This window comes from Nycticebus coucang, chromosome 11 (genome assembly GCF_027406575.1).
Source record: "Nycticebus coucang isolate mNycCou1 chromosome 11, mNycCou1.pri, whole genome shotgun sequence".
Classification (NCBI taxonomy): Eukaryota; Metazoa; Chordata; class Mammalia; order Primates; family Lorisidae; genus Nycticebus; species Nycticebus coucang.
Window position 1 is genome coordinate 119531660 of NC_069790.1, and position 144179 is coordinate 119675838.

The 144179-nt window shown below is 40.8% G+C and overlaps 12 non-coding genes and 3 pseudogenes across 13 annotated transcripts; 6 read left to right on the forward strand and 9 right to left on the reverse strand.

Annotated features, from left to right (window-relative positions):
- Positions 1–3977: 3977 nt before the first annotated feature.
- LOC128598416 (proteasome subunit alpha type-7-like) lies at positions 3978–27349 on the reverse strand (annotated as a pseudogene).
- Positions 25770–25841, forward strand: TRNAC-GCA (transfer RNA cysteine (anticodon GCA)). The gene has a single exon. It is a non-coding gene; the product is annotated as a tRNA-Cys (tRNA).
- Positions 27350–34547: 7198 nt separating the features above from the next.
- On the forward strand, positions 34548–34619 carry TRNAC-GCA (transfer RNA cysteine (anticodon GCA)). The gene has a single exon. It is a non-coding gene; the product is annotated as a tRNA-Cys (tRNA).
- Positions 34620–36854: 2235 nt separating this feature from the next.
- On the forward strand, positions 36855–36926 carry TRNAC-GCA (transfer RNA cysteine (anticodon GCA)). The gene has a single exon. It is a non-coding gene; the product is annotated as a tRNA-Cys (tRNA).
- A 17349-nt stretch (positions 36927–54275) lies between these two features.
- Positions 54276–54347, forward strand: TRNAC-GCA (transfer RNA cysteine (anticodon GCA)). Its single transcript has one exon. It is a non-coding gene; the product is annotated as a tRNA-Cys (tRNA).
- A 2922-nt stretch (positions 54348–57269) lies between these two features.
- On the reverse strand, positions 57270–57341 carry TRNAC-GCA (transfer RNA cysteine (anticodon GCA)). Its single transcript has one exon. It is a non-coding gene; the product is annotated as a tRNA-Cys (tRNA).
- Positions 57342–62669: 5328 nt separating this feature from the next.
- LOC128598836 (nascent polypeptide-associated complex subunit alpha-like) lies at positions 62670–63446 on the reverse strand (annotated as a pseudogene).
- Positions 63447–67139: 3693 nt separating this feature from the next.
- Positions 67140–67211, forward strand: TRNAC-GCA (transfer RNA cysteine (anticodon GCA)). The gene has a single exon. It is a non-coding gene; the product is annotated as a tRNA-Cys (tRNA).
- Positions 67212–69771: 2560 nt separating this feature from the next.
- TRNAC-GCA (transfer RNA cysteine (anticodon GCA)) lies at positions 69772–69843 on the reverse strand. The gene has a single exon. It is a non-coding gene; the product is annotated as a tRNA-Cys (tRNA).
- Positions 69844–86174: 16331 nt separating this feature from the next.
- Positions 86175–86246, reverse strand: TRNAC-GCA (transfer RNA cysteine (anticodon GCA)). The gene has a single exon. It is a non-coding gene; the product is annotated as a tRNA-Cys (tRNA).
- Positions 86247–88481: 2235 nt separating this feature from the next.
- TRNAC-GCA (transfer RNA cysteine (anticodon GCA)) lies at positions 88482–88553 on the reverse strand. Its single transcript has one exon. It is a non-coding gene; the product is annotated as a tRNA-Cys (tRNA).
- Positions 88554–96883: 8330 nt separating this feature from the next.
- On the reverse strand, positions 96884–96955 carry TRNAC-GCA (transfer RNA cysteine (anticodon GCA)). Its single transcript has one exon. It is a non-coding gene; the product is annotated as a tRNA-Cys (tRNA).
- Positions 96956–110295: 13340 nt separating this feature from the next.
- Positions 110296–110367, reverse strand: TRNAC-GCA (transfer RNA cysteine (anticodon GCA)). Its single transcript has one exon. It is a non-coding gene; the product is annotated as a tRNA-Cys (tRNA).
- Positions 110368–125990: 15623 nt separating this feature from the next.
- Positions 125991–131370, forward strand: LOC128598417 (protein FAM219B-like; annotated as a pseudogene). The gene is made up of 2 exons (XR_008383621.1): positions 125991–126113; positions 130871–131370. The product of XR_008383621.1 is annotated as a protein FAM219B-like (transcript).
- TRNAC-GCA (transfer RNA cysteine (anticodon GCA)) lies at positions 126605–126676 on the reverse strand. The gene has a single exon. It is a non-coding gene; the product is annotated as a tRNA-Cys (tRNA).
- Positions 131371–144179: the final 12809 nt, after the last annotated feature.

The following is a 144179-nucleotide window of genomic DNA, read 5'->3' on the forward strand; positions in this document are numbered from 1 at the left end:
CATTATAGTTCACAGTATCCTCAAACTCTTGGACTTAAGATTCTCTTGCCTCAGCCTCCCAAGTAGCTGGGACTACAGGCGCCCACCACAACGCCCGCTATTTTTTCTGTTGCAGTTGTCATTGTTGTTTAGCTAGCCTGGGCCAGGTCGGAACCCTCCAGCATTGGTGTATGTGACCAGTGCTGTAGCCCCTGTGCTATGGGCACAGAGCCAAAAAAGGGGACCTTTTAAGGCAGAAGAAAAATTACCCAGACGAAAACGGATACTAAGAAAATGCCAGGAAGGCGATGTTAACCAGTGTGATGGAAATGTGTCAAACCGTCTATAAAACCAGTGTATGGTGCCCCATGATCGCATTAATGTACACAGCTATGATTTAATAATAATAATTTTAAAAAAGAAAACAGATGGATATGCAGAAAGGAATGAAGAGCATCAGAAAAGGTAAATCTATGTAAATCTATATTGATTTTGACTATGAAATAATAATGTTTGTAATCTTAAACTTATATGTAGAATTTTCCAAAATATGACAATATTAACAGAAAAAAAGGATAGAGGGTAAATGGACATAAAATGTTGTAAGATTCTTACATTGTCTGGGAATTATTAAGAATAGTATTTTTAGTAGGCTAGGTGGGAAGGTTCACACCTGTTCTCCCAGCACTTCTGGAGGTTGGAACAGGAAGATCACTTGAAACTAGGAGTTGGAGACCAGCCTGGGTAACATGGTGAGACCCTGTCTCTATTTAAAAAAAAATTAGCTGGGCATGGTAGTGTGTGCATATAGTGCCAGCTACTTGGAAGGCTGAGGCAGGAGATCTCAAGCCCAGGAGTTCGAGGTTGCAGTGAACTATGAGGATGCCACTGTACTCCAACTTGGGCAACAGAGCTAAACCCTACCTCTTTAAAGAATACTAATTTAAACAATTTTATCAATACATAATATTTCACATATTTATGGGGGTACATGTGAGAGCTTTTTACATGCATAGAATGTGTAATTATCAAGTCAGAGTATTTGGAGTATCCGTCACCATCAGTATTTATTGCTTCCACGTGTTGGTAACATTTCATGTCCCCTCTTCTAGCTACTTTGAAATATGTAATATATTGTTGGTAGCTCAGTCACCTGCCCCAACATGCCTCCCACCTCCTCCTGGTATCAAACAGTAAAGCTTACTCCTTTCATCTCACTGTAAGTTTGTAACCGTTCACCAACCTTTCTTAATTTCTCCTTCTCACTCTCACATCCTTGCAGCCTCTGGTATCTGTCATTCTATTCTGTACCTCTGTGTCAAGTTTTATTAGCTCCCATATATGAGTGAGAACGCGCATATGTCTTTTGTTGCCAGGGTTATTTTACAGAACATAGTAACCTCCAGCTCCATCCACTTCACTGCAAATGACATGATTTCATTTTTTTTTTTTTACAGCCAAATAGTATGCCATTGTGTAAATACTACATTTTCTTTATCCTCTGACTCACTGATGGATGCTTAGGTTGAAATGCTTTGCTATTATGAATGGTGCTGCAATAAACATGCACGTCAGGTAGCCCTTTGACATACTGATTCCTTTTCCCTTGGATGGATACCCAGTAGTGGGATTGCTGAATTTTATGGTAGTTCTATTTTTAGTTTTTCCAGAAATCTCCATGCTGTTTTCCACAGTGGTTATATTAACTTACATTCCAAACAACAGTGTATAAAACTTTCTTTTCTCCATATCCTTCTGAGCATCTGTTATTTTTGTCCTTTTATTAATAGCCTTTCTAACAGGGGTACAGTGTTATCTCATTGTGATTTTGATTTGCATTACCCTAATGAATAACGATACTGAGAATTTTTCATATAACAGTTGGCCATTTATATGTCTTCTTTTGAAAATTGTCTATTCATGTCCTTCACCCACTTTTAATGTTTTTTTTTATTGTTGAATTATTTGGGTTCTTTGTATATTCTGGATATTAGTCCTTTGCTGGATGAATTGTTTGTAAATATTTTCTCCCATTCAACAGGTTTTCTCTCTACCGTGTTGATTGTTTCCTTTGCTGTGATTTTTAGTTTAATATAATTCCACTTGTCTATTTTTGTTTTTTGTTTTTGTTTGTGTTTTGAAATCTTAGCCATAAAATCTTTGCCTAGACTAAAGTCATGAAGTGTCTTCCCTATGTTTCCTCCTGATAGTTTTATAGTTTTGGGTCTTATGTTTAAGTTTTCATATGCCTTGATTTTATTTTGTATATGATGAGAGAGAGGGATCCAGTTTCATTTTCTGCATATGGATAGCCAATTTTCCCAGAACCATTTATTGAAAAGGGTATCCTTACCCCAGTGTATGTTCTTGGCACCTTTGTGAAAAATCAAGTGGCTATAAATATGTAGATTTATTTCTGTGTTCCATTGACCTGTCTCTATTTTTATACCAATACCATTCTGTTTGCATTATTATAGGCTTATAATCTATTTTGAAATCAGGTAGTGTAATGCCTCCAGATTTTTTCTTTTGCTCAAGATTGATTTAGCTGTTCTGGCTCTTTTTTGTTTGGTATGAATTTCAGGATTGCTTTTCTATTTCTGTGAAAATTGGCATTAGTATTTTTATAGGGATTGCATTGAATCTGCCTTGGGCAGTATTGTTATTTTAATGATATCCATTCTTGTGATCCATGAGCATGGGATGCCTTTACATTTGTTTGTGTCTTCTTCAATTTCTTTCATCAGTGTCATTTTCCTTACAGAGATCTTTCACCTCCTTGGTTAAATTTATTCCTTGGTATTTTATATATGCGTATATATACTATATGTATATATAGTATATAGTATAGTATATATATATGTAGTGTATATATACTATATATGTATATGTACAGTGTATATATATATATATAGTGTGTGTATACATGTGTGTATATAATGTATATATACACACACATATACATATATATATTTGTAGTTATCATAAATGGGATTGCCTTCTTGATTTCTTTTTTGGTTATTTCATTATTAGTGTATAGAAATACTACTGATTTTTGTATGTTGATTTTATATCCTGCAACTTTACTGAATTTGCTTATCACCTTTAAAAGTTTTTTGGTGGAGTCTTTTGGTTCTTCTACGTGTAAGATAATACTATGTACAAAGAGGAATAATCTGACTTATTCTTTTCCAATTTAAATGCCTTTTCCTTTTTTCTCTTTCAGGATTGAAGAATAGTAATTTAAATAAGATCTTACTACGTCGTAGTTGCATGCTGTAACACCTAAACACTAATAGTAAAAGATATATAACTGTATTGGTTTCCTAGGGCTTCTGTATCAAATTACCACAAAGTGGGGAGCTTAAAACAATAGAAATGTATTCTTCTACAGTTTACAAGGCCAGAAGGCCATGCTCCCTTCAAAGTCCCTAGAGGAGGATCCGTTCTTGTCCCTTTCAGATTCTGGTGGCTCTTGGCATTCCTTGGCTTGTGGCCACATTACTCCAATCTCTGCCTCTGTCTTAACATACTCTTATCTATGGGTCTCTGTGTTACTTTTTTGTCTCCTATAAGAGAATACTCATTGGATTTACAGCCCACTCTAATCTTTATTTTAATTACATCCAAAAAAAACCATACAAAGTCAGACAATTAAGTTCACAGACTCATCCTAGAAAAAGTGCTACATACCTCATTGCTGAATATTCCTATGGTCACCAGATGCCTAAGGGGACTACTCTGAATGTGACCATATATTAAGAAAAATAACACATCGGATTTATGACTGCTTTCAAAAATTACTGAAATCTCCTTTCGAGGTTAATCTTCACAGTAAGTAATGTTTGACTATTGTAACACAATGAAGACAGCCACAAATCTGGTATTCTTAAAACAGCATAGAAGTATAAAATGTAACATTGCAAGTAACTTATTTCCTCTAAAACTTCACTAAAAAATTCCAAGCAGCAAAACAAAACACTGTGAGTGTCCCGTGGTCATCCTAAGAATTGGGCAGACTTCTTTGACTTTTTTTCTTCTCTGCTTCTTCTTTTTACTTTTCTAATTTCAGTTACTTGTAATTTAATTTCTTCAGCACTAGACATCTTTGAAGGTCGATTTCTTCTTATTACAGCAAGTTCAAATTTCCCCCCCACCCCCAACAGACTGGACAAATTCTAGCAAAGCCCTTATTGCTAATTTGATAACTTCACTGTCCTTTGCCTCTTCTGTATACTCCTTTTCTAGAAATTTTTCAACAACTTAAGCATGTTGACCTGTTGTATTTACCTTCCAAGCATGACCAGTACCAGAGAGATCTGTCTCATATAATCTTGGAACACATCAAAACCCATAATTAAGGCAGAATACCAAAAAGTCTTCATCCATTGCTCTGGGAATATTTCTTTAAAGTTGTTAAGAATCAAGTTATATATTCTGCCATGACCGGGTCCTCAACTGTAAACTTATGGCTCTGGCAGGCTACATGGGCTCTGTTTATTATTAGGTCCTTAAATATAAAATGATTTTGAATCAAATTTTTAGTTTATAGTATCTCAAACAAGAAACAGTACAATCAATTAAAGCATGAACCTAAACTGTTGACACATTTTTGCCATCTCAGTGGTGGCTGGTTTATGCCAGCAGCGAAGAAGCATGGAGAGCCAGTTGCGATGAAATCATGAAAGGTGTTTTCCACAGCTTGCTGAGAATTGAATGCTTTTCCTTGCAAGAAGAAATCCAAAGCCTGGAAGGAGTGGCAGTCAGTTGGTGCAAGGTCTGGTGAATACGGAGGGTGACAGAGAGTTTCCAAGTCCAGCTTCTGTAGTTCGAGCAGTGTTGTTTGTATGACATGTGGTCAAGCATTGTGTTGCAAGAGGATTGGCCTGTCTCTGTTGTCCAAACTCGGCTGCTTGATTGCAAGCATCCTCATCATGTCGTCCATCCCCTGTAGTTGACTGACCAGGTTTCATGAAGCTGTAGTGGGTAAATACCAGTGCTGGACCACCAAACAGACCATTACTTTTTTTTTGATGAATATTCGGTTTTGGACTATGTTTCAGCACTTCATCTTTACCCAACCATTGTGCTGCATGCTCAGAATTGTCAAAGAAGATCCATTTTCATCACACACAACAACATGGTGTAGAAGTGGTTTGCCTTTAGAAAGGCAAGCTTCAAGGCAATTTCTCTCCTGACACTCATTGTATTCATACAGAACCCAATCACCCAGTTGCTTTACCTTGCCAATTTGTTTAAAATGGTCCAATATTGTTGGAATAGTAATGTCAAACCTTGCTGCTACTTCACTCATAGGTTTAGACAGATTTGCTTCCCCTACAGCTTTCAGTTTATCAGTATCCACCTTGGCCTCAGGTCACCCGCGTGGCTCATTTTCAAGATTAAAACCACGAGAATGTTCCAGCTTAGTAAAGTGTCTCAAGAATGGAAGAAAAAGTACCCAATGTACTCACCCTTATTATGAAACTAATGTAGGACCTTCACATGAAAGCTATAACCCAGTTACAACCTAAGAATAGGGAGAAGGGGGAAAGGGAGGGGAGGGAGGGGGGAGGTAGGTGGAGGGAGGGGTATTAATGGGATTATACCTGCGGTGCATCTTACAAGGGTATATGTGAATCTTAGTAAATGTGGAATGTAAAGGTCTTAGCAAAATAACTAAGAAAATGCCAGGAAAGCTATGTTAACTGGTGTGATGAAAATGTGTCAAACGGTCTATGAACCAAGTGTATGGTGCCCCATGATCATACTAATGTACACAACTATGATTTAATAAAAAAAAAAAACAAAACACGAGAATGGAACTTCTCAAACCATTGACATACTGTGTGTTCATTAGCCACATCCTTCCCAAACTCTTCACTGATTTGTAGAGCTGTCGGTGCTGCATTGGTTTCTATAATGGAACTCAATACGAAAATAACATGAATTTTTGACTTCTCCATGGTTTCACAAAAATTGCTCTAAAAAACATTTAAAAGATAATCACAAGCCAAAACATGCATTTCAAAGAATGAAGATGTACCTTAAATATTGAAAAAGAATAAGAAGTGTTCAGGTAAAATTATCAACTGTCAACTGTACTTAGGAAACTGGACATTTCATTCTTGATCACCTACGACTTTAGCACCAGAAATACTGCAAAAGCTGTGCAGACCTGGTTATCAAGAGCACACATTTGCCTCACAGTTTTTTCATCTTGACACTTGGTAACAGAGATTTTTCCTACCCAAGCACAGCTATATTGGTACCTCGAATTCCAACCACATTGGGTCCTTTCTTCACCTCTTCTAGGCATATTCCACTTGGGAAAAGTGTCCATCTGGGGAGTGACTGCCCTGTTATACCCACATGCCATTGCACAAGACTACAAAGATTCCAACTGAGGTTCTGATGCTACTGCAGCTGAGCCAAATTTAAATTTTTATTCACTGAATAGCACAGCCTTGAAATGGATGAGGCAAGAATTAAGGACCTAAGAGAAAAAACATTCAAATATATAATTATACAGGGTGATTTTAATAATCTCTTTCTGGCAAGGTGTGGTAGCTCATGCTTGTAATCCTAGCATTTGGGAGGCCAAGGCAGAAGGATCACTTGAGGCCTCAATCCTGGGCGATAGGCTGAGATCCTGTCTTTAAGGTATACAAAAAATGATAAAAAAAAAATACATAATGAGAAAATTCCCAAATGTCTGGAAATTTAACAATACAGTTCTAAAGTAGTTTATAGAGATTAGTAATGACTTTGAAATGGAAGATACTGAAAATAGAATATATGCAAAGTTTGTACATTACAGCTCAAACCATGTTTAAATGGGAATTTAAATCTTTAAATTCACATGTTATAAAGGAAGAAAGACTGAAAAATCAATACAAATAGCCATTTCACAAGTTCAAGATCAGCCTGAGCAAGAGTGAGACCCTGTCTCTAAAAAATAGCCGGGCATTGTGGCAGGCGCCTGTAGTCCCAGCTACTTAAGAGGCTGAGGGAAGAGAATTTCTTGAGCCCAAGAGTTTGAGGTTGCTGTGAGCTGTGACACCACAATATTCTACCAGGGGCAAGAAAGTGAAATTCTGTCTCAAAAACTAAATAAATGAATAAATAGCCATTTCAAGAACTTAGAAAAAGAACCAAATTAAACCCAAAGAATGTAGAAGAAATGAGATGATAAAGATAACAGAAATTAAATGTTCATAAATAGGATCAATAAAGTCAAAGTTGGGCAGTGAAAAACTAATAAAATTGATAAGCCATTAGTAAGACTGACCAAGAGAAAGAGAAAGAAGAAACCTATAGCCAATATTATAAATAATAAAATGAGAGAGTACTTCAGATCCTGGAGATAGCAAAGGTAAAAGAGGGCTGTTATGAACAACTTGATGCCAATACACCTGAAAAATTAGGTGGACTTTTTGAGGAAGATTTCAAATACCTTGAAAATCATAATTTACTAAAACTGACCGAAACAGGGCAGCACCTGTGGCTCAATGGGTAGGGCACTGGCCCCATATACCGAGGTGGTGGGTTTGAACCCGGCCCCGGCCAAATGGCAACAAAAAAATAGCCGGGTGTTGTGGCGGGTGCCTGTATTGCCAGCTACTAAGGAGGCTGAGGCAAGAGAATCGCCTAAGCCCAGGAATTGGAGGTTGCTGTAAGCTGTGATGCCACAGAACTCTACCGAGGGCAATAAAGTGAGATTCTGTCTCAAAAAATAAAAACAAACAAACAAACAAAAACCTGACCAAAACAAAACAGACAGTTGAATAATTTTATATCTACTAATTAGATTATATAACTGAAAACCTTCTCAGAAAGAAAACTTGAGTCCCAGATAGCTTCCCTGGTGTATTCCTCCAAACATGTAAGAACTAATACTATGTATTATACATAGTCTTTCAGAGAGTTAGGCAAATAGGGAATACTTTCCAACATATTTTATGAGGACAATAAAACATGGATATTAAAATAAAACATGATGCTCCAGCAAACAGAATGGACTCCCCTTGGCTAACCAAGGTGCTCAAAGTTAGAATAGAACCAGGCAGCTGTGGCTGGATGAGGGCGAGGTCACTGTGTTCTCAGAAAGATGTAAAGTTATCACAGGACTTACCTTCAAGCAAGCCAAATCAATTTTTGTTGTTGGTGCCAAGATAAACTGCAGCTAGAATCCCTCCAAGACCCCCACCAGCCACTTGAGCTCAGAGTTCACGGACTCTGGCTAATCAAGGCTCAGTTTTATTAACCCATCAAAAGTCAACTGTGTCAACCAATCAGAACTCAGGTGCATCAACCAATCAGAACTAAGCAATTTTCAATCACGTATTTGCTTAAATGAACCTGTTTGGGAACCTACATGGCTAGGGACTTTAACTGTAAAATCTGAGCCCTCCCTTTGCTCTCTGGAATGCACTTTCTTTTTTGCAAATTGTTCACTGAAATAGAGTCTTTTTCCTTCAAATCCCTTCTCAGAGAACTTTTGTTCATGTGACCAATCGGCGTTATTCTAGAAATTCAAGGTTGGTTTGAACATCAATTAATCCATTACCTTAACATAATAAAGAAAAAATATGCAATCATCTTAATAGATAAAGAAACAGCATTTTAAAAATTAAACCTCTATTCATGATAAAAACTCTCAGGATAGAATGAATAAAAGGTATAGTTTCCAACAGCTGTTGTAATAAATAACCATGGACTTGGTGACTTAAAACAACACATTTTTTATTTTATAGTTCTATAAGCCAGGAGTACAAAATCAGATTCATTTGGCCACATTTGAAGGTGTAGGTAAGGCAACATTTCCTCCTTCACAGGCCCTAAGGGAGGATCCATTTCTTACCCCTTCTAGCTTCTGGTAGCTGCTGGCATTTCTTGGCTTGTGGACACTTCATTCCACTCTTAGCTTTTGTGGTTATATTGCCTTCTTTTCTGTCCACGTCAAATCTCTGTTTGCCTCTCTATTATATAAACACTTCTGATTGCATTTAGGGCCCATCTGGATAATCCAGAATAATCTCTCCATTTTAAGATCTTTAATTTAATCATATTTGCAGGGCAGCACCTGTGGCTCAGTGAGTAGTGCACTGGCCCCATATACTGAGGTTGGCGGGTTCGAACCCAGCTCCAGCCAAACTGCAACAAAAAAGTAGCCGGGTGTTGTGGCGGGTGCCTGTAGTCCCAGCTATTAGGGAGGCTGAGGCAACAGAATTGCTTGAGCCCAAGAGCTGGAGGTTGCTGTGAGCTGTGACTCTACAGCACTCTACTGAGGCCGACAGAGTGAGACTCTGTCTCAAAAAAAAAAAAAAAAAAAATATATATATATATATATATTTGCAGAGACCCTTTTCCCTATAAGGTAACAGTTTCAGGTTCTAGGGATTAGGACATGATATCTTTGGGAGCCATTATTCAACCTACTGTAGAATACAAGAAGACAACCTTATTAATATCATAAAGAATATTATAAAACCTCTATAGGAATCATCACACTAAATGAGGAAATATTGGAAGGTTTTGCTTTAACATAGGAGAAAAGAAATGATACCCAGAGTTGCCACTTCTCTTTGAATAAGTTTTCAGGAAAGATCCTGGCCAGTGCAATAAGGAAAGAAGTGGGAGTAAAAGTATGAGTGATGAGAATGAAATAGTCTTTATTTGCAAATGATATTGTGTGTGCAGAAAATCTAAAAGAAGCCCAGCGCTGTGGCTCATGCCTGTAATCCTAGCACAGGTTTGAGACTAGCCTGAGCCAGAGTCTCTAAAAATAGCCAGGCATTGTGGTAGGCCCTGTAGTCCCAGCTACTTGGAAGAGTAGCAAGAGTTTGAGGTTGCTGTGAGCTATGATGTCACAGCACTCTACCAACGGCAACATATTGAGACTCTGTCTCAAAATAAAAATAAATATAAATAAATAAATAAATAAAATAAAAATAAAAATAAAAATAGGCTCGGCGCCCATAGTTCAAAGAGTATGGTGCCGGCCACATGCACGGAGGCTGGCGAGTTTAAGCCCAGCCTGGGCCTGCTACAGAACAATGACAATTGCAACCAAAAAATAGCCCAGTGTTGTGGCAGGCACCTGTAGTCCCAGCTACTTGGGAGGCTGAGGCAAGAGAATCAGTTAAGCCCAGGAGTTTGAGGTTGCTGTGAGCTGTGATGCCAAAGCACTCTGCCAAGGGTGACATAGTGAGACTCTGTCTCAAAATGATAATAATAATAATAATATTAAATAAAATAATGAAATAAAAATTAAAAAAAGAAAATCCAAAATAATATAGATTAACATTAGAATTAAGAAGTGAATTAAGCAGATCATTGGATACAAGATGAAACTGCAAAAATACATTCTATTTCTATATAAAAAATAAAAATTAGAAAAAATTCATATAATTGTATTTGCAACATAAAAAAAAAATCTCCTGAGGAATAAAAGTAAAGTTGTGCAAGATCTCTACACAGGAAAAAACAATGTTGGGATATAGTGGTAATAATAGTTCTTCCCTCATCTTTATCTATTGATTAGATAGATTAGATAGTTTTGCCTGCCCCTACTATGGTCAGGAAACCTGAGTTGAGCATGCAGTCATGGACCTGGAACCCACTGCCACTGACTGACTGGGTGGCCCTGAATAGCCACAGTTGCCACAGGAACTGGGTGACACGCATACCCTCAGGCCCTGGCTCCTGCCATCACTGCCTGAGTAATGCTATGACTGATGAACCAGGGTGGAGTGAAGGCTTATGTCGCTTCAGCCACCACCACCCCTGGACCAAGCCACAGCATGCAGCCCACCTGCCACATGCCTGCCACACACCAACCTCCTGCTACATGCCTACTACAGGTTCACCCCACTCTGTCCACCAATGACAATCACTGGGAACGAGGAGATGCAGGAAAGCAGCTGTGTTAAAGGCTCTCCATGTACCCACGTCTCTCCTGCCTGCTCAAGCACACCACCCAGGGACCTCTCCTTTGCTTCATCCATTGAACAAGAGAGTTACCAGCAGAGAATAAAGGGTATATCTCAAATCTATCTGTTTTGAGCTGAGAGAAGAGATTCTGGATGAGAAAGAAACAGCGTAAGAACTCCGGCAACATGCAAAAACAGGCTGGATCACACTGGCTCTTCTGAAATGGATTCCAACCCAAAGGAAATTGTTGAAATATCATATACAGAATTCAGAACATAGATCACATGTAAGATCAATAGGACTGATGAGAAAGATGAAAACCAACATAGAAACAAAAAGAAAAATCAGGACATGAATAAAAAATTCACTAAAGAGACAGATAATCTAAAAAAAAAAAACAAACCAGAACTTCTGAAAATGAAAGAGTCAATTATGGAAATTCAAAATATAGTGGAGATTTATAACAAAAGATTAGAACAAGCATAAGAAAGTTTCAGAGCTTGAAGACAAGACTTTCAAATTAACCCAGTCAGTCAAAAATGAACAATCCTCTGAGAAAAATGAGATTATATAAAGTGAACAAATGTAAGAATCATAGATATCCCTGATGAAGAAGAAAAATCAAAAAGCATGGAAAGCCTACTTAAAGGAATAATGGAGGAAAACCTTTCTGGTATTGCTAGAGATTGTCACTCCAATACAAGAAGGTCACACCTGGAGGATTCATGACCAATACTACAACAAAAAGGCACATAGTTATCAGTCTGACAAAAGTCAAACTGAAGGAGAAAATCCTGCAGGCTGCAAGATGGAAGTGTAAAGTAACTTACAAAGGAAAACCCATCAGAATAACATCAGACTTTTTAACAGAAACCTTACAAGTCAGAGGGATTGGGGCTGCAAAACCAAGTTTTGTAAGTGAAGGCAAAATAAAGTTTCCCAGTGAAGTAAACTCTAAGGAAATTTGTCACCACTAGGCTTCCCCTACAAGAAATGCTTAAAAGTGCTCTACACATAGAACTGATACTTATCAGTGTAAAAACACCCAAAAGTTAAATCTCACAGCTCTTATAAAACAGTAACACAAGGAAGAAAATAAAACAACTAGGTAACAATCAACATGATGACCAAAACACTCTCTCTCATATCAATACTAAATTGAATGTAAATGGTCTTAATACCCCACTTAAAAGACATAGATTGCTGACTGTATACAAATACAAACCCCAAATATATATGCTATCTCTATTTAACTAGCAAAGATTCTCATAGACTCAAGATAAAGGAATGAAGTGCTCCCCCCACCCCCGCCCCGTAGCTCAGGGGTCGGGCGCCAGCCACATACACTGAGGCTGGTGGGTTAGAACCCAGCTCAGGCCTGCTGAAACAACAATGTCAACTGCAACAACAATAGCTGGGGGTTGTGGCGGGCACCTGTAGTCCCAGCTACTTGGGAGGCCGAGGCAAGAGAATTGCTTAAGCTCCAGAGTTGGAGGTTGCTGTGAGCTATGATGGCACTCTACCCAAGGCCATAGCTTGAGACTCTGTTTCAAAAAAAAAAAAGATAAAAGGATGAAAAAATAGTCCACACAATGGAAACCGAAAGGAACCAAGTAGTAGCTAGTCTCTTATCAGATAATACAGACTTTAAGGCAACAATGGGGGAAAAAAAAAAGACAAAGAAAGTCATGATGTAATGATAAAGGGATAAATTCAACAGGAAGATATAATAATCCTGTGCACTTAACACAGGAGCTCCCAGATTCATAAAACAAATTCTACTATATCTAAGGAAAGAAATAAACATCATAATTGCAGGGGACTTCAATATTTCACTGACAAAACCAGATAGATCACTGAGGCAGAAAATCAACAAAGAAACACTGGATGTAAATGAGTGTAAATGTAAATGACTCTAGAACAAATGGACCTAACAGATATTTATAGAGCATTCAACCCTCCAAATGCAGAATATACATTTTACTCATCAGCACATGGGACATTTTCCAATATAGATCATATGTTAGGCCACAATATAAGCCTCAGCAAATTAGAAGAATCAAAATTATACCATTTATCCTGTCAGATCACAATGGAATAAAACCAGAAATCAATTCCAAGAGGAGGTCTCAAAACTACACCAAGTAAAACAACTTGCTTCTGAACAATCCTTGGGTCAATAATGAACTCAAGAAGGAAATAAAATAATTTTTTTGAGTTGACTGATAAAGGAGACACAGATTTCAAAAAACCCCCAAACTCTGGGATATACAAAAAGTAGTGCTAAAATTCAAGTTTATAGTTTTAATTGCCTACATTAAAAAGATAAAAGATCACAAATTAAGAACCTAATATCATATTTCAAGGAACTAGCCAAAACAAAACAAACAAAAAAACAAATCAAATCCAAAGCTGGTGGAAGGAAAGAAATAACAAAGATAAGAGCAGAGCTAAATAAAATGAAAACAAAAAATTATGAAGGATCAATGAAACACAGAAGTTGGTTCTTAGAAAAGATAAATTTGAAATAACACTAGCTGGGTTAACTAGAAATAGAAGAGAAAAGACTAAAACAAGCTCAATTCAAGTTCAAAAAGGGGACATCAGTTTGATGCCACAGAAATACAAAGTATCATCTGAAAACCTCTAAGCAAACAATGTAGAAAATCTAGAGGAAAATTGATACTTTTTTTGAAAGACATAACCTCCCAAGCTTGAATCAGGAAGAAATAGAAATCCTGAACAGACCAATAACAAGCAGTGAGATTGAAACAAGAATAAGCTATCTCCTTACAGCAACAAAAAACATCCAAGACTAGAAGAATTCACAGCCACATTCTACCAGACCTATAAAGAAAAACTGGCACCCATCCTAGAGAAACTATCCCATCACATCAAGAAGGAGGGAATCTTCCCTAACTCATTGTACAAAACCAGTATTACATGGATACCAAAGTTGAGAAAGGGTACAACAAAAAGAGAAAACTATAAACCCAAATCAATCATGAACATAGATGCAAAAATACTAGTAAACTGAATTCAACAGCAAATTTAAAAAAAAATGCACCCTGTCCAAGTAGACTTCATCCCAGGGATGGAAGGATGGTTCAACATATACAAATCAATAAATGTGATCCATCACATAAACAAAATTAAAGACAAAAAACATACAATTATCTCCATAGATGCAGATAAAACACTTGATAAAATCTAGCACCACTTTATGATTAAGCACCCTTAGCAAACTAAGCACAGAAGGAAAATACGGCTGGATAATAAAAGCCATATATGATACCCACAGCCAAGATCATAATGAACAGGGAAGAGGCAAAAGCACTTCCCCTAAGAACCAGACTAAGACAAGGATGCCCACTGCCACAACTTCTATTCAACACAGTACTGGAAGTCTTAGCCAGTGCAATCAGGCAAGACAGAAATAAAGGGCATCCAAATTGGGAAAGAGGAGGTCAGACTGTCCGTGTTCATTGATGATATGATCTTACATTTAGAAAATCCTAAAAACTACACCCAAACACTCCTAGAACTAATAAATTCAATAAAGGCATAGGTTACAAAACTAATGTACACAAATCAGTAGCATTCCTATACACTAAGAACTGTAAAGCTGAGCATCAAATAAAGAACTCAATACTGTTTGCAATACCTGCAAAGAAAATAAAGATACCTGGGAATATACTTAACCAAGGAGGTGAAAGATCTCTGCAGGGAGAACTATAAAATGCTGATGAAAGAAGTTATAGATGACACAAACAAATGGAAAAGCATTCAATGCTCATGCATTGGAAGAATGAACATTGTTAAAATTTACATACCGTCCAAAGTGATTTACAGATTCAATGCAATCCCCATCAAAATACCAACATCATTTTTCACAGATGTAGAGAAAATAACCCTAAACTTCATACGGAACCACAGAAAATCTCAAATAGCCAAAGCAATCCTAAGCAAAAAGAACACATCTGGAAGCATCTTATTAGCTGACTTCAAATTATACTGTAAGGCTATAGTAATGAAAATAGCAATATACTGATTTAAAGACACATAGGTCAATGGAACAGAATAGAGAACCCAGAAGCAAAGCCATTTAACTATAACCAACTGATTTTCAACAAAGTAGACAAAAACATACACTCATCTTATTCAATAAATGATCACATGCAGAAGAATGAAATAGGATCCCTATCTCTCACCATAGACAACAATTATTTCAAGATGGATTAAAACTTAAATGTAATGCCTAGCTATCAAAATTCTAGAAGAAAGGTCTTCTGGACATTGGCTTAAGAAAGAATTTATGACTAAGATTCCCAAAACAAACACAAAAATAAATAAATGGAACTTAATTAAGGTAAAAAGATTCTGCACAGCAAAGGAAATAATCAAGTAAGACAGAGTTAATAAAGAGTAAGACAACTTACAGAATGGGAGAAAATATTTGCAAACTATACATCTATCAAACGACTAATGTCCAGAATTAGAACAAAGAACTCAAACAAATCAACAAGAAAAAAACAAATAACACCATCAAAAAGTGGGCAAAAGACAACAGATTTCTTAAAAAAAAAAAAAAAAAAGACAAATGGCCAGCAAACATGTGAAAATATGCTCAACATCACTAATCATCAGAAAAATGCAAATTAAAACCACAGTGATATACCACTTTACCCCTGCCAGAATGGTCATTATTAAAAAGTAAAAAAGAAAAAAAAATACATGTTGGGTGGATGCAGTAAAAAGGAACACTTATACACTGTTGGTGGAAATGTAAACCAGTACAACTCTACAGAAAAAAGCATGGAGATTTCTCAAAGAAATAAAAGTAGACCTACCATTCAATTCAGCAATCCCACTACTAAGTATCTATCCAAAGAAAAATAAGTTGTTTTACAATAAAGACAGTTGCAACTGAATGTCTATTGCAACACAGTTCACAATTTCAAAGATACGGAATCAACCTAAGTGCCCATCAGCTGAAGAATGTATAAAGAAAATGTGGTGTGTGTGTGTGTGTGTATATATACACATATCTATACATATATATGTGATGGAGTACTACTCAACCATAAAAAGGAATGAAATGATGTCTTTTTTATTTGAAAATATTGGATTTAATAGAAAATATCACATCATAAACAAGTCCATTGATTCATTAGCTTAAAACAGATTTATAGTACAATTACGTATAAAACACGGGTACCAAATACAGCACTTAAAAAGAGGCCTTAGCCAGGCTCTAAAGATCTCTCAGAATTACAGCGGCAGGAACTTTGAACAGGCACCAAGACAGGGAGGAGGCAGTAGCATCCACTCCACAAAGGATTGAGAGTAAAAGGAAGGCAGAGCAATAGACCATCTTGGGAGCAAGAAGTGGGCAAAAGCATATTTCTTGAACATGAAGCCATACCACATCAACTAAAGAGGCTTAGAAGAACAGGGTGTTTTAAGCGAGGAAACAATTTTAGAAGCATTTGGTATGTTGTCTTGGCAGTCAACTCTTAGGGAAGCAGGATAGCATGATGTGTGTGTTGCAACAGAACTCATACCATTCTGGCTGAAAGTAACTCTGAAGTTATGGCAGTGTCTACTGCCCTAGTGGGCCCCTACTTACTGATGAGTATATAAGGAGCCACAGTGAGGCCTCCAACAAAAACACAGGGCTCTGGTGGAAAAAGGGCTTCTGCCTTCCTCCTTTTGGTGTTGAGGGTCTCTGAGGCAGAGAAGTTTGGCATGGATGGGCTCCTTGAGGCTTTGAGTTTACCAGCAAAGGCACCTCTTTGGCCCCACCCATCGAAATCTTTCCACAAAGGGTCTTCCCAGTTCATGGAAGGGCCAACTATGAGACTAAAAAGCAACTGGGATTTCCTGCCCAGCCCTGGGATCAGCCATTTCTCCAGGAGTTCCCTCTTTCTTTTAATGGTATTTAATGAGTATTATGAGTTCTTATTCAACTGAATAGTTATTTCATGCTCTTTCAGAAGACAGTTAGGAAATGTGTGTGTGAGTGTGTGCATTCACACTGCTGCTCACAATTCCAGTTCAACACCATGGTTTTTTTCTTGCCTTGCTTCATTCCATGTTTATATCTCCTGTCTCCTACAAATAGGACCATGGTTTACCAAAATATCAAGTTCAATATCTCACTGTAGTTCGATCTCTCTCTTTTTTTCTTAGAGCACATGTTACATACCACTGAGAGTTTTTATTCTTTGTAGTCATGTTATCAATATAATTACCATTAGATTTGTTGTTTTATATTTGTTTTTAGGCTTATCTTCTCATACTTATTGCTTTATTTTTGGAAATGTAAAACATTAAAATAATTCAAAAATCAAGGCTATGTAAAAATGTATTCTCAGGGAAGAGCTATTCTCTGTTCCATCTCTTTCATTTCATTTTTGTCTACTCCTGAGTAATGTTCTATTTCTTGTTCCATTCTGTTTTAATGTTCTATAGTATTCTTGATCTGGATGTGAAGTTACAGAGGTGAATTTATATCCTAGTCATAAAGCTGAACACTTATAATTTGTCAATTTTGTATGTTTTGTACATAAATGAAAAAGTTAAAAAAATATACAGCAAGATGTATTGGTATTCAATTAGGGAAGTGGAATCATTCTAAGTATTATTGAATAAAGGAATTATTATATTAACAGGAATAATTCCTTGCACAATTATAGGATAAGCTAGGAGAAGTAACAGTCCAGAAGGGGGAGATGGAGGATCAAAGAACAGTCACTAATCAGCCTTCCCACAGCACGGCAGGTGGACAAGCTGAGATTGCAGAGGATGTAGGAAGGCAAGCACAGCCAGCTACCAGAGTGGCACCAAGAGAAAACTCTTGGTAGAGAGAGTTTTTCTCCAGAGGGCTGGAGAAAAACTTGGTAGAAAATTACCACTTCTGCTTAGCTACCACTTCTGTAGGTCCTCAGCCAAGCATCAGGTAGAGGCATTTGGGCTACTGCTAATGGACAGGGCTGGCAGTTGAGAAGAAGAGCTGGACATAGAATGAGGTCAAGCAGAATGAGCAGGAATCCATTGGTATCTGTGTATGTTGCATCATCCAACAGCAACAACTTTCAGAGGGCAACGGCTGCTGCTTCACTTCTACCTCCCAAGTGTCACTTGAATTCTTCTTTTGTCCAACTCTAAACTGAATCTAGATTAGGAAATGATTCTGGGAAAGTAGTTCCAGCTATGCCAAATTGACATAGTACAAATGGCCCCAGAAAAAATGATGAGGGTCTGAGGGCAGTGAATGCTGACATGGAGAAAAAGGGAATGGTTAGGGAGACATATACGAGTTAAAATTGACCATATTAGTTAATAAATTAGATGTAAAGAATGAAGGGATGGGAAACCTAAGATGACTCCTGGACTCTGACTTAGACAACTGGTTTGGTTTATTTTTAAAAAATTGATATATAGTAGATGTACATATTTTTATAGTACATGTAAGAATTTCATATCTTCATATAATTTGTAAAGATAAAATCAGTGTAATTGGGATATCCATCATCTTAGGTACTTGTCTTATTGGTAGAAGCATTCAAATTATTCTCTTCTAGCTATTTTGAAATATACAATAGATTATTATAAACTATAGTCACCCACTGATCTATCAAACACTACGTTTTCTTTCTTCTATCAAACTGTATGTTGTACACATTAATCAACCTTTCTTCATGTCTCTGCCCTTTACCCCTCCTGTACTCTGGTAACCACCATCCTATTCTCTGTCTTCATGAGATCCATTTTTTAGCTCCCATATCAATGAAGTATTTGTCTTTCTGTGTTTGGATTACTTCACTTAATACAATGACCTCCAGTTGCATCCATATTGCTGCAAATGACAGTATTTCATTCCTTTTTATGGTTGAATAATATTCATTTTGTACGAGGTCTGACACTTAAGTTTGTAAACTTGCCACCATGCGCTTATGTTGGTAGCACTGTACAAACAACTCAGTAAGGTTTCATAACCTTGGTATACTAGAGTCTCATAGCTGTATTTGTGTCCATATATAGCAGTGTCTTGCTAAGTGGCATCCATTATTGTTACTGTGATTTTGTGTGTGGTTGTGAAAATGTCAGAGCTCAATAGAGAGCAATGAACAAACATTAAATTTCTTGTTAAACTTGGCAAGAGTGGAAGTGAAATCAGGGACATGTTAGTCCAAGTTTGTGAGGATAATGCCATGAAGAAAACAGTAGCATACAAATGAATTAAACATTTTTCTGAGGAGAGAAAAAGTGTCAGTGATGAAAAGAAGTCAGGGCAGTCAGTAATGAGCAGAGCTGAAGAAAACATTGAGACCGGGAGTAGTGGCTGAATCCTGTAATCCTAGCACTCTGGGAGGTTGAGGTAGGTGGATCACTTGAACTCAGGAGTCAGAGACCAGCCTGCAAAAGAGTGAGACCCCCTTGTCTGTCAAAAAAGAAAAAAAATTAGTGGGCATTATGACACATGCCTATAGTCTCAGCTATTTGGTAGGCTGAGGCAAGAGGAGCTCTTGAGCCCAAGAGTTGCTGTGAGCTGTGATGCCACAGCACTCTAACCAGGGTGACAGAGAGACTATCACACACACACACAAAAAAAAGCATTGTAAATATTTATTCAATTGTTCATCAGAATCTCCGACTGACTGTAAGAAGCATAGCAGACCAACTAAACATTAAGAGAAACAGTTAGGAAAATCTTAACTGAAAATCCTGTATGAGAAAGGTGTGGCTCTCACATCACAGACATCCACTAGCTCACATGGCACTGTCTATGAGGCAGCTTTTAGCCAGTATACAAATAACTGTATTGGAACAGTCTCTTTACTCACATGATCTGGACTCCAGTGACTTTTCTCTTTACCTGAAGATAAAGTAAATATTAAAAGGAAGACATTTTGATGACATTCAGGACATCAAAGGTAATATGATGATGGCTCTGATGGCCATTTCAGAAAAAGAGCTCCAAAATTGCTTTGAAGGGTGAATTAGGCACTGGTGTCCGTATATAGCTTCCCAAAGGGAGTACTTGGAAGGTAACCATAGTGATATTCAGCAATCAGTATGTAACACCTTTTCTAGGATGAGTTTGTGAACTTAATTATCAGAACTCACATGTCATTTAACTCTCATTTGATTGTATTCTTAGGAAAAATTCCTAGATACGGAGTGGCTCACACCTGTAATCCTAGCACTCTGGGAGGCCGAGGTGGGTAGACGGCCTGAGCTCTGGACTTGGAGACCAGCCTGAACAAGAGTGACACTCTGTCTGTAAAAATAGCCAGGCATTGTGGCTGCCACCTGTAGGCCCAGCTACTCGGGAGTCTGAGGCAAGAGAATTACTTGAGCCCAAGAGTTTGAGGTTGCTATGAGCGATGACACCACAGCATTCTACTAAGGGCAGCAAAGTGAGACTCTGCCTCAAAAAAAAAAAAAAAAAGAAAGAAAGAAAAAGAAAGAAAGAAAAAAAACCGAAAAGAATATACACACTTTAAGCCTTTTTGGTGGAAGTTAGCTTTTTGAAATTTGTCATTAATTTATTTTTCCAACAGATTTTTCTTTCTTCATTAACATTTCTTATGTAGAATTGAATACTGTTTCAGGAAAATCTCTGGACTGGATAGATCTGTCCCTTAAACAGCAATGGAGCTGAGAGGCCAAAGAATAACTCAGTCAAGTCCAGCTTAATGTGTTGGATGAGTTTACTAGAGGTTACTTACAAGGGAGCTCAGTTCTGGGCGACACAGGAATTCTGTCCCTCAAGAGCTTTCTTGCAGGCAAAATCCACATCTGCCTACTCTTTAGTGTTGCCTGATAGCCCTTCTCAGGGGGTGATGTAGAGCTCTTATGTGTATCATTGCTTGTTCACAGTGAAATAAATCTTGCATGCACAGTACCACCACCACCGCCATGTACCTGCACACAACCCATGTTATGATAAGATTACAACCCTCCACTAGGCAGAGATTTTAGCGTTACAATCTAATACTAAATCTAAATACAATCTACAAGGCACTGTAGGACAGCTAAAGCATTTTTAAAGTAGTCAGGGCCAGTCTAAGCCAGCTGCTTCACGGCAAGAAAGTGCTTAGGCACTTTTCCTATGCCTAGAAGTTATTTTGGTACCTGCTTAATCTACTTTGTACCAATTCTGCTGAGAACTTCAGGCTGGCATGGTATTTCTGTTATGGGATGGAGAGCATGCATCTCACGTATATACAAAGATGTATGCAACGTTTGTGCTTTAAAAGCATAAAGATGAAATGAACATACTTCCATAAATATTTTTCTTGCTTTTGATCTTTCTTTATTTTAAAAGGTATCTTAAGTCTGTAACCTGCTTTTCCTCTCAATATCAGGTTTCTGGGAGTCATCTCTGTTGTTGTGTCTGGCAGTTGCTCATTTCATTCTCACCAATATATAGTATTCCACTCACGTATTGATACAGTATAATTTTCTAATCCATTTTTCTGTTATGTACTGTATCAGTCTGGATCCAATCAGGAGAGAGAAATCACACATTAATCTGAACAGGGAAATTTTATTTTTGGATTTTGGTTTTTTTTTTTTTTTTTTTTTTGGAGACAGAGTCTCACTGTGTCACCCTGAGTGGAGTGCTGTGGCATCACAGCTCACAGCAACCTCAAACTCTTGGGCTCAAGTGATTCTCTTGCCTCAGCCTCCCGAGTAGCTGGGACTACAGGTCCCTGAGAATATCTTTCTTCTCCACTGCCCCAGTGCAGCACTTTGCTACCCAACTGCCCCAGTGCAGCACTGGGAGACGCTGTTGGCCTGTGGGTGATAGTGGTCACTGTGCACTGTGGGCGCTGAGCCCCAGAACACTGTCAGTGCTGCAGGAAACTGCTAGAGAAGCTGCATGCTCTGTGGGAGCTGGGCCCTGAAAGAGTGCTTGCCCTAAGCAAGCACTTGGGGACCAGGAGGCACGACCCCCTTTTTCTGCAATGTTTCTCCAAAGTCCATCTATGAATGTGTATCCTGGTGCACACGTAGAAGAATTTCTCAACATCATATCCCCAAGAGAGAAATTAGGGTGCATATAAGACCAACTTTATTAAATAATGCTAAATTGTTTTCCAAAGGGCTATGCAGGTGTATTCCGCATATTCTCACTAGAAGTATATAGGTGCTCTCATTGGTCTTCATCCTTTGGAGTGCCAGAAAATTAAGTTTTTACCAATTTCATGAAGTGGTATCTCCTTTTAAATCGCATCTACCTGTTTACCATTGAATTTAGCATTTTGGGTATGTTTAGTGGTCTTCCACATTTCTTCTGAAAAATGCTTGTTGAGTCCTTTGTTTATTTTTCTTCTTGCTTTTTGGCCATTCACTTATTCATGTGAAATCTGTGCTCTGGATGGAAGTCTTTTTTTGGTTGCATGGCTGTTACTGAACCACCCCTCAGCTGGCACTAGGGGGTGCTTGGGGATGCTGGAACTGGCATTCAGCAAACTACATTTTTCGTGCAGCTGCTGGTTCCCTTTTGGGTTCTGCCAACTGAGGCTAAAAGATGAAAACCAGGAGAAAGGGAAGAGCAGGGCCTGCTTTTGTCCTGCTTGTTGTTCCTGTTGGGGCAGCCCCAGAAATGCTCCTTCATGCTAGCAGCACTGGGTCTAGTGCCAGCTTTCTTGTGGCAGTCCCAGAACTAGCCTCGCTGGCAGTGTTCCACCCAGACAGACTGACCCTGTGAGCCCCTGAGGCACTGTCCCCAGCTGGGCAGCACCTCATCCTCACAAATCTGAGGCCAACTCTGCAGAGCTGCTTCTTTTTTTTTTTTTTTTTTGCAGTTTTTGGCCAGGGCTGGGCTTGAACCTGCCACCTCCAGCATATGGGGCGGTGCCCTACTTCTTGAGCCACAGGCGCCGCCCCAGAGCTGCTTCTTTAAGCTGCTTCATTCTAGTAACTGCAACCTCATCCCATTGTTCTCTCAACGTAGGAGAGAGAAGCTTATTCCACTCGTTATCTCCCAGTCACTTTGAGGTTCTCTTTTTGCCTTTTCATATCATCACCTATTTAACCAATTTCCGATACTAAATTCTTTCTGTTGAAAGGCTTAGTGTAGTTTCTTATTTCTTACTCTGCCTTGATGGATACAATGATTGACAAATCTCTTCTGATACGTGACTCATCTTTTCAATTCCATTCTGAAGACTTTTAGAACACAAAAGTTCTTAATTTCAATGAACTAGAACGTATCAAGCCTTTTCTTTATGGCTTTTATATTTTATGTCTTAATTAAAAAATTCTTCTCCTCTTCTAAGGTCATAGGGTTTTCTCTTATATATTCTTTTTTAAAGTTTTAAAGATTTTTTACATTTAAGTCTTGAATCCCCCTGGAATTTATTTTGTGTATGGATATTTAATTGTTCTACAGTTCTTTTTTTTTTTTTTTTTTATTTTTATATTTTTGTAGAGACAGAGTCTCACCTTATCGCCCTCAGTAGAGTGCCGTGGCGTCACACAGCTCACAGCAACCTCCAAATCCTTGGGCTTAGGCGATTCTCCTGCCTCAGCCTCCCGAGTAGCTGGGACTACAGGCGCCCGCCACAACGCCCGGCTATGTTCTACAGTTCTTTATCAGAAAGTCCACACTTTCTCCACTTGTCTATAATGCCACCTCTCTCATGTGTCAGGTTTCTGTCTATGGATAAGTTCACTTGGGGAGTCTCCATTCTGCTTCATTTGTCTATCCTGTGCCAACATTACACTGCTTTACAGCATTAAAATAAGTTTCATATCTGATGGAGCTAGTTTCTCTGTCTAGTTGTTATTCTTCAAGAATGATTTACCAATTTCTTGCTCTTTCTTTTCCCACATTAACTTTTAACATTAGTGTGTCAAATCCTATGAAAATCACAATTGGGATTTTAATTCCAATTACACTAAAAATCTCTAGGTCACTTTGGAGAGCCTTGACATCTTTACAAAATTGTTGTTTTGTCTTTTCCACAAAGAAAAAGAATATTTCTCCATTTATTTGGGTCCCTTTAATATTTTTTCAATGAAGCTTTAAAAAAAATAAATCCTACAGTGGAAATGTATGGGAAAAAAATATCCTAAACAAATTTCTTGTACATCTTATATTTATTCTTAGTGTTCATGTATTTCTGTTACTCTATTAAGTGACACCTTTTAAAGTATTTCACTTCTCTTTGTTACAGCTGCATAGAGATATGTTTTATTTTAAATTAGTTTATTTTATATCTAGCAATTTAATAAACTTAATAACTCAAATAATTTGAGGCACTTCCCAGGGCCCTTGGGAAGATTAGTGTTTTCTATACAGATAATCATAGTATCCCCGAATAATGAGTGCTTTGTTTTTTCTATTCCATTTTTAAATCTTTTCTTCTTCTTTGTCCTAATACACTAGGTCTGGCTTTAGGTACAATGTTAGATAGAATCAATGGTGCCAGGCATTCTTATCTTGTTTCCATTTTTCAGGAGACTGCTTCTGACATTGTACCACTAAGTGTGGTGATCGCTGGAGTTGTCTAGTAGACACCCCTGATGGACTTTCAAAAGTCTTTTTATGTGTTTATTTTAACAAGGGAAATTTTAATATGAGAATTTCTTTAATTTCTTCCTTGCTTTTTCCCTTTTGTATGTGTGCAGAGACTATTGCTGAGGGATCTGGAAGACTGACAGGGAGAGTGGCAGCAAGAGAGCAGTGAGTGGCTGTGAATTGGCTCATGTTCCCCAGCGATGGAGCTTCAGGGAACACATGTCACATTTGGAGAACTGAACACGGAGCAGCAACACTGTTGCCTGACTGGTGCTACCCCAGGTGATTTACACTCACCCACTACTGACATGTCTTGGCTGTCTTTACTTCCATCCACCAAATATTTATTGCAGACCAACTTGTATGCTCAAAGTTGTGTTCAACACTGTAGAGACACAGAGATTGTATTTTTATTTTTCAACAACGAGCATTTATTATTTGTGTGATGATCATAAGCAACTGAAGTAAACTGGGCAACAGGAAAAATTCCCCTTGTTCTTAGTTTCCTTTTCAATCCTCTACATCTTGAGCTTCGTCCTCCCTGACACAGTTATCGTGGGCACTGCCACTGCCTCATGTGGCCTTTTGGGTAGGTGTCCTTTCTCTGCATTTTTGAGATCTATGTGGCCTCTTGATCTCAGTGGTGGCTTTAATGTAGGGTCTTGCCCAGGGGCAAGGGTCACTTCCCAGGGCCCATAGTACTGTGTCTAGGGCGGGGGTTTGGCCAGCAGAGGAGACTGCTCTGGTCCTGATGCTCTAGCTGTGCTGACTTTCTGGTTTGAGAACCTTTGGGACAGCTGGGATGGCTTCCTGGACTCCAAGATGGGGGTTGTGGCCTTTCAGGCCAAATAATTCAAATAATTTGTCTGGGTTTCCTGGGTTCAGTCAAGACCCTGCCCAAACTCAAACATAGCTAAGGTTAGAATAAAGAGGGGCAGAGGCAGCGGAGCCCCCACCCCCAAATCCACTCAATGGTGTGGGGGGCAAGGGTGGGAAAGAGAGGATGCAGGCACATTGAAAGTTGGTAGACTTTGGGGAGGAGAGGGCAGAAGGAAGGGGTGGTCCTGCTCTTGGCAATGATTCTTCAAGAAGGTCCCTTCAAAATGATACTAAGAAAGATAAGATGGCACAATGTGAGCAGAGAAGGCTTCTGGAGGTCTGTGTGAAAGAAGAGAGCCAGAAGGGCTATTTGCTGTGTGGAAAAATTTCAACATGTTCAGAACTTTCTAAGAATTAATAGAAATTTCAGTACACAAGAGGTATGGGTATTGCGATACAGGTGAAAAGGTATTTATTAGACACCTCTAAGAGCTGAGGGGGTATAGCTCAGGGGTAGAGCATTTGACTGCAGATCAAGAGGTCCCTGGTTCAAATCCAGGTGCCCCCTGAGGTTCATTTTTAGTAACTTGACACACACTAAATGGTACCTTCAGATTGTCTCATATCATCCAACAGATTGAGAAGTTGGTGGGAAGGAAGCTGAGAGAGTAGGTGAGAAAGAATTTAGTCATCTCCTGGGCTGGAACAGTGCGAAGTCACAGAACTAGAAATGTGGTTCCAGTCATGGTCCTGTTATTAGGGGGTGTGGACTCAGGCAGGCCTTTCATTATAGTCTTTTTTCTTTTCTTCCAGTCATACATGCAAGTGCAGACTAAATTCAAAGGTTGCCAAATGTGTTTGACCCCAGAATTACCTGGGAGTGTGATTGATATACAAATTCTCTGGGTCCCCTTTCCAGTGATTCTGATTTGTTAGGTATGAGTTAGGGCCTGAGAAGTTTTATTTTTCTTTTTTCTCATCCTCTCACATCACAGAAACACCAGATGATCTCCTTGCCTGCAAAATGTAGCAACCACTTGGGAAGCAGCTTCATCATGTGCCAGTTATTAAACTATAATTTTTACCACGTGCACAAGCCCAGTGAGACAGACTGGACTTCACACACAAGTTGAGTGAAGCCACTTCATTCCTCACAGATGGGCAGCAAGGGACAACAGAAACTAGGATTTATGGTGAGCTGGTCCCCCAAGGCTCAGGAAAGCTGGAAGATGGAATGTTGTCTGTGTGGGCCCTACTTCACACTGCAGCCAGGGACCCAGAGGCCCTGCACTCTGGATTTTCTACCCCGGGGATGTTGGGATCATTGGGCTAACGTGTTGTAAAACATCTTGTTCTGTGAGGGATGAGACAGAGGCCAGGTTGTCCCTGACGGTTTCTTGTCGGAATGTCCATTCCCAGCATTTTCAAAAATTATTCTGAGAAATACAAGCAAGCAAAGGGGGAGCCTTGGGTTGGTCAAGGCCATCTGGGGACTGTCCTGCAACACTGCTGGGTCTTTATAAAAGCTTTTCTAGGACAATGCCAGTAGTCTTCCAAGCCAATTCCAGTGCCATCAAGGAGAGGAGAGGGGAGGGGAAAAGAGGGGAGAGAAGGGGAGGAGAGGGGAAGGGAGTTTGTGGGCTGCCAGGGGGAGAAGGTCAGGCTTGTGGGAAGAAGAGGAAGGGCAGGACTGGGTGTAGCTTGCATTGGGCTCATCCCTGGGGATCCAGGTGTGGCCAACATACAGCATTTATCTGGGCCAAATCCGTGTGCCTCTCGCCCTCTTCCAGTTTTTATTTACTGAACAAATAAGTGCATTTTTACCTCTGGGCTCCATGGCATTGGAGTCTTCTTGCAAGGAAAGAAGAGAGAGCACAGCGTTGTCAGACAACCTCTAGACCCTGCATCTCAAGGCTGATCTCCACCCCTCCTCAACCCTATCCTCAGAGCCTGCAGCTTTCTCAGGCCATGGGCATCTCATTTCCACCATGTAGGGCCACGCCTTGGAAGGCGAGGGTCTAGACTCCTCTTCCTCTCAAGGACAGCCTAGCATACCCTGGCTTTGAGCAGGCCCATGGCTACATCTGCCCCCCAGCTGCTCCAGCAGGCTCTGGGCAGAGGTAAGGGCCTGGGGCAGACAGTGAGGATGGCTCCTGAGCACCTTGATAGCCAGGAACCAGCTGACACATGCAGGGGACTTGTGTGCCACTCCCTGGGGATATGTTCCAGCCCAGAGTTGATGTGTGGACTCCGTCATCCGCTTCCTAAGGAGAACACCAAGAATGCACCCATGGGATGCCTGTTTCCTGTCTGAGAAGCAGAGAACCCCCATAACCCAGGGGGTGAGTGGACTGCAGCATATTTTCTCAGGGAGATGAGCAAGGTGAGCTGCTTTTCTGTTGACTAGCAGAATTTAGGAGAAAGACCAACAAAGGCAGTGGTTTCACCTTTGTCCTAATTCCTTGTCGCAGCATCCAGAGCATGAGATCTGTTGTCCCTCACGAACATTCTGATTTCAAGTCAATAAAACCACATCATTACCAGTAGGGGCGTCTATTCAATTCATCCCTGTAGGCTGTGCCAGATTTTCCATGGTGTGGGTTTACCACCCTGTTTTATGCCACTGGACATCTTTGTTTGGGATGCAGGAGACTTCTCTTACCTGGGGTCTCCATTCAACCTTTCCATAGACTCAAAAGCAACAACAGCTAAAACCAAAAATCTGAAACCAGTCCTGCTAATGCTTGGCAGACTTCCCCTCCCCCACCCCAACCAAGTGGGGCAAGGTGACTGATCCTGTAATCCGACCACTCTAGGAAGCCAAGACAGGAGAATTGCTTGAGCAAAGGAGTTCCATACCAGTCTGAGCAAGAGGAAGACCCCTGTCTCTACTAAAAATATAAAAATTAGCCAGGCATGGTGGTATACACCTTTAGTCCCAGCTACTCAGAGGCCAAGGCAGGAGGACCACTTGAGCTCAAGAGTTCCAGGCCACCCTGAGCAAGAGTGAGATCCTGTCTCTACTAAAAAAAAAAAAAAAAAAAGAGAGAAGAATTAGCCAAGTATGATGGTTGGACACCTGTAGTTCCAGCTACTGGGGAGGCTAAGGCAGGAGGATTGCTTGAGCCCAGGAATTTGAGGTTGCTGTGAGCTATGATGGTGCCACTGTACCCTAGCCTAGATGATAGAGTGATACTCTATCTCTATAATAATAATACAAGTATAATTATAGCCATAAACTGCTTACTCCCATAAAATATTAGCCTAAGAGAGAAATACCATTCTGTTTCAAGGGCAAGTCAATGTTTTCGCATGTTGTAAACAGTGAGGAAGGAAGTTGTTTAAAGAGTGAGCTACAGGCAGGAACAGTGGGGTCAGAGAAGGAGCACGCCCAGGGCCAGCTGTCAGGTGCCCCCACCCCCCTGGTGCCAGTGCTGGTGCTGTGTCTGGGGACCAGGACTTGGGTGGGTAGGGGCTTGCAAGCGGCAAGCCAGGTGAAGGGCTTTATAGGCTTGCTCAGAATTTGGTTCTGTGCACTGTGCTCAAGGCCCCCCTCCAACTTTCTCAGCCCAGTATGCCCACTGTCCTCTGTCTTGGGGGCTGGGGCACTGGCTGGCTCCCCACCAGCACTTCCCCTATACCCTTCCCTTCCCCTCCAAGAAGGGGGGGGGGCCTCCTTAGACCTTCACCCTCAGAACCATCTCAGGAGGGGCCTGTGGGGATAAGGCCTGTGGGGCTGAGGCAGCCCAGGGTGTGAGCCACCTGACTTTCCCCAGTAGGAACTGGGCCAGGGAGAGGCAGCAGCGCACAGTGCAGGGGACTCTGATCAGCCTGGTAGGAAACAGTGCACTGTGCCCGGGCTGCTTGCCCCTCTCCTTTGGAGCTGTGCAGGGTGATACCATTTAATTTATTTTTATTATTCTGAGGGTCCAAGATACACACATTTGTTTTTGAGGTAAGCTGTGAATCTCTGGGAAGCTGCATTCATCTGGACTTTACAGTAAGAGGTGGGGTTTGGAGGATGGCGTGAGATGAGGACCCATGTGGGTGGGACTAAGAGGGAGAAGTGTGCTTGACATGAGGCCGGTGCAGGGGCAGAGTGGTCTTCTGTGAGGTTCCAGTCTGTTCACAGCTGACCCTTGAACAATGAGGGAGGTGGGGCACCCCCAACACACACAATTGAAAATCCATGTGTGACTTTTGACCCCCCCCACAACTACTAACAGCCTACTGTTATCTGGAAGACTTACTGATAACATAAACAGACATATTTTGTATGTTCTGCCTATTGTATACTGTATACAGTAAAGTAGGCCACAGACAAGAGAATGTTATTAAGGAAATCATAAGGAACAGAAAATATATTTCCTCTTCTTTCAGTGGAAGTAGATCATTATAAAGGTCTTTATCCTTGTCATCTTCATGTTGACAGGCTGAGGAGGAGGAGAGGAAGGGTTTGTTTTGCTGTTTCAGGGTGGCAGAAGTGGGAGAAAATCTGAGTTTAAGTGCACCTGCACAGTTCAGACCTGTGTTGTTTGAGATCAACTGTTAGTTTTATTTACAGACTTTACAGATTCAGGACCAGACGTCATGGGTTAGAGTAATGAGAAGTTCAGAAACATCTTTGCTGACTAAAAGCAAGCCCAGATGAAGGGCACTTGGACTTAAAGCAAGGCCTTTTGGTCTGCATTCACCTGCACCCTGGCACCTGGTCTGGGTATGTCATGTCTCTGACTATAAAGCTGGGCCAGGGCTTCTGCTGCCTGTGGCTCCTGCCTCACAACAGGGTGGCTTCCGCTCACGAGCAGACTGACCTGTTCTATCGCTAAAAGGCCTCCTCGCTCCCCTGCCAGTCTTCTCTTCCGACCACGTCAGCAGGGCTCCCAAAGCCTGGAGGGAGGGTAGATGGAGAGGCTAGAATTGCTTCCAGATTTCATTTGGGACTTTCTGGTAACTGGGGAGCTACTGTCATTTGGAAGAAGGCTCACCCTCTGGGAATTCAGGCATGGCCCTGTGCAGAAAGCCCCTGCTCTGAGAAACAGTTAGTGCAGGTGCTGCTGAAGGAGACCTAGGAAGTGCCCACATTTAATTAAGATGATAGAGAACCTTCTGGGCTGGATGTGGCCACTGGAAATCCACTAAACTAACAGTTATGGAAAGCTGTCGCTGTCTAGAAACAGCTTTACAAAGGGGCAAAGATGGGGACTTTGTATTGTCCCATCCCAGGAGGAACTGAATGATCCCTAGAGGGAGGACCATGCTGTGGGTCAGCATGAGTAACTGCTCCAGATGCTGCTCAGCCATCCCCCTTCCGATGTCAGCTCACCACAACCTCTCCCAACTGTCCTGATGTGGGGAGGAGAGCCCTGATTAGGGAGTATAAAAGCCCTATAATTAGAATGAACTAGAGTTACAAAATAATTTTCAATTTTTGAAATTGTGGCTCTGGGCTGGGTGAGGAAGAAATCCAGCAGTTCAGAAAGATGAAACCTAAATATGGTGATCATGCTGAGACTCTGCCTGAGGGCCCCACCTCAGCAGGCAGCCATTCACCGCCCTGATCATACCACTGCTGATTATATTGGGTAAAGCATCTCAGGCTCCATCACAGACAGGGGTGGTGGTAAGAATAAAGCAGGAGACTCAGGCTTCACGTGGGACCTATGGAGCCTGGGCCCTGGTTCCTGCCATCACTAACAAAGCTTTAGGACTCAGGTATAGGCCACCCCTTCTCCAGTGGGAGCCCATGGGCACTCTCTGCTTAATGGCCCCTCTGAAAACACCCGTGGTTTCTGTTCACTACTCACTTTGACATATTCTTGTCTTTTTGGTTGTTCTTTGTACATATTTTCTGCTTTGTCTTCTGCTGTGGGATCCTCTTCTCTTTCTCTGTGTCTATGACGTTAAATTTCTTGAGAGACTCTGATTAGTCATCTTCTCTGTGTGGGCAGAACCACAGTTTACTGGTCCACCTGTTTCATCTATGAAACAAGAAGAGAATGCTAGGTTAAAAACAGTCAGTTATTAGAACAAGAAGTAACTCTTAGAAAATAAGAAAAAGGATAGAAGAAATAAAACATTTAATAAACAGTTTGAAAGATAAAGTTGAGGCAGTTTCTCAGAAAGTAAAACAAAACAAAAAGACAAAGGAAAAGATAATGAAAGGAGTCAAAGTAATGAAAGTATAAACTGAAAGAAGGATGTCTGAAAACTAATTAATACACGAAAATGCTGAAGAGGACATGATAGGAAAAAATTACTCACAAGGAAAGGATATGGTATCCACGACCAAGGACCCAGCATGACAAATAAAAAATGACACTTAACAGGTAAAGCATAGGATAATTACAGATGAAACAAAAGATTGTAAAACCTTAAAGAGTGAAAGAATGAGGCTATATACAAAGAAAAGGGAATCATAAGAGCATTTGACTTTTCAACAGCAATACTAGGCATTAGAAGAAAACAGGAGAACCTTTTACAATAGGAAGGACCATGACTTGTAGCTGGAAATCTATGTCCATCCAGACTACTAGTCAAATGTGTGGGTAGAGCTGTAGACATTTTCAGGCACACCAGGTTTCAAAAATATTTACCTCCACACACCATTCACAGGAAGCAACTGGGGAGGTACTCTGCCAAGTGAAGGAGTAAATTAAGAAACATTCAAGACTCGTAATCCAGAAAAAGATGTACTCCTGTATGGGAGAGAGAGGTGGAAAAAAGAGAATGTCCTGGTGCAGGTGACAGGAGTCCCGGGGCTTCTGTGCAGCTTTCCGGGGCAGCCAGAACAGAGAGGGCAGAGAGGGAGACAGATATTGGAGAGAAGGAGTGGGAAGAAGTTATCCGATGGCTCTTTCCAGCGTGTTTTGACAGGCACTTTATGGGGCAATTAAAAGTTATGAAAAGTCTTAGATATTCGAAGAAAACTGAGTGGTTGAAAACATGAGGCTATCACTAACTTCAGGAAAAAAAAGTTCTACCAGAGCTCTTAGTTCTACTTAGCGCTGTGCAGATGAGCCGTGCACAGTGCTAACTGATCATAATGATAAAAATATGGGAGATAAAGAAAAACAAAGTAAACATGCAGTATTTTCTACAGAATTTTACCTCACAAGTTGAGATGTCCAGTGTATTGGAAAAAAGAGAAAAGGACACAAGTTACAACCCTCATCTACAGAAATCAGTCAGTTAATGCTAAGAACCTCATTAGACATAGAGTATTATGACATATTTATATTCTTTTAAACCGTAGAGGCAAAGAGACGTGAAGAAAGAGCCAGCGCTAGGCACCCATAGCTCAGTGGTTAGGGTGCTGACCACATGCACCAGGGCTGGAGGGTTTGAACCTGGCCCAGGCCTGCTAAACAACGACAACAACAACGTCAAAATAGCCGGGCGTTGTGGCGGGCACCTGTAGTCCCAGCTACTTGGGAGGCTGAGGCAAGAGAATCACTTAAGCCCAAGAGTTTGAGGTTGCTGTGAGCTGTGATGCCAAGCACTCTACCGAGGGCAGCATGGTGAGACTCTGTCTCAAGAAGAAAAAAAAAAAAGAAGAAACAGCCAAGAGTGGCTGCCTCTGGAGGGCAGGAGAGAAGCAGAAAGGATTAAGGGTTTTGTTTTGTTTTGTTTAATATCACAAGCTTTAGAAACAATGTATGACTTTTAAAAGCAATGGCACAGATACCTTGATAAAAATAAAGACAGATACAGTGTAAAAATCTGGGTGCACAATACACACGGAGTGTAGCTCGGCATAGAGCTGCTGACTGCAGTGCCAGAGCTCCGTTAGTCCTCGCGCCAGGCTGTCTCGGGCCACTTCCCGGGACTTCTCCATGATCCAAGTCAGGGCCTGGGAAGGTCACCGGCTTCCCCAACCGTTTGATGCAGAGGGTTTAACGTACAGATGCACAGACGGAGAAATGTCTGCAGGTGTAGGAGCTGCACGGGTCTGAAAAGAGGTTGGGCAAGATTTCTTCAGATTGCTGCTTTGTGGTGAATAAGGAGGAAACTGGGCATGCGCATGCGAGAGGCTGCTCAGTAGTAAATGGCATTGCTTCTCCCAGCTGTTGCTGTCACCACAGACTGAAGAAAAAAGGGAGACACATATGTAGGCCTGTGAACAGGGATGTGGGGTTTGAGGGCCCACGGAGCTGGGAAGGACCTTCCTGTAGTGAGTCTGTGGAAGAATCAGATGCTGGTCTTACCAATGATCTAAAAAGAAGTAGAAACTTGCAACGTGCAGTAGGAATGCCTGGTGTGTCTATGAAGGTGAAAGGTGCTTATTCAACACCTGCAGTAAGCAGGGCGTGTAGCCCAGGGGTACAGCATTTGACTGCAGATCAGGAGGTCTCACGTTCAAATCTAGGTGCCCCTTGTCATGCTTTTCTTTTCAGAAGCAGTTGGTCATATTCCAGTTTCTTTTCATCCATCCCAGCTACGATTCTCTCTGGGACAGGTCAGCCTTTGCAGCTACAATCTGGCTGGATAGACTCTTTCCATCTCTCCTGCTTAGTCTGCGCAGATCTTATCATTTCCTGCCCCACTCCCCCAACCCAGCCCCCATCTCCTGCATGTATGTAATTTCTCAAACTTACTTTCTCAAACTTAGCTGACTTCTAGTCAGCTAGAAGACAGGGGCTGTGGTGCAAGACTCTGGGTTCATACAGGGCAGCAAACAGCTGTAGACAGAGCAGACTTCCCAGGAACAGGCAGTGTAGGGTAACCCTATTATCACCCCCGCCCCCACTCCCCACTGCAGCAGTTTGGTGCTTTGGGGAGTAATGGCCAGACCTAGGGAGATGCATCACACCATCCGGGTTCTCCACATGGTGTGGATGTTTCCTGTGGGGACCCAGCTTCTCCCATGGCCGTGCTCACTCACATACCTGCTCCAGCACAAAGGCCAAAAGCCTGGCTTAACTACTTAAATGTGACAGTATTTGAATTATGTTCCACTCTGTCTTTGCTGAAGGAGGATTGGCAAGGAACTGGGGGCCCAGTGAGGAGTCTGTGAATGCTTCTGGAAACCACTGGCCAGCTCTTGGACTAACAAGAAGGGCAATGGGAGGTGGGCCAGAGTTCCCCAAACAGTTCTCTCCTTTCTTCCTGCTGAAGGCTTCACCCAGGGCAGGCCTGGAAAGCTGCTGGGCTGAGGGAAGGTGTCTCGCTGTGAGTCAGGTCTGGCAACTTCTGAAAAACTAAGCTCTTAATTATGCAAAGCTAAGCGTTACCACACAGGTGAAAGATACTAACTAGGCAATATTATTTCCATGGGGGTATAGCTCAGGGGTAGAGCATTTGACTGCAGATCAAGAGGTCCCTGGTTCAAATCCAGGTGCCCCCTTATTTATGTCAATGGAAAAGAAGTCAAACTCTGTAAAACAACTTAGAGAGTTAAAGATGCTTGTAAGGTTAAAAGGTTTATTCTGAGCCAAATTTGAGGACCCTGGTTATCTGTTGGGGAGCCAGAAAAATAGGGAAGGGGTCTCTGGGACCCTCTGAAGTGCTAAAACTTTTCTGTATTTTAATTTGGGTGGTGGGGGTGTGCACATACATAATGGTTCATTGTATTTATTTATTTTTATTTTTTTATTAAGTCAAATACACATAGGGTTCACTGTATACTTTAGTGTATGTAAGTTATATTCAGTACAAAGTAAATATAAAGGAAAACATGCCAATTACATTTTCATCTCTTCAATGCCTTATTTTATTCATTTAAAAAATACAGTTGGTCATTTTGATAGACATTCCTCCTGGGTTCAGCTTTGATTTCCCTCTTGTATGTAAGATATTCTTCGATTCGTTCTGATGCTTTCATATGTGGAGTCTTGGCATGTTGGGATCCAATGCTTATTGTTTCTGTTGACACTCAGGAATGCCAGCTGATTCCCTTGTGAATTTTTTACTTGTTCAGCAAATAGTACGTATAACTTACTGTTAATACATGCCAGTCCTGTTTTGAGCACTTTACATCAAATAATTCACTCAAGCAATTCGTCAAATATATACTATTATTAGCCCTGTTTCACAGAGTTTGCAGTTGGGCATAGGGAAGGTAGGTAATCTGCCCAAGGTCTCCTAGCTGTGGCAGGGCTTGGCCCTAGGCAGTTTGGCTTCAGAATCTAGACTGTTGGCATCCAGGCTACACTGCTTCTCCCAGGCTAATAATTTGTCAAAACTCTATCGATGGGAATTCCTTGAAGTTTGTTTGCTGATGCATTTTAGGGAAGAATTTTATTTGGCCAGGAGTCTATGGTACTACTGATTCCAACTTAAAATAACTGAAGTTTTTCATGTTGAATAACGCGTGCAAATTCAGGGCCCAAACCCCAGTCAGTCAGCCCATAGCTACAGATTCTCAGGATTGGTTTTCTTTTTCCAGACTTCTAGTAACTCCTTAGCTTACGCTTCATATATCCTGTCTTTATGCAAACCACTCTCCTTGCTGACTCCTCATCATGCCTGGAGCCCATGATTTTGTGCCTGGAAATGCCTGCTTGTCCTTGTGCTACTGACAACGGGGCCACCATAACCCAAACACCCCAGGGCTTCCACCGCCTCAGCCCTCCTGCTGGGGCTCAGGCTGGTATCTAGTCCCTGCCACTGGGAGGTCTTCTGTGCTTTTGCAGGCCTGTTAATCCTGTCCATTTTATTTGGCACCCACCCTACTGCTGAAAAGAGAAACCCAGAGGACTTTAATGTCATTGTAGAAATCACTGCACGAGTCAGTGTTTCTGTAGCCTTCTGGGCTAGAGAGGAAAGGGGTGGCTGCTGGCTGCCTTCTGAGAAGGTTGCCAGGATTCCAAGGGAAAGGCCTGTGAGTAAAGGAAGAAACTCCAATAGGAAGGAAAGGCAGTTTTCAGAAGAGAGATTTCACCATCCCTGTGACAAGGGCGGAAGAGGGTCCTTAGTGTGGTTGATTAGGTGGAAAGGTGCTAGGTCGGGCATCAATCCAAGTGTTCTCTCTAGTTGGGAAAGGCCTCTGGGTCACATGGGGCCATTTCTGGACATTGAACTGTGTTAGTTATTGGTCCCTTAATGTTTGGGGGGATTCCTAAATCTACTTAGCCACACACCTGTGACTATTTCATAGCGTGCCTCCTTTTCCATCATTCTCCATCTATATTAACTGAAGATATGGAAGCTGGAAGGGTCACCTTTGTTCCTAGATCATAATTTTGTAGATAGTGCCCTGGACCGATTATTGGGCCAGAAGGACAGGCTCCGAGTCTGTCATCATGTGTTAGGGCAGATACCTCCATCAGGCGGAGTTTGTTTATAGGTGCCCACCAGGACAGGGCATGGGCAGTTGACTCTGAAGCCTATTCTAATACTAATGGCAATGCTTCTCCAGACTGCTGCCTGCACCCAGGGACTGAAGGCAGGGAAGACACAGGCTGCAGGGCTTTGGAGGAGAGTAGCCTACCTCTTATGATGCACAAGGTTGACGTTTTCACCAAAGCTGGCCTGGCAGCTCCCAAAAGCTCCCATGCCAAAGTAGCAACTCATAGGTTATGGGTAGTCTGGGTGTGGCTGCACAAGTAAAAGACATTAATTAAGCATTATACCTAGAGAAGGGGGTATAGCTCAGGGGTAGAGCATTTGACTGCAGATCAAGAGGTCCCCAGTTCAAATCTGGGTGCCCCCTACTCACTTCAAGTTTTGACTTTTCAAATAGGTGCCTAAATTTTAACTTCTTCCTTATCAGACACAAAAGTAAAGATTTTTTCTTTTCTGGAACCAGCAAATGATGAGATGTTAATATGGTGGTTCTTATAGAAATTAGAATCATTTGAAGAGTCTATGAAGGTGTCATTTCCCAACCCTCACCCAGACCAATTAAATCAGGACATCTTGGGTGGGGCCCAGGAATGGTAAAAGCTGCCCAGGGCTGCCTCACCCCAGCTCTGTCTGCTCAGCCTCCGCAACCTGGGCCTCTTTTCATTCATCGTCACATTTGTGACACTTAAAATGAGGCCTTAAAAGAATCTTCCGGGAACAATTGCTCTTTCAGCACTTTGAAGTTCTCTTAATTTTTCCCCTTTTCATTCTTTATTTAAAAAATTAAATCATAGCTGTGTACATTAATGCAATTATGGGTACAATGTGCTGGTTTTATATATAATTTATAATACTTTCATGAAACTGGTTGACATAGTCTTTAGCACATCATCTTAGTTATTGTGTTAAGACATTTATATTCTACACTTAGTTTATTTAACGTGTACCCTTGTAAAATGCACCATAGGTGTGGTCTCACCAATTACCCTCCCTCCACCCATCTTCCCCCCTCTTCCCTCCCCCCTTTTTCCCCTTCATCTTGGGCGGTAGTTGGGTTATAACATTCATATGGAAGTGGGTGTGTTATTTTTAATTTTTTTTGTAGAGACAGGGTCTCACTTTACTGCCCTTGGTAGAGTGCCGTAGCGTCACACGGCTCACAGCAACCTCCAGCTCTTGGGCCTACGCGATTCTCTGGCCTCAGTCTCCCAAGCAGCTGGGACTACAGGCGCCCGCCACAATGCCCGGCTATTTTTTTGTTGCAGTTTGGCCAGGGCTGGGTTTGAACCCGTCACCCTCGGTATATGAGGCCAGCGCGGCGCCCTACTCACTGAGCCACAGGCGCCGCCCGGAAGTGGGTGTGTTTATAAATTTGTTCCATAGTAGGGCTGAGTACTTTGAATACTTTTTCTTCCATTCTTTTTTTTTTATTTTTTTTTTATTTTTGGGGATTCAATGAGGGTTTTTCTTCCATTCTTGAGATACTTTGCTAAGAAGAATATATTCCAGCCCCAGCCATGTAAACATAAGAGGTAAAGTCTCTATCTTTTTTTAAGGCTGCATAATATTCCATGGTGTACATATACCACAATTTATTAATCCATTCATGGGTCGATGGGCACTTGGGCTTCTTCCATGACTTAGCAATTATGAATTGGGCTGCAATAAACATTCTGGTGCAAATATCTTTGTTATAAAGTGATTTTTGGTCTTCTGGATATATACCTAGTAAAGGAATTGTAGGGTCGAATGGCAGATATATTTTTAGATCCCTAAATGATCTCCAAACATCTTTCCTAAAGGAACATATTAGTCTGCATTCCCACCAGCAGTGCAGAAGTGTTCCCTTTTCTCCACATCCACACCAACATCTATGGTTTTGGGATTTTGTGATGTGGGCTAATCTTACTGGAGTTAGATGATATCTCAAAGTGGTTTTAATTGGCAATTTTCTGATGATTATGGATGATGAGCATTTTTTCATATGTCTGTAGGCCGTGCACCTGTCTTCTTCAGAGAATTTTCTCTTCAACTCCCTTTCCCACACTGTGATGGGATCACTTGTTCTTTTCTTGCTAATGCATTTGAGTTCTCTGTGGATTCTCATTATTAAACCTTTGTCAGAGACATAACCTGCAAATATCTTCTCCCATTCTGAGGGCTGCTTGCTTTACCTTGGCTATGAAGAAGCTTTTTAGTTTGATCAGATTCCAGTAATATATTTTTGGTGTTGCTGCAATTGCCCTGGGAATCTTCCTCATAAAATATTCTCCCAGGCTGATTTCTTCAAGAGTTTTCCCTGAACTTTTTCCTAGTATTTTTATAGTTTTATGTCTTAAGTTTAAATCTTTTTTTATTTTTTATTTTATTTTATTGTTGGGGATTCATTGAGGGTACAATAAGCCAGGTTACTCTGATTGCAATTGTTAGGCAAAGTCCCTCTTGAGTTTAAATCTTTTATCCAGTGAGAGTCTATCTTAGTTAAGGGTGAAAGGTGTGGGTCCAGTTTCAGTCTTCTACAGATCACCAGCCAGTTCACCTAGCACCATTTGTTAAATAGGGAACCTTTTCCCTACTGAATGTTTTTAACTGGTTTATCAAAGATCAGATGATGGTAAGCAGCTGGGTCCATCTCTTGGTTCTCCATTCTGTTCCATACATCTACCTCTCTGTTTTTGTGCCAGTACCAGACTGCTTTGATCACTATCAATTTATAGTATAGTCTGAGGTCTGGTAGTGTGATTCCTCCTGATTCATTTTTATTTCTGAGTAATGTCTTGGCTATTAGAGGTTTTTTTCTGATTCTATACAAAATGAAGTATTTTTTTGAGGTCTTTAAAGTATGACAGTGTTGCTTTAATAGGGATTGCATTAAAATTTTATATTGCTTTGGGTAGTATGGACATTTTAACAATGTTGATTCTTACAAGCCATGAGCCTGGTATGTTTTTCCATTTGTTCAAACCTTCAGCTATTTCTTTTCTTAGAAAAGTTCTCTTTATAGAGATCTTTCACATCCTTTGTTAGGTAAACTCCAGATGTTTCACCTTCTTTAACACTACTGTAAAAGGAATAGCATCCTTGACTGTTTTTTCAGCTTGACTATTGTTGGTATATATAAAGGCTACTGATTTATGAGTATTGATTTTCTAACCTGAGATGCTGCTGTATTCATTGATCACATCTAACAATTCTGTAGTTGAGTCCCTGGGGTTTTCCAGATATACAATCATATCATCTGCAAAGAGTGAAAGTTTGATGTCCCCTGACCTTATATGGATACCCTTGATCACCTTTTCTTGCTTGATTGTGATGGCTAATACTTCTATTACAATGTTAAAAAGCAGTGGAGACAATGAGAAACCTTGCCTGGTTTCTGATCTGAGTGGAAATGATTTCAATTTAACTCCATTCCATATGATATTGGCTGTGGGTTGGCTCTGGATGGCCTCTATCAGTTTAAGAAATGTCCCTTCTATCCCTATTTTCTTAAGTGTTCTGATCATGAAAGGATTCTGGATATTATCGAAAGCTTTTTCTGCATCAATTAAGAGAATCATATGGTCTTTGTTTCATATTTTATTTATGTGATGAATTATATTTATAGATTTATGTATATTGAACCATCCTTGAGACCCTGGGATAAAACCCACTTGGTCATGGTGTATAATTTGTTTGATGTGTTGCTGGATTCTGTTTGCTAGGATCTTATTGAATATTTTTGCATAAATACTCATTAGAGATATTGGTCTATAATTTTCTTTTCTTGTTGGGTCTTTTCCTGGTTTGGGGATCAAGGTGATGTTTGCTTCATAGAATTTGTTGGGTAGTATTCCTTCTTTTTCTATATTTTGCAAATGTTGGGTAATATAGGTACTAGTTCCTCTTTTTTTCTTTTCTTTTTTTCTCTGAATTAATTTTATTTGACCTTATTTTACATGTGTCAGATAAAAGTCCTTATTTTTATTTTATTTTATTTATTTATTTATTAAATCATAGCCGTGTACATTAATACGATCATGGGGTACCATACACTGGTTTTATAGACCATTTGACACATTTTCATCACACTGGTTAACATAGCCTTCCTGGCTTTTTCTTAGTTATTGTGTTAAGCCATTTATATTCTACATTTACTAAGTTTCACATGTACCCTTGTAAGATGCACCACAGGTGTAATCCCACCAATTACCCTCCCTCTACCCATCCTCCCCCTCCCTCCCCCTCCCTCTCCCCTTCCCCATATTCTTAGATTATAACTGGGTTATAGCTTTCATATGAAAGCCATAAATTAGTTTCATAGTAGGGCTGAGTACATTGAATACCTTGTCTTCCATTCTTAAGATACTTTACTAAGAAGAATAGGTTCCAGTTCCTCTTTAATGGTTTGGTAGAACTTTGATGTGAAGCCATTTGGTCCTGGACTTTTCTTTTTGGGGAGATTTTGTATAGTTGATGCTATTTCAGAACTTAATATAGGCTTTTTCACATTTCCACTTCATTCTGGCTACGTCTAGGAAAGTGGCGTGCTTCCAAGTGTTGGTCAATCTCCTTCAGATTTTTTTATTTCTAAGAATAGAGTTTCTCGTAATATTCATTAAGGATTTTTTGAATTTCTGAGGAGTCTGTTTGTCTTTGTCATTTCTGATTGACGAAATTAGAGAATTTTACTCTTTTATTCCTGGTTAGGTTAGCTAAAGGTTTATGTATGTTATTCACCTTTTCAAAAAACAACTTTTGATTTATTGATCTATTGTATAAACCTTTTGTTTTCAATTTATTTAATTCTGTTCTAATTTTAGTTATTTCTTTTCTTCTGCTGAGTTTGGGATTGGTATGTTCTTCCTTTTCCAGTTGCTTGAGATGTCCCATTAAGTTGATAACTTCTTCTCTTTCCATTCTCCTAAGGAAGGCTTGCAGTGCTATAAATTTCCTTCTTAGGACTGCCTTTGCAGTATTCCAGAGGTTCTGGTAATTCATGTCTTCATTATCATTTTGTTCCTAAAATTTGGTAATTTCCTTCTTTAAAATGACATTTTTTTTTTTGGTTTTTGGCTGGGGCTGGGTTTGAACCCACCACCTCCAGCATATGGGACTGGTGGCCTACTCCTTGAGCCACAGGCGCTGCCCGGTAATTTCCTTCTTAATCTCATCTATGACACAGCCATCAGTCAGCATAAGCTTATTTTGTTTCCCTATATTTGTATGGGTACGCAGATTTCTGTTGTTACTGAGTTCAACTTTTATTCCATAATGGTCTGAGAATATGCAAGGAACATTTTCTATTCTTTTAAATTTGCTGAGGTTAGACTTGTGACCTAAAATATGATCAATTTTGGAGGATCTTCCATGGGCTGATGAGAAGAATGTGTATTCAGTTTTGTTAGGATGAAATGTTCTATAGATGTCTATTAAATCCAATTGTTGAATGGTTAAGTTTATGTCTAAAATTTCTTTGCTTAGTTTCTTATTGGAGGATCTATCCAACACTGCCAAAGGGGTGTTAAAATAGCTGGGCGCGGTGGCTCACGCCTGTAATCCCAGCACTGTGGGAGGCTGAGGAGGGAGAATCGCTTGAGCTCAGGAGTTTGAGACTCGCCTGAGCGACAGTGAGACCCCGACTCGTGAAAAAAATGGAAAAACCCAGCCGGGCGCTGCGGCGAGTGCCTGTAATCCCAGCGGCTTCCGGAGACTGAGGCAGCGGGGTGCCTGCAGCCCGAGTCTGAGGTTGTGGTGAGCTACCACGCCCACTGCACTCTGCTCAGGGGCATAGGGTGGGACCCTGTCTCAACAACAACAAGAAAATCTCCAACCATTATGGTGCTGGAGGAAATCAAGTTGCTTATGTCTGTTAGAGTCTGTCTTATAAATTGAGGTGCATTCTGGTTGGGTGCATAATGTTAATAATTAAAATCTCATCATGTTGAGTGTTACTCTTAACAAATATGAAGGGACATCCTTATCTTTTCTTACTATTGTTGGTTTAAAACAGGGGTCCTCAAACTGCGGCCCACAGGCCACATGAGGCAGTGTGATTGTATTTGTTCCCATTTTGTTTTTTTACTTCAAAAAAAGATATGTGCAGTGTGCATAGGAATTTGTTCATAGTTTTTTTTTTTTTAAAACTATAGTCTGGCCCTCCATTGGTCTGAAAGACAGTGAATTGGCCCATGGTTTAAAAAGTTTGAGGATGCCTAGTTTAAAGTCTATTGTATCTGTGAATAAAATTGCAACACCTGCTTTTTTCTGATTTCCATTTGCCTGAAATATAGATGACCACCTTGAGTCTATATTTATCTTTTAAATAAGATGATATTCTTGTATGCAGAAGATATCTGGCCTGACTTTTTGTATCCAGTCAGCCAACCTGTGCCTCTTTAGAGAACAATTTAAGCCATTCTCATTAATTGAGGGTATTGATAAGCCTGGTAGCATTTTCAGTATTGACTTTTTCAAAAGTCCAGTGGACATGTTTAATCTTTTCACCAGTGTGGAGTTGGAGTTTGATCTAAAGTTTCTGAGTGAGTTTCCTTTTGTGGTAGAGCACTGTGCTTGTCCTTGTGGAGGATGGGTCTGAGAATATCGTGGAGAACTGGGTTAGTTATGGCAAATTTCTTCAACATGTGTATGTCATTAAAGTATTTAATTTCTCCATCATAAATGAAACTCAGTTTAGCTGGATACAGGATACTGGGTTGAAAGTTATTATGTTTTAGGAGATTAAAGGTCGATGCTCATCCTCTTCTAGCTTGACAGAGCCACCTATCCCCACTACACCCAGCAGGTCCCCAGTGTCTCAGGCTGTAGTACTAGTAGTATGGGTCCTTTGCAAAGCTATAAGGGGAAAGCTGCAGTCACCAGTCCAAGGTTTTGGGCAAAGGGCTGGTTAATCACTACTCCAGGAGCCCCCAATCCAATTTCACCTTACCCGTTCATCTAGCCAAACGGTGAAAAATAATCATGGGGCGGAATCAGCAGAAACACTCTGGAAACATGAATAATCAGAGTAGATCAACTCCCCCAAGGAGCACCAAGGCAGACACATCAGAAGATTCCAATCATAAACAAATGGCTGAGATGTCAGAAATCGAATTTAGAATTTGGATGGCAAATAAGATTAACAGAATGGAAGTAAAGTTGGAATTAGAAATTTTAGGAAAAATTCAAAAGTTGTCTCAAGAATTCAATGAATTCAAAGACAAAATCACCAAAGATTTTGACACTTTGAGAAAAGAATATGCATACCTCCAAGATATGAAAAATACAGAGGACTCCTTCAGTAACAGAATGGAGCAGGCAGAAGAAAGGATTTCTGATACTGAAAACAAAGTTATTGAATGCTCCCAAATGCTCAAAGAGGAAGAGAAGTGGAGAGCAAAAATGGATCATTCTCTCAGAGAGCTGTGGGAAATACCAAGAAAACAAACATTTAACCTTATAGGAATTCCTAAAGGTGACAAGGTTGCTTCGAAAGGCCCAGATGCTCTACTCCAAGAGATAATTGAGGAGAACTTCCCAAACATGGCAAGAGATTCTCAAATTCAGATAGCAGAAAGTTTCAGAACCCCAGCATGACTCAATCCAAATAAAGCATCTCCCAGATACATTATAATTACCTTCACCAAAGTTAATATGAAGAAAAAAATTCTGAAAGCAGCCAGACTAAGAAAAACGTAACCTACAAGGGGAAGAATATTAGAATGACTGCGGATCTCTCTGCTGAAACTTTTCAAGCTAGAAGAGGATGAGCATCGAACTTTAATCTCCTAAAACATAACAACTTTCAACCCAGTATCCTGTATTCAGCTAAACTGAGTTTCATTTGTGATGGAGAAATTAAATACTTTAATGACATGCACATTAATGAAATTTGCCATAACTAAACCAGTTCTCCAGGATATTCTCATACCCATCCTCCACAATGACAAGCACAATGCTCTACCACCAAAGTAAACTCACTGAGAAACTTTAGATCAAACTCCAACTTCCACACTGGTGAAAGGATTAAAAATGTCCACTGTACTCTTGATACCCAAAATGCTACCAGGCTTATCAATACCCTCAATTAATGTGAATGGCTTAAATTGTTCTCTAAAGAGGCACAGGTTGGCTGACCGGATACAAAAACTCAGGCCAGATATCTTCTGCATACAAGAATCTCATCTTACTGTAAAAGATAAATATAAGAATCAGGGTGAAGAGATGGTCATCTATTTTTCAGGCAAATGGAAATCAGAAAAAAGCAGGTGTTGCAATTTTATTTGCAGATACAATAGGCTTTAAACCAACAAAAGGGAATATAAGAATCGTCACTTCATATTTGTTAAGGGTAACACTCAACATGATGAGATTTCAATTATTAAACATTTGTGCACCCAACCACAATGCACCTCAATTTATAAAAGAGACTCTAACAGATATGAGCAATTTGATTTCCTCCAGCACCATACTGGATGGAAATTTTTTTTTTTTATTAAATCATAGCTCTGTACATTAATGTGATCATGGGGCACCATACACTGGTTTTATAGACCATTTAACATATTTTCATCACACTGGTTAACATAGCCTTCCTGGCATTTTCTTATTTATTGCATTAAGACATTCATATTCGACATTTGCTAAGTTTCACATGTACCCTTGTAAGATGCACTGTAGGTGTAATCCCACCAATCAGCATGCCTCCGCCCATCCTTCCCCTTCCTCCCCTCCCTCTCTCCCTTCCTCATATTCTTAGATTATAACTGGGTTATAGCTTTCATATGAAAGCCATAAATTCATTTCATAGTAGGGCTGAGTACATTGGATACCTTTTCTTCCATTCTTGAGATACTTTACTAAGAAGAATAGGTTCCAGCTCCATCCATGTAAACATGAAAGAGGTAAAGTCTCCTTCTTTCTTTAAGGCTGCAAAATATTCCATGGTGTATATATACCACAATTTATCAATCCATTCGTGGATTGATGGGCACTTGGGCTTTTTCCATGACTTAGCAATTATGAATAGGGCTGCAATAAACATTCTGGTACAAATATCTTTGTTATAATGTGATTTTTGGTCTTCTGAGTATATACCTAGCAGAGGAATCATAGGATTGAATGGCAGATCTATTTTTAGATCTCTAAGTGTTCTCCAAACATCTTTCCAAAAGGAATGCATTAATTTGCATTCCCTCCAGCAAGTGGTCCCTTTTCTCCACATCCATGCCAACATCTCTGGTCTTGGGATTTTGTTATATGGGCAAATCTTACTGGAGTTAGATGATATCTCAAAGTAGTTTTGATTTGCATTTCTCTGATGCTTAAGGATGATGAGCATTTTTTCATATGTCTGTAGGCCACGTGCCTGTCTTCTTCAGAGAAGTTTCTCTTAAGTCCCTTGCCCAGCCTGCGATGGGATCACTTGTTCTTTTCTTGCTTATACGTTTGAGTTCTCTGTGGATTCTGGTTATTAACCTTTGTCAGAGACATAACCTGCAAATATCTTCTCCCATTCTGAGGGAGGCACACTCTGGTTGGGTACATAAATATTAATAATTGAAATCTCATCATCTTGAGTATTACCCTTAACAGATATGAAGTGACCATACTTGTATTCCCTTACTTTTGTTGGTTTAAAGCCTGTTGTAACTGCAAATAGAATTGCAACATCTGCTTTTTTCTGATTACCATTTGCCTGAAATATGGACAACCATCCTTTTGCCCTGAGTCTATATTTATCTTTTATGGTAAAATGTGATTCTTGTATTCAGTAAATATCTGGTCTGAGTCTTTGTATCCAGTCAGCCAACATGTGCCTCTTTAGAGGACAGTTTAAGCCGTTCACATTAATGGAAAATATTGATAAGTCTGGTAAAATTTTGGGTATCGAGTTTTTCGAAAGTCCAGTGGACATTTTTCATCTTTTCACCACTGTGAAAGCTGGAGTTTGATCAAAAGTTTCTGAGTGAGTTTACTTTTGTGGTAGAAGATTGGGCTGGTCATTATGGAGGATAGGTCTGAGAATATCCTGAAGAGCTGGTTTGGTTATGGCAAATTTCTTCAACATATGAATGTCATTAAAGTATTTAAATTCTCCATCATAAATGAAACTCAGTTTAGCTGGATACAGGATCTGGGGTTGAAAGTTATTTTGTTTTAGGAGATTAAAAGTCAATGACCATCCTCTTCTTGCTTAAAAAGATTCAGCAGAGAGATCTGCAGTCATTCTAATATTCTTCCCTTTGTAGGTAATGATTTTCTTACATCTGGCTGCTTTCTGAATTTTCTCCTTCATATTAACTTTAGTGAAGTTAATTATGATGTGCCTGGGAGATGTCTTATTTAGGTTGAGTTGTGCTGGGGTTCCGAAACTGTCTGCTATCTGAATTTCAGAATCACTTGGCATGTCTGGAAAATTCTCTTTCATAATTTCATGGAGAAGGGCCTCTGTGCCTTGCGAGACCACTTCATCATTTTCAGGGATGCCAATGAGGTGGATATGATCCTTGTTCGAATTTCCCAGAGCTCTCTGAGAGAATGATCCATTTTTGCTCTCCATTTCTCTTCCTCTTTGAGAGTTTGGGAGAGTTCTTTGTCTTCAAGATCAGAAATCCTTTCTTCTGCTTGCTCCACTCTGTTTCTGAGGGATTCTACTCTATTTTTCAGATCTTTGAGGACGGCAAATTCTTGCTTCAGTGTGTCAAAATCTTTGGTAGTTTTGTCTTTAAATTCATTGAATTCTTGAGACAACTTTTGAATTTCTCCTCGAATTTCTAATTCCAACTTTTGAATTGCTCCTCGAATTTCTAATTCCAAATTTTCCTCCACTCTATTAATCTTGTTTGCAATCCAAATTCTGAATTCAATTTCTGACATCTCAGCCAGCTGTTCATGAATGGGATCTTCAGTTACATCTGCCATATCTTTCCTTGGGGGTGGGGGTGGAGTTTGATCTATTCTGGTTATTAATGTTACCAGAGTTTTTCCACTGATTCTGCCCCATGATTATTTTACACCATTTGACTTTTCCCCTGGAGTTTGCCAAGGACCCGTACAGTGGTACAGCCTGAGAAACTGGGTACCTGTTTGTTGTGGTCGGGCTAAGTGTCTCTGTCTTGTTTTCAGCTGGTCTCTGTCCAACCCTAGTGAAACAGTTACTCTGGATTGAAGTCTCAGCTGTGGAGAAATACCAGCAGTTAAGTCACTCCACCACACCCAGGCAACAATTGGAAAAGGAAAATCAAACCTTCCTACAACCACACACCCTCAGGGCGCCAGTTGGATAGTCCTTGGGCGATTTGCTCAGTTCAAAAGGTCCAAATCAATTGTCCCAGTCAGCACCTGTCTTAGGTAGAAGATTTTATTTTTATTTTTTATTTATTTATTGTTTTTAATTAAATCATAGCTGTGTACATTGATATGAACATGGGGCATCATTCACTAGCTTCACAGACTGTTTGACACCCTTTCATCACACTGGTTAACATAGCCTTCCTGGCATTCTCTCAGTTACTGTGCCAAGACACTTACATTTCACATTTACCAAGTTTTACATATACCCTTGTAAGATGCACCACAGGTATAATCCCACCAATCCCCTTCCCTCTACAGGTAGAAGATTTTAAAAGGTCTCTGGCAACTACCCTGTTTCCCCAAAAATAAGACGTCCTCTGAAAATAAGACCTACTTACAGGAAAGTTAAGATGTCCCCTGAAAATAAGACCTAGAGCATCTTTGGGAGCAAACCTTAATATAAGACACTGTCTTATTTTCGGGGAAACAGGGTAGATTGCAGGAGTCTGCTGACAACTTAAATATGACTTGTTCCGGTGCTCTGTGGGGTCAGGAGGATCCACTCAGCAAATAGATTAGTCTGGGAAGGTTGATGAACCTCTGTCACACCCCACCATGCACCTCTGTCACACCCAGTCACTGATAACCCCGCAGGGCTGTGACCCTGCTGCCTCCAATGAACAGATACTCCAGGGGTTTGCACCTGCCTGAATCACAAGGAAATCTATGTCTCCTCAGCCAGGCTGCTGCTCTCTGCCTCTGTCCAGCAGAGGGAGGTGAGGCCTGACAACCATGGGAGGCTGGAGCTGTTCACTCAGTTCCAGCCCCGCCCCAGATTGATGTTACTGACAGAACAGAACAACTTTGCAGGAATTTTTTTCTGTCCCTGCTAAATTCCCCTGCAGAAGAAAAGCTGTTTTGAGTTCCCAGAAGCTGTGCCTCAGGCCCTGTCTGTGCCACTGTAGTTTGTATTCACAGCACGGTTACCTGTCAGTTCCAGGTTCTGCCTCCTTTGGTTACGCTGATGATCCCCTGGGGGCCAGGTGTGTCTTAGGCTCAGTAAAGCGGTCCTCTGAGTCAGCCCTGCACTGGAATCTCCCAGCTCTGCGTGTGTGTTTTCTAGTCCCTGCACTCCACCCAGGCCTGTACCACCTCAGGAAAATCCTTTACTCATGGGGCCTGCATTTCCATCACAGATCTGTTCTGCGGTGGTTGCCACCTGAGAAGATGCCCGGCCTCCTCTGGTTTCCCAGAGAGACAGGGGGTGTGACTCTGGAATATTTGGGGTGAGCCCTATTGTTGCCAAAAATGGCTGCTGCTCTGCACCTCGGGGCACCGCCGCTCCAGTGTGGTTCCCTCTCAGCTGACCTCTCCTCACTCCTGTGCTGCAGAATCAGTACTGACCAGCTGCAGTCCAAGCCCTGTCCACACCCTTTGAAAAATCACCCAATTATCTGGACTCCTGGGGGACAGGCCTCCAGACCTCAGAGTGAGAGTAGAGGAGAGTGCTGAGAGCTCAGAATTGCAGGTAGAGAATATATACAGTTTTGTTTTTGTTTTTTTTTGTAGAGACAGAGTCTCACTGTACCACCCTCTGGTAGAGTGCCGTGGCGTCACATGGCTCACAGCAACCTCTAACTCTTGGGCTTATGCAATTCTCTTGCCTCAGCCTCCCGAGCAGCTGGGACTACAGGCGCCCGCCACAACACCCGGCTATTTTTTTGTTGCAGTTTCGCTGGGGCTGGGTTTGAACCCACCACCCTCGGCATATGGGGCCAGCGCCCTACTCACTGAGCCACAGGCGCCGCCCGAGAATATATACAGTTATACAGAGTTTTATGCATGGCAGGAGAGCACCATGGCACCTTAGTAGAGGAGGTAGGTCCAGTTTTTAGAGGATTTCTCCCGTGGAGTATAATGGGAGGACTTTTCAACTCTGCTCGTTTGTTTAAGGGGTACTCCGAGCCATTCTCATGAGGGAGGGGACTCCTGTCCGCTTGGTGATGGATTTTGTACCTTTTGTTTGTATCCTTGGGGTCACAGCTCGCCTCAGCAGGGTTGATGTGCCTTCTTCAACCTTCTCTCTTGGTGCAGCTCTAATCCACCAGGTTACTTGCTAAATTTCTGTCCTTTAACTCTCCTTCTGGATGGGAGCCTCTGTGGAAAGCTGGCTTCAGTCAGCCAACTTATGGTCAGAGATTTGAACACCCCTTTGGCAGTGTTGCATAGAATCTCCAATAAGAAACTAAGCAAGGCTGAAAGCCTGTGGCTCAAGTGGCAAAGGGGCCAGCCACATACACCTGAATGGCGGATTCGAATCCAGCCCAGGCCCGCCAAACAACAATGATGGCTGCAACCAAAAAATAGCTGGGCATTGTGGTGGGCGCCCGTAGTCCCTACTATTAAGGGAGGTGGAAGCAGGAGGATCACTTGATCCCAGGAGTTGGAGGTTGCTGTGAGCTGTGATACCATGGCACTCTACCCAGGGCAATAGCTTGAGATTCTGTCTCAAAAAAAAAAAAAAAAAAAAGAAAGAAAAAGAGAGAAACTAAGCAAAGAAATTTTAGACTTAAACGTAACTATTCAACAATCGAATTTAAGAGGCATCTACAGAACATTTCATCTTAATAAAACTGAATACACATTCTTCTCATCAGCTCCTGGAAGATCCACCCAAATTGATCACATCTTAAGTCACAAGTCTAACCTCAGCAAATTTAAAAGAATAGAAATTATTCCTTGTGTCTTCTCAGACCATGATGGAATAAAAGTTGAACTCAGTAACTACAGGAAGCTGCATACTACAAAAATATGGAAACTAAATAACCTTATGCTGAACAATGGCTGGGTCATAGATGAGATTAAGAAGGAAATTACCAAATTTTTGGAACAAAATGATAATGATAGACGCGAATTACAAGAAACTTTGAGATATTGCAAAGGCAGTCCTAAGTGGGAAATTTATAGCATTGAAGCCTTCCTGAAGAGAATGGAAAGAGAAGAAGTCAACAACTTAACGCGAGATCTCAAACAACTGGAAAAGGAAGAACATTTCAATCCCAAACTGAGCAGAGGAAAATAAATAACTAAAATTAGAGCAGAACTAAATGAAATTGAAAACAAAAGAATTATACAACAGATCAACAAATCAATAAGTTGGTTTTTGAAAAGGTCAATATCATAGATAAACCTTTGGCTAACCTAACCAGAAATAAAAGAGTAAAATCCCTAATTTCATCAATCAGAAATGATGAAGGCCAAATAACAACAAAATTAAAAAAATCCTTAATGAATATTACAAAAAACTCTATTCTCAGAAGTATGAAATCTGAAGGAAATAGACCAATACTTGGAAACACGCTACCTTCCTAGACTTAGCCAGAAAGAAGTGGAAATGTTGAACAAGCCTATATCAAGTTCTGAAATAGCATCAACTATAAGAACTCTCCCCCAAAACAAAAGCCCTGTACCAGATGGCTTCACATCAGAATTCTACCAAACCTTTAAAGAGGAACTAGTACCTATATTACTCCACCTTTTCCAAAATATAGAAAAAGAAGGAATACTTCCCCACACATTCTATGAAGTAAACATCATTCTGATCCCCAAACCAGGAAATGACCCAACAAGAAAAGAAAATTATAGACCAATATCTCTAATGAATATCAATGCAAAAATATTCAATAAGATCCTAGCAAACAGAATCCAGCAACACATCAAAGAAACTGTACATCATGACCAGGTGAGTTTCATCCCAGGGTCCCAAGGATAGTTCAATATATGTAAATCTCTAAATATAATACATCACATAAACAAAATAAAAAACAAAGACCATATGATTCTCTCAATTGATGCAGAAAAAGCTTTCGATAAAATCTAGTATCCTTTCTTGATCAGAACGCTTAAGAAAATAGACATAGAAGGAACATTGCTTAAACTGATAGAGGCCATCTACAGCAAACCCACAGCCAATATCACATTGAGTGGAGTTAAATTGAAATCATTTCCACTCAGATCAGGAACCAAGCAAGGTTGCCCATTGTCTCCACTACTTTTTAACATTGTAATGGAAGTCTTAGCCATCGCAATCAGGCAAGAGAAGGCAATCAAGGGTTTTGAAATAGGATCAGAGGATATCAAACTGTCACTCTTCACAGATGATATGATTATATCTGGAAAACACCAGGGACTCAACTACAAAACTCCTAGAAGTGATCAAGGAATACAGCAACATCTAAGGTTACAAAAACAATACTCACAAATCTGTAGCCTTTATATATACCAACAATAGTCAAGGTGAAAAAACAATCAAGGACTCTATTCCCTTTACAACAGTGCCAAAGAAGATGAAATACCTGGGAGTTTACCTAACAAAGGACGTGAAAGATCTCTATAAAGAAAACTATGAAACTCTAAGAAAAGAAATAGCTGAAGATGTTAAGAAATGGCAATATATACCATGCTCATGGCTGGGAAGAATCAACATTGTTAAAATGTCTATACTACCCAAAGCAATCTACAGATTTAATGCAATCCCTTATTAAAGCACCTCTGTCATACTTTAAGTATCTGGAAAAATTAGTACTTCATTTTATATGGAGATAGAAAAAACCTCAAATAGCCAAGACATTACTCAGAAATAAAAACAAAGCAGGAGGAATCATGCTACCAGACTTCAGAATATACTATAAATCTATGGTGATCAAAACAGAGAGGTAGATGTATGGAACAGAATTGAAAACCAAGAGATGAACCAGACACTTATTGTCATTTGATCTTTGATAAGCCTATCAAAAATATAAACTGGGGGAAAGATTCCCTATTTAACAAATGGTGAGAGGTGAACTGGCTGGCAACTTGTAGAAGACTAAAACTGGACCTACACCTTTCTCCTCTAACAAAAATTTATTCTCACTGGTTAAAAGACTTAAACTTAAGACATAAACCTATAAAATTATTGGAGAGGGTGCAGGAAAAACACATGAAAAAATTGGCCTGGGAGAATATTTTATGAGGAGGACTCCCCAGGCAATTGAAGCAACATCAAAAATAAATTACTGGGATCTGAGCAAACTAAAAAGCTTCTGCACTGCCAAAAACACAGTAAGTAAAGCAAGTATACAGCCCTCAGAATGGGACAGGATTTTTGCAGGTTATATTTCCAACAAAAGTCTAATAACCAGAATCCACAGAGAACTCAAACTTATTAATAAGAAAAGAAAAGTGATCCCATTTCATTGTGGGCAGGAGACAGGAACAGAAGCTTCTCTGAAGAAGAAACACACGTGGGCTACAGACACATGAAAAAATGATCATCATCTTTAATCATCAGAGAAATGCAAACCAAAACCACTTTGAGATATCATCTAACTCCATAAGAATAGCCCACATCACAAAATCCCCAAACTACAGATGTTGGCGTGGATGTGGAGAAAAGGGAACACTTCTGCACTGCTGGTGGGAATGCAAGCTAGTACATTCCTTTTGGAAAGAAGTTTGGAGAACAGTCAGGGATCTAAATGCAGACCTGCCATTTGATCCTGCAATTCCTCTACTAGGTGTATATCTGAAAGTCCAAAAATCACTTGGCAACAAAGATATTTGCATCAGATTGTTCATTGCAGCTCAATTCATAATTGCCAAGTCATGGAAGGAGTCCAAGTGCCTATCAACCCATGAATGGATTAATAAATTATGGTATATGTATACCATGGAATACTATGCAGCATTTAAAAAGGAGACTTTACCTCTTTTATGCTTACATGGATGGAACTGGAAAATATTCTTCTTAGTAAAGTATCTCAGGAATGGAAAAAAAATATCCAATGTACTCAGTACTACTATGAAACCAATTTATAATCACTCCCACACTTTCATATGAAAGATGAATCACAACTATAGCCCAGGCTGCAGGAGGGAAGAGGAGGGGGATGGGAAGAGAGGGAAGTGGTTTGATAGAGGGAGGGTTAATGGTGGGACCACACCTATGGAGCATATTGAAAGGGTATAAATCAAATCTATCAAGTATAGAACACAAATGTCTTAACACTGTGATTAAGTAAATAAGGTGAAAGCTATGTTAATTAGTAGGATGTAAACACTCCAATTTGTGCAAATAATCAACACATTGTATCCCTCAAAGGCATAAATGTATTCATGATTTATGTACATATGACTTAATAAAAAAAAATCGTTATTGTCAAGGAGGATTATCTGGATGATCTTAAGGGTCTCCCCAGCAGTAAAGGAGTGGTCAGGAAAGAAGTCCACCAGAGTGTCCTCAACCAGGTGAACACAGAAGTAGTGAGGAAAGAAGAGGACAGGAGGCAGGCCAGAGGTCAGAGAAATAGACCTGGCTAGGACATCTCAACCAGCAAGAATGTCTTGTTCTTGGTGTGTCATCACTTATAAATGGTGTTAATAACACTATTCTCCCAGGCCAGGGGGTATAGCTCAGGGGTAGAGCATTTGACTGCAGATCAAGAGGTCCCTGGTTCAAATCCAGGTGCCCCCTACAGCCTATCATTTTTAACCACTAATTTGGTTCCAAAGTATCCCTGAAGTGCAGACTCAGTAACCACCAATGGATGTTCATGGACTTTATTTTTTTTTCCTTTGAAAGAAAGAGTTTTATTTCAAAACTGTAAATATTTAAGTTGTTTAAAATGACTATGGCTGCTTTTAAATTTCCAATATTGTTTTGCATAAATAATCTTGTACTTAAGTTTATGGAATTAACTTTATGTTATAAAATAATGCAATTCTGGCTCAGGGCTAGGGGTCAGTGTGTAAAATGATGTTAACATGTAGAAATATTACCCCATTACCTTACTTTATTAAATGTGTTGTTAAACCTTCGAAGTGTTTTAATAAACCTCTTGCTGCCATGGACCCCTCCTGTGGCTTCTGTATTTATATCTCAAGATCTCTACTTTGGACTTTTACCTGGTTTTTGTTACACAGCCCCAAATTTAGAAGCTGTTTCTTGATACTTCTGCCTCCCTCTTCACACATATTTAAATCATCAGTAATTCTCATAGCAACCACCAAATAGGTTTTTCTTTGGATTTTCATGTAATCCACCATCATCGCTTGCCTTAATGATGGTGGTTCCCCTGATTGGAACCCAACTTCCACTCTTGCTCTGCTCCTATTTGTTCAATTCATTTTATTTACAAAGGCCAGGATTATCTTTGCTTTTTAAATGAACAGGCTTATATTTTTGAGAAGTTTTAGATTTATAGAAACTTATAGCGAAAGTATGCAGAGTTCCTGCGTGCATGCCTCCCCCACCAACCCCATCATTCCCTGTTACTAAACTGTCACACTGCTATGCTGCACTTGTTACAATTGACGCACTGATACTGGTGCATCGTATTAAATGAAGTCCACAGTTGACACCACGATTTCCTCTTAGTGCTGAATATCCTGTTGTTCATGGACTTTAAAGCTAAAATTTGTAAGGAAAGACTGTCTCCAGCCCTATGGGTTCTACTCAGCTCCAGCCCTTCCTTTTCAAGGTTGTTTAGAATCTTCCCAGATGGATACTTATGCTCCCTAAGAGGGAGAGCTGGGTTAATTCTCCATTTCCTACTGTATTCTCCACAGCACCTTGTGTGGGCTGTAACAGCACTGGTTAAACCTGCAGGAGCATTATATGCCCTTCCAATAGGGTAATGCTTAGATTTCTGAGCTCAGAATGCCAGGCTGCAGGTCAGAGCCATGGACTTTGGCTCTATGTCTCCATGTCCTAGAGTTTCAAGAGCTACTGGAAATTCACACCCTGCCCAGCCCTGATGGGATTGGGGAAACAGCAGGATCAGAGGCTCTGAGGTCTGAGGGCAATGAGTGAGACAGGGAGGAAGTCACTTGGGGCTTCCAGGGGACTGACCTGACACTATAGCCTTCTTTTCTCTCTCTCCTCTTAGTAGACAGATTTAGAATCAGGAGCTCCTTCAAGGGAAAGGAAGTTAGAATCACATTCCAAACTCAGTAAGTAAAAATAAGAACAAGGGGCACCTGGATTGAAGGCTTTTGACCTGTCCTTAAAAGCTCATCTCATTATTGTCTAATGAAGACCTTATGATCCTCTGCCTATGCCCAGCACTCCCAAGGCCCAGCAGTCCAAAGCTGAGGACATCAGTGTAAAAGGCAATGATGTTTCTGTAGAACACCTCTGGGTCAGCCTGAAGCCTGGTTCCCCAGCAGGGCTGCCCATCACAGCTTCTGGTGTGTGCCATGGTGACAGCAGGGGAGTGTGCTTGAAAATAAATGTTCACTTGCTCCATCTCAGACCTTCTGAATTGGAATACTTGGGAGTGGAGCCAAAGGACTATTTTTAAAAAGCTTTCAGATGATACCAGAGGAAATTCAGAATCGGGAACCATCAATTTAGCTTGGTACCCTACGTTATAGGCTTGAAAAGAGGTGATAATTAAGAGACATGCCCAAGCTCATTAATAATAGGGTTGGGACTGAGTCCTATAGGGCTGGTCTTGGATTCTCTTTACTAATCTAACCCAGGCAATACATAGTCTAGCCTGCTGCCTGCGTCTACACCCACAACCCCATGCTTAGCCTCACCAGGCCAGATCAGACAGGCCTTTCAAGAAGCACTTGAGTACCTTTAGTCTAGTACTGAAAGGAGAGACACACACACAAAATAGGTCACTGACCTGTTGACCTCTAGTAAAATGCTCTTCCTGTAAGCCAGAAGCCCACTTCCAGTGACTCTCCTAACACATACATTTAAGATGGTAGCTTCCCTGGGGACGGACCGTCCAACCACCTGTACCAGTTCCTGTTTGTTCTTGGTCAGGCCCCATGTCCTGACTGACTTACTTCAGGCAAGCTAACCTTCTACCGGCCATGAGCACCATGAGTGCTGTCCTGTCCCACTGACCCCTGATCTGAGTGTCCAGAAGCCTCCTCCTCCCTGCCTGGTGCATTATCTTCCTTCTGTCCCCAGCTGGGTGCATGAGCTCTGAACTCACAGCTTCTTGGTGGACATGGCATCTAGCCACAAGCCCTGCTGCTGGGTCAGAGCTCTGCCACCCTCCCCTGGATGAAGTTTGATCAGTCCCCAGCCCTGCAGGTGCCCAGTCCACTTTAGTGTCTGCCGTGGTCCCTCGCATCAGCAGTTAGGTGCCAGCTTTGGTATATTTGTCTGATGTTGCAGGTTGCAGAGCTGTGATTTGCACCAACATTTACATTATTTGGGGTCTTCAAAATGAAGGTTTTGTACTGGGCAGTCATATAATAAACAAACATCCACCTCAAACTACAGGAGATGGATGGTGTCAGCTCAGGAGACTTAGGTGGCAGTGTTCATTTGGGCACCTGAGGGGACTTGCCCAGCTCTTCTCTCCTCTCTCCACATGGGAACTTTCAGGGTTGGGAGACAACAGTTGGTTCAGGGCACAAAAGAATAAGAACTAGGGGGTACCTGGATTTGAACCAGGGACCTCTTGATCTGCAGTCAAATGCTCTACCCCTGAGCTATACCCCCTCTCCTGAAGCCTGGGCTCAGCACTGGTAATCACTGTGGGCCCACCCACACACTCCAGGGCACTATGATCTCCCTTTGCTCTTACTCTGCCGCTGGCACCTGGCACATAGATGGAGCTCACTGCAAACCACCCCTTTTCTGGCCATGAGCTCACCCTCCCTATGCTTTGTGTGAACCCTGGAAGTCTCCCCTCCTCTGACCTGAGGTTTCCATCCCTCAGTCCCCACCTGAGGTCTCCACACCTTCCTCTCCAGAAACAATAGGTGGACTTATGAGTTTCTCCACCATCTCCTCTGTGGTCTCCTTCCCTCATCTGGTAGCCAAGTCCATGGCCTCAGCAGAGTTTCTAGAGCAGCGGTTCTCAACCTGTGGGTTGTGACCCCTTTGAGAGTTTTGAACGACCCTTTCACAGGGGTTGCCTAAATACATCCTGCATATCAGATATTTACATTACGATTCATAACAGTAGCAAAATTACTGTCATGAAGTAGCAACAAAAATAATTTTATGGTTGGGAGTCACCACAACATGAGGAACTGTATTTAAGTGTCGTGGCATTATGAAGGTTGAGAACCACTGCTCTAGAGACTTTCTTATCACCAGGGAAGATACCAAAAGGCTGCAGTCCCCGTGCTGGGCCCAGATGCAGTCCCAGCTCTCCCAGGAGGCCCTGCACTGGCAAGTCAGTGAAGCTAGTAAGGACCAAGCCTAGCCATGTGGGGGACCTAAAGTCCAGGCCCCCCTTAACCCCTCACTAAGTGGGGGACTAAGGTCTCGCTCTCCTGTCCAGGGCCCTGACTTGCAGCAGGTCAGACACACTGAAGAATGTGTACCTTTTCTCTGGCAGGCACACCTGTGGTGGCTGATGCCACTGAGGAACTCATCTGAGCACCTAAAACACCCATTGGATGCCCGAGTCACAGACACTCAGAGGGACATAGAAGATGGTGGCAAAGACCTGCAGGGGATGGGATTCAATCACTCTTATTACACAGACAAGTTCAGTGTGGGAAGGAGGAGGAGGAAAAAGTATTACTTCTTTGTAAAAATCTCAGGTCAGTGCCTCCTGGACTAGTGAGTACATTATAGATTCTTAACAAATGCTGGTTGACTAAAAAATAAATAGAAAATTTAGAAAACACAAATAAATATCAGGAACAAAATAAAAAATTACCTGTAATCTCACCGGTGTAATAACTACTCTGAGCAGTTTGGGTTTTCTCCTCCAAACTCAAAATATGCAGTCCCAGGATGGGGGATTTAAGCATTTACTGCTCCAGGGTGGAATCCACACCCTGTTCTTTCGTGCTCCATCCACTCTCATTCTGCCCTGGGCTGCTGCCTTTCTCCCTTAGCAATGTTCCCTGTTCTGTTCTGTACCAACTAGATGTTTGGCTTTAACAGCAGGCATCTCTCTGAATTGTCCTTCCTTTTATATGAAAATTACAGTAATTCTTGGGCCAAGCCTGGTGGCTCCCACCTGTAATCCTAGCACTATGGGAGGCCAAGGCAGGTGAGCTTGAGCTCAGGAGTTCGAGACCAGCATCAAAAGAAACCTAGAGACCTAGGGCGGTGCCTGTGGCTCAGTGGGTAGGGTGCCAGCCCCATATACCAAGGGTGGCAGGTTCAAACCCAGCCTCGGCCAAACTGCAACAACAAAAAAATAGCTGGGCATTGTGGCAGGTGCCTATAGTCCCAGCTACTTGGGAGTCTGAGGCAAGAGAATCACCTAAGCCCAAGAGCTGGATGTTGCTGTGAGCTGTGACACCATGGCACTCTACTGAGGGTGACAAAGTGAGACTCTGTTTCTAAAAAAAAAAAAACAGATGGAGACTTACATCTTTTATGTTTACCTGAATGGAGTTGAAACACATTCTTCTTAGTAAAGTATCTCTAGAATGGAAAAAAAAGTACCCAATGTACTCGATACTAATATGAAACCAAATTATAAACACACACTCATAGAATGATAAAACACAAATGTAGTCCAGCAAGAGGAAGGGAAGGGGAGGGCAATTGGTGGGACGATAGAGGGCATTTGGTGTGATCCTACCTAATGTGCACAATGTGAAGGTATTCAGCACATCCCCCTGGATGAGTGGCTCTCCTACAACTTGAACTTTACCTTGGAAGTGAGAACAATGTAACCTAAAAATTTGTTCCCTCATGTTAATTTAAATTTTTTTTTTTTTTGAGATGCAGTCTTACTTTGTCACCCTCAGTAGAATGCCATGGCATCATAGCTCACAGCAACCTCAAACTCTTGGGCTCAAGTGATTCTCTTGCCTCAGATTCCCAAGTAGCTGGGACTACAGGCTCCCGCCACAATGCCTGGCTATTTTTAGAGATGGAGTCTCTCTCTTGCTCATGCTGGTCTTGAACCTGGGAGCTCAGGTAATTCACCCACCTTGGCCTCCCAGAGTGCTAGGATCACAGGCACAAGCCACTGCTAATTTGAAATTGTAAAAAAAAGAGAAAAAAATTTGTGCAGGGTCCCAGGGAAGTTCATGCCAGAGCTGTGCCACCACCAGAATGAATTTTAAACTCTTCCTTGCATCCACGTTTCACTCACTTGCTGACCAACGTCTGAGTGGCTGAGCTTAGGTCACATACCCAAGCTCTGCCACCAGATCTGAGAAACATAGAATCTGGCTTATCTAGTAAAAAACAGAGTCAAACTTTCAATGAAGTTCATGTAATTGCGGATTCCCAAGACTTGTGAAGAGGATTCAGATGCTGGACAGTCAAAACAACAACAGCAACAACAACAACAACAACAAAGACAAAAACAACTGTTCCCCACAGTCCACATGAATGAGTCATGGACAGTGAAATTCACCTGGGACTGCAGAGTCTAAAGGGACCTTCCCATAGGTCGGAAGTGCCCATCTCCCCTCCCTCCATGTATTCAGGATTATTGTCAAGGAACTCAGCATGTAAAAGGAAGCCGGAATCTCAAACCAAATCTGAATGTAAACCTGAGGTGGCCTGATCTGCTTTCCTGAATAAGAAAAATAAGTCCAATCTAATGGGCACTTTTCACCTGCTGGACAAAGTCCTGAACTTCCACACTGAGACTTGTGCCTGCATGTTTGGTATGCTCTTTAGCAGATGGTGCAGTCTAAACTTATGCCTGCCTGCCACCCTGTTCTGTTTGCCCACATCTCCATCCCTAGGCCCCTGGCAGCCTCTGTGCCTATAGCCTTACTGAGGACAGCACAGGTAGACTGAATTCCTAGGAGAAAGTAAAAACAAACAGTTGAGTCTGATGTGTACTATTTGCCAATTTCCATGGAGTAAATACTCCCACCATGGCAGATTTCAAGCTACTAATGGTTTAACATTGGTTGGTCCCTGGCTGAGGACACCGATTTTTAAAATCATCACTACCTATAGCTGGAAGCACCTTTAGACTCATTTTGAACTGTGGTTCCCATAAACTTGGGCTGTCTCTCAGAATCTTTGGAGGGTGGCGGAAGCGATTAATAGGAGAGTGTGCTTATCAGACATAAAGCATCAGAATCACTTGAGAATCTGAATAATTTTTCCTTTTATCTTTTTATTTTTGATTTCAAAATATTATGGGGGTACGAATGCTTTTTGGTTACATGTATCAATTTCGTTATGCTCGTGTCAGGGTTTAAATGCACTCATTACCAGACAGTACTGATTGTACTGTTGGGTATGTTTTCATCCATCTCCCCATCACCTCTTCTCCCCAGGTTGATTTCTAGAGTTTTACTTCCCTCTGTGCACATGTGTGCTCATTGGTTAGTTTCAGTTTAATATCTGGTACATGTGGTGTTAGTTTTTCTATTCTTTAGATACTTCTCTTAGGATAATGGTCTCCAGTTCTATCAAATTTTTTGCAAAAGGCCTTAATTCATTCTTCTTCATGGCTGAGTAGTATGTGTATTCCACAGCATACCTATACCACGTTTTGTTAATCTACTCATGAATGGATGGGCACTTGGGTTGATTCCACAACTTTGCAATTATGAATTGTACTGCAATAAATGTTCAAGTATAGGTATCTTTTTAACAGGATGACTTCTTTTCCTTTGGATAAATACCAAGTAATGGGATAGCTGCATTGAATAGTAGGTCTACTTTTAGTTCATTGAGGATTCTTCATACTGTTTTCCACAGAAGTAGTCCTAATTTTCAGTCCCACCGACAGTATAGAAGTATTCTTTTCTCTCTATATCCATGCCAGAATCTATTGTTTTTGGACTTTTTAATAAAAGCCATTCTAACTGGGTTAAGGTCATTGTGGTTTTAATTTTCATTTCCCTGATGATGTTGAGCATTTTTTTCAAATGTTTATTGGTCATTTTCCTTTCTTCTTTTGAGAAGCTTCTGTTCGTATCTTTTGCCTACTTTTTAATAGAGTTGTTCATTTTTTTTCTTGCTGGTTTGCTGGAGTTCTTTGTAAATTCTCATTATTAATCCTTTATCAGATTTGTAGCTTGTGAATATTCTCTTCAATTCTGTATTTTGTCTAGTTATGCTATTGTTTCATTACCTATGCAGAAGCCTTTTAGTTTAATAAAATCCCGTTTATTGATTTTTGTAGCTGCCATGATTGCCACTGGGGTCTTTTTCACAAATTGCTTTCCTAGGCCAATATCTAAAAGAATTTCTCCTACATTTTCCTCTAGAATTCTCATGGTTTTATGCCTTAGATATAAGTCTTATATCCACCTTGAATTAATTTTTCTGAGTGTTGAGAGTTTCAGTCTTCTGCATGTGGCTATCCAATTTTCCCAGTATCATTTATTGAATAGGGCTTCTTTTTCCCAGTGTGTGTTGTTGTCTGCTTTGTCAAAGATAAGTTGGTTTAGGTAGATGATTTTATATCTGGGTTCTCTGTTCTGTTCCATTGGTCTATGTCTCTAGTTTTGTACTAACACCATGCTATTTTGGTTACTATAGCTTTATGGTATTCTTTAAAATCTGGTAATGTTATGCTTCCAGATTTGTTCTTTATGCTTAAGATTGCTATGGCTATTCAGGCTCTTTTCTGGTTCCAAATGAAGCATAGGATTATTTTTTCTAAAGCTTCTATGGCCATTACAGGAAAAGTATGACTTTGGTAACTTGGCAGGGATTGCATTGAATTTATAAATCACTCTGGGTAGTATGAACATTTTAACAATGTTGATTCTATTTATCTATGAGCATGATGTGTTTTTCCATTTGTCTGTATGCTCTGTGATTTCTTTCCTCAGAGTTTCATAATTCTCTTTATAGAGATCTTTTACAACCTTGATTAAGTATATTCCTAGGTATTTTAATTCTTTTTTTAAAAATTCATCCAACAAGAAGCCATAACTTTATTAATGATAGAAACAGTACAAATTTCAAACCAAGCTGCAGTTACTCTTTTGAAACACCAAAAAAGTCCTCATTTTTTGATGATTACATTGTTAGTTCCACAATAGCATTTACAATATCATTACTGTTTTTCTTCAGAGCTCGGACTGCCTATGCTCTTGACACATTTGCTTGTGACATGACCAATTCTATGTCCTTAACTTCCATACCTGTTTCATCAACCTCTTCCTCCTCATCTCTTCTTGTACAGTTGGAGTCCGTGTGTTTTCTTGAATGTTTGAAACAACTTCACCTTGAACTTTGAATTTCTCAGCAGCTGCTAGCTCTGCCTGCTGAGATAAATCTTCGATTTTGGCTTCACCAAAAACTATGTAGGTATCTGAAGTGGGCTCTTGTAGACATCTGGTTTTGTGATGACAAAGAGGATATTCTTAGATTTCCAGACAGTGACTCTAGTAACCCCTGTAACTTGTCGAAGACTCAGTTTGGACATAGCCTTCTGTGCCTTCGTTCACTCTGTTTTGCTTTACTGGCTGGTTCTTCATCCATCTCAGCGGCTGCTGCCAGCTGCACTTGCTGTGTGGTTGCCTGTGTGGAATCTTGTTCCTCTAACTCTGGTACTGATTCATCACTGTCAGATTCTGTTCCAGACCCTGTCTCAGCCTGAGGCTGTGGCAACTCCTGCTCTGTAGCAGGGACGTTTTCTGTGGCTTCACCAGGCCTGTCGTGCAGCGAACGCAGACCCAAGATGGCAGCAGAAAGAGAGCAAGTGAGCGGTATTTGCATTTCTTTGTAGCTATTGTCAACGGTATTGAGTCTTTGATTTGACTCTCGGATTGACTGTTTTTGGTGTATTGGAATGCTACTGATTTGTGTACATTGATTTTGTAACCTGTGACTTTGAATTATTATTCATCAATTCCAGGAGTCTTTTGGTGGAGTGAAGTCTCTGGGTTTTCTATATATAGGATCATATTGTCAGCAAAAAGCAATAGTTTGACCTGTTCTAGTTCTTAGTGAGAATGCTTTCAACTTTTCTCCATTTAGTATGATGTTGGCTGTGGGTTTGTCATATATGGCTTTTATGATCTTGAGATATGTTCCTTTTATGCCTAGTTTGTTGAAGGTTTTTACCATGAAAGGGTGCTGAATTTTGTCAAACCCTCTTTATGTCTCTATTGAAATGATCATATACGGTCTGACAATTAAGTTTGCAAAATTGCCACTGTGTGCTTACGTTGGCGGCCCTGTTTAAACAATTAGTAAGGTTTCATAACCTAGTGTATCAGTGTCTCACAGTTGTGTTTGTGTCGATGTGCGGTGGTGTCTCCCTGAGTGGCGGTCATTATCATTATTGCAGGTTTTTGTGCGCCATTGTGAGACTGTTGAAGCTTAAATTACAGCACCAAAAAAGCATTCATATATTTCTTGTCAAACTTGACAACAGTGGCAGTGAAATCAGGAACACGTTAGTCCAAGTTTACGGGGATAATGTCATGAAGAAAATGGCAATGTAAAAATTGATTAAATATTTTTCTGAGGGGAGAGAAAATGTCACAAATGAAGAGAGATCTGGGTGGTTAGTAATGAGCAGAACTGATGAAAACGTTGCAAAAATTTGTCAAATTATGCATCAAAATCATCAGCTGGCTGTTAGAAGCATAGCAGCCTGAGTAAAAATTGATAGAAACAGTTAGAAATTATTTATTTATTTATTTTATTTTTAGAGACAGAGGCTTATTTTGTTGCCCTCGGTAGAGTGCTGTAGTGACACAGCTCACAGCAACCTCCAGCTCTTGGGCTTAGGTGATCCTATTGCCTCAGCCTCCCAAGTAGCTGGGACTACAGGTGCCCACTACAACGCCTGGCTATTTCTTTTTGTTGCAGTTTTGGCCGGGGCCAGGTTCAAACCCACCACCCTTGGTATATGGGGCTGTTGCCTTACCCACTGAGCCACAGGCACCACCTAGTCTCCATCTTTTTTATGGCTGAATAGTATTCCATGATATACATATACCATAATTTGTTAATCCATTCATGGATCAATGGGCATTTGGGTTGCTTCCACAACTTGGCATTATGAATTGAGCTGCAATAAACATTCTAGTGCAGATGTCTTTGTGGTAAGATGATTTTTGTTCTTCTGGGTAGATACCTAGGAATGGGATTGTGGGATCAAATGGAAGGTCAACTTTCAGTTTTTGAGGATTCTCCATACTTCTTTCCATAAAGCTTATACTAGTTTGCAATCCCACCAGCAGTGTAGAAGTGTTCCCTTCTCTCCAAATTCCATGCCAGTATCTGCAGCTTTGGGACTTTGTGATGTGGGCTAATCTTATTGGAGTTAGGTGATATCTCAGAGTGGTTTTGATTTGCAGTTCTCTGATGATTAAAGACAACGATCCTGCACTATTTCTAAGCCTCTGTCTCTAGACTTCCCTTCAGGGGTATGAATTACCTCACAATGCCATGTCATAGAATGTGTATCCACGCAGTTGATATTTTTATGTCTATAAACAACACTGCAATGACCAGCCATGTATGTACATCTGTGCACGCTCATACAAGATAAAGCAAATGCACATATTTAAGTATTTTGATTGCCAAGTAGCCTTCCAGGAAAGGTACATCAATTACAATATATCCCACCAGCCTTGTACAAAAGTACTCACTAACTTTTAAAGAATTACAGTAATTTATTTTTCTTTCCTTTCTTTCTTTCTTTCTTTTCTTTCTTACAGTGTCTCACTTGTTGACCCTGGGTAGAATGCCACGACATCATAGCCCACAGCAACTGCTAACTCTTGGGCTCAAGCAATCTTCTTTGCTTCAGCCTTCCTAGTAGCAGGGACTACAGCCACTGCACTGGCTACTTTTTCTATTTTTATTACAGACAGGAGTCTCATTCTTGCTCAGGCTGGTCTTAAACTCCTGAGCTCAAGTGATCCACCCGCCTTGGCCTCCCAGAGTGCTGGGATTACAGGTGGGAGCCACCAGGCTTGGCCCAAGAATTACTGTAATTTTCATATAAAAGGAAGGACAATTCAGAGAGATGCCTGCTGTTAAAGCCAAAAGTCTAGTTGGTACAGAACAGGGTGGGGGAACATTGCTAAGGGAGAAAGTCAGCAGCCCAGGGCAGAATGAGAGTGGATGGAGCACCAAAGAACAGGGTGTGGATCCCACCCTGGAGCAGTAAGTGCTTAAATCCCCCATCCTGGGACTGCATATTTTGAGTTTGGAGGAGAAAACCCAAACTGCTCAGAGTAGTTATTACACCGGTGAGATTACAGGTAATTTTTTATTTTGTTCCTGATACTTATTTGTGTTTTCTAAATTTTCTATTTATTTTTTAGTCAACCAGCATTTGTTAAGAATCTATAATGTACCCACTAGCCCAGGAGGCACTGACCTGAGATTTTTACAAAGAAGTAATATTTCCTCCTCCTCCTCCTTCCCACATTGAACTTGCCTGTGTAATAAGAGTGATTGAATCCCATCCCCTGCAGGTCTTTGCCACCATCTTCTATGTCCCTCTGAGTGTCTGTGACTCGGGCATCCAGTGGGTGTTTTAGGTGCTCAGATGAGTTCCTCAGTGGCATCAGCCACCACAGATGTGCCTGCCAGAGAAAAGGTACACATTCTTCAGTGTGTCTGACCTGCTGCAAGTCAGGGCCCTGGACAGGAGAGCGAGACCTTAGTCCCCCACTTACCGGGGGATTTAGGGGGGCCTGGACTTTAGGTCCCCCACATGGCTAGGCTTGGTCCTTACTAGCTTCACTGACCTGCCAGTGCAGGGCCTCCTGGGAGAGCTGGGACTGCATCTGGGCCCAGCACGGGGACTGCAGCCTTTCGGTATCTGCCCTGGTGATAAGAAAGTCTCTAGCGCAGTAGTTCTCAACCTTCGTAATGCTGCAACACTTTCATACAGTTCCTCATGTTGTGGTAACCCCCAACCATAAAATTTTTTTGTTGCAACTTCATGATAGTAATTTTGCTACTGTTATGAATCGTAATGTAAATATCTGATATGCAGGATGTATTTAGGTGACCCCTGTGAAAGGGTCGTTCAACCCTCAAAGGGGTCACAACCCACAGGTTGAGAACTGCTGCTCTAGAGACTTTGCTGAGGCCATGGACTTGGCTACAGGATGAGGGAAGGAGACCACAGAGGAGATGGTGGAGAAACTCAAAAGTCCACCCATTGGTTCTGGAGAGGAAAGTGTGGAGACCTCAGGTGGGGACTGAGGGATGCAAACCTCAGGTCAGAGGAGGGGAGACTTCCAGGGTTCACACAAAGCATAGGGAGGGTGAGCTCATGGCCAGAAAAGGGGTGATTTGCAATGAGCTCCATCCGTCTGCCAGGTGACAGGGGCAGAGTAAGAGCAAAGGGAGATCATAGTGCCCTGAACTATATGGGTGGGGCCACGGTGGTTACCAGTGCTGAGCCCAGGCTTCAGGAGAGGGGGTATAGCTCAGGGGTAGAGCATTTGACTGCAGATCAAGAGGTCCCTGGTTCAAATCCAGGTGCACCCTAGTTCTTATTCTTTTGTGCCTGAACCAACTGTTGTCTCCCAACCCTGAAAGTTCCCATGAAGAGAGTGGAGAGAAGAAGTGGGCAAGTCCCCTCAGGTGCCCAGATGAGCTCTGCCACCTAACCCTCCTGAGCTGACACCATCCATCTCCTATAGTTTGAGGTGGATGTTTGTTTATTATATGACTGCCCAGTACAAAACCTTCATTTTGAAGACCCCAAATAATGTAAATGTTGGTGCAAATCACAGCTCTGCAACCTGCAACATCAGACAAATGTAGCAAAGCTGGCACCTAACCGCTGATGCGAGGGACCACGGCAGACACTAAAGTGGACTGGGCACCTGCAGGGCTGGGGACTGATCAAACTTCATCCAAGGGAGGGCAGCAGAGCTCTGACTGAGTAGCAGGCCTTGTGGCTAGATGCAGTGTCCAGCAAGAAGCTGTGAGTTCAGAGCTCATGCACCCAGCTGGGGATAGAAGTAAGAGAATGTACCAGGGAGGAAAGAGGAGGCTTCTGGGCACTCAAATGAGGGGTTAGCAGGACAGGGCAGCACTCATGGTGCTCATGGCCAGTAGAAGTTTAGCTTGCCTGAATTAAGTCAGTCAGGACATGGGGCCTAACCAGGAACAAACGGGAACTGGTACAGGTGGTTGGAGGGTCTGTCCTCAGGGAAGCCACCATCTTAAATGCATCTGTTAGGGGACTCATTGGAGGTGAGCTTCTGGCTTAGAGGAAGAGCATTTGACTACAGGTCAACAGGTCAGTGACCTGTTTTGTTTGTTTGTTTGTTTGTTTTGTGTGTATGTGTCCTTTTAGTACTAGACTGAATGTACTCAGGGTGATTCTTGAAAGGCCTGTCTGATCTGGCCTTTTGAGGCTCAACATGGGGGTGTGGGTGTAGACACAGGCAGTAAGCTAGACTATGTCTTGCCTGGGTTGGATTAGTAAAGAGAACCCAAGACCAGCCCTGTGGGACTCAGTCCCAACCCTATCATTAATCAGGTGTGAGCTTGGGTATGTCTCTTAATTATGACCGCTTTTCAAGCCTATGACATAGGGTACCAAACTAAATTGTTAGTTCCCAATTCAGAATTTCCTCTAGAATAATCTGAGAAGCTTGTTAAAAATAGTCCTTTGGCCCCACTCCCAAGTATTCCAATTCAGAAGGTCTCAGATGGAGCAAGTGAACGTTTATTTTCACTTGCTGGAACTCCCCTACTGTCACCATGGCACACAGCAGAAGTTGTGATGGGCAGCCCTGCTGGGGAACCAGGCTTCAGGCTGACCCAGAGATGTTCCACAGAAACATCATTGCCTTTTACACTGATGTCCTCAGCTTTGTACTGCTGGGCATCGGGAGTGCTGGGCATAGGCAGAGGATCATAAGGTCTTCATTAGACAATAATTAGAAGAGCTTTTAAGGATAGGTCAAAAGCCTTCAATCTAGGTGCCCCTTACTTGTTCTTATTTTTACTTACTGAGTTTGGAATGTAATTCTAGCTTGCTTTCCCATGAAGGAACTCATGATTATAAATCTCTGCCTGCTAAGAGGAGAGAAAGAAAAGAAGGCTATAGTGTCAGGTCAGTCCCCTGGGAAGCCCCAAGTGACTTCCTCCACTGTCTCACTCATTGCCCTCAGACCTCAGAGCCTCCAGGATCCTGCTGTTTCCCCACCCCCATCAGGGCTGGGCAGGGTGTGAGTTTCTAGCAGCCTCTGTAATTCCAGGACCTGGAGACACAGAGCCAAAGTCCATGGCCTCTGACCTGAAGCCTGGCATTCTGAGCTCAGAAATCTAAGCATTACCGTATTGGTGGGACATATAATGCTCCTGCGGATTCAACCAGTGCTCTTACAGCCCACGCAGGGTGCTATGGAGGATACAGCAGGAAATGGAGAATAAATCCAGTTCTCCTTCTTGGGGAACTTATGTATCTGTCTGGGAAGATTCTAAACAACTTTGAAAAGGAAGGGCTGGAGAAAGGGAAGAGGAGTGGAGGGGCCGGGGGAGGATGAGTGGAGGGAGAGTAATTGGTGGGACCATACCTAAAGTGCATCTTACAAGGGTACATGTGAAATTTACTAAATGTAGAAGATAAATGTCTTAACACAATAACTAAGAAAATGCTGTGAAGGCTATGTTAATCAGTTTGATGAAAATATTTGAAATTGTATATAAGGGCGGCGCCTGTGGCTCAAAGGAATAGGCACAAGCCCTATATGCTGGAGGTGGCAAGTTCAAACCCAGCCCTGGCCAAATACTGCAAAAAAAAAAAAAAAGAAAGAAATTGTATATAAAACCAGCATATTGTACCCCATGATTGCATTAGTGTACACAGCTGATTTAATTATAAAAAGAAAGAAAGAATAATAAATAAAAAAATAAAATAAAAAGAAAGAAAGAAAGAAAAAGAAGGGCTGTAGCTGAGTAGAACCCAGAGGGCTGGAGAAGGTCTTTCCTTACAAACTTTAGCTTTAAAGTCCACGAATATCAAGGGTTACTGAGTCTGCACTTCAGGGATACTTTGGACCCACTTCAGGGGTTAAAAATGATAGGCAGTAGGGGGCACCTGGATTTGAACCAGGGACCTCTTGATCTGCAGTCAAATGCTCTACCCCTGAGCTATACCCCCTGGCCTGGGTGTATAATGTTATTAACACCATTTATATGTGATGACACACCAAGAACAAGACATTCTTGCTGGTTGAGATGTCCTAGCCAGGTCTATTTCTCTGACCTCTGGCCTCCCTCCTGTCCTCTTCTTTCCTCACCACTTCTGTGTTCACCTGGTTGAGGACACCCTGGTGGACTTCTTTCCTCACCACTTCTTTACTGCTGGAAGACCTTTAAGATAATCCAGATAATCCTCCTTGACAATAACAATTGTTAAGCATCTACTTGGTGTCAGGTGTGCTGGATCGAGGACATGACTATAAATAGGTGGCATTACCTTCTCCTGCACTAAAAGAAGGTTCAGAGCCTGTGTTGTGGAGTTTATTTAACTATATAGAATAATGTTCATAATAATTTCCTAAGTGAAAATGCAAATTGCTTTTGTAAAAATAAGTTACTTGAAATGATTATAATCTAGAGTTTCACTCCTAGGAAATCATCTTTCAGAAATGCTCACATAAGTGCATGAAGACACACATGTGGGGATTCATTCAGCCTTTTTTTTTTTTTTATGAATTAGCAAAACACTGGAAACCATCTAAATGTCCATCACATCAGTTAAGACAATGTGTACACTCATAGGATGGAATATATACAACAGGGAAAGATAAACTGGATCCAGAGTTCTATCATGGAAAGATGCTTAAATGAGACCTTTAAGTGAAAAATGCAAATTGCATGACACATGTATGATGTGAGCTCGTTTTGGCTTTTAAAAAGATATTTTATATGTGCATATTCTTATATAACAAAAATTATGCATACATATAAAGGTACATAGGTATATGTGTATGTGTATATACGGTGGAACCTCCATAGCTGACTACCTCCCTACATTGACCACCTCTGAAAGTTGACCTAATTTTCACAGACTGGACATGGACCACATGTACGTATCAGCAGGCCTAGTTCTTTATGGTGATCACCTCTGTATGTTTGTTACAGTCCCTTCAGTGGTCGGGAGGCTGAAGGAAGAGGATCACTTGAGCCAAGGAATTTGAAGTTGCTGTGGGTTATGATGCCACAGCACTCTACCCATGGCAACAGAATAAGACTCTGTCTCAGAAAAAAAAAAAAAAGGAAATGAGAGAAAACAACGGACATACTCTCTAGGAGCTTATGCAGTCTATGTCATCCTAATACTCCTTCCACCTCAGATCCCAAATAGCTCCAAATCCAAGGCCCTCCTAGGCTTATTCTCATTGCTTCCCTATCATGTTTCTTTCTGGTAATTTTCGTCATTCTCAGTTTCCAGCCCCTTTCCTCTAAGGTTGTCACTCTTCTTTCATACACCAATTGCCCCCCATCCACCCAGCTGAGGGTTTTTATCATGTCCCAGCTGGGACACCATAATAGCATGTTTGGCCTCAGGGCAAAGGGTACCCTGTAGTGGGCCAGGGGTACCCCAGACCCTGATGCACCTGCCCCTCTCACCCCTTGGCCATAATGAGGCCAGTGATGCTGCAGCTTCTTCCAAACCCGGCTTCTCCATCCTGACCTCCCAAAGCTTCCACAGATGCCAAGGGCCTGGTACCTGGTAGGGAAGGGACACACCCAAGGAGACTTATAAACTGTATGATACAAAGAACTGGCCCCTATCCTATTGAAACTGTCTCATAACATCAAAAAGGAAAGAATCCTCCCCAACTCACTCTACAAAGCCAGTATCATCCCGACACCAAAGTCAGGAAAGGGTACAGCAAAAAAAGAAAACTATAGGCTGATCAATATCCTTCATGAAAATAGATGCAAAAATTCTCAAAGAAGTACTAGCAAACTGAATACAACAGGACATCAAAAAAGAATTCATCACAATCAAGTAGGTTTCATTACAGGGATGCAAGGATGATTCAACATATGCAAATCAATGAATGTGATTTACCACATAAACAGAATTAAGAACAAAACCCACACAATCATCTCAATAGATGCAAAAAAATTAGACAAAATCCAGCACCATGTCATGATAAAAACCCTCAACAAATGAGTAATAGAAGAACATATCTCAAAATAATAAATGCCATGTGTGAAAAACTCACAGTCAACATCATATTAAATGGAGAAAAGTTGAAACTATTTCCCTTAAGAACTGGAACAAGACAAGGATGACCACTGTCATCGCTTCTATTCAACACCATACCTGAAGTCCTAGGCCATGTAATCAGGCAAGAGAAAGAAATGAAGGACATTGAAATTGGGAAAGAGGAGGTCAAACTATTCCTGTTTGCTGATGATATGATCTTACATCTAGAAAACCCCAAAGATTCTACCAAAAGGCTCTTAGAATTGATCAGTAAAGTTAGTAAAGTCTTGGGTCACAAAATCACTGTACACAAATCAGTAGTATTTCTGTATACTAACAACGGTCAATCTGAGAGTTAAATCAAGAACTCAATACCATTTACAATAGCTGCACAGAAAATAAGACACCTAGGAATATACTTAACCAAGGAGATGAAAGAACTCAACAGGGAGAACAACAAAACACCGCTGGAAAAAAATCACAGATGACACAAACAAATGGAAAACACTCTAGGACTAGAAGAATCAACATTGTTAAATTGTCCATGCTGCCCAAAGTGGTTACACAGATTTGATGAAATCCTCATCAAAATACCAATGGCAATGTTCACGGATCTAGAAAAAATAATTCTAGAACTTCATATGGAAGCATAGAAGATCTCAAATAGCCAAAGCAATCCTAAGCAAACAAACAAACAAACAAAAAAACACATCTGGAGGCATCACATTCCCTGACTTGAAATTATCATACAAGGCTACAGTAACCAAAACTGCATGGTGCTAGTATAAATATAGACACATAGACCACTGGAACAAAATAGAACCCAGAAATAAAACCATATAGCTACAACCTACTGATTTCCAACAAAAAAGCTACAGGGGGGAAAGGATGCCCCATCCCAATAAATGGTGGTAGGAAAACTGTTGGTGGGAATTTAAAGTAGGATCACCATTATTGAAAGAAGTATGAAGATTCCTTAAAGAACTTGGTTGGAACTAGAGACCATTATCCTACGTGAAGTATCTCAGGAATGGAAAAACAGATACCACATGTTCTCACTTATAAGTGGGAGCTAAACAAGGGATGTACACAGTCCTAAAGTGGTGTAGTGAACATTGAGACTGAAGAAGGGGCAGGGTGGGAGAGGGGTGAGGAACAAGAGTCTACCTATTTGGTACAATGTACACTGTTCTGGTGACAGGTACACTGACAGCCCTGACTTCAGCATGATAAAAAATTCATCCAGAAACAAAAAAACACTTCTACTTCTAAATTAAAAAAACAAAACAAAACTGGGTATAGGGGTCACAGGAACACTGATTTTGCAATAAAGTCAAAATGATGATGACATTATTAAAGGCAGTGGGCAGTTTTTCTTTTCATACTTAGAGCAAGACAATCAGGAAGGGATGAGCCCCCTGCTCACTGATGAAATGGACCTGAACCCAAGCACCAGGCAAGCACCTGTTTTCTCAACCTGGGCTTGACTGTACTGGCCCTAAAAAGAACCACTGACTGTCCTTAGGAAATACACCAATTGCTTGTTTCATACACCAATTGCCCCCCATCCTCCCAGTTGGGACACCATAATGAGAGTGTTTGGCTTCAGGGAAAAGGGCATCCTGCAATGGGCCAGGGACACCCCAGACCCTACGCACCTGCCCCTCTCACCCCTCCCAGCCAGCTGGTCTGCCACTCATGCCGAGGGGAATATCAACAAGGAATCAGCCAGAGCACCCGTGGGTACCCAAGCTCAGGGCGCCCTTCCTCCTGCATCTTAATTCCCTTCTGAAACTTCCACTGAGGAAAACTGCATAAATGGCCCAGGTAACTGTGCTAACTGTAGGGAGACTGAAGTGTAGAAGTGGCATCAGCTGGAGTCTCTTGCAGCTGAGAGGGTGCTGGCACCAGATATGACTGTGCAAACCAGACATGGTACAAAGACCCAGGAGGCCAGGGGAGTAAGAGGATGGAGTCAAGCAAGGCAGTCGGGCAAATTTTCCTCTCCAGTTTCCCTGCCCCACCCCACCCCTAGAGGCAAGGGAGGAGACAGAGGGGCAGCAAACCTCTTTTATGACAAGAGGTTCTGCTTTAAATAGAGGAAATTGTCTCCTCAGGGTTAGGATACAGTGGAGACTGGCTGCAGCTGTCTACAACATGTCTAGAACCATCTGGGTTCTATCTAGATCAAGAATCTGAAGAATGATCTTCTCTCAGGAGCGTTAGAAGGGGTTGAGAGAATGGAGCACTCATGGGGCACTACTGGGGCAACTCAAGAGGAGGCCACAGTGGTCAGGCAGTCCTCTGGATGGAGCTGGGGTGTGGTCATCACGTGCCTCATCTTGTATCTATCTGTCCACCCCTCTAGTTTCAAGAGACATGAAACTTGCCACCGGGACAGGCCATGTAAGGACATGAGCTTTCCCTCAGACTGAGATGGGAACCCCTGGAGGGTTTTGTGCATAGCGTGACATAAATGGTCTTTTTCTTTTTTTATTTTCCTTTTATTAAGTCATGTACATATAGATCATGAATACATTTATGCATTTGTGGGGTACAATGTGTTAATTTTTATATGATTTAGAGTGCTTACATCAAACTGATTAATATAGCTTTCACCTCATTTACTCAATTATTGGATGGAGCTAGAACATATTCTTCTTAGTAAAGTATCTCAAGAATAGAAGTATCCAATGTACACAGTACTTTTATGAAACCAATTTATAATTACTCACACTTTCTTATGAAAGATAGATCACAACTATAGCCCAGGGTGAAGGAGAGAAGTGGAGGGGACTTTTTCTTCTGGCAGCCCTAGGTCAATCTTCACTCACCACTTTACGTATCCCATGGTCCCTCTATGGTCACCAAAATATGTTGCCAGATCAAGGAGTTTGCCTGCCTGTTACTCAAGTCAATCAACAAAGAAGATGATGAGAGATAAACAATTTCACTTTTATCTACAGAAAAGTCAGTAATTCTGAAGAACAGCATGGGTATCTTCTTAAAGAACTGTCTGTCCTCTTCTTTCTGTTTGTTACTTTTTATTTTCATAGTAAAAGTAAACATTAGCAATGTTATTACTTATTAGAGTATAGATTAAACGGATTTTTTATAGGTTACACAATATCATCTTATTTTAAAGTGGTTATATTTTAAAGCATTTTTATTTTAGACTAAATTTATAGTTAGTTAACATTTTACTGCATGTACAGAGTGCTCTGGGTCTTTGGCCGGTATCGTGGAGTCTAGTTCCCCAAGTTATCCATGACCGTAGCCTTGGAAGTGAATTAACATGTCTAGATGTCAGCATGCAGGCTCATCTGGCCTTGTTAGGGCCTCACAGCAGTGCCCTGCATGAAATGGCCATTCAGGTTAACAGCAGCGGGTAACAGATATCTTGACCTAGATAGAACCCAGATGTTTCTAGACATGTTGTAGACAGCCAGCCTTTGTCTGGCTCTATAATTTACTCCAGCAAAGACTGGCTGTCCTGGAGTGACAGCGGGAAAAGCCAAAGCTGTGTGTATCCATGGAAGTAGAAGGACATTGTGAGGGAGGTAGATGGACCACAGGCCAAGGCCTTAAAGGAGCTAGAATTACAAGTAAGAGGCCAGCTGTGGGGTCCATCATAGGGAGGCAGGTGGTCAAGGGGAATCATGGGAGCAGGGAGAGACAAAAGAGATTAAGGTCAGAATGAGGATAATAGGCAGTTTCAAGAAGAAGAGGTGAAAGAAGAGAAGACATGAAAGAAGAAGAAGATGAAAAATTAGAGGAGTTGTCAGAAAAGGCATGGGAACAAGAGTGACTCTGCCTTAGATGTTGGTCTGGGTGTGACTCCTGACCGACCCTGAGTCTGGGGAAGCCTCTGCAGTGTCTACCTCAGGTGTCGCTCTCTATGTAGAAACACCTGCTCGCTCTAATTTTGGCATTTCTATCCAAACCACCATTGGTATCACTGCATAAATTACAGCTGTGACACCTGTAGCACTCTTCCACTTCACCTGTACATTCCTTCCAGACCACGACACTTTTTTCCCAAGAAATAAGCCCTGTGTCTAGGGTGTTGTGGGGCAGAGATCTGTCCTGTGGCCGCACAAGGCCATGCTTCTGTCTGTGAAGATCCCTAGTGAATCACCCTTTTCTGCCAAACTGGGTTTGTCCAACTCCTTCTTTGGTTTCTTAGCTCCTTCTGTGTTTGGGGGTTGCTTTGCATATGTGGCCCTTTCACAAAACAAAAGGACTCTTGAGATTCTAAGATCCTGAGAGGAAATGGTTCTGAGCTATGATCAGGCTATGAATGCTGAACACCCAAAATAACACAGAACTAAAGCAAAACACAAACAAGCATACAAACAAGAAGTCTCCTTTTCTCCTACATAAAAGTCCACAGTTAGGTGGGGCAGGTTTGGCATGGCATACCCTAGAATCTGATTCTTTGTGGCTGTGCTGGCCTGCTTGGTTTTCATTCCTAACTAAGGTCTCATCATGGTCCAAGATGGGATCGTCCACTGCAGCCTCATGTCTACCTTCCAGCCAGAAGGAAAGAGAAACCTCTCCCTGAGGAGCAGCCATCACATTCACCTACATCTCATTAACCAGACTTTCACCCTGGCCTCTCTTAATTCCAAAAGAGTCTTGAAAATGTAGTTTTTCCTCTGTGAAGCCATGTGCCCCACTAATAACCAAGCAGGGAGATAGAACAGATTTTAGGGGAAACACTCAATCTGTCTCACTGTGCCCCTCTGTAGCTGCAGTGGTGTTGAATTTGTGAACATTTGTAGAGCCAAGAAGATGGAAATTTCATGAGGCCTTAGCATTGGAAGGACATCCGTGTGGATCTTGACATTTCTGTGAATGAAAGCAGGGGTTGGGGGTTTGAGGAAAATGCAATCATTAGCTTGGTTCTAAAAATTTCCACCAAGTTTGGAGAGTCCCAGAGAGCAGTGAAGATGTAAGTGAAGATGGAGAGCATTGTATAAGGAGATGGCAGTGACTTTTAGATGGAAGAGGTGTTGAGGGTGGTAGCAGACGGGGGTCTCAAAGGGACAATATGGAGAATGAAGCCAGGGAGAGGCATCTCTCTGTTCGGGGGCTTGAAGGGAACAGATGGCTTCAGGGTAAAGCAGGTCATCCAGTGTGCAAGGAGATGTAAAAAGGGAAAGTTTCTGAGGCAAAGGCCAGTGGGGTTGGCTGAGGAGCTGAAACAGTAGGATGCAGGGTGCAGGATACAGAAGGTGGCTGCCACTGGACAGATCAAGTTCAGTATCAGAGGGTATCAGGAGAGGGTAGGGTGGGAGCAGGGAGGGACAGGCAACCAAGTTCTAAGCCAGAGGTCTACAGGTTTATACAACTTGGAAAACAAAAGCCATCTCTCTGAGGGGGAAAAAAGTACTATATAAAAAATTTCAGTTATTTGTTGACTCAACTTTAATGAAAAGGCAACTCTGAAGTACATCACTGAAGACAAAAGAAGTTCTGGATTTTCAGGCCCTTAAATCTGATGCTGACCAGAGAAGGCAGAGGATACAGAATATTACAACTCAGGGAGTAAAACAAAGTGCTAATTGCTAAATTATCAAATTAGACAAAGCCTCAAGTAAGAAGATTGGCCAGGCTTTTTTTTTTTTCTTTTCCCAGCCCTGACAGATGAACAAGCTCTATCTTAAATGATTATTTCTCTGTTGTGTTTTCCTACAATTCAGTGTAAAGAAATTAAAATTTGTAATAGTAAGGCTGGGTACAGTGGCACATGCCTGTAATTCCAGCACTCTGGGAGTCTGAGGCAGGTGGATTGCTTGAGCTCATGGATTTGAGACCAGCTGGAGCAAGAGCAAGACCCCATCTCTAAAAAGAGCCGGACATTATGGCAGGTGCCTGTAGTCCCAGCTACCTGGGAGTCTGAGGCAAGAGAATCACTTAAGCCCAAGAGTTTGAGGTTGCTGTGAGCTATGCCTTAGCACTCTATCAAGGGTGACAAAGTGAGACTCTGTTTCAAAAAATAAATAAATAAAAGATTTGCAATAGTTTTATTACAAAACCTGTTTTTAAACTGTCTAAGGCATAAACTTCTGTAGTTTGAGTCTGAAGAATCAGGAAATGTAGCTTAGTGGTTTACTTAGTACCTTAGTAGTTTTGAAACATGATTAGTGTAAGAGGTACTAAAAATCATGAATTGCTCTTCTGAATTATATGCCATATATGCTATATATCTGAATCCTAATGAATTCTGAGATTTTTCTCCCAAAGCTGTTTGTTTGGAAAGCCTTAATATTCTTTAGTTTTGAGATGGCTGACATAATTCATTGATCCTTTCTGTAGAAGTTTGCTTTTAAAGCTTAAATAAGACACAAAGTTGCCTTTAGCAATTGTGCAAAGTAAACACAGCATAGAACTTGGCTTTACCATGTTGATATTTCATCCTCTCTAAACTCTTTTGGCCTTATTAGGACTCACACACTAGCTACACATCCAAGAGTTCTGGCTTGGAAACAGAAGGAAGACTAATTCCACCCATCCCAGGGAAAGTGCATGGATTGAAAGGGGGAAAAATTGGTTGGGGAGGCAAGATGGCTGACTGGAGCCAGCTTTCCACAGAGGCTCCAGTCCAGAAGGAGTGGTAAAAGACAGAAGTTTATCAAGTAAGTTGATGGTTTGGAGCTGAGCCAAGAGAGAAGAGTGAAGAGCAGACATCACCTCTGCTGAGGTGATCTGCAACCCCAAGGAAACAAACAATAGATACAAAATCCATCACCAAGCAGATGGGAGTCCCCTCCACCATGAGAACAGCTCACAGTGTACTTTCTACAAGCAAGCAAGCAAAGTTCAGATCTCTTCTTTTTCTATTCCACAGGAGAAAGCCACTAAAATGCAGATCTCCTTCCCTCCAGAGGACCCATTAGTGTGCCATGGCACTCTTCCACTAGGCATAAAACTGAACATATACTCTACCCACAGTTCTGAATTACCAGCACTCCCCTCCACTCCCACCCCGAGGTCTGGAAGCCTGGCCCTGCAGAGTCCAGACTTTTGGGCATTTTCTTTAGAGGTATGGACAAGGCATGGGCTGTTACAAGTCTGTGCTGAATCAGGACACGGGTGTAAAGCAGGGACTGTGGTGTGAAGGAGCCGTACGGGAGAGGGAGAAACGGTGCCCTGCAGCAAGCACAGCCATGGTAGCAACAGCATTGGCAACAGTAGGGTTTACACCCCGGTGATATTTTGGAGGAACACTTCCCATCTTTCTTAGTAACCAGAGGGAGTAGGGTCTCTACTCCAGTGGCAGCCACAGAAACACAGGCCCCACGAGCAAAGGGTCTGCCTGAGGTGGTACCTGCCTGGGCAGGGCACAGCAGGGATGGAGACTAGAATATTCGCACAGAGGTGCCATACTCCCAGGGTGGGGCTGAGTGAGAATTGCTGCTTTTGTGAGCCCAAGATGCACCCGGCCCCCACTGGAGCATAGCTGGGACAAAAGCAGGCATGGCAGTGGCATCAGCTCAGGGAGGGGCAGGAACTGAGAGCCCTTTGTGAGCTCTAACTGTGACTACCCAAACACAGAGTGCAGTGGAGACAGACATGCCAGCTCTGTGAGAATTGGCACAGTGGCAGCAGCACAGGGCAGGTCTAAGTGCAGTTTCTGTGAACTCAAACAGCTCCTGGTCTGCAATGGAATACAGCTGGGACAGAAATGCAAATTTCACAAGAATATAAGTGGCAGCAACATCAATCTGGGGCAGGGCTGGAACTGAGTGACACTTCCCAGCTTCCATTAAGCACCAGAATTAGTCAGGCTTCAGCTCCCCCTGCCAGCTGGTGGTAGAGTGCGGTGGTTTGGCCGAGGAGACATAGACCTCCCTGTGACTCAGGCAAGTACATACACCTGGTGCATCTGCTCATTGGAGGAAACTGGGCCACATCCCTGTGGGGTTACCAGTGACTGGGTGTGATGAGGTGCAAGGTAGGGAAGGAGGCATCAATCTCCCTGGACTGACTCATTTGCTGGGCAGGTCATTCTGACTCCACAGAGTACTGGAGCAAGCCACACTCAAGCTGCCAGCAGACCCCTGATATCTAGTTGCTAAAGACTTTTTGAACTCTCCCACTTGAGACTTGATGCTGACTGGGATAATTGATTTGAACTCTTGACCTGGGCCAATCACCCGAGGACCATACAAGGTGGTGCCCTGGTTGTGTTCTTGTGGGAAGGTTTGATTTTCTTTTTCCACTTGTTGCCATGGGACATGAGGTGTCTTAGTTGCTTGTATTTCTCCACAGCTGAGACTTCAACCCAGAGTTACTGATTTACTAGGATTGGACAGAGACCAGCTAAATACATGACAGAGCCACCTAGCCCCACCACACCCAGCAGGCTCCCAGTGTCTCAGGCTGTAGTACTGTATGGGTCCTTTTCAAAGCTATAAGGGGAAAGCTGCAGTCACCAGTCCCAGCTCTTGGGCAAAGGGCTGGTTAATCACTACTCCAGGAGCCCCCAATCCAATTTCACCTTACCTGCTCATCTAACCAAATGGTGTAAAATAATCATGGGGCAGAATCAGCAGAAATACTCTGGCAACATGAATAATCAGAGTAGATCAATTCCCCCAAGGAACAATAAGGCAGACACACCAGAAGATCCCAATCATAAACAAATGGCTGATCTGTCAGAAATCAAATTCAGAATTTGGATGGCAAATAAGATTAATAGAATAGAAATAAAGTTGGAATTAGAAATTCTAGGAATAATCCAAAAGTTGTCTCAAGAATTCAATGTATTCAAAGACAAAAATCACCAAAGATTTTGACACTTTGAGAAAAGAATTTGCAGCCCTCCAAGATATGAGAAATACAGAAGACGCCCTTAGTAACAGAAAGGAGCAGGCAAAAGAAAGGATTTCTGACATTGAAGACAAAGCTATTGAATGCTCCAAAATGCTCAAAGAGGAAGAGAAGTGGGGAGCAAAAATGGATCATTCTCTCAGAGAGCTGTGGGACATTTCCAAGAAAACAAACATTTAACCTTATAGGAATTCCTAAAGGTTAGGAGGTTGCTTCAAAAGGCCCAGATGCTCTACTCCAAGAGATAATTGAGGATAACTTTCCAAATATGGCAAGAGATTCTGAAATTCAGATAGCAGACAGTTTCAGAACCCCAGCATCACTCAATCCAAATAAAGCATCTCCCAGATACATTAAATTACCTTCACCAAAGTTAATATGAAGGAGAAAATTCTGAAAGCAGGAAGACTAAGAAAACCATAACCTACAAGGGGAAGAATATTAGAATGACTGCAGATCTCTCTGCTAAAACTTTTCAAGCTAGAAGAGGATGAGCATTAACCTTTAACCTCCTAAAACATAACAACTTTCAACCCAGGATCCTGTATCCAGCTACTCTGAGTTTCATTTATGATGGAGAAAGTAAATACTTTAATGACATTCACATGTTGAAGAAATTTGCCATAACTAAACCAGCTCTCCAGGATATTCTCAGACCCATCCTCCACAATGACAAGCACAATGATCTACCACCAAAGTAAACTCACTCAGAAACTTTTGATCAAACTCCAACTTTCACAGTGGTGAAAGGATTAAAAATGTCCACTGGACTTTTGAAAAACTCGATACCCAAAATACTACCAGGATTATCAATACTCTCCATTAATGTGAATGGCTTAAATTGTCCTCTAAAGAGGCACAGGTTGGCTGACTGGATACTCAGGCCAGATATCTGCTGCATACAATAATCTCATCTTACCTTAAAAGATAACTATAGACACAAGGTGGTCATCAATATTTCAGGCAAATGGAAATCAGAAAAAAGCAGGTGTTGCAATTTTATTTGCAGATACAAATATCTTTTTTATTTTAAACCGACAAAAGTAAGGAAAGATAAGGATGTCACTACATATTTGTTTTTGTTTGTTTGTTTGTTTGTTTTTGTTTTTTGTTTTTTTGGCCAGGGCTGGGTATGAACCCGCCACCTCCTCCACCTCCGGCATATGGGACCGGCACCCTACTCCTTGAGCCACAGGCGCCGCCCCATCACTACATATTTGTTAAGGATAACACTCAACATGATGAGATTTCAATTATTAACATTTATTCACCCAATCAGAATGCACCTCAATTTATAAGAGAGACTCCAACGACATAAGCAGCTTGCTTTCCTCCAGCACCATAATGGTTGGAGATTTTTAACACCCCTTTGGCAATATTGGATAGATCCTCCAATAAGAAACTAAGCAAAGAAATTTTAGACTTAAATTTAACCATTGAACAATTGGATATAATAGACATCTATAGAACATTTCATCCTAAGAAAACTGAATACACATTCTTCTCATCAGCCCATGGAAGATCCTCCAAAATTGATCACATCCTAGGTCACAGTCTAACCTCAGCAAATTTAAAAGAATAGAAATTATTCCCTGCATCTTTTCAGACCATCATGGAATAAAAGTTGAACTCAGTAACAAGAATCTGCATATTCATACAAAAACATGGAAATTAAATAACCTTATGCTGAATGATGGCTGTGTCATAGACGAGATTAAGAAGGAAATTGCCAAATTTTTGGAACAAAATGATAATGAAGACACAAATTACCAGAACCGCTGGGATACCACAAAGGCAGTCCTAAGAGAGAAATTTATAGCATTGCAAGCCTTCCTCAAGAGAATGGAAACAGAGGAAGTTTACTTAATGGGACATCTCAAGCAACTGGAAAAGGAAGAACATTCCAATACCAAACCCAGCAGAAGAAAAGAAATAACCAGAATTAAATGAAATTGAAAACAAAAGGATTATGCAACAGATCAATAAATCAAAAAGTTGGTTTTTTGAAAAGGTCAATAACATAGATAAACCTTTACCTAACCTAACCAGAAATTAAATAGTAAAATCTCTATCTAATTTCATCAATCAGAAATGACAAAGACAAAATAACAACAGACTCCTCAGAAATTAAAAAAAAATCCTCAATGAATATTACAAGAAAGTTTATTCTCAGAAATATGAAAATCTGAAGGAAATTGACCAATACTTAGAAGCATACCACCTGCCTAGACTTAGCTAGAATGAAGTGGAAATGTTGAACAGTCCTATATCAAGTTCTGAAATAGAACCAACTATGCATAATCTACCCAAAAAGAAAAGTCCAGGACCAGATGGCTTCACATCAGAATTCTACGAAACTTTTAAAGAGGAACTAGTGTCTATACTACTTAACCTTTCCCAAGATATAGAAAAAGAAGGAATACTACCTAACACATTCTATGAAGCAAACATCACCTTGATCCCCAAGCCAGGAAAAGATCCAACAAGAAAAGAAAGTTATAGAACAATATCTCTAATGAATATTGATGCAAAAATATTCAATAAGATCCTAACAAACAGAATCCAGCAACAAATCAAACAAATTACACACCAAGTGGGTTTCACCCCAGGGTCTCAAGTCTGGTTCAATACACATAAATCTATAAATATAATTCATCACACAAATAAAATAAGAAACAAAGACCACATGATTCTCTTAATTGATGCAGAAAAAGCTTTCGATAATATCCAGCATCCTTTCATGATTAGAACCCTTAAGAAAATAGGTATTGAAGGGACATTTCTTAAACTGATAGAGGCATCTACAGCAAACCCACAGCCAATATCATATTGAATGGAGTTAAATTGAAATCATTTCCACTCAGATCAGGAAGCAGGAAAGGTTGCCCATTGTCTCCACTGCTTTTTAACATTGTAATGGAAGTCTTAGCCACCACAATGAGGCAAAAAAAGGCGATCAAGGGTATCTATATAGGGTCAGAGGAGATCAAACTTTCACTCTTCACAGATGATATGATTGTATATCTGGAAAACTGCACAATTCAACTACAAAATTCTTAGACATGATCAAGGAATACATCTGTGTCTTAGCTTACAAAATCAATATATACCAACAATAGTCAAGCTGAAAAGCAGTCAAGGATGCTATTCCTTTTACAGTAGTGCCAAAGAAGATGAAATATTTGGGAGTTTGCCTAACAAAGGACGTGAAAGATCTCTATAAAGAGAACTATGAAACTCTAAGAAAAGAAATAGCTAAGATGTTAACAAATGGAAAAACATGCCATGCTCATGGCTGGGAAGAATCAACATTGTTAAAATATCTGTACTACTCAAAGCAATATACAATTTAAATGCAATCCCTAATAAAAGCAACACTGTCATACTTTAAAGATTTTGGAAAAATAATACTTCATTTTATATGGAATCAGAAAAAAACCTTGAATAGCCAAGACGTTACTCAGAAATAAAAACAAAGCAGGAGGAATCACGCTATCAGACCTCAGACTATACTATAAATTGATAGCGATCAAAACAGCATGGTACTGGCATAAAAACAGGTAGATGTATGAAACAGAATAGAGAACCAAGAGATGAACCCAGCTACTTACTGTCATTTGATCTTCAATAAGCCAATCAAAAACATTCAGTGGGGTAAAGATTCCCTATTTTACAAATGGTGCTGGGTGAACTGGCTGGAGACCTGTAGAAGACTGAAACTGGACCCACGCCTTTCACCATTAACAAAGATAGACTGTCACTGGATAAAAGATTTAAACTTAAGACATGAAACTATAAAAATACTAGAAAAAAGTTCAGGGAAAACACTTGAAGAAATCAGTGTGGGAGAATATTTTATGAGGAGGACCCCCCGGGCAACTGAAGCAACACCAAAAATGCATTACTGGGATGTGATCAAACTAAAAAGCTTCTGCACAGCCAAGAACACAGTAAGTAAAGCAAGCAGACAGCCCTCAGAATGGGAGAAGATATTTGCAGGTTATGTCTCTAACAAAGGTTTAATAACTGGAATCCACAGAGAACCCAAACATATTAGCAAGAAAAGAACAAGTGATCCCATCTCAGGGTGGGCAAGGGACTCGAAGAGAAACTTCTCTGAAGAAGACAGGTGCACAGCCTACAGACATATGAAAAAAATGCTCATCATCCTTAATCATCAGAGAAATGCAAATCAAAACTACTTTGAGATATCATCTAACTCCAGTATGATTAGCCCACATCACAAAATCCCCAAACCAGAGATGTTGGTGTGGATATGGAGAAAAGGGAACACTTCTACACTGCTGGTGGGAATGCAAACTAATACGTTCCTTTTGGAAAGATGTTTGGAGATCACTTTGGGATCTAAAAATAGACCTGCTATTTGATCCTTCCATTCCTCTACTACGTATATATCCAGAAGACCAAAAATCCCTTTATAATAAAGATATTTGCACCAGAATGTTTATTGCAGCCCAATTCATAATTGCTAAGTCATGGAAGAAGTCCAAGTGCCCATCGACCCATGAATGGTAATAAATTGTGGTATATGTACACCATGGAATATTATGCAGCCTTTAAAAAAGATGGAGACTTTACCTCTTTTATGTTTACATGGATGGGGCTGGAATATATTTTTCTTAGCAAACTATCTCAAGAATGGAAGAAAAGTATCCAATGTACTCAGCCCCACTATGAAACCAATTTATAAACACCCCCACTTCCATATGAATGCTATAACCCAAATACAGCCCAAGATGAAGGGGAAAAAAGTGGAGGAGAGGAGGGGAGAGGATGGGAGGGGGGAGGATGGATGGATGGAGAGTAATTGGTGGGACCACACCTATGGTGCATTTTACAAGGGTACATGTTAAATCTACTAAGTGTAGAATATAAATGTCTTAACACAATAACTAAGAAAATGTGGTGAAGACTATGTTAACCAGTTTCATGAAAGCATTACAAATTGTACATAAAGTCAGCACATTGTACCCTATAATTGCATTAATGTACACAGCTATGACTTAATTTTTAAAAAAGGGAAAAATTAAGACAAATTCAAAATGCTGAAACAGCAATTGTTCCCAGATTCTGTTAAGGCCTCATCTTAAGTGTCACGCATGTAAGGATGAATGAGAAGAGGCGAAGGTTGCAGAGGCTGAGCAGACATAGCTGGGGTGAGGCAGCCCTGGGCAGCTTTTACCATTCCTGGGCCCCACCCAAGATGTCCTGATTTAATTGGTCTGGGTGAGGGTTGGGAAATGACACCTTCATAGACTCTTCAAATGATTCTAATTTCTATAAGAACCACCATATTAACATCTCATCATTTGCCGGTTCCAGAAAAGAAAAAATCTTTACTTTTGTGTCTGATAAGGAAGAAGTTAAAATTTAGGCACCTATTTGAAAAGTCAAAACTTGAAGTGAGTAGGGGGCACCCAGATTTGAACTGGGGACCTCTTGATCTGCAGTCAAATGCTCTACCCCTGAGCTATACCCCCTTCTCTAGGTATAATGCTTAATTAATGTCTTTTACTTGTGCAGCCACACCCAGACTACCCATAACCTATGAGTTGCTACTTTGGCATGGGAGCTTTTGGGAGCTGCCAGGCCAGCTTTGGTGAAAACGTCAACCTTGTGCATCACAAGAGACAGGCTACCCTCCTCCAAAGCCCTGCAGCCTGTGTCTTCCCTGCCTTCAGTCCCTGGGTGCAGGCAGCAGTCTGGAGAAGCGTTACCATTGGTATTAGAGTAGGCTTCAGAGTTAACTGCCCATGCCCTGTCCTGGAAGGCACCTATGAACAAACTCCGCCTGATGGAGGTATCTGCCCTAACATGCGATGACAGAGTTGGGGCCTGTCCTTCTGGCCCAATAATCAGTCCAGGGAACTATCTACAAAATTATGATCTAGGAACAAAGGTGACCCTTCCAGCTTCCATATCTTCAGTTAATATAGATGGAGAATGATGGAAAAGGAGGCACGCTATGAAATAGTCACAGGTGCATGGCTAAGTAGATTTAGGAATTTCCCGAAACATTAAGGGACCAATAACTAACACAGTTCAATGTCCAGAAAATACTACTCAGTAATGGCCCCATGTGACCCAGGGGCTTTCAGATGGCTGGCAAAGCCCTTTCCCAACTAGAGAAAACACTTGGATTGATGCCAGACCTAGCACCTTTCCACCTAATCAGCCACACTAAGGACCCTCTTCCGCCCTTGTCACAGGGATGGTGAACTCTCTCTTCTGAAAACTGCCTTTCCTTCCTATTGGAGTTTCTTCCTTTACTCAAAGGCCTTTCCCTTGGAACCCTGAAAACCTTCTCAGAAGGCAGCCAGCATCCACCCCTCTCCTCTCTAGCCCAGGAGGCTACAGAAACACTGACTCGTGCAGTGATTTCTATAATGACATTAAAGTCCTCTGGGTTTCTCTTTTCAGCAGTAGGGTGGGTGCCAAATAAAATGGACAGGATTAACAGGCCTGCAAAAGCACAGAAGACCTCCCAGTGGCAGGGACTAGATACCAGCCTGAGCCCCAGCAGGAGGGCTGAGGCGGTGGAAGCCCTGGGGTGTTTGGGTTATGGTGGCCCGTTGTCAGTAGCACAAGGACAAGCAGGCACTTCCAGGCACAAAATCATGGGCTCCAGGCATGATGAGGAGTCAGCAAGAAGAGTGGTTTGCATAAAGACAGGATATATGAAGGGTAAGCTAAGAGTTACTAGAAGTCTGGAAAAAGAAAACCAATCCTGAGAATCTGTAGCCACGGGCTGACTAACAGTGGTTTGGGCCCTGAATTTGTATTCGTTATTCAACATGAAAAACTCCAATTATTTTAAGTTGCAATCAGTAGCACCATTGATTCCTGGCCAAATAAAATTCTTTTTGAAAATGCATCAGGAAACAAACTTCAAGGAATTCCCATCGATAGAGTTTTGACAAATTATTAGCCTGGGAGAAGCAGTGTAGCCTGGACAACAACAGTCTATACCCTGAAGCCAAACTGCCTGGGGCCAAGCCCTGCCCCAGCTAGGAGACCTTGGGCAGATTACCTACCCTCACTATGCCCAACTGCAAACTCTGCGAAACAGGGCTAATAATAGTATATATTTGACAAATTGCTTGAGTGAATTATTTGATGTAAAGTGCTCAAAACAGGACTGGCATGTATTAACAGTAAGATATACATACTATTTGCTGAACAAGTAAAAAATTCACAAGGGAATCAGCTGGCATTCCTGAGTGTCAACAGAAACAATAAGCATTGGAACCCAACATGCCAAGACTCCACATATGAAAGCATCAGAATGAATCGAAGAATATCTTACATAAAAGAGGAAAATCAAAGCTGAACCAAGAAGGAATGACTATCAAAATGACCAACTGTATTTTTTAAATGAATAAAATAAGGCATTGAAGAGATGTAATTGACATGTTTTCCTTTTTATATACTTTGAACTGAAGTATAACTTACATACACTAAAGTATAGAATGAACCATTATATATGTGCATACACCCACCACCCAAATTAAAATACAGAAAAATTTTAGTACTTCAGAGGGTCCCTGAGATCCCTTCCATATTATTCTGGCTCCCCAAGAGATAAACAAATTTGGCTCAGAATAAACCTTTTAACCTTATAAACATCTTTTTTTTTTATTAAATCATAGCTGTGTACATTAATGTGATCATAAGTTATTTTACAGAATTTGACTTCTTTTCTGTTGACATAAATAAGGGGGCACCTGGATTTGAACCAGGGACCTCTTGATCTGCAGTCAAATGCTCTACCCCTGAGCTATACCCCCATGGGAATAATGTTGCCTAGTTAGTATCTTTCACCTGTGTGGTAACGCTTAGCTTTGCATAATTAAGAGCTTAATTTTTCAGAAGTTGCCAGACCTGACTCACAGCAAGACACCTTCCCTCAGCCCAGCAGCTTTCCAGGCCTGCCCTGGGTGAAGCCTTCAGCAGGAAGAAAGGAGAGAACTGTTTGGGGAACTCTGGCCCACCTCCCATTGCCCTTCTTGTTAGTCCAAGAGCTGGCCAGTGGTTTCCAGAAGCATTCACAGACTCCTCACTGGGCCCCCAGGCCCTTGCCAATCCTCCTTCAGCAAAGACAGAGTGGAACATAATTCAAATACTGTCACATTTAAGTAGTTAAGCCAGGCTTTTGGCCTATGTGCTGGAGCAGGTGTGTGAGTGAGCACGGCCATGGGAGAAGCTGGGTCCCCACAGGAAACATCCACACCATGTGGAGAACCCGGATGGTGTGATGCATCTCCCTAGGTCTGGCCATTAATGCCCAGGGCACCAAACTGCTGCAGTGGGGAGTGGGGGCGGGGGTGATAATAGGGTTACCCTACACTGCCTGTTCCTGGGAAGTCTGCTCTGTCTACAGCTGTTTGCTGCCCTGTATGAACCCAGAGTCTTGCACCACAGCCCCTGTCTTCTAGCTGACTAGAAGTCAGCTAAGTTTGAGAAAGTAAGTTTGAGAAATTACATACATGCAGGAGATGGGGGCTGGGTTGGGGGAGTGGGGCAGGAAATGATAAGATCTGCGCAGACTAAGCAGGAGAGATGGAAAGAGTCTATCCAGCCAGATTGTAGCTGCAAAGGCTGACCTGTCCCAGAGAGAATCGTAGCTGGGATGGATGAAAAGAAACTGGAATATGACCAACTGCTTCTGAAAAGAAAAGCATGACAAGGGGCACCTAGATTTGAACGTGAGACCTCCTGATCTGCAGTCAAATGCTGTACCCCTGGGCTACACGCCCTGCTTACTGCAGGTGTTGAATAAGCACCTTTCACCTTCATAGACACACCAGGCATTCCTACTGCACGTTGCAAGTTTCTACTTCTTTTTAGATCATTGGTAAGACCAGCATCTGATTCTTCCACAGACTCACTACAGGAAGGTCCTTCCCAGCTCCGTGGGCCCTCAAACCCCACATCCCTGTTCACAGGCCTACATATGTGTCTCCCTTTTTTCTTCAGTCTGTGGTGACAGCAACAGCTGGGAGAAGCAATGCCATTTACTACTGAGCAGCCTCTCGCATGCGCATGCCCAGTTTCCTCCTTATTCACCACAAAGCAGCAATCTGAAGAAATCTTGCCCAACCTCTTTTCAGACCCGTGCAGCTCCTACACCTGCAGACATTTCTCCGTCTGTGCATCTGTACGTTAAACCCTCTGCATCAAACGGTTGGGGAAGCCGGTGACCTTCCCAGGCCCTGACTTGGATCATGGAGAAGTCCCGGGAAGTGGCCCGAGACAGCCTGGCGCGAGGACTAACGGAGCTCTGGCACTGCAGTCAGCAGCTCTATGCCGAGCTACACTCCGTGTGTATTGTGCACCCAGATTTTTACACTGTATCTGTCTTTATTTTTATCAAGGTATCTGTGCCATTGCTTTTAAAAGTCATACATTGTTTCTAAAGCTTGTGATATTAAACAAAACAAAACAAAACCCTTAATCCTTTCTGCTTCTCTCCTGCCCTCCAGAGGCAGCCACTCTTGGCTGTTTCTTCTTCTTTTTTTTTCTTTTTGAGACAGAGTCTCACCATGCTGCCCTCGGTAGAGTGCTTGGCATCACAGCTCACAGCAACCTCAAACTCTTGGGTTTAAGCGATTCTCTTGCCTCAGCCTCCCAAGTAGCTGGGACTACAGGTGCCCGCCACAACGCCTGGCTATTTTGACGTTGTTGTTGTCGTTGTTTAGCAGGCCTGGGCCAGGTTCAAACCCTCCAGCCCTGGTGCATGTGGTCAGCACTCTAACCACTGAGCTATGGGTGCCTAGCGCTGGCTCTTTCTTCACGTCTCTTTGCCTCTACGGTTTAAAAGAATATAAATATGTCATAATACTCTATGTCTAATGAGGTTCTTAGCATTAACTGACTGATTTCTGTAGATGAGGTTTGTAACTTGTGTCCTTTTCTCTTTTTTCCAATATACTGGACATCTCAACTTGTGAGGTAAAATTCTGTAGAAAATACTGCATGTTTACTTTGTTTTTCTTTATCTCCCATATTTTTATCATTATGATCAGTTAGCACTGTGCACGGCTCATCTGCACAGCGCTAAGTAGAACTAAGAGCTCTGGTAGAACTTTTTTTTCCTGAAGTTAGTGATAGCCTCATGTTTTCAACCACTCAGTTTTCTTCGAATATCTAAGACTTTTCATAACTTTTAATTGCCCCATAAAGTGCCTGTCAAAACACGCTGGAAAGAGCCATCGGATAACTTCTTCCCACTCCTTCTCTCCAATATCTGTCTCCCTCTCTGCCCTCTCTGTTCTGGCTGCCCTGGAAAGCTGCACAGAAGCCCCGGGACTCCTGTCATCTGCACCAGGACACTCTCTTTTTTCCACCTCTCTCTCCCATACGAGTACCTCTTTTCTGGATTACGAGTCTTGAATGTTTCTTCATTTACTCCTTCATTTGGCAGAGTACCTCCCCAGTTGCTTCCTGTGAATGGTGTGTGGAAGTAAATATTTTTGAAACCTGGTATGCCTGAAAATGCCCACACATTTGACTAGTAGTCTGGATGGACAGAGATTTCCAGCTACAAGTCATGGTCCTTCCTATTGTAAAAGGTTCTTCTGTTTTCTTCTAATGCCTAGTATTGCTGTTAAAAAGTCAAATGCTCTTATGATTCCCTTTTCTTTGTATATAGCCTCATTCTTTCACTCTTTAAAGTTTTACAATCTTTTGTTTCATCTGTAATTATCCTATGCTGTACCTGTTAAGTGTCATTTTTTATTTGTCATGCTGGGTCCTTGGCCGTGGATACCATATCCTTTCCTTGTGATTTTTTCGTATCATGTCCTCTCTAGCATTTTCTCCTTCTGAAACATGTATTAATTAGGTTTCAGACATCCTTCCTTCAGTTTATACTTTCATTACTTTGTCTTCTTTCATTATCTTTTCCTTTGCCTTTTTGTTTTGTTTTACTTTCTGGGAAACTGCCTCAATTTTATCTTTCAAACTGTCTATTAAATGTTTTATTTCTTCTATCCTTTTTTCTTAATTTCTAAGAGTTACTTCTTGTTCTAATAACTGTTTTTTACCTAGCATTCTCTTCTTGTTTCACAGATGAAATATTTTCTCATATTTCTCTTAGGATATTAATCAGTTTCTTTGAAGTTTTCCTACCTTCTCAGCCAGTAAACAGGTGGACCAGTAAACTGTGGTTCTGCCCACGCAGAGAAGATGACTAATCAGAGTCTCTCAAAAAATTTAACATCATAGACACAAAGGGAAGAGGATCCCACAGCAGAAGACAAAGCTGAAAAGATGTACAAAGAACAACCCAAAAGACAAGAATATGTCAAAGTGGATAGTGAACAGAAACCACAGGTGAGGTAGTACAGGTGTTTTCAGAGGGGCCATTGAGCAGAGAGCATCCATGGGTTCCCATTGGAGAAGGGGTGGCCTATGCCTGAGTCCTAAAGCTTTGTCAGTGATGGCAGGAACCAGGGCCCAAGCTCCATAGATCCCAAGTCTCCTGCTTTTTTTCTTACCACACACCCCTGTCTGTGATGGATCCTGAGATGCTTCACCCAATATAATCAGCAGTGAGCCACAGGCACCGCCCTGAAAAATTTTAACTGAAAATTTTGGCATGAGAAATGTTTGACTCTTACATCATGACAATGCCCCAGCTCATACAACAGTGTGAGGGAGTTTTTAGCCAGTAAACAAATAACTGTATTGGACACTCCCTGCTGTCCTGATCTGGCCCCCAATGACTTTTATCTTCTACCCGAAGATAAACTAAATATTGAAAGGAAGACCTTTGATGACATTCAGATATCAAGGGTAATATGACAACAGCTTTGATGGCTATTACAGAGAAAGAGTTCCAAAATTGCTTTGAAGAGTGTACTAAGCATTGGCATCGGTGCACAGCTTCTCAAGTTCAGTACTTTGAAGGTAACCATGGTGACATTCAGCAATAAGGTATGTCACACTTTTTCTAGGACGAGTTTGTGAACTTAATTTTCAGACTTCGTATGGTGTTTGCTTTTACTTTTGTTTATGTGGTAAATCACATTTATTGATTTATATATGTTGAAACCATCCTTGCATTCCTGGGACAAAACCTACTTGGTCATGGTGTATTTTTTTTTTTTATGGATTTAATTTGATTTGCTCTTTTTTATTGAGGGTTTTTGCCTTTATCTTCATATGAGATATTGGTTTGTAATTTTCTGTTTTGTTGTGTCCTTTCCTAGCTTTAGAATCAAGGTGATACTGGCTTTACTGAATGAGACAGGGAGGAGTTCTTCCTTATTAATGTTATGGAATAATTTCTGTAGTCTGCGTACTACCTCTTCTTTGTAGGTCTGGTAAAATTCAGCTGGGAATCCATCTGGCCCAGGGTTTTTTTTATTGGCATATATTTAATTACCACTTCTATCTCATCGCTCATTACTTGTCTTTTCAGGAGTTCTATTTCTTCCTGATTGAGCCTTGGGAGGTTGTGTGTTTCCAGGAATTTTTTTTTTCTTTTTACAGTCTTTGGCTGGGACCAGGTTTGAACCCACCACCTCCGGTGTATAGGGCCAGCGCCCTACTCCTTGAGTCACAGGTGCTGCCCTGTTTCCAGGAATTTTTTCATTCCCTGTTATGTTTTCAAGTTTATGTACATAGCGATTTTCATAGTATTCACAGATGACAGTTGATTCCGGTAGGTCAACTCAAGTACAAGTGCAGCAAGATACAATAGTCTCTTAACTCCAGGTGACTGGCATTAATTTAAATAATTTTCCACTTCATGCCACAGACGAGAGTATTCCATTTTCCCTAGAGATGAGGTACAAGTGCCTTCAAACTCATCCAGTTGCTGATTCCTACCTTTGAGAGTCTAGATCCTAAAATCACTTTGGTAAACAAATATTACATCATTTAGGCTCAATTTCAGGAAACAAGAACCACTGCAGGAATTTTAAGAGAGTATCATTTACTGTAAGAAATTGTGGGGCTGGCAAACTCTTTGGAAGGACTGAAGGAAAGAAAGAAGCCAGAGAGAGTATTATCAGGTTTCACGGTCACCCAACTGCAACCACAATTGGGGAGCAGGATACTGTTCTAGCCTTTGCAGCCACCTTAGATCCATGAAACAGGTGGCTAATCAGTAGCCCAGCTGAGTCCAGCTGCTACAAAAACAAATCTGCCAAGGCTCTAGCTGTACTGATGGAAGCATGACCCCACAGTTCAAATCATGCATAAGTGCCTCTTATTAGCAGAACCTAAATCAGGGGTCCTCAAACTGAGGCCTGTGGGCCACATGAGGCAGTGTGATTGTATTTGTTCCTGTTTTGTTTTTTTACTTCAAAATAAGATACGTGCGGTGTGCATAGAAATTTTTTCATAGTTTTTTTTTTTTTTAAACTATAGTCCGGACCTCCAACGGTCTGAGGGACAGTGAATTGGCCCCCTATTTAAAAAGTTTGAGGACGCCTGATTGTATCCTGAACTCAAGAGGCCAGGAAATTTTGAAAACATACTTTCAGCACATGCAGTCCTTAAGTGCCAACAGTCTCTGGCACAGATGTGCCCTCCAAGCCTGCTCAGGTCAGCCCTGTACGTGCCTTCCTACTTGATGGAGTGCTGCCAGGCATGCTAAGTTTATGCTAGGTGGACTGGAAAAGCCTTAGGTTAGAATAGACAGCACAGGTTCCAGGCAAAGCAGCAGTCCCAGAGCTGTTTGTTGCTGAAAGGATAATAGGCACTTGCTACAGAGGAAATTCTCCTGTGTTCATCTACTCAAGCTTGTGGAGACATCATCTAGCATCTTCATCTGGCGGAACCCCTTGAACCACTTGAGACCAGCTATGTCAGGAAGCTTGGGACAGAGCTGCCTGTGCTGCCTCCACCTCCAGCTGGCGGTGCTTCTCTCACTCTAGTACCTGCATGAAGTCTTCTGGGTGGGATCAGCACACCAAGACTAGTAAATGAAGCCTCCCAAGCCCTCTCTGATGGTGGTGGTGGTTAAACAGGGCAAGTTGTAGGACGCAGTCTTTTCTGGGATATTCTGATGTTCCCCAAAATACTGGACCCCCCAGAAGTTTCACAGATGTAGAGGACACCAATAATTTCCACATTTATGGATAGTTCCCTTCCCCTAAATGCATTTAGAATTGGCCACCTGCAAATTCAGGTGTAAGTAATTAAACTACCAGTGAAGCAAACAGGTTTATCCCAGCTGCTCTAGCTGTGATAGTTTAAATACAATGGTAATTGGGTACACTTATAATAATAAATTCAGACAAAATTATACCCTTCCTACTTTTCTAAAATACTCCAGGAATTCATAACCACAAATGTTCTTGAGATTTTTGTTGATATAATTTAGATATTTTGAAATGATTTTGGTGTGTGAGTCTTTACCTCTCAGCAATTTGTGCCTAGAGTCAGCTCAAATCTTACTCAAGCTGTAGGTCAACAGAAAATGAAGGGTGGAGAAACCCATCTCCTCTTGCAGTAAAAATACCTTCGATTTGGGCTTATCAGCTTCCAGATAGGACAAAGGGACTAATTTGGGAGATTTGATAGATTTAGTAATTGGTATAATTTACATTTCTCAAATGCTCCCATAAAGCCATGCTGCAATTCCTAAAGTTTCACTCTTTCTTAATTGCTAGCCTATTTTCAGCTCTGAGGCTGGGGAAGGCTGTATATTCCATGGACATTAAAATTTGGCAACTTATAGGATCACCCTTTGCTTTCATTTTCAGCTGTTTCACTTAATCAGTGATAGGAGAGAAGATTCTCACAATACAGTCAGAAGAAAAGCCTGTGTTTCTGCCCATATGGTGTGGCATTTGAGCTTTCTCTTTGGCTTTCTTTAAAGTGATAGGATCAGCCATCTGCCCTGAAACCACTTAAAATCTCAGCGTTTCAAATATACTCAACTTTTTCCACTGTTTGATATGAGCTTCCAGATTTCGATCCCCTTGACTACCTACATTTTCATTATCTTCAAGTCTAATAAGGGCAGATCTTTTGCCTGTTACCCATTCATGGGAACAGCCGGGCTCCTTGAGTAAAGAAGAAGCCATCGTAGGTTAATGAAAACCCAGAAAGCAGTTGTGGCAGGATGGCAAGGAGCTGATGGCCTTGTAGGGAAGCCTGAAGAGTCATGCTCAAAAAATGGGTAGGACCCAAGAGAAGCCAAGGCGGTCAGGACCTCAGTCTCTCCTGGTTAGGGAGCTGCCACAGTGAATCCTGGTTGTAGTCACTGGCCCCACTGCCATTGCCAGAGCTCTGCCACCTCCAGAACGAATTCCAGATTCACTCCACCTCTTTGTGTGATTTACTCAACATTCCTAGTCTTGTTTAGGGGCATATACTACGTATTAGATGCCCCAGCTTTAGGCATTACCAACTGTACTGGTTAATTTTATGTGTTGCCTTGTCTAAGCTATGGTGCCGAGATGTTTAGCCAAACATCAAATAGATGTTGCTGTGAAGGCATTTTTTTAAAGATGTGATTAACACTTAAATCAGTAGACTTTGAGTAAAGCAAATTACCCTCCAAAATGTGAGCAGGCCTTATCTAATCAGCTGAAGGCATTAAGAGAAAAAGATAGATGTCTCTTGAGGAAGGCACCCTGCATCCAGACTCTTCAGATTCAAGCTGCGACATCAACTCTTCCCTACTTCTACAGACTGTCTGCCTGCCCTGCAGAAATTGGACTTGTCATCCCCCACAATTATGTGGAGCAATTCCTTAAAATCTCCCTCTCTGCACATGCACACCCCACCCCACTGGTTCTGTTTTCTCTGGAGAACCCCAATTGACACACCAATATCCAAGAGATGACTATAATTGGCTTCTTCTTTTTTTTTTTAAACCAGAATCAGACAGGCACTTGTCTTCCATCAACACTTAGATGACTGTGAATTTCCAAAATGAAATTAAGAGGGTTGAGATGCTGGGCACAGGAAGAAGAAATATTCACCCCAGAACTTGTAAGCACTGACTTAGCCTTGAGAGAATTGGGTTTCTCTGTGGAGACTTCCTGGGGAGGCCCTAGCCTGTCTCCTCAGTCTCCCCACCTGAAAGAATGAATTACTGTGGTGAAGAAGAGCTAGAAGTAGAACATTGTGTTTAGGGAGTGAAAAGAAAACAGGTAAGGGGCACCTGGATTTGAACCAGGGACCTCTTGATCTGCAGTCAAATGCTCTACCACTGAGCTATACCCCCACCTATTTATTTGCCTTTAATAAGTACTCTAAACCCATATGACCATGCCCTGGCTGCCACCAGCTTGAGATGTGTACTTGCTAATGCTCTGTCATTATACACCCCCTTCCCAGTTTGCCTACTACCATTCCCCACCTCTCCACACCTGCCTGCCTCTACTTATGACCAGCATCATTCCTTCCCTAGTTCCTAGCTGAAGGCAATGCCATTAAGATCATTGAGGTTTGTAGCCAGAACAACCTTCAGATTCACATAGAAGAGCAGGACTTAAAGAATTGGCCGCCCAACAGACCTTTGGGAGTAGTGTGAGGTGGGCAGAGCTAGGTAAAAAAGTTCATGGGCCCCACCTAAGAACTCCTAAACCACTCTCTGGGGAGGGGAGGTAAGGAAGACATGTGCTTCTGACAAGCTCCCTGTATCATATTCTAACTCACAATTTGGAGCTATTAGTTTAAACCAACCCTTTCCATGAGGGAAATACTGTCATTAAAATCATTTCCAAACAAAACATACCTGATTAATAACCAAGTCATAATTAAAATCCACAATTATGTTAAGGGTCCTCTTTGCACCAAATGTTCTAAGGCAGGAGGAAATATCTTCTCTCTCCTCTTCTTCCCCTCTTATTTTCCCCTTGCTGAATCTCACGTGTAGCAGATGGAAGTGACATCCATCTGTGGAAAGGTGGTGAAGTTGGAACCAGAGAGATCTAAGGTCACTGAACATGACACATAACAGAATAGTTGCAAGCAAATAGGCAGTATAAAGGGGCCAAAAAGTGACACAGAATCTTGAACCAGGGACTCCTGGATATGCAGCCAAATGCTCTGCCCTGATCTATGCCCTCTTATCTGTTCAGACTTTCCTGATTAACACCATTTCACCAGTGCTGCTACACCCAGGAATCCAATATGCACTGTAATTTCTCACTATTTCTAGTGAACTAGTAGGAACTGACTGACCTCAATCAGACAGTCCTCTCTCTGTCCTTCCCAATAGACTTATCACAGGATTTCCAGTGATAAGTGACAGGGTTCCCTGCCAAGAACCCTGCAGACCCCTCCTCCTTGGTATCTGTGTGTGGCAAAAATGTAGAAAATTGTTTAAAGCTGGAACCTTCCTCTCTTTCTCCTTCCCACTTAAGTTTTATCTTCTTAACCCACTCCTTATACCTTCTCTTCAACTTCCTCACACTCTGCATAGTGCTGTATTTTGGACTTTGTCCTGCATTTTTTTTTACTCTCTTTTCTTCTCTCTTCTAATTTTACAGTTTTTGGCTTTAAAATGGAGATGGCTTACCAGAGAGGTCACGGCTCTATGCTGGCCCCAAACAATCAGCTTAGCACAGCTGGAAAAGCTAGAACCAGATACAAAGACTGGCTCTTTGAGCCCCAAAACTCAGGCATCCAGTATCCCCTGAACTGGGATAAAGGATGTCTTCCTCTGTGGACCTTTCATCTGGAATCTACCACTATAAGGCCAAGATCCCACAGGATACAGAGAAAGGAAGATCAACCAACAGATGAAGGCAAAGAAATGAGGGAATGATGACAGGAAGCCTGAAACCCAAAATTCATTATTTGCAAAGGATGGTTGGATCAATGATGGACTGTGTACTTCCTGGGGCAATAATTTATTTAATTATTTTGATCAGCTAAAAATTATACTTCTAATGTAAATAGTAAAATGTGTTTGAATTTCTCTAATATGCCTCCTAGGATGTAAGAATACAACATGTAAAATGTTAAAGGATTGACAAGTTAGGAAACACAAATAAGCACCAAGAAAAAAATAATAATTCTATCAGCTAAAAAAATGTTGGTTTTTTTTTTTTTTGAGACAAGAGTTTCACTTAATCATCCTTGGTAGAGTGCTGTGACATCACAGCTCACAGCAATCTCCAACTCTTGGGCTGAAGCAATTCTCTTGCCTCAGCCTCCCAAGTAGCTGGGACTACAGGTGCCTGCCACAACACCCGGCTATTTTTCGGTTGCAGTTACCATTGTTCTTTAGCAGGCCCAGGCCGGGCTTGAACCCGCCAGCCTCAGTGTATGTGGCTGGCACCCTACTCACTGAGCTATGGGCACTGAGCCTGGAGCCTTATTTTATCTGGGATATTTTTCAGTCCTTGAGGCAGGCTAACTATTCTGGGATAGATCCAAGTATAGGTCTGCTGCTGAGGGACTGAGAAACCAACAGAGTTTTTATTGGTCTCTCAGGATTAAAGTGACAAGATTTGAAATTCAGGGGACATTAAACCTATGATTGTTTTCTATTTCTAGACATTTTCAGAACTCTAAAACTATGTTAAAACCTCTGAGAGGAAAAACAGGATAGAATATACAACAGTCTCATGGTACTGAGACAAGAAGAAAATCCATAGGTAGGGGATGGGGGGAAGAATACACCAGGAAAAAGTAAACCTCTTGGAACAAGGTAGTGAATTGACACAGATTATCTGAAACCACTGTTTCCCTGAGACATGTGCCAATTCTGGTCCCAGCTAGAGGTTGAGCTTTCATTGTTGGCACCAGCACAGAAATGTTAGGAAACAGAAAAACCAAAGTAGCTTTTGGCAGTTATGAAGTGCTAGAGTATGACAATGTAGAGTTTGTAGTCCATAAATACACTGTTTGCTTTCTCCCCTCAAGAAATTTGCTGAGTTATGAAGCTCTCTGAAGCAAGAGGCTAGAAATCTGAGCCCAAATTCTTTAAAACTCTCTAAAAAAGAAGAATGGATTTTCCTATATTTCAAAGTGAGAAGACAATGACCTGTCTGGTTTGCAGATGAAAACCTGGGAGGGCCAAACTCAAAAAGTGGAACAAGCCATAGTCAAAAGAAGTATTGCCAAAATTGCATTTTCATTTTCCTTGATAGGAAAGATTCTGCTCATTCCCTTATTGGTCTAGATAATCAGCCTTCAACTCTACCTTTCTTTCAGAAAAAAGTGAATGTTGTCTAGTGGACTATAACTTTATCAAGAGCCTTTATTCTTTCAATAGACAATGTTTGGCATTCAATAAGAATACTTGGTATACCATGAGTCAGAACAATATGAACAAAAACCAAGAGAAAAAATAGATAATAGAAGCAAGTGATCTATATGTCAAATTACAGAATTTAAAATAAGTTTGATGATATATTCAAGAAGATAGAGGAAAATGGATAAAATGGGAGAGAAATGGGGAGTATTTTGCTAGTTTTATAATTTTACATGAAAAATTCAAAAGGAAAGTCTAAAATCTAAATATTTAACCATTAAAAACTTGATGCATAGTCTTAAGGGAGGGGGGAGGTTAGGGTGGAGGAAGGTTAATGGGTTGGGCCACACCTACGGTGCATCTTAGAATGGGTACAGGCAAAACTTACTAAATGCAGAATACAAATGTCTACATACAATAACTAAGAAAATACCATGAAGGCTATGTTGAACAGTTTGATGAGAATATTTCAGATTGTATATGAAACCAGCACATCGTACCCCTTGATTGCACTAATGTACACAGCTATGATTTAACAATAAAAAAAACTTAAAAAAAACCAAATAATTAAAAACATTTAAAAAAATAAAAATTTGATGCATGTGTATAACAGAAACTTGGACATAGTGAATCACAGAATTAGTGAACAGGAAAACAAATGAACAGAAAAATACCTAAGCTGATGAACAGAAAACAAAAGAATGGACAAAAAAGAAAAATGCATAGAGGGTGGCGCCTGGCTCAGTCGGTAAGGCGCCAGCCCCATATACGGAGGGTGGCGGGTTCAAACCCGGCCCCTGCTGAACTGCAATCAAAAAAATAGTTGGGTGTTGTGGCGGGCGCCTGTAGTCCCAGCTACTCGGGAGGCTGAGGCAAGAGAATCGCTTAAGCCCAGGAGTTGGAGGTTGCTGTGAGCCGTGTGATGCCACGGCACTCTACCGAGGGCCATAAAGTGAGACTCTGTCTCTACAAAAAAAGAAAAAAAAAAAAAGAAAAATGCATAGAATAAAGTTCTAATTCACATGTTATTGAAATACCAAAAGTAGATAAGAAAGTAAATGGAGCAGAATCTAAATTTGAAGGAATAATGGAACAGCACCTTCCAAAACTGATGAAAAACAGCAACCCACTGAATTAATAAACTCTGTTGGTCAGAAGGTGCATAAAAACAGAGGATTCCATTAACACTGTCTGTAAGGTATCAGGGATAAAGCCCCAAAGCAAAGAAAACCATGCCTAGATATGTCATCATAAACTGTTGTTTAAAAAGAGAGAAATCTGAAAAACAACCTGGGAAAAAATTCAAATTTTACAATTTACAGATGACTTATCAAAGGTAATTATGGCAGCCATGTAACAATGGAATAACATCGTTACAGTGGTGAAAGAAAACTAGAATTCTATACAGCAATAATTACATTAGATATAATTGTATTTAGAACTCTAATTAAAATACAAGACTTTTAGAGTAAAGGAGAAAACAAATACGTACTATACTGCTTCCTTAATGCTTGCCTTAAATACAGAGGTGTAGAGAAGTGGAAGTAAAAAATTATATTATACAAACACTAGCCAGCAAGGCAGGTATAACAATATTAATATGATGCAAAATAGACTTTAAGCTAGTAAGCACTTCTACAGATAAAAGGGATATTTTTGAATGATAAAGAGATCAATCTTTTAAGAAGATATAATTCTAAATCTAAATGCACCCCAAAACATAGAATAAAAATATATACAAAAAAGAAAAGAAAAGAAAGAACAGAACTAAAAGGAGAAACAGACAAATTCTCAATTATAGTGGGAAATTCTAACACACATCTCTCTCAGTAGCTGAGAGAATGGGCAAATAAAGTGTCAGGAAGGATATAAAGAATCTGAGTAAGAAAGCCAAAAAAATGACCTAATTGATATATAAAGTGCATCAAACAATGACACGTTTCATATTTTTATGTGCACACAGAACATTTATCAAAGTTGACTATATTTGGTGATATAAAGTAAGTTTTCACAAATATGAGAGAACTGAAATAATAATGTTTTCTGACTATATTCTAGCTGTGTTAGACTAAGTTAAGGGGGAAAAAGATAACTACCCTGTTTTCCCGAAAATAAGACCTACTTACAGGAAAGATAAGACGTCCCCTGAAAATAAGACCTAGCGCGTCTTGGGGAGCACACCTTAAAATAAGACACTGTCTTATTTTCAGGAAAACAGGGTAGGAAATCTCAAACTTCTTGGAAGCTAAATAATATATTCTCAATAATCTATGAGCAAAGGTATAGATCAAAATGGAAACTAGAAAATATATTGTAACAAATGATAACAAAGATATAAAAAATCAAAATTCAGTCTCTCTTACCTTCTCTCCTTCATGAGAGGTACCCATTCCAACTCTCTTTGGAAGTGCTCTAAACTTTATCTTTTTTCTCCCTAAATAAAATCTCTCTTTGTTACCCTGATAAAAATAATAATAAAATATTTAGTGAAATATTAAAAAATGTATAATTAAAATTAAAAATCAAAATTTATGTGGTACAGGTAAAGCAATGCTTGGTGAAACTTATACCCATAACTATAGATACAAGAAAAGATAAAAGGCTGAATGTAAGTTATCTAAGCCTATACCTAAAAGTCTCAGGGGAAAAAAGAAAAGTAAGTTAAAGTAAAAAGAAGGAAATAATAAACTTCAGAGCAGTGATTAATGAAAGAAAAGACAATCTTATAATAGAAAAAGCTGACAAAGCCAAAAGTTTATTTATTGAAAAGATTAATAAAATCAATAAATTCTAAAAACACTTAACAAGAGAAAAAGAGAGAACTCCCATAAATCACCAATATCAAGAATGAAAAAGGGGCATCACCACAGAGCCAATGGAGATTAAAAGGATAATAAGAAGATATCATGATCAACTTTTGTCCAAAATAAGTCATCAATTTAGATAAATGAACAAATACTTTTTAAAATACAACTTCTTAAACAAGAGAATAAATAGAAAATGTGATTAGTCTAATATATGCTAAATCCATTATCAAAAACCTTACAACAAAAACTATAACACAACAACAAAAATAGGCTTAGATGACTTCATTGGTAAATTCTCCTAAATATTTAAAAAAACAACGGCAAGTTTAGACAAACTCTTTCAGAGAAGACGAAAGACAGCACATTCCAGTATGTTCTATGTCCTATCAGAATAACCTTCATACCAAATTCTGATAGGGCATTATGAGAAAGAAAATCTATAAACTAGTCCATTTTATGAGAATAAATGCAAATATCATCCAGTAAATTATCAAAGGAATAATATAGCATAATTTTTATTCTAAGAATTCAAGAGTAGTTTAACATGTAAAAATCGGTGGATGAAATTCATCCCATTAACAAAAAAAATGGAGAAAAATCACATAATTATATTAATAGATGCAAGAAAAATATGGATGGAATTCAACATTCATTCATTATACAAATTTTTAGCAAATTAGAAATAAAAATAACCTTCTTAATCTGATAAAAGACATGACACCCACAGAAAATATCTTAAACAGTGAAATATTGAACGCTCTCCCTAAGATCATGAATGAGACAAAAATACTTGTTATTATCTCTCTATTCAAAACTGCTAGTCATCACAAGGCTAAATAAATACATAAATAAAAAGTAGAAAGGAAGCAATAAAGCAGTTATCAAATAAAATGATTATGTAAGTAGACTATCCAAAAGTATTTATAACAAATGAATTGGGTAACTGGCTACAAGATCAGCATGAAAAATTAAATTTTATTTCTAAATACTAGCAATAAACAAATAGAAATAAAATTAAAATGTATAGCATATATAATGCCATTTAAACAGAAAAATTCTAATAATAACTTTGGGAGGCCAAGTAAGGATTGTTTAAAGCCAGGAGTTTGAAACTAGCCTGAGCAACATAGCACAACCCCATCTTTACAACAACAACAAAAAAATGCAAAAATTATCTAGGCATAAGTCATGTACCTATAGTCCCAACTACTTAGGAAGCTGATGCAGAAGGATCACTTGAGTCCAGGAGTTTGAGGCTGCAGTGAGATATGATGACACCATTGCACTCCGATGGCCTGGGTAACAAAGTGAAACCTGTCTCAAAAAAAAAATTATAATAAATATAATAGAAGTTACACAAGTCTTCTACACTGAATTTCACAATTCAATATTGAGAGAATTGAAAGATAATATAAATAAAGAGTTATACTATGTTCATGGTGCAAAAACCTCAATATTGTAAGAATGTTAACTCTTCCCAAACTGATCTGCGGATTTACATAATCTCAGTGAAAATCCAGCTGAGATTTTTACTTTTTTGATTAGTCAAACTGATTTTAAAATTAATATAGAATATATATATGTGTGTATGTATACTTCTATATCTATCTATCTATCTACTTACCTATCTATGTACTTCTATATTTATATAGAAGTACAAAAAGCTGAGGATAGTGAAAACTAGAGGACTTACAATCTTTGTGATCTTATATTAGGAAACAGCTTCTTAACTTTGTGTAAATCTTTGTGATCTTATATTAGGAAACAGCTTCTTAACTCTGACACCCAAAAACATAAGGAACAAAAGAAAAAGCAAACAAGTCAGAAACTTTCATGCATCAAGGGTCACTATCAAGAAAGTGATAGCCGGGCGTTGTGGCGGGCGCCTGTAGTCCCAGCTACTCGGGAGGCTGAGGCAGAAGAATCGCCTAGGCCCAGGAGTTGGAGGTTGCTGCGAGCCGTGTGACGCCACGGCACTCTACCGAGGGCGGTACAGTGAGACTCTGTCTCTACAAAAAAAAAAAAAAGAAAGTGAAAAAACAACCCATAGAATGGGAGAAAATGCTTACAAATTATTTATCTGATAATTGTCTATTATCCAGAGTATATAAAAAAAATCTAACAACTCAACAATAAAAAGACAACCCAATTAAAACAGGTGAAAGACTTGAATAGACGTTTCTCCAAGGAAGTGATACAAATGGCCAAGAAGCACGTTAAATGATATTCAACATTACTAATTTAAGAAAATGTGAATCAAAACCACTTCACAACCGTGATGATAATTTTTTAATGGAAAATAACAAGTTGTGAGCAAGGATGTAGAGAAACTGGAACCCTTGTACACTACTGGTGGGAATGAAAAGTGGTACAGCCATTTTGGAAAACAGACTGGCAGTTACTAAAAATCTTAAACATAGATTTACCATATGACTGAGCAATTTCACCTCTAGGTACTTACCCAAGAGAACTGAAAACATATGGTCATATGAAAACTTGTATAAGAATGTTCACAACAGTATTATTCATAATAGCTCCAAAATATGAAAAAGTCCTCAAATGCCCATGGAATATTATTTAGCCATAAAAAGGAATATAGTATTGATATGCACTACAACAGGATTGAAAATGAACAAGCCATCATAAAAAGTTTCTTTATTGGCATGGAAAAGTAGACAAAAATTTATTAAATGTTAAAACGTTATAAAACAAGTAGTAAGAATAATTTCATTTTTGTAAGAAAGTTATAAGCACATTGTAAACATAAATTGTCCCTAAAATGACCTATTTGCTTTACTCCAGATAACTTAGGTTTGTTTAAAAAAAGAAAGCACCAATTTCAGTTGCTTGTGTCATTTAAAGAAGAGATACTTTTATCTGAAAAGAAACTGATTCTGATAGGAATTAAAAAGGATCAACACAGGTCCCTGTTGGGGGCCTGATGTAGTCCTACATGAACCGCCCCCCAACCCCATCTTCCTATCCTTCTAAGACAAAGGAGACAAAGGATCTGGTTAGCCCCTAACACTCTCCCACCCCACCCCACCCACAACTGAGAAGTTTGCACCAAAGACCCTAACTTTCTGGGCAAGCTATAGAATTTGCACACCCCTTACGTCACCATATTAAAGGGTCTCTAACTGCCCCTAGAGGCAGACACTATTTTAGCACTGTCCAGGTGAGTTGCTGTCCCTTTCAATAAAGCTGACCAAAACTTTTCTACTTCCCTACTCCTATCTGGCTGCCACCATTTACACCTTTCAGCCCCCATGGTTCAAGTCTCAACTGCCCTCTTCCTAATGATCCAACATCCATGCAGTCTCACAGCACAGCAACAAGCTGATTCAAGATCTCCGACCTCACCTTGGTGACTCCAACACCTTTATTATTTGGGAACACTTTTGCATTGTTGCAAAACCAGATGGGGTTTCTCACAAAGCTTCTGTCCATCATCCACTGGCAAGTCCAATATGTGATCATATTGGTTTTCTGATTTCTGTAAGAAGAGGGTGGAGGCAGTTGGTATCTTTTTAGCAAAGTGCTGGAAAAGAGTAGTTTGCTGAGTGAAACAAACAGACTAGGAGGCAGAGAACAAGGCTATGAAAGGCAAGATCAAGTCAGTCTCAGAGATTCTGAGGGTGCAACAAGTGATCTCACCACAAAGCTAGAGCAGCCAGGACGTTGTGTAGTCCAGACCCAAACATCCTGGGCAAATTTTCCTTTGTCCAAGGAGCTCGGGTGCAAAGAAGAGGGCATCTGGATGACCTAGCTAGTATCAGGACGTGTCCATCTTGTGATTATAGAAGATTCTGGATTCTAGCTCCCCCAGACTATACGCAAGGGAACAAAGATGGTATTAAGAAGAGGAAATGGATGACAGGCAGCCAGAAAACCTCCACTACATCAATTATTATTGAGACATTTGCATCAGGAAATGTTGCATCAAAGAATGTTTGCTGTATTTGCAAAAAAAAAATATATATATTATCACAACTGGACATGTGAGAGAACAAGGAACTTAGGAGTACAGAGTACAATGTTTTTCTGTTCTTTCTTCTTTGCTAAGGTATCTGCCAAATATCCTTTTGAACTAAGTGTCAAGACTATTTCTCTTATACAAAGTTCAACTTATTTTTGGATAAAAAGCAGAAAGGATAAGCCATAGCAGACATTCAAAATGAGAAATATCAAATGTGTGTGTGTGCACATGCATATGAGTTAACTATTAGAAAAGAGCTTTGGGAATTATTAGAAATAAATAAATAAATACAAATGCTCACACACACACAAATAGAACTCATTAGATAGGAGCCACACCACTGTGTTCTGCTGAACTAATCAGGGAGAACTTTTGAATCTAGGCATTTTATCATCCTCAGCACCATTACCTGAGTAACAGAAAGATATCTTGACAAAGGCTAATGTGAGAGTAGGATGTGGCAACTTGAAAGTTTGAGGTGGCCTTCTGACATCCTCTGAAAATTCACTGGAGCTATCACTGAAGTAACAATTAATGACACAAGAGATGGGAAAACTGTGAAGCCAACAGGAATTGCAGTTTGATGCTTTTGTTTTTCAGCATAGTCAGTCATTTAGCAGCAAGAGCTGAGTCTTTTATTGCAGTCACCAGCAAATCTGATTTTCCTTCTGTGTCTGGAGAAGACATTGTAGACATTTGAGCTTTGCACTGTATGTCTTTGGGCTTCCTGTTTTTATGCCAGGGTCCCACCCCAGGGGTAAGTCCTTTAAGACCTGTGGAGCTGGTGGGAGAAGAAAAGTAAAGTCAGAAGCAGCGAGAGATAGAGACAAGGACACACAGAATAAAGTTTTCAAAGGTGGGAAACACAGGGGACCACCACTAGCTCATAGGGTTCCAGTGGATGGCCCTAGTGTTTGTTCCACTCAGCTTTTATTGAAGGCTATTTGCTCAGTTAGCCGAGAGGATAAGCTGAGCATGGGAACAAAAACATCAGCAGTTTCTCTGAGTAAGCATGTCAACTCTTATTCTACCTATAATCATTAACTTTAAAGGTCTGAACAGCCTGGAGAAATTGAAACCTGAGCCTTATGTGGAGGCAGCCTCCTGTCTGTGGTCACACACAGAGATTCCTTGGGGGAAGTTAATCCTCGCTAGTTCACTGTGGAGCAGATGCCATAGCATCAGTCTCCTCTGAAGAATCAGTGGAAACGAGGAATTTTCCTCTTATTTCCAACCCAGAGGTGTCTTCCTCGGTTATAAGGGTATACAAGCCCTCATGACCATATTTCAGGGCTCAAACTGTTCCCTTAATCTCTGCCCTGGCCATAATACAAAACTCCACAATGGGTATTTGCTTTGGCTGTTGACTGGGTAGGGGACGGCCTAGTTGATGTTTCTTGCCAGGCCTTGCCATAGCCTCCTCTATAGCCATTGTTTCTTCAGAGTGTTCACAGACCTAGCAGGGGTGTTTGCAAGCTGTATCCCTACAGGCTAGACCTCTAGAAAAAGCAGAAAACTGCTCAGATAAGAAATTTAGCAGCTAGTTTTCAAGGAAAGTAGCTAAACTGTTTTTATTCTGCCTTGCTTAGCTTATTTCTCTCTTTTTCCTTTTTCTGGGGCTGTTTTCCCTTGCCAAGAATGGGGTCTTTGGTTCCCACTCTGCCTGCACTTCTAGAAGCTTGGTCCTTCAAACTGTTTTATAACAATGGGTCTCTGAAAGGTTTGTCCTTTAGTGGGAACTTTATTCCAAGAAGGAGTGACACTTAAAATATTTTACTACACCTATGGCTAAGACTTTGCATAAACAACCATTAAATGCCTACCAGATGAATTATCAGCCTTGAATCCAGGTAATCAACTGAATCCATGTGATCAATTACTCAGCAGTTTTACAACTGACACCCTCGGGTTCTCAGCTGTCACCCTGAGGGATCAACTGGATTTCTACTTTCTTCAATCCCACCTAAGGCATAAAACCAATCTTATACTCACCTCATTTTCTTTCAGGTCTTTTGCCTACAACCCATTCCAACTATTGTGTGTGTGCATGCCTAGGTATATCATCAATACAGAAGCAAAAACTGGTTCTGTCTGCTGGAACAGTTATGACAGTCGTTTTCTGGGTGTCAGAGAGTTCACAGCACTGAAATAGAAGTTGGAGACTCAGGCTCCAACAGCACCTGGGACCCAAGGAACTGCATGTAGCCAAGCTCTCAGGAAGTCACAATGGCAATGAGTTTCTAGACAATTACAGGGCTCTACCAGCCCTGGAACAAATTCCACACTCTCCCTGCTTCTGAGTGTCACTTAGTGTGCGTGTGCAGTGTGAGTTTGGGACACCTAGTTAGCCAGAAGTGCCAGGGGGACAAAGAGGGAAGGTAGCCTTTTACTTTGACTTTGGAGGCTGCAAGCAGAACCATTTCTTCCACCAAGGCTCACACAATAAGGGATCCTCAAGATGTGGACAGAGGGTCCCCAGCCTGGGGAAAAAATAAGAAGAAAAAAGAAAAAGTAAACAACACAAGAGAAATGCCCACCAAACACAATTAAGACAGGACTAAATCAGGTCTGAAGGGCAAGTCTAGACAGGTCAGATGGGGTGGCAGGAACATGGGGAGGAGCTCAAGGCCAAATCAACTTACTTGCCCTCATTTCTTCTTGTGGAAAGAGTAAGTTTAAGTGGACAAAGAGGCAAAAGGAAACTATTTTCTAATATCCTGGTCTGTGAGCAAAAATAAGTGTAGGTAGGGAGCATCTGAACTTGAACCAGCGACCTGTGGATCACCAATCACATGCTTTACTCCAAAACAACCAGAGTTCCTATGAGCATGTTTGGATTCTGAACTTTAATACAGGGAGTCAAGTTATTATGCACAGCCTGCTGCCACCTCTGGCAGACTATGCCACTACAATTGGTCACCCTTCTGACTTGCCCACAGCTTCATCCAAACCTTCCTCACCTGCCCCACACCCTCCCACCTCTGTACATCTGGCCACTGACCACACCCACAGCCCACCATGCCATGTTCCCTCAGTTACAGAATGAAGGAAGGCACTAGCTTGAGTTAACCACTGGAATGTTGTTTAGAATTACAAATACATATTGTTGTAGGTTCCAAAACAATTTTCCAGCCACTTAGAATTGCTGGATGTTAGGAAGGATATTAGCAGGGGATTCCCCCCACTCCTAAAATGGAAGTTCTCAGATTCTTCCTCAGTCCTACTAAGTCAGAATTTCTACAGGTGATCTGTATTTTTTTAACAAGATCTGTCAGTAATCCTCAGGCAAAGTCAGATTGTATAACCTCTGAGTCAGCATGTTCCTCCATAAAGTAAGAGCAGCTAATTAAGAACTTCTGAAACACATGCAGATTATTAGTAGCAGGACCATAAATTGTGCCATAACACTGAAGTCACCTGAAAGAAGTGACACAGATGGGAATAGTTTTGGTACTTCAAAATACATGAAACAAAATCCGACCTAATAGACATTTGAAGTATTAGTAGTAAGCAGGTGAAAAAATCAGGAAAAAAGAGGCGTCCTCGATTTGGCAGTACAGCAAAACGCCAGCAGGGGGCACCCGGATTTGAACCGGGGACCTCTTGATCTGCAGTCAAATGCTCTACCCCTGAGCTACACCCCCTTGCCTAGCAGTTGCTCCTCCACAGTTTATTTCACCTGTGTTACCACACCCAAGGATTTTACAGGGTATTTTGAATTGTATTCATTTCCAGCCAGCCTATGGAAATCGGTAAACCACCACAAACTGACCTGAAACCATTCTTCGCGCCTTGAGTTCTTCCTTCTGTTCCGCAGAGGCCCCCACCTGCTTAATGGACACTTTTTCTACCCTGCAGCCACAATCCTCACCGCAGCCTCCCCTTCTCTGGCCAGCACAGGGCGTCCAAGAAGGCAGCTCCATCCTTTCTTCCTCCCTCCTCCCTCAAACTAGCTGCGTGGCTCCATTGTCCCCACCCTCCCTCCTGGCTTTCTCTCGCATCTCCTTTCACACCTCACATTTCCTTTCCCCTCTTCCTGACCCGCCTGGTCTAGGCAGTCTCCTAGGGACTTGGCAGAAACCAGGGGAACACGTGGAGAGAAAGGCTGCAGCTCCCAATCCTTGGAGCAGTGTTATTGGAATATAATTCACATCCTATACAATGTACCCACTTAAAGTATACATTTTAATAGTTTTTTTATATATTCAAAGGTATGTGCGACTATCATAGAACATGTTTATCACCTCAAAAACAAAAAAAAAACCCATACTCTTTGGTTATAATCCTATCCTCCCACGCTCCCCCAACCCTCCAACCCATGCCAAGCTTCCTGCTTAAACCATCACGAATCTACTTTCTGTCTCTGTAAATTTTCCTATTCTGGACTCTCTTGCCAGTGGAAGGTTAGGTTATTGATTTAAGGTCTTTCTTCTTTCTTAAAGCTATAAATTTCCTTCCAAGCACTGTTTTTAGCTGTAGCCCATACGTTTTGGTATGTTTTGCCTTTATTTCCATTTGTCTTAAAAAGTGTTTTCTGATTTCCCTTTTGATTTCTTCTTTGATTCATTTGTTAATTTAAGAATGGTGCCATACATAGCTCGGGCCTGATAATCCTGGCACTCTGAGAGGCCCGGGCAGGTGGATTGCTTGGGCTCAGGGTTCAAGACCAGCCTGAGCAAGAGCTAGACACCCTCTCAACTAAAAATAGAAAAACTAGCCGGGCCTGGTGGCAGATGCCTGTAGTCCCAGCTACTGGAGAGGCTGAGGCAAGGTAGCTTGAGCTCAAGAGTTTGAGGTTGCTGTGAGCTATGATGCCACAGCACTCTACCCAGGGCAAGAGAGGGAGACTCTGTCTAAAAAAAAAAGTGGTGTTAAATTTCCACATATTTGTAAATTTCTCTTTTTATTCCGTTATTGATTTCTACTCTCATTTCACATTGGTTGGAGAACTTATTTTGCATTATTTAGATGCTTTTAAATTTATTTATGTTTGTTTTATGACCTAGCACATAGTCTGTCTTAGAGAATGGTGCATTTGAGAAGAATGTATATGCTATTATCATTGGATGGAGAGTTCTTCAGATGTCTGTTAGGTCAGATTTTGCTTCATGTATTTTGGGGCTGTTATTAGATGTATATGTGTTTATAATTGTTACTTATTCCTGATAGATTGATCCTTTTATTAATATAAAACATTCCTCTTTATCTCTAGTACTATTTTGTGGTTTAAAGTCTATTACATCTCATATTAGAATAGTCACTCCAGCTTTCTTATGATTATAATTTGTGTCATATATTTTTCCATCCTTTTACTTTCTATTTGTATTTGGATCTAAAATATGTCTCTGTAGACAGCATATAGTTCTATTTTGTTTATTTTATCTGACAATCTCTTCCTTTTAATTGGTTTCTTTAGTCCATTCATATTTAATGTTATTATTGATATAATTGAGTTACTGTCTGCCATCTTCCTTCTTGTTTTCTTTGGATCTTTTATTTTTTCTCTATTTCTCCTTGAATGCTTTCTTTGGCATTAAGTGAATATGTTCTAGCATAGCAGTTTAATTTCCTTAATGATTTTTATATTTTTAAGGATTTTCTGTGGTTACTCTAGGACTTACCATGTATATCTTAACCTATCAGATTCAGCTTCAGATTTATGCTAGCTTAATTATAGTGAGACATAGGAACATTACTTCTGTATAGCTCTATTCTCTTTCCTCCCTTTTGGTGGTATTATTGCTGTATGTATGAAATCTACAAACTTGACAATAGATTATTATAATTATTACTTTGCTACAACTATTTTAGTCCAATACATTTTTGATGTTATTGGAAAATATTTTACATTTCTGTGCATTATAGCCTCAATAATACATCTTATATATTATTTTATATAATTGCTTTTTAAATCAATTAAGAGAAGAAAGGAGAAAAATACACATTTAGACATCTTTTGCAAGTACATAGTTACTGTTCCCAATGTTCTTTGTTTGTTCTTATAGATTTGAATCACAATTTAGGGTCACTTGCTTTCAGCCTGAAAAAATTCCTTGAGCATTTCCTGTAAGGATCTACTATCAACAAATACTCTTGTTTTTATTTACCAAGGAATATCTTTATCTCACCTTCATATTTGAAAGATAGCTTTGCTGGATACAAATTCTTGATTGACAGATGTAATTTTCTTTTCTGTTGGTCCTTTCAAGATGTTATTCCACTGCCTTCTGGACTCCTCTGAGAAGTGAATTGTTAATCTTATAAGAATTCCCTCGTAAGGAAGGTCATTCATCTTTTATCTCTTACTGCATTGAATATTTTCTCCTTGTCTTTTGACTTTCAGTGTTTTTGCTATGATGTGTCTCTGTGGATCTCTTTATTATACTTGGAGCTCATTGAACTTCCTGGATGTGTAGGTTAGTGGGACAATTTTAGCCATTATTTAAAATTTTTTTTCTCTTTTCTCTCTTGCCTTTTAGGTATTCCCATTATCTGTATGTTGGTAGCTTAATGGTGTCCCAAATTTCTTGAGTCTCTGTTCATTTTTCTTTATTTTTTTCCTCTCTGTTCTTCAGATTGCATAACTACAGTCTATCTGCTATAGACCAAATGTTTGTGTTCCCCACTCCCAAAATTCATATGTTAAAGCCTACTCCTCTGGTGCAGTTGTGTTTGGAGTTGGGGCCTTTGAAAGATGAAGGGGCCTTTAGTTTATAAAGGTGAAGCCTTCATGAACAGGGTTAGTGACCTTATGAAAGAGGCCTCAGTAGCTCCCTCTTTGCTCCTACTATGTAGGGAGACAGCAACAGGACGGCAGTCTGTGAACTAGGAGGTGGGCACTCACAAGACACATGATTTCCGACTTACAGCCTTCAGAACTGTGAGAAATAAATTTCTGTTGTTTATAAGTATGAATTAAAAAATAAAATACTAAGCCCTCTGCTAGCTGAATGGACCTCTTTCAGCCAACAGGACCCTAGAAACACCTTAAAACTGAGTTCCCAGTCATAACAGTATAGAAGAGATAAAGCACAATCACATGCCTATGATTTACCTTCATAAATATTCATTACTTCTCCTATAGCTTGTTGAATATGAATTCTTAACCACTCACTCAGTATAAAATATGGTTTCCTTTTGTCTCTTCTTTGAAGCATGTGCTCATGGCTTCTGACTGGGGCTCTGCTTCCCAATCTGCTTTCCCAGCAGGCTATTACCCCTTATGAGAAGCAAAGCTCTACTTTTTCCAATGTATAAACCTCATTAATTGTTTTTAGTCATCATAAGCCACCCAATCTGTGGTATTCTGCTACAGAGGTCCAAATGAACTTTGATGCTATGTATCAAGTTTGTATCATAATTCTTTCTTATGCCAGTTAAAATCCACTGAAATCTACTGCTGGAGCCCAGTTAGTGTATTTTTCATTTATGTTTTTAATTCCATAATTTCCATCTGGTTCTTCCTTATACTTTCTCTTTATCAATATCTTCTATTGTTGCAATGTTGTCACTATACCTTCTACTTCTTTAATCATTGTTTATTTTTACTTTTTGAACACATTTATTAGTAGCTATTTTGGAGTCCTTTTCTGTAAAATCCAGCAACTGGCCCATCTCGTAGGCAGTTTCTGATGCTTGCTTTTATATCAGAGTATGTCTCTTTGCACGTTTTATAATTTTTTGTTGGAAGCTGCTTGCCTTCCAGAGCTTGTTATGCTTGTTCACTTGTTCATATGATTAGTAACAGGCTGGATTCTTTTAGTAACATCCATTTTCCCACTGCAGTCTTAGCCCCTGATGTTGTTCCTCAGAATGGTGCTGCGTTGGGTATGCCCATGGTCATCTTGGTATGACAGTGGTTTTGGCAGGTCTCTTTATTTCTTTTCTTAACTACGCCCAGCTGTTTTTTTGTTTGTTTGTTTGTTTTTATTAAATCATAGCTGTGTACATTGATATGATCATGGGGCATCACACACTAGCTTCATAAACCGTTTGACACATTTTCATCACACTAGTTGACATAGCCTTCCTGGCATTTTTCAGTTATTGGGCTAAGACACTTACATTCTACATTTACTAAGTTTCACATATATCCTTGTAAGATGCACCACAGGTGTGATCCCACTGGTCCCCCTCCCTCTACCCCCATCCCCCCTCCCTCCCCTCCCTTTCCCCCTTCCCCCTATTCTTAGGTTGTAACTGGGTTATAGCTTTCATGTGAGAGCCCTAAATTAGTTTCATAGTAGGGGTGAGTACATTGGGTACTTTTTTTTCCATTCTTGAGATACTTTACTAAGAAGAATATGTTCCAGCTCCATCCATGTAAACATGAAAGAGGTAAAGTCTCCATCTTTCTTTAAGGCTGCATAATATTCCATGGTGTACATATACCACAATTTATTAATCCATTCATGGATCGATGGGCACTTGGGCTTTTTCCATGACTTAGCAATTATGAATTGGGCTGCAATAAACATTCTGGTACAAATATCTTTGTTATGATGTGATTTTTGGTCTTCTGGGTATATGTCCAGCAGAGGGATTACAGGATTGAATGGCAGTTCTATTTTTAAATCTCTAAGTGTTCTCCATATATCTTTCCAAAATGAATGTAATAATTTGCATTCCCACCAGCAGTGCAAAAGTGTTCCCTTTTCTCCGCATCCACGCCAACATCTCTGGTCTTGGGATTTTGTGATATAGGCTAGTCTCACTGGAGTTAGATGATATCTCAAAGTAGTTTTGATTTGCATTTCTCTGATGATTAAAGATGATGAGCATTTCTTCATATGTCTGAAGGCCATGCGCCTGTCCCCTTCAGAGAAGTTTCTCTTCAAGTCCTTTGCCCAGCCTGCGATGGGATCCCTTGTTCTTTTCTTGCTAATGTGTTTGAGTTCTCTGTGGATTCTGGTTATTAAACCTTTGTTGGAGACATAACCTGCAAATATCTTCTCCCATTCTGAGGGCTGTGTGCTTGCTTTACTTACTGTGTTCTTCGCTGTGCAGAAGCTTTTTAGTTTGATCAAGTCCCAGTAGTGTATTTTTGAAGCTGCTTCAATTGCCCAGGGGGTCCTCCTCATAAAACACTCGCCCAGACCGATTTCTTCAAGGGTTTCCCCTGCACTCTGCTTTAGTATTTTTATAGTTTCATCTCTTAGGTTTAAATCTTTAATCCAGTGAGAGTCTATCTTAGTTAATGGTGAAAGGTGTGGGTCCAGTTTCAGTCTTCTGCAGGTTGCCAGCCAGTTCACCCAGCACCATTTGTTAAATAGGGAATCTTTTCCCCACTGAAGGTTTTTAATTGGCTTGTCAAAAATTAAATAACGGTAAGTAGCTGGATTCATCTCTTGATTCTCTGTTCTGTTCCAGATATCTACTTCTCTGTTTTTGTGCCAATACCATACTGTTTTGATCACTATCGATTTGTAGTATAGTCTGAGGTCTGGTAGTGTGATTCCTCCTGCTTTGTTTTTATTTCTGAGTAATGTCTTGGCTATTCGAGGTTTTTTCTGATTCCATATAAAACGAAGTATTGTTTTCTCAAGATCATTAAAGTATGACAGTGGAGCTTTAATGGGGATTGTGTTGAAATTATGTATTGCTTTGGGTTGTATGGACATTTTAACAATGTTGATTCTTCCCAGACATGAGCATGGTATGTTTTTCCATTTGTTAACATTTTCAGCTATTTCTTTTCTTAGAGTTTCATAGTTCTCTTTATAGAGATCTTTCACGTCCTTTGTTAGATAAATTCCCAAATATTTCATCTTCTTTGGCACTACTGTGAATGGGATAGAGTCCTTAACTGTTTTTTCAACTTGACTATTGTTGGTATATATAAAGGATACCGATTTATGAATGTTGATTTTGTAACCTGAGACGCTGCTGTATTCCTTGATCACTTCTAAGAGTTTTGTAGTAGAGTCCCTAGTGTTTTCCAGATATATAATCATATCATCTGCGAAGAGCAAAAGTTTGATCTCTTCTGACCCTATATGGATACCTTTGATTGCCTTTTCTTCCCTTATTGCAGTGGCTAAAACTTCCATTACAATGTTAAAAAGCAATGGAGACAATGGGCAGCCTTGTCTGGTTCCAGATCTGAGTGGAAATGATTCCAATTTAACTCCATTCAATACGATGTTGGCTGTGGGTTTGCTGTAGATGGCATCTATCAGATTGAGAAATGTCCCTTCTATACCAATTTTCTTAAGTGTTCTGATCATGAAGGGATGCTGGATATTATCGAAGGCTTTTTCTGCATCAATTGAGAGAATCATATGGTCTTTGTTATTTAATTTGTTTATGTGCTGAATTACATTTATAGATTTACGTATATTGAACCAGCCTTGAGACCCTGGGATAAAACCAACTTGATCATGATGTATAATTTGTTTGATGTGTTGCTGGATTCTGTTTGTTAGGATCTTGTTGAATATTTTTGCATCTATATTCATTAGTGATACTGGTCTACAGTTTTCTTTTCTTGTTGGGTCTTTTCCTGGTTTGGGGATCAGGGTGATGTTTGTTTCATAAAACATGTTGGGTAGTCTTCCTTCTTTTTCTACCTTTTGGAACAGGTTGAGTAACATAGGTACTAATTCCTCTTCAAAGGAATTTGGTAGAATTCTGATGTGAAACCATCTGGTCCCAGGCTTTTCTTTTTAGGGAGGTTTTGTATGGTTGATACTATTTCCAAACTTGATATGGGCCTGTTCAATATTTCCACTTGATTCTGGCTAAGTCTTGGAAGGTGACATGCTTCTAAGTATCGGTCAATTTCCTTCAGATTTTCATATTTCTGAGAATAAAGTTTCTTGTAATAGTCATTAAGGATTTTTTGGATTTCTGAGGTGTCTGTTGTTATTTCACCTTTGTTGTTTCTGATTAATGAGATTAGAGATTTTACTCTTTTTTTCCTGATTAGGTTGGCCAAAGGTTTATCTATTTTATTGACCTTTTCAAAAAACCAGCTTTTTGATTTATTGATCTATTTTTTTGGAACTGTTATAGGGTTTTCCACAGTGGTTGTACCATTTTACATTCCCTACAATAGTGCACAAAGGTTTCAATTTCTCCATATTCTTGTCAATACTTGCTAATTTCTGTTTTTGTGACAGAAGCCAACTCTAATGGGTGTGAGGAGGTAACTCATTGCAGTTTTTATTTGCATTTCCCTGATGATTAGTGATGTTGAATATCTTTTCATGTGCTTGTATCCCATTTGGTTCTTTTGGGGGGAAATGTCTATTCAATTTCTTTGCCCATTTTTGATTGTGATTATTTTGTTGTTGCTGAATTTTAGGAGTCATCTATATATTAATAAAATTATTAATTGTTAATTATTAAAATCTTAAAATAATTTACAAGTATTTTCCCTCATTCTGTGGAGTAACTTTTTACTTTATTGATAGTGTCTTTTTTTTTTTTTTTTGAGACAGAACCTCAAGCTATTGCCCTAGGTAAAGTGCTGTGGCATCACAGCTCACAGCAACCTCCAACTCCTGGGCTCAAGCAATTCTCCTGCCTCTGCCTCCCAAGTAGCTGGGACGACAGGCGCCCGCCACAATGCCCGGCTATTTTTTTGGTTGAAGTCATCATTGTTGTTTGGCGAGCCCAGGCTGGATCTGAACCCGCCAGCTCAGGTATATGTGGCTGGCGCCCTAGACACTTGGGCCACAGGTGCCAAGTGGATAGTGTCTTTTTATACACGAAATTTTCACACAATCCAATCTGTCTCTTTTTTTTCTTTTAGTGCCTTTGCCTTTGGTGTTAGATCTAAGAAATTATTGCCAAATACAATGTTGTAGAAGTCTTACTCTGTGTTTTCTTCTAAGAGCTGTATTGTTTTCAGCCTTACATTTAGATCTCTGATCCATTTTGGGTTAATTTTGGATATGGTGCAAATAAAGACTCATGGTCATTATTTTACATTTGGATATCCAATTTTCCCAGCACTGGTTGTATAAAAGCCTGTTCTTTCGGTATTGAATGATGTTGGCATCTTTGTCAAAAGTCATTTGACTCTATATGCAAAGGTTTATTTCTAGGATCTCTTTTCTATTCCATTGGCCTACGTGTTGTCTCTATGCCAGTACCACTTTGTTTTGATCACCGTAGCTTTGTAGTAAGTTTTTTTAGGAAGTATAAGTCCCCCAGCTTAGTTCTTTTTCAAAATTCTTTTGGCTATTTGGGGTCCCTTGAGATTTCATAAGAATTTTAGGATGGATTTTTATATTTCTGCAAAAAAAAAAAAAAAACCCTTGGAATTTTGATGGATATTGCATTAAACCTGTAGACCACCTTGGGTAGTAATTAACATCTTTACAATATTAAGTCTTCTGATCCTTGAACATGGAATGTGTTTTCATTTACTTACATCTTTAATTTCAGCAATTGTTTGCAGTTTTCATTGCACAAGTCTTTCACCTCCTTGCTTAAATTAATCCCTAAGTATTTCATTCTTTTTGAAACTATTGTAAATAGAATTATTTTCATAATTTCATTTCCAGGTTGCTCATTGTTAGTGTATAAAAATATAACTGTGTGGGGATAAGAGTGACTTCATCTTAGATGTTAATCTCCTATGTGATCCCTGACTAGCCTCCAAGATGTCTATTTGATGTATTCCTCTCTATGAAGGAACACCTTGTAGGAGACTGAGCACCAGGCTTGTAGAAGTGGTCACCAGTTCTTGAGGGAGGCACTGGGAGCAGGACAATCTCTGAGCCAGCATGGAGATGTTTTGCAGTCCAGAGACAATCCCTCAAGCAACTGAGTGCTTTAATGAGATAAGATCAGTCCCTTGTTAGCAAGCAGGTGTTGGACCTTGAACATGTGTGGTGCAACAGGGTGGAAGTCAAGCCCATGGGGAAAGAGCATATGTAGCGACCATTAAGCATGTGATCCTAGTACATGGGCCCCCCCTCCAACTGTTGTATAATGGTTCAATAAAAGGTCATGGCAGGGGTTACTTGGGGCTTCCTTGCCCCTATGGGAAGTCCACCTCTTGCAAGCATTTGTACTTCCATCCGTGTCCTGTCTGTTTTATTCGCTCAGTGACGGGGTGCCACAGCAGAACCGACAACACCTATTCACTGTGATCTTCACATTTACTCCATAACAACCTTTGATGCTATCGCATACATGATAGACTGTGATACCTGTAGCATTTCAGTTTTCTACACATTTCTTCCAAGCACATACTTTTTTCTCCAGGATATACAAGCCCTGGGTCTGGGGGATTGTGATGCAGAGATCTGCCTGTCTTGTGGCTGCCCATGAACACTTTTTTGTTCATAAGTCCTCCCAATAAATCACCCTGTATTGACAAACTGGATTTGTCTTCCTTGTTCTTTGGTTCATCTCCTGAATTTGGGGGTCACTTTGCATATATAGCCCTTTCACAGACCAACTGATTATTATATGTTGACTTTGCATCCTGCTACTTTGCTAATTCAGTTACTAGTATTTTTGTGGAAACTTCAGGGTTTTCTAAATATATGATCACATCATCTGTGAACAGAGACCATCTGACACCCTCTTTTCTAATTTGGATACCTTTTATTTCTTTTTCTTGCCTGACTGCTCTGGCTAGAACTTTCTGGACTATGTTGAATAGAAGTGGTAAAAGTGAGCACTCTTTTTTATTCTTGAGTTCAGAGGAAACACTTTTAGTCTTTTACCATTGAATGTGATGTTTGCTATGGGTTTTTCATGTATGGATTTTATTATATTGAAGTCATTTCCATCTATTGCTAATTTGTTGAATGTTAATTAATCATGAAAGGATGTTGAATTTTATCAAATTTTTTTTCTGCATCAATTGAGATGATCGTTGTTCCTTTATTCTCTTAATGTGCTATATTACATTGATTTATTTTCATGAGTTGAACCATCCTTGCATTCCAAGAATAAATCCCACATGGTCGTGGTATAGAATCCTTTTAATATGCTGCAGAATTTGGTTTGCTGGTATTTTTTGTTTTTAGGATATTTGCATTAATGGTCATAAGGAATATTTTTCTATAGTTTTCTTTTCTTGTATTGTCTTTGTCTGGCTTTCCTATCAGGATAATGCTCGCCTCACAGAACAAGTTAGGAAGTGTTCCATTCTCTTCAATTTTTTGGAAAAGTTTGAAGAAGATTGATGTTAGTTCTTCTTTAAAACTTTGATAGAGGGGGCGGTGCCTGTGGCTCAAGGAGTAGGGTGCCAGTCCCATATGCCGGAGGTGGCGGGTTCAAACCTAGCCCCGGCCAAAAACCACAAAAAAATAAAAAATAAAAGTTTGATAGATTTCACTCATGAATCCATAATGTCTAGGGCTTTTCTTTGTTTGGAGATTTTTGATTACTGACTTAATCTCCTTACTAATTACAGATTGCTATATATTTTGCATTGGATGTTTTATTTTATCTTCATGAGTTTTGTGTTTCTGTGAAATTGATTTTTACTATTTTACAAGGAGGGAGCGCCTATCTTACCACAACAACCTTTACTCATGGGTAAGAGGGGCTAGCATGCAGGTTTATCAAATTCTAAGTATATTCATTCCAAATGAGCACTCAAAATATATGAAATATCCATCATATTAATGGGGGTAGGATGTCTACTTGGCTAATCAGGCAATAAAATGCCATTTATCACTTGTTCTATAGATAGATTCCATTCTCACTAGACCACTGTGGCATTCTGGGTGGCCAGAAATTATTGTGAATTAAGACTCAATATCCAAAACCACCCTAAAATCTAGGTAAACAACTACAGGTACTTTTGGGAGAGGCTAAAGGGAAGAATCATATAACATATTTATAATTTTATTTTAAACAGTGCTATGAACTAAATGTGTCCCCGCAAAATATATACATCAAACCTCTAATCTCCAATGGGATGTACTAAGATGTAGAGGCTTTGGGAAGTAATTAGGTTTATATAAGGCATGCGGGTGAAGCCTTTGAGATGAGATTCGTGTCCTTGAATAATAATAAAAACAAACTAGACTGTTTTCTCTTACTGTCCTTTAAACACTCAGTATTTTTCTTCTGACATCAAGATTTTTTTCCTTACACACCAAGCAATTCTTCATCTACACAAACAAGGTGTGTAATAATTCAATAACTGAATTATTCTGACACTTTCTACCTGGGGATAGCATCAAATCTCACAGGTTAAGACTTCAGTGTCACAAGACTGATCCCACTTCAGATGCTGATTTCAAGTCCCAGGCTGTGACCTGGGCTTCTGACCAACAGCTATAAATCAGTGTTCCCACAACCCACTCCTCAAGTTCAATAATTTGCTAAGATGTTTCACAGAACTCAAGGAAATACTTTACTAATGTGTACCCATTTATCATAAAGGATAAAACTCAGTAACAGCCAAATGGAATAGATGCACAGGACAAGGTATAGAGGAATGGGTACAGAGCCTCCATGCCTAATCCAGGCATGCCACCCTCCAGGGACCTCCAGGTATTCAGCAAACTGGAAGTTTTTTGAACTCTGTCTTTTGGGAGTTTTATGGTGGCTTCATTATATAGCCATGACTGATGAAGTCATTGGCCACTTGCAACCTCAACCTTCAGCCCCTCTCTCTTTCCTGGAGGTCAGTGCCATAGTCCCCTCACTTTGTTCTCCCTATTCCTAGTACCAGTTTTCAAAATGTCAACATTTTGTCTCAAAAACAGAAACTGACAAGGGCTAATTGCAACTAATTGGCAGGATGTCAAAAAGCTCTCAGCACTAGCCAGCATGGTCACTCATGCCTGTAATCCTAACTCTCTGGGAGGCTGAGGCATGAGGGTTGCTTGAGCTCTGGAGTTCTAGATCATGAGTTAATGTGTTACAATATATTGATTTACTTTCATAAATTGAACCATCCTTACATTCCAAGAATAAATCCCACATGGTTATGGTATATAATCCTTTTAATATGCCTGAGCAAGAGCAAGACCTTGTCTCTACTAAAAATAGAAAAACTATCCAGGTGTGTGGAGGCGCACACCTGTAGTCTCAGCTGCTCAGGAGGCTGAGGCAAGAGGATCACTTGAGCACAAGAGACTGAGGTTGCTGTGAGTTATGATGCCATAGCACTCTAGCCTGGGCAACAAAGTAACACTCTGTCTCAAAAACAAAACAAAAACAAAAAACTCTCAGCACTAAAAGAAACCTAGAGACCTAGGGCAGCGCCTGTGGCTCAGTGGGTAGGGCTCCAGTCCCATATACTGAGGGTAGCGGGTTCAAACCCAGCCTCAGCCAAACTGCAACAACAACAACAACAAAAAATAACCAGGCATTGTGGTGGGCACCTGTAGTCCCAGCTACTCAGGAGGCTGAGGCAGAAGAATCGTCTAAGCCCAGGAGTTGGAGGTTGCTGTGAGCTGTGTGATGCCATGGCACTCTACTGAGGGTGATAAAGTGAGACTGTGTCTCTACAAAAAAGAAAAAAAGAAAGAAAGAAACCTAGAGACCTATACTTTAAAAAAAAATGGTTAGAACTAATGGGCATCAAGGAGGTCAGAGTCATTCACCCACCAACAGCTTCATGGTTAGGGAAATGATCACACCCCCACTGGACAGTGGCTGCAGCCCCCAGGCCTGCAGCTAATGCAAGAGCCTCTGCCTTCCCTAGAGTAAGGTCCAAACTCTTCCTGCTTCTGCATACCTCATCCCATGTTCCAAGTCTCAATTGCATACATGTGATTGGCCAAGCTTAGGGACTGCTAAGTCCTTAGGTCCTTCTGGTCTTTGTAGTGTAATTAAATCCTGGTTTTTGCTCAGTTATTAGTACATACAGCTTTGGATTCCCAAACCCCTCTCCCATAGGAAAGGATTTCAAATGTTAAAGATGTAAGAAAGATAGCTATAAATACCTGCCACAAGCAACAGAAGTGAGACTGAATCAATGCCAGAATAGTAAATCATGGAAATTATCTGAGGCTACCAGAGCCTGGAGAGGTTTTCTGATAAAGGCCTTATCTATTTCTTGTCTCTTTCCTTTGGGACATGCTAACACCAATTCTGAGTTACTTCAAGTCCACATAGTGAATACTTTTTGATGATAAAAACAAATTAGCTATCAGAGCATGAAAAGACAAAGCAAGAACCTTGCTAAGCCAAATAAGTCAATCCAGAAAGACTACATGCTGTATGATTCCAACTATGTATATATAATTTTCTGGAGAGTCCAAAATGGAGACAATAAAAAAAATCAGCGCTTGCCAGAAGTTTGTGGGGAGAGAGTGATGAGTAGATAGACTGCGAGGTTTTCAGGGCAGTGAAACTAACCTGTATGATACTATCATGGAGGATACTGTACATTAAGTATTTTTCAAAATCCATAAAACTGTACAATACAAGAGAGAATCCTAATATAAACTATGGACTTCGGTTAATAATAATGCATCAATATTTTTTTGGTCAACTTTAACAAATGTACCACACTAATGCAAGATGTTAACACCAGAGGAATCTGGGGTGGGAAATAAGGGGGCATAAGAGAATTCTGTACTTTATGATCAGTTTTTCTCTAAACCTAAAAGTGTTCTAAAAAATAATATCTTCCGTTAACAAATGTAAGGACATACTACATTCATGGCTAGGAAGAATAAACATTGTTAAAATGTCTATGCTACCCAAAGTGATCTACAGATTTAATGCAATCTCCATTAAAACATTAGTCATATTTTGAAGAACATGAAAAAATAGTTCTTCATTTCATATGGAACCAGAAAAAGTCCTGAATAGTCAGTCAATACAATTCTAAGAAATAAAAACAAATCTGGAGGCATTCTGTTACCAGACTTTGGGTTATACTACAAGTCTACAGTAATCAAAACAGCATGATATTGGCATAAAAATATAGACTTAGATCTATGGAACAGAATAGAGAACCTAGAAATGAAACCAGGCTCATGACCCAATGCTCTCATATCATCATCTGATCTTTGATAAGCCAAACAAAAGTACACATTGGAGAAAAGCATCCCTATTTAGTAAAAGGTGCTGGGATAACTAGTTAGCCACATGTAAAAGACTAAAACTGGAACCTGCACCTCTCACCACTCACATAAATGCTGCATAAAATATTTAAATCTAAGACACAAAACAATAAAAAGTATAGAAGAAAGTGTAGGAAATATTCTTGACAATATCAGCCTAGGGAAAGATTTTATGAAGAAGACTCCACTGGCAATTGCAGCAACACTAACCATAAATAAATGGGACCTGATCAAACTAAAAAGCGTCTGCACAGCTAAGGACACAATAAACAAAGCAAAAAGACAACCTTCAGAATGGGAGAAGGTATTCACATGTTATGAATTGGACAAAGGGCTAATAACCAGAATCTACAAAGAACACAAGCAAATCAACAAGAAAAGAGCAAGCAACCTCATTAACCACTCGGCCAGAGACTTGTACAGAACCTTTTCCGAAGAACACAGATGAATGGCCAATAAACACATGAAAAAAAAGTTCATCATTCTTAACCATCAGAAAAATGCTAATCAAAATCACCTTGAAATATCACCTAAGCCCAGTAAGAATAAGCCACATCACAAAGTCCCAAAACTGCAGATGCTGGTGTGGGTGTGGAGAGAAGGAAACACTTATACACTGTTGGTGGGATTGCAAACTAATACAGCCTGTTTGAAAAGAAGTATGGAGAATCCTCAAAGAACTCAAAATAGATCTTCTGTTTAATCCCACAATCCCATTACTAGGTATTCACCCACAAGAAAAAAAAAATCATTTTATCATAAGGACATTCACACTCAAATGTTTACAGCCTCTCAATTCACAATCACAAAAGTGTTGAAACAACTCAAGTGCCCATAAACCCATGAATGGATTAATAAACTGTGGTATATGTATACCATGGAATACTATTCAGCCATAAGATGGAGACTTTATATCTTTTGCATTTAGCTGGATGGAGTTGAAGAACATTCTTCTTATTAAAGTGTCTCAGGAATGGAAAAACAAGCATCCCATGTATTCAATACTAATTTGAAACCAGTAGATTAACAACTACAGGAGTGCAGGAGACGAAAACATAAGTAAATTCAAGGAGGGGGGAAGAGGGAAGGGGACGAAGTTTGGTAAGCTCCCACCTAATGGGTACAACGTAGGTGTATATGATACACTTCCTGGGTGAAGGACTCAACTACAACAGGGACGTTACCTTCAAAATGAAAATAATGTAATTTAATCGTTAATCTGAAATAGAAAACACAGTGTCTTAATGTTTTTGAAAATGACAGCAGGTATGGACTACATGGATTATGAATCAGAGACCACACGATCTACGTTCAAACGATTTACCCACGAGCCATCGCTGTTATCTCAAAACCACCTTTTCACCAGTAACGATGCCCACAGCTCTGACATGGTAAGTCACAGATACTGACGTTTTCCCTGAAACCCGGGGGTCTCCGTAGCACAAGGACGCCTTTCCTACCAAGTCTCTTACTGATCTGGCAGCCTTCTAGGTCTCCAATTCCCCGCCAGAAGGAATTTTGACGATGGGGCAAGTTTAAGCAAAATGCTCTTTAGAACCATCTAAGTGGAGTCTGCCCTCAAATGCATCCGTGGGAATCAGCTAGGGCCTGTTGGGTAGGAGGAGGCAGGAGGAAGCGAGGAGGTATGTTTCAAACAAAAGCACCCACCTGTTCTCCTCCGGCCTGCGCTGCAGTGTCGCGGAGTGTCATGCACAGGTCCCGAGCTCCCCGGTGAACAGCGCCCAGGTGGCTCAGGTAGCTAGCTGTCTTCTCTCCCCCAGGTTGAGGCCTCTACTTCTTGCCCGCATTACTCCCATAGGAAGGGAAACAGAAAATGAGGGATTACCAGGAAAAAACCCTGTGTAGCTGAAGCAAAAGCAGTAGGGGGCACCCGGATTTGAACCGGGGACCTCTTGATCTGCAGTCAAATGCTCTGCCCCTGAGCTACACCCCCACACAGTTTATTGTTCTAGTTATCACTGTTTCCTTGTTGTAATACAGCCTGCTGCAACCGCCTTTCACGTGGCACCTGCACCGCAGTCCTCTGAGCCAGCAACCACCCCTTTCTCACAGGTCTGCTAACCTCTTGGTGGATGATTTCTTTACAGACGATTATTTCAGCTGTTATTTTTACATTCGGTGTGAAATCAGTTATCACTTACCCACGTGTTTTTTGTCCTGCGGGATTATCCCTTTTTAAAAATTGCTTTATTTTTAATGGAAAATATTCTTACTTTAAGAAGTTGTATATTTATGAACAATTATTTACATAAACAAAACAAAGTAAAATAAAATAGACCTCACAGACCCGTATTTTATCAGGGAATTTCTTTTTCCTCAGAAGTAAAAAATTCTAACCACATCTCAAATTTCCACAGTCTCAAATCTACTACATGGACTGTTAAATGTATAGGTTTTTTAAAACATAAATATTCTTGGAATAAATAAAAGATGATCATAATTACTAAGAAGTACTCAAAATACATATTTGCTCATTGTTTTTAAATTATGCAATTTCTTCCTTTACTGTGTGTGTGCTATTAAAAAAAAATAAGTTGGGCGGCGCCTGTGGCTCAACGGGTAGGGCGCCGGTCCCATATGCCGGAGGTGGCGGGTTCAAGCCCAGCCCCGGCCAAAAAAAAAAAAAAATAAGTTGTAGCCAAAAAATATAAAGTATTAAGCCCTGGCACACATATCCTTTTGGTTGTATAGGCCCTTGAAGCATGCCATTTCAAAATTTTAAAAATTCATTATGCTCTGCTGAGGTGAGAAATTGAATAATAAAGTTGTCTTTATTGACAGACCATTATAGAATATTTTTTCGGTGTGCTGAAAAAAAATCATAACTTCCAACTTTGAATTCTGAACCCAGGTTAAACTAACATTCAAAGGTGAGAGGAAATTAAAGACGTTTTCAGATGTCCTAAAACGAAGGACATTTATTAGAGCAGAACCTCGCTAAATGAACAACTGAGAGAGAGAAGGGACAGACACCCTCCAGGGACAGTCTGTATCTTCTCTTCTCTCCCTGGCTAGAGGCTCATATTTGGTTGGTACCATCCTTGGACACCTAAAGGCATCTCAACCCAACTCCTCACAGTATTGCCACCTGAGCAAATGGCATCATTTCTCCCAGTGACTCAGGCCGAAAACCTGCCAGCCATTGCCCACCCACATCCTCCATATCCAAATCTGGCAGCAGATCCTGCTGCTTTCAGGCTGCTCCTTCCCTGCTGCTCCTCCCTCCCTTTCTGCTGGGATCCCCCAACCACCAGCGCCAGACCTCATTCTTCTGCCCCCCCAGCCCCCAGCTCTCAGTCCCCAGCCTCCTATCTGCAAAACAAACCAGCCAACCCTCTTATTTGGGGGTAAAAAGGGATTTTACATCATAATAAAAGAAAAAATTCTTTCAGGTAAAAATCATACAAAGTTTTGAAAATTCCAAAGCAAAAATTGACAAAATTATCAGGAAAAAAATATAAATTCAAAATTGTTCAGAGATTTTTATATACCTCTGTCAGAGATAGATCAAGTAGAAAAGATTAGTGAGTCTAAAGGAAGTTTTAAAAATTAAATAATCAAATAAAGAAGAAAAAATATATATGTATAACTATGTTAAAATCTGTCTCTCTCTACAGCAGTGTTTTTCAATCTTTTTTATCTCACAGCACACTTGAACCCACAGTTAAACTTCCACGGCACACTTTTATGTCGATCAAAAAAAGACTTAAAAAAGGAATTTACTTACTGTGCTTTGATCTTCTTTCAAAAGCAGCTTAACTGATGATCTTTTTTTTTATTTTTTATTTATTTATTTATTTATTTTTTATTGTTGGGGATTCATTGAGGGTACAATAAGCCAGGTTACACTGATTGCAATTGTTAGGTAAAGTCCCTCTTGCAATCATGTCTTGCCCCCATAAAGTGTAACACACACCAAGGCCCCACCCACCTCCCTCCTTCCCTCTTTCTGTTTCCCACCCCATAACCATAATTGTCATTAATTGTCCTCATATCAAAATTGAGTACATAGGATTCATGCTTCTCCATTCTTGTGATGCTTTACTAAGAATAATGTCTTCCACGTCCATCCAGGTTAATACGAAGGATGTAAAGTCTCCATTTTTTTTTAATGGCTGAATAGTATTCCATGGTATACATATACCACAGCTTGTTAATCCATTCCTGGGTTGGTGGGCATTTAGGCTGTTTCCACATTTTGGCGATTGTAAATTGAGCTGCAATAAACAGTCTAGTACAAGTGTCCTTATGATAAAAGGATTTCTTTCCTTCTGGGTAGATGCCCAGTAATGGGATTGCAGGATCAAATGGGAGGTCTAGCTTGAGTGCTTTGAGGATTTTCCATACTTCCTTCCAGAAAGGTTGTACTAGTTTGCAGTCCCACCAGCAGTGTAAAAGTGTTCCCTTCTCTCCACATCCACGCCAGCATCTGCAGTTTTGAGATTTTGTGATGTGGGCCATTCTCACTGGGGTTAGATGATATCTCAGGGTTGTTTTGATTTGCATTTCTCTAATATATAGAGATAATGAACATTTTTTCATGTGTTTGTTAGCCATTCGTCTGTCATCTTTAGAGAAAGTTCTATTCATGTCTCTTGCCCATTGATATAAGGGATTGTTGGCTTTTTTCATGTGGATTAATTTGAGTTCTCTATAGATCCTAGTTATCAAGCTTTTGTCTGATTGAAAATATGCAAATATCCTTTCCCATTGTGTAGGTTGTCTCTTTGCTTTGGTTATTGTCTCCTTAGCTGTACAGAAGCTTTTCAGTTTAATGAAGTCCCATTTGTTTATTTTTGTTGTTGTTGCAATTGCCATGGCAGTCTTCTTCATGAAGTCTTTCCCCAGGCCAATATCTTCCAGTGTTTTTCCTATGCTTTCTTGGAGGGTTTTTATTGTTTCATGCCTTAAGTTTAAGTCCTTTATCCATCTTGAATCAATTTTTGTGAGTGGGGAAAGGTGTGGGTCCAGTTTCAGTCTTTTACATGTAGACATCCATTAACTGATGATCTTTAAAATTTTTCAAAGCACACCTTAGATCCTCTTGTGGCACACTGGTTGAAAATCTCTGCTCTAGAGCATGAGCGAGACAGAGAGAGAGAGAGACCTCTACAACCAATACAACAAACATGCTTTTTAAGCACTTGCAGAATATCTATGAAAACTGAGCAGGTACTAACATAGAAAGGAAGCACCGCCCCCAATATTCTAAGGGGGGTGTGTGTAACATCAGGAAACACTAAGAAAATAATATAAAAATGCCATATACGCCTGGAAACACACTATCAAGTAATTCATAGGTTAAAGGAAAAAACACATTGAAAATGATAACATAGAAGTAAACACAACAAAACACTGTATATGAAAGATTTCTGTAAAGCACTATTCAAAATGATACGTTTATAGGCAATAAAAACAAATGAGCTGATATTCAATAGAAAATTATAGAAAAATAACAACAAACTCTACAAATACTAGGAAGGAAATAAAGATGATAAAAGGAAAAAAATAATAAAATAGAAATCAAGAAAACAACAAAGAAGAACAAACCCAAGAGTTAGTTCCTTGAAACAACTCATAAATCAGACAAAGCTCTGGCAAAACTGACGAAGAGAAAAGTTAGAACACACAAATTGACAAGAATAGGGAAAAAATGGTATATAAATACTATAAAGATCCAAAAAATATATAAACAAGTTTATAGCAGTAATTGGGAAATATGTATAAATAATTATGAAATAAACTATGCAATATAATTTTATGAAATTATGTACTTAGATGAAATGTATATCTTTTACATAAATTGAATAAGTGATGGAAAAATTTCATTCAAAAAATGAACAAAACTAATACGGCTTTATAGATGATTGCTACAAAACCTTTAAGAAACGGTTCATTATTGTCTCATCCGGAAAATAGGAAAAGGAACTACCCAAGTTAGGTCATAAGGCTAGCATAACATCAACTCCCAAATCAGACAAGATAATACAAGAAAAGAAAACACAGATGCATGTCACTTACAAAAATAAATGCAAAATGTCTTAAGTAAATATTAACAAATTTAAATCTAACAATGTTTTTAAAACCTAACTTACCACCAGGCTCGAGGTGCCTGCTCATGTCCCAGGACCTCCGCCTGGGGCCACCAGCCAAACTGCAGGAGCTGCAGGGCTACTTTGGGGCAGAGTTTCTCACCATGGAGAAGCGAGGGTGGGAGAAAAGCCCACCCTCTAGTCAGGCCAAGCTGCAGAAGCACCCGGACCTGGCCAAGGCCATTCTGTGGAGAAAAGGCATGCTGGGGGCCTCTCTGAACCACCCCGACTCTTCAGGGAAAAGGTCAGTGAAGTTTAACAAGGGCTCTACTGCTCTTAGCCAGATTCCAGATGAAAACCTGGTGTCTGTCCACTCTGACAGTGATGGGGAACTGGAATCCAGATACTCTTCTGGGTATTCCTCTGCGGAGCAGGTGAACCAGGACGTGAGCCGGCAGCTGCTCCAGGATGGGTATCACCTGGATGAGATTCTGGATAATGACTTAGACTTATTCCCCCTAAGCTCATGGCCTCTTCAGTGTGCTCTTGCTGCTGGTGCTGTCTTGGGGACTCTTCCTCCTGTACCCTGCAGTAGACATAACCCTCCAAGATGGGCCCTGCTCTCCCTGGAGGCCCTTCATAGCTCACAGAATGCAGTGGGAACTGTGGTCAGCCCAGAGTCCCTGGAGGCATTGGCCCTCTGGGAAGTCAGCCCCAAGCAGCTAGCCCTTACCTGATGCTCCTCAGGCCAGAGGTCCCCATCTGGGCTATGAGGCAAGAGGTGGAATTCTGCAGTTTTCCTCTGCTATTGGAACAGAGTTCAGAGAAACCACTTTAATAAGGGCAGGAACAGAGGAATTTTGGTTTTCATGGTGAGTGACAAAAGTGGCTAAGGAAAACATTTGCAGCCTCATTGACTGGTGTTCATCATGGTGCTTTATGAGGGGAAAAAAGAGAACTTTCGTGCCCAGTATGTGCTGGATAGTGTTGGATGGAGGCAGAAAATAGCACATTATGGCTTGTAGCTGGGAATCTGAAAAAGAATGTAACTGTTTTAGACCAGTTCAGGAAATTCCATATACTCTCCTCATCTTCCCAGCAATAAGATGGGTTACAGGTTTTACCTTTAAGAGTAAAGTGGGTCCTTTTGTCCGTCTTCAGGTTGTGCCTGGCAGGATTATAGCAGGTTGCTTAATGACTCTACGGGATCATGGCTTCCAGAATCCCTGGACCTGGGGCATCCCAACTAGTCCAACTGCCTGGATGGGTTAGTGACTCTGGTCAGCCCCTCCCTAGTTAGAGAAAAACTGTTCCAACATGTACATAATTATTTATTTGTATTTTCTTGATCTTGACTAGTCTCTCTCTCTCTCTTTTTTTTTTTCTTGTAAAGAAATGACTTTATCTCTTGCATTTTCTTTTTTTTTTTCTGGTACAATACACAAAAGCAAACAAGTTTATCTTAAAAAATATCAAGTATCACATCCATAGCCAATTCCTAATTGTAATTACTTCTTAAAGCAACATTTGTCTTTGTTTATAAACACAGCAGCAGCTGGGATAATCTAACATCTCAAACAGATCGCTTACAGGTCCTAACACAAACAAGTGTATGTCTCAAATCACATTTTAGGCAGTTTAACTTTAAATGCATGTCAAACTTTATAAAACCAGTGTATGGTGCCCCATGATCGCATTAATGTACACAACTACGATTTAATATTAATAAAAAAAAACCAAAGGGCAATGTGTGGTTTACCTTTTTTATTAACTAAGAAATTACTGTTTCTAAGATGGTCGCGTTGACTAGTCTCTTCAACAGTTTTTAACTAAAGGTTGGTTTAAAGGTCCTGGGCCTGGCCCCAGAAGCCTGCAGTTTTTCTTATTACCAGCAGAGGGAGGTGCAGGGAATCGTCTGGTGCCTTCTGATTTAGCTTTTTAAACTTTGGAGCCGTAGCAATGGGTGAGAGTAGATATACTGGTGAGGGTATGTGAGCTTTGACCCAGGGAGGGAGGAGAGACCTAAACCAGCTCCTAGGCCCCTGCCTGAGATCAGTCTGCCAGTGCAGAAGGCCTCTCCTGGCTCCAACAGGGGCTATTCTATTGCCAGGTTGTTCTGGTCACAGCGTGGCTCTCATGTGGATGCTCAGGATTGGGCTTTACAGTAGACGTCTGAGTATAACACAGCCTCTTGGCACTCCAGCCTGAACACAGAAGAAACGGGCATCATAATTTACCCTGTGACCATCCCACCCCCACCCTCTGGATAGCATCTCTTGCTACACTGGCCTTCACAGAATTTTCTAGTAGTTCCTTTTTTTCCTTGCCTTATCCACGACTATGGTGAGGTTTGAGTGGGCATCCACACAGTTGGGGCACAGTAGTCAAGACTGGGGTGTCGGCCCCATGTAGGAAAATGTCTAGTCTCTTGCTTCAGTCAATGTCCTGGGACCACTAGAGGCATATGAGGGATGATGTGACCTACTTTTGCTCTACTGTAGGAGGTGATTAGAAGATTGAGAAGATAACCCTACTAGTATTATCTTTTTTTTTAATTTATTTATTTTTATTGTTAAGTCATAGTTGTGTACATTAGTGCAATCAAGGGGTATAATGTGCTGGTTTCATATACAATCTGAAATATTCTCACATCAAACTGTTCAATGTAGCCTTCATGGCATTTTCTTAGTTACTGTATGTAGGCATTTGTATTCTGCCTTTAGTAAGATTCGCCTGTACCCATTCTAAGATGTGCACCGTAGATGTGGCTCCACCCATTACCCTCCTTCCACCATAACCTCCCCCCTCCTTTGCCCCTCCTTGGCCTTTTCCCCATAGTCTTGTGCTATAGTTGGGTTATAGCCTTCATGTGAAAGCTATAATTTAGCTTCATAGTAGAGCTGAGATACATTGGATACTTTTTCTTCCACTCCTGAGATACTTTGCTAAGAAGAGTATGTTCCAGCTCCATCCATGTAAACATGAAAGAGGTAAAGACTCCATCTTTCTTTAAGGCTGCATCATATTCCATGGTATACATGTACCACAATTTGCTAGTCCATTCATGGGTCTATGGACACTTGGGCTTCTTCCATGACTTAGTGATTATGAATTGGGCTGCAATAAACATTCTGGTACAGATGTCTTTGTTACATTGTGACTTTTGGTCTTCTGGGTATAAACCTCCTACTAGTATTATCTTTGTGTTTTTCTCATATTGTGGAAGGTTGAGAGGAATATATGTAGTATCTAGGGGATGATTTGCTCTATTAGCAAGCAGCACCACAGGAGGGAGGTGGAAAAGAGCACAGAGGCACACCAGCGTGTGGTCTGGGGAGCAGGGAGGCAGATGTTAATCTGTTCTGGAATCGGACTTGGCAACTCTCCCCAGGTGCCCAACATTCAGAGCACTTTGTGCAAATGCCAGTAGAGAATAAGAGCATCTCCACTCTGAACCCCTGCCCCATCCTCAGGGACTGTGTCCAGGCCTTTTTGGTTTCTGTAAAGGTGAAGTGCACGTGTGGAAATGAATCAGAATACGAGGAGAGTGTAAAGAAGACAGTGGTGGGAAACCCAGTGGGGGCTAGAAAGTGGCTATGGAAGCCAAGTGTGGAGCTGCATTTCTGTAGGGTAGTTGGTTAGGGCAGAGTAGCCTGGTTATTTTGGCAGCTGGTAGTGTTGAGGGTGGCAGGAGCCTAAAACCAAGGCTCTCTGGGTGGATGCTGCAATAATCAACACCGGCATTTGGCTTCAACTGTCTCTGGGAAGGATGTTTCAGAGCTGGTTGACCCGGCGTAAGAGAGTATTACCTTATAGAAAAAGCTGCAAGGGGCCAGGCTTATGGTCCACACCTATAACTTCAACCCTTTGGGAGGCCAGGAGTTTGAGACTAGCCTAGGCAACATAGCAAGACTCCGTCTACAGAAAACTTTTCAAAAATCAGTTAGGCTTGGGAGGCTGGAACAGGAGGATAGTTTGAACTCAGGAATTGGAAGCTGCAGTGAGCTATGATTGCACCAATATACTTCAGCCTGGGCAACAGAGTGAGACCCTATCTCACACACAGAAAAAGAAGCTGCAGGAATCTATAGGGACAGAGTGCAGTGAATCAGGGTAGAAATTGTCAGTTGTTTGAGGCCAAATGACACATATCAAAATACCACCTATAAAAGCACCAAGGTGCCCAGAGCCAAACAGGTGACAACACCCTGTGGAGGGACATGTCCAGGCTTACCTGGCAGATAGGAGTGCTACCATATGGTGTTTACACACTACTGTATAGAATCTTGGCCTGCACTTCTCAGCTCTCATATTTCTAAGAATAAATAGTTGTGCTAGTCAAAAAAAAAAAATAACTTATTGCCAAGGAAGGTTTATTTAGGAAGATAGGGACAATTCCTCACTAGAAAACTGATTAATGTAATTTACCACATTAATATATTACAGAAGAGTAATTATAGTAGAACCTCTGTGAGTTGACCACCCAAAGGACTGTAACAAACTGGTCAGTATACAGAGATGGCCACCATAAGGAACTAGGCCTTTTCTACTGATATTTACATGGGGTGAGTGTCTGATCTATGAAAATTATGTCAACTTAAGGAGATGGTCAATGTAGAGACTTGGTCAACTATGGAGGTTCTACAGTATATGTCAATTAGATGAGGATAAAATTTGATAAAATTCAATATATATTCATGACTTTTTTTAATTAACAGAAAATTAGGAATCAAAATCAATTTCTTTAACTTGATAAATCTACCATGAACCTATAGCAAATATGTGAGAAACAGTCCTGTTAAGTTCAGAAACAAGGATACCCAGTATCACCCTTAGTATTCAACATTTACTGGAGATCATAACCTCTACAACACCAAAAAAAAAAAAAAAAGGAAAGAGAATACAGATATAAAAAGGCCAACTTCCCTTTTTTGCAGGTATTATGATTGTCAATACTTAAAGCTAAAAAGAAATTATTAGAACTAACAAGATAGTTCAGCGATTGCTGAATACAAACTCAGCCTACAGCAATGAATACCATTCCCCACACATCGGCAGTCATCAACCAGATAATGAATTAGGGCAAAAATTCTACAGAAAACAAAAACCACAAGTAACTAGAAATAAAGTAATGTATGTGTAGGTTCTTTACTGACAAAATGATATAATATTACTGAAGGCTGTAAAGAAAAACTGAATTAAAGGATGCAATACCATATTTATGGATAAGGAACTCAATGTTATAAAGATGTTCATCCTTTCCAATTTAATTATTTTGCTCAATGTAAGGTCAGCAAAAGTTAAAAATGAGTTTAGTATAACTTGGGTTTTAAATGAATTTAGTATAACTTTAGTATAAAATAAAGAACAGCAGAGTTTTGAGACTAGCCATGACATGACAATTTCAGAGAGGAAAACAAGAAGGTAGGACTTGTTCCACCAGACTTAAAAGTGGAAGTAATTAAACAGTGAAGCCCGCCAATAGGCAGATAAACAAATGGAACAGAAAATGCATCCCTTGCATATATAGGAACTTGGTTTTTTTCTTTTTTTCAGAGACAGGGTCTTGCTCTGTCACCCCAGGCTGGAGTGCACTGGTGCAATCATAGCTCACTGCAGCCTTGAACTCCTGGGCTCGAGGGAACCTCCTGCCTCTGAGTAACTGGAAGTACAGCTGGTCACCTCAGGTCACTGCTGGCCACTGCACCTGGCCAGAACTTGGCACTTGAAAAGAGTTCCTTTTATGTCCTGATTTTCCTGGGACAATCTCAGTTTATGCTTCTAGTCCCAGCATAAATATGGGTAGCATGCCCTTCTTAAAAGTTTCCTGGCTCTGCACCTGTAGCTTAGCGGCTAGGGCACCAGCCACATACACCAGAGCTGGCAGGTTTGAATCCATCCTGGGCCTGCTGAACAACAACTACAACCAAAAAAGAAAAAAAAGAAAAATAGCCGAGCATTGTGGCTGGTGCCTGTAGTCTCAGCTACTTGGGAGGCCGAGGCAAGAGAATCACTTAAGCCGAAGAGTTTGAAGTTGCTGGGAGCTGTGTGATGCCACGGCACTGTACTGAAGGCAACAGCTTGAGACTCTGTCTCAAAAAAAAAAAAATTTCCTGGTTGGTCCCTGCCCCAAACATGATAAAAGTGAAATTACAAACTAGTGGAGAAAGTACCAAATTGCTCAACAAATGGGTTTTAAATAACTGGTTTCCTTTATTTAGAAAAAAAAAATAGGCTAGGGTGGTGTCTAGCTGTAGCTCAGTGGAGTAGGGTGCCGGCCCGATATACTGAGGGTGACAAGTTCAAATCCAGTGCCGGCCAAACTGCAACTACAAATAAATAAATAAATAAAATAAACTTAATTAAAAAAAAAAAAAAAGGCTAGGCATAGTGGCTCACACCTGTAATTCTAGCACTCTCAGAAGCTGAGGCAGAAGGATCCCTGAAGGTCAGGAGACCAGCCCGAGCAAGAGCGAGACCCCATCTCTACTTAAAACTGAAAAATTAGCCAGGCATGGTGGGAAGTGCCTGTAGTCCCAGTTACTTGGGAGGCTGAGACAGGAGGATCACTTGAACTCAGGAGTTTGAGGTTTTTGTGAGCTAGGCTGATACCATGGCACCCTAGGTCGGGCAACAGAGTGACACTGTTTCAAAAACAAATAAACAACTTAGAATCCTCACCACATGGAAGGATAGATTCTGTATGAATTAAAAACCTAAATGTGAAAAAAAAAGACTTTAAAATCAACACAAAGGCTTAACTATTTTTAAAAAGACAAATCAATCTTTTCATTAGAATGAAAAACAAATATGGTATTTAAAAATGAGTCCACGGTTGTTTCTCAGTGGTATCATTCATGTTCTTTCACCAAATTATCTTTACCTGCTTTAATGATAGCTGGATTGAACCATAGGTTAGGTTTGCAAATCTGCTGATTTCATATTCTTTATTTCTGTTAAGCTTAAAACTGTTACTTAAAGGTCATAAGGAAGGGTAGCTAGTGTTTGGTGACCCGGGCAGATAGCAAAGGGTAGTCCTATTAAATGAACCAGAAATTAGACTTTTCACTAAAGACGGCTGTTAGCATTCACTCAGACACTAAGGTGAATGAGAGTTACCTTACATCTGGAGAGCTGAGTGTTCCAACATGGGAGATGGCAATGAACACATTTCTGGTTCACCCTTTGACTCTGGGAGGTTTTTCAGTAGATTCTTTGTAGCATGCAGGTGTGGTCTTAAAATATGCCCAGTAACACAACATTGATTCCTTTCTATAACATGAAAGAAGAAAATCATCATGCATCAAGAAGAAGCTAAACACTCAGTTACGTGTGCCACAGACAGGTCTTCTTAACCACACAACTAGAAATATTGAAGTGATAGATTCTGAGTATTCAAAACACATCAACACTTGAACTATTACCCTGGAGCGATGCCTCTTGATTCATAGAAATGGTCCTTATTGGGATTTTGAAGAAATGTTTTCATCTCCTTTCTCATTTCAAAAACTCCTGCAAGCACTCTGAACAGCCAATATATGTCAAAATGCAGAATCGTGTACTTGCTCTGGCCAAGATGCTGTTTAGTGGCTACTATTTTATCAGCCCCAATTTTCACCATTACATGTTATTTTCTAAGTGAACAATGGATGGGTAAGCATTCAGGAGCAAGCTCTTCCATGTGACACTGCCCTTCTTTGCTGCATACATCTGAAAGTAGCGGAACTGATGCCCACACGTTTTTTTCCGCCATCTACAGAGCCATCAGATAAACATTCATCAAATGGAAAGCAGCTTCTCCAGGAGAAGTTGTCAGTGATGGACAGAAAATGGGTAGAGAAGTGATTTCCGACATCTGAACACTCACATGCCAAGGGCTGATTCAGACTCTGCCCATCAGTCATCTCACTCAGAACTAAGCACAGTCTTTGTTAATGTACGCGTACAGTAGCAATTGCTCTGTCACACTGTGCATTTGAAATGCAACAAACAATAGTTTGCTCTGGTTTTCTCTCTCAAGTTATTATCTATTCTTAACTTTGCATCTGATTTACCATGGTCTTGGAGGTAAAGTGTGATTATCCTTACAATGCTACTATTCCTGGAACTCGGTAGCATCCACTGTCGGCTCCTTCCAATCCACCATCTGTGCTGTAGGCAGAGAAATCAGGGCTATATTTTGGCGCCAATTTTTTGTGAGAATATCACTGATCATGATGAAAAACTCCTTAGTTCAGCTACCTCCAGGTTGTTTTTGTTATGTGTGGTACAGTTCATCCCTTGACAAATCTTTCTTAGCACATTTCTGTGGAGAGGAAGACATTGAGAAGTGAGAGTGGGGAGGAGGTCTGAAGAACCAGGAGCTGAAATGGGGGGAGGGTGTGAGCAGAAACTCACTTATTTTACCTTTAAGAAGGGGTTACCTTTAAGAAAGAGAGGCTGACAGAGGGGAGGGAAAGTGACATGTGGATGTGAAAGGCCATGGAAACCTCTGGGGATGTGGCTTTGAAGGAGCTGAGACCAAGGTCAGAGTTTAATTTGGTCACTGCTCTTTCCCAGCACCTAGCACAAGGCCTGGTGCATAAGAGACGCTTGAATGTTAGTTAAAACACATGAATGAGGTAAGGTCAGGAGACTTTTTTTTTTTTATTGTTGGGGATTCATCGAGGGTACAACATACCAAGTTACGCCGATTGCATTTGTTAGGTAAAGTCCCTCTTATAATTGTGAAGACATTCTTTTTCTCTGAAGCAGAAGGCAAAGCCAGGCGCTGCTGCTTGGTGTGAGAGTACAGAGGGCAGCCTGAGCCTGGAGGCTGCTGGCCTTGCTGAGGTTGCCCTGCCCTGTTATACTGCTTCCCCGACTGAGCACTGGGTTCCCCCAGTACGGGATCTCTTCCCAGAAAAACACTGATGACTTTCACTTGTCTGCAGGAATATGGAAGAGGAATAGAAGGAAACTGACTTTTGATGAAGCAATACTGTGAACCAGGTATGTTGCTGGACACAGCAACTACAGAGGGTACTAGAAAAATGTATACACACTTTACAACAGGAAGAACCATATTAAAATTGTAATGCTCAGTATATACCAATAACAAAAGATGAATACAAGTCACGTTTGACTTCTGCAAAATTGAGAGGTGCTCAAAGTGGTCACCATCAGTGCCCAGACACTTCTGATTATGGCAAAGTACTGCTCAAGCAGCGTTGATCCAAGTTGATCGAAGTGTCTGCTTGTATCCCTATGTGAGCCGTTTCAGTCTCTTCCCAGAATTCCACCATTGTAACCAGTTTTCTGCAGTTCACCACATCCTTTAAGGTTCCCCCATAGGTAGAAGGCCAGGGTGTTAAGTCTGGAGACCATGAGGGAAACTCAACTGCATCCATTGCCCTGGCAAATTCTCCCCCAGGGTGGCTCTCACATCTCCGTGCACGTAATAATCCTGGGATGAAAAACTTTCCATTTTGCTGTTTCCAGAATGCGTCGTGTGCTCATCCTGCCACCTCCTGTCTCACGTGCACACTGTTTGGTAGATTCTGCGGTAAGCCTGTGAACTGTTCCCACACCACAGCAGAAGCAGGAGGACTTGCTGCCATGAGGCCTCCCGGATCTTCCCTGTGCATGGCACACACGCGTCTCACTTATCAGGAATGCATACGGTCCTTAGCATGGTGGAGCTTCTGTTGCCTCCGTTGTTGTATTTCTACCACATTCTCAAACTTCAAATGCCACTTCAAAAAGGTCTTGCTCTCCTTAAAGGACATCCGCAAAGGACAACTGTGCTTCCACCATTTTCTTTGACTGTCCTGCCTGTTGCACGGAGGTACTAGCATTCATTTGTTAATGCCATCTTTTGAGCAAGCATCATACTATACATTGCTACTGTAATTCAATTCAACTTCGAAAAGTAGTGCATAGATAGTGTCTCTTAAATTGTGTGCACATGTTTTTGCCACCCCAGTATAATTTCCCACCTCATTCCCACCACAGCCCAGTGAATCAAGTGTCAGCATGCTCCTTTAGAAATAAATTGAGTTTGCAGTAGGCTAAGTAACCTGCCCACCTGCTAGAGCTCACTAGGGTTTGGCCCTGGGTCCTGCATTCATTTCACCATACTGAGCACCGTCACCCAGCTCTCATGCAGCCTTTCTTCTGAGATGCTTCCTCTCACTTCAGTGGGTTTCTTCCTTAGAGGTTAACTTCTCCAAAATCTTCCAGATAACTTCCCATAGTTTCCCTTGCTCTAAAGGGAATGGAAAAGATTCCAGCCCCCAAGTCTGGGGTATGGGCCCTGGCTTCCAGCCCAGGTTCTGAGCAGCAGAGTGGCTCTAGGTGATGTTCTCCATTTCTTTTGGTAAGAGAGAAGGCCTGCCTAACTTTCCAAGTCTCTACCGTCTACACAGGTAAGCATCTCTGTCTGCTGGGGTCCTTGCCAAGCCTGGGGAAGGAGGAGGATCTGAAGTCAGGGGAAGGGGGATCTCATAGCAAAAGAGGCCATGCCACCTAATCAGATGGTGAATTAGTTTCCTAGGGTCGCTAAACATCACAAGAATTTGTCCTGCACCAGCTCCAGAAGCTAAAAGTCTGAGATCAAGGTATTAACAGGGCTACACCCCCTCCAAAGGACGTATGTAGGGAAGAATCCTTCTATGCCATGTCTAGTTCCTGGGGTTGCCAGCAATGCTTAGCTCTGCTTGTCTTGTGGATGTGTCACTTGGGTCTCTGCCTCCCCCTCACCTGGTGTTTTTCCTTGTATGTGTCTCTCTCCTCTTCTTAGAAAGGACACTAGTCATACTGGATTAGGACCCACCTACCCTAACCTAGTGTGACTTAACTTTGTTGAGTTACATCTGCAAGAACTCTAATTCTACATAGGTCACATTCGCAGGTACTGGGGGTAGGATGTCAGCATATCTTCCTGGGGACACAATTCAACCCACACTGAACTTCCGCCCACTCCTTGGACATGCAAAAACTGAGTTACTGGGGTCCTGGGTGTGGGGCCAAAAGTTAAAAGGTGCCAATTAAGAGATGTTATAAACAAGGGCTGGGGCTTAAGGTAACAGTTGGCTGCAGATCCGGAGCTCCCTGGTTCAGAGTCACATCCACCTTATGTACTTTCTACTTTTCTTCACATACGGTGGCTGAGAAAGTAAAAATGAGCTCAGAGGGAGAAAGTAAAAGTCTGCTCACATAACATAGGGCAGGAATGAAAGTAGCTGCACAGTCACCGGCATAGATTATTTCTCCCAGACTCTAGGTCTAAAATGCCTAAAATGCCATAATGATCCCCTTTCAAGAGACTATTTTCTTATTTGCATATTTGCTCATTGCTTTGCTCTCTTAAATCATAGACTATCAGAATCTTGGAAATTATATCAATAAGAATGGAATGAACCACTTTTTTTTTTTTTTTTTAAGCTTAAAACCACTCAAATTTATTTCTGAGTTCTGGAGACCTGAAATTCAAAATCAGTTTCATTGGGCCAAAATCAAGGTGTCAGTGGTGCCATGCTCCTTCCAGAAATTGAGGGGAGAATGTGTTTCTTGTCTCTTCTGACTTTTAGAGCAGAAACAGCCCACTTTTGCCTTGGAGGCGCCAAGTCACTGTGAGGCAGGGAAGCAGCCTCAATTTCCAACCCACATGCAAAATTTTAAATGAAGTGTTTCTAGACACAGTATTCCATAGTTGTTTCAGTATGTGGTATTCATGGTAACAGAAGCCCAGGCCCACACTGCAGCACACTCCTGAGGCCCATCCCCTCAGCTGCAGCTTTGTTTTGCTTGGAGCCTACTTCTTTGAAGTTTCCCCTAACCTCTAGTCTTACCCCAAATTCTATATATTCTTTTGATGAACCTCACCCGACCCTGGGGTGGGGGGGTTCCTTGGAGTGCAGTTTACCAGTGAATAAACCTGACTTTCCACTATGACCCTAAGCTGATGGGGGTACCGTAGTGATGCTATATTACCGTCTTATCTCCTACTGGGCTGCATGAAACTAGACAAAGACGAGCCCCACGTGGTCTTCTGGTCCCAACCACTGTTTCTCAGCACAAGCTCTAGAACTTGTCCCACTCGGCCTTGTTGATAAAAAAAAAAAAAAAAAAAAACAAGCACAAGATTCAAAAATTTGAGAGAAGAGCTCTGCCTATGGCAGATACCAAAAGCAGGCACTTTTAAGGAAGAAGGTGGGACAGAAATTTATGCCTCACCTATTATGACTAAATAGGTTAGCTAAGTATACATAATTCAATAAGTTATAAGAGGAGCTATGAACATTCATGAAGGGGGGCACATGCATGTGTAGTAAGCAAACATGTATGTTAGGTAGTCCTATGTTCACTTTGGGGTAGAGACTTAATATTTAAATGCATTAAAATTAGGCTTTATATGTCAAAAGATGAAGCAAAGGACACAGAAGTGCCCTGTGTACAGCATCTGTGGCCCAGCCACAACCAGTTAATGGTTTCTTATCAGGAAGACATGCTTGTTCTGTTGAAATCACAAAAGGGGGGTGGGGAGGTCTGGCTGTAGCATCAGGTGGTTGGTTAAAATCAGTGGTACAGCAAGTCTTTTGAAAAGGCTAATTTCTGTTTAACTCTTAAAGTCTAATGGCAGTTAGCAAGGGAGAGGGTATAATGAGGTGTGTCTGACCTCCTTTCCTCTCATGGTCTAGAACATAGTTTTTATGGTTTCTCTAGGCCTCTTGGCCAAGAAGGGGTCCATTAAGTCAAGTAGGAGGGATTAGAATTTTATTTGTATTTCACAGCCATCTGCTGGGATTTAACTTTTTTTGATTTTTTTCTCTTTTTCTCAAACAAATGTACATTCTCCCTCTAACCTGTGTCCCTTTTTCTTCTTCTCTTCAGGTACTCTTCATGAAGGTTTGCTCTACCTCAGAGGTCAGCAAAATCCTGCCTTCTTCCTGTTTTGTAAATATAATTTTTCTGAAACACATCTGTGGCTGCTTTCATGCAACAACAGCAGAGCTAAGTAGTTTTGACAGAGGCCATCTGGGCTGGAAAGCTGAAAATACTTACTAAAATACTTACAAATTGGAGAAACAATTTGTTGACTCTGCTTTGTCTTCACAACTCTGCTTTGACAATCCAATTCATTCCTCAATTCATGGCAGATGCCTTCCTCCTCCCCTCCTACCTTTTAACCAAAATCACCTTCCAATGATAATAACCATCTGTGTGTGTGTGTGTGTGTGTGTGTGTGTGTGTGTGTGTGTGTGTATACATATATGAAAACACTTAGGCCAATGCCTAGCACATTATGCATTGTGCATTATTGTTATTATTTTTAAAAAATTATTATTGTCCCCTTCTTCTTCCTCCTTAACACTCTCTTCTCTTCCCTTTGCTTTCAGGGCACTGATCTTTCCCTGTCCTCCT